The sequence below is a fragment of the Vipera berus genome (assembly GCF_964194415.1).
Source record: "Vipera berus genome assembly, chromosome: 2".
Lineage (NCBI taxonomy): Eukaryota > Metazoa > Chordata > Lepidosauria > Squamata > Viperidae > Vipera > Vipera berus.
The window spans coordinates 208889588-209033766 of record NC_138203.1 but is presented as its reverse complement, the minus strand read 5'-3'; the positions used below and the strand labels follow the sequence as shown (position 1 = coordinate 209033766).

General features: G+C 39.7%; 1 protein-coding gene across 2 annotated transcripts; it reads left to right on the top strand.

Annotated features, from left to right (window-relative positions):
* Positions 1-37977: 37977 nt before the first annotated feature.
* Positions 37978-116710, top strand: GLRA1 (glycine receptor alpha 1; the record flags this gene model as incomplete). 2 transcript variants are annotated; one of them, XM_081320215.1, is made up of 9 exons in its annotated part: positions 37978-38033; positions 64110-64240; positions 82752-82819; positions 99986-100209; positions 103521-103603; positions 104183-104320; positions 105119-105333; positions 110500-110646; positions 116322-116710. In XM_081320215.1, the coding sequence occupies 9 exons, from the start codon at positions 37978-37980 to the stop codon at positions 116610-116612; spliced, it is 1353 nt and encodes a 450-aa protein (XP_081176341.1). In that variant the 3' UTR covers positions 116613-116710. The 2 variants fall into 2 exon arrangements, with proteins under 2 accessions (XP_081176341.1, XP_081176340.1); XM_081320214.1 differs by having other exon boundaries at positions 116298-116710.
* Between the last annotated feature and the right edge of the window lie 27469 nt (positions 116711-144179).

Below are 144179 nucleotides of genomic sequence, written 5' to 3'. Positions count from 1 at the left end.
AGTCATCTGGTCATTAGTGCTCTTCCTGAGAGTTGCTGACACCACTTAGAGGTTTATAGTATAAACACTATAAACACTGAGTTTCAGCTGAAAGGCTGAAAGGGTTGTGTTGTAAACACAGTTCCTTCAGCAGTTCTGAGAAGGTTTCACACCCATTTGCACTATTCAGATGACCTTGAAGGCACAGATAAATGTTCAGATAAACCTTCAAGTAGCATCAGCAATTCTCAGAAAGAGTGCTAACGAGCAAATGACTAAAAGGAATATAAATCCTTCCATCCTCCCCCATTCAGTCAGAACTGAAGAAGCTTTTTGGATGAGAAGCAAAATGTCTTCAAGGAAAAACAAACCCAGTTGCCTTTTGGAACAGCCACAGTAACAGAGTCTTGCAAGTTTGAATATGACTCCCTCTCTCTTCCTCCCTCCCTTTTACCTTCATGTGAACTAGGGAAAGGGTTGATCTGGTTCTCAAATTAGTTTTTTGACCAGAGCCTGGACCCCTTTTATCTTAACCTGGGTAGTAGCTGTTTCCCCTTCCTTCAAGGCTATTCCTTCTGCTCTCTACATCTGCACTGTGTACTGTGTCAACTCCTATGAAACCACAAAGACCCGTGACAGTTAAATTAAGTACAATCTAATGAAGAAGGAAATGGCAACCCATCCTTATATTCTGTCAAGAAAACCAAGACATTCTCAAGCAGAACAATGTCAACATGATATTATAAGATAAGCCTCCCAGGTTGGAAAATAACCAAGTCATTGAGAAAGAGCAGAGGACAAGTTCAAGTAGTTCTGGTGTTTGTAATGTGGCAGGACTGCAGCTAAAATGTCATCCAGCTTCTGATGTATCCAAAGGCAAAAGGAAAGTTTGATGTTGCAAAGATATGACTTCCATTTCAACGTGGAATGTCACAATCATAAACCAAGTCAAAACTGACATTGTCACAGCCGAAATGTCAAGATTAAACATTGGCATCCTGGGGATCAAAAAACTGAAATGGATTGGAATGGATTTTTTCGCATGAGAGGAGCAACAGTACCTTTTACTGTGGACAAAATTATATATATTGAAGAAATTGGAGTAGCCATCATTTTAACAGAATAGCAATAGCTGTGCTTGAACCATATATATATATATATATATATATATATATATATATGAATATATATATATGAAAACCCTATGGACAGTACCAAAAGGCAAAATGATATGACGCTGGAAGATGAGCCCCTCAGGTCGGAAGGCGTCCAATATGCTACTGGGGAAGAGCAGAGGGCTAGTACTAGTAGCGCCAGAAAGAATGAAGCGACTGGGCCAAAGCCGAAAGGACGCTCAGCTGTGGATGTGTCTGGTGGTGAAAGGAAAGTCCGATGCTGTAAAGATTTTGTCTCCATAGGAACCTGGAATGTAAGATCCATGAATCAAGGCAAGCTGGACGTGGTCAAACAAGAGATGACAAGACTGAACATTGACATCTTAGGTATCAGCGAACTAAAATGGACAGGAATGGGTGAATTTAATTCAGATGACCATCAGGTATACTACTGCGGGCAAGAATCCCTCAGAAGAAATGGAGTAGCCTTCATAGTCAATAAAAGAGTAGGAAAAGCAATACTAGGATACAATCCTCAAAATGACAGAATGATCTCAGTTCGAATCCAAGGCAAACCATTCAATATCACAGTAGTCCAAGTCTATGCCCCAACCACCAGTGCTGAAGAGGATGAAATTGACCAGTTCTATGAAGCCCTACAGCACCTTATAGAACTAACACCAAAAAATTATGTTCTTATCATCATGGGGGATTGGAATGCTAAAGTAGGAAGCCAAAAGATAACTGGAATAACAGGCAAGTTTGGCCTTGGAGTACAAAATGAAGCAGGGCACAGGCTGATAGAATTCTGTCAAGAGAATACGATAGTCATAGCAAACACTCTTTTCCAACAACCCAAGAGACGGCTCTACACATGGACATCACCAGATGGTCAACACAGAAATCAGATTGACTATATGCTCTGCAGCCAAAGATGGAGAAGCTCTATACAGTCAGTAAAAACAAGACCAGGAGCTGACTGTGGCTCAGACCATGAGTTTCTCCTTGCAAAGTTTAGGCTTAAACTGAAGAAAGTAGGGAAAAGCACTAGGCCACTCAGGTATGAATTAAATCATATCCCTGTTGAATATACAGTAGAGGTGACAAATAGATTTAAGGAATTAGATCTGATAGACAGAGTGCCTGAAGAACTATGGACAGAGGTTCGCAACATTGTACAAGAGGTAGCAACCAAAACCATCCCAAAGAAAAAGAAATGCAAGAAAGCAAAATGGCTGTCTGAGGAAGCTTTGCAAATAGCTGAGGAAAGGAGGGAAGCGAAAGGCAAGGGAGAAAAAGAAAGATATGCCCAATTGAATGCAGAATTCCAGAGAATAGCTAGAAGAGATAAGAATGCCTTCTTAAATGAACAGTGCAAAGAAATAGAAGAAAACAATAGAATAGGTAGGACCAGAGATCTTTTCAAGAAAATTGGAGAAATGAAGGGAACGTTTAATGCAAAAATGGGCATGATAAAGGACCAAAATGGCAGGGACCTAACAGAAGCAGAAGAGATTAAGAAGAGGTGGCAAAATTACAAAGAAGAACTATACAAGAATGAGCTTAACGTCCCTGATAATCACAATGAGGTGGTCACTGACCTCGAGCCAGACATCCTAGAATGTGAAGTGAAGTGGGCCTTAGAAAAGCTAAGCAACAACAAAGCTAGTGGAGGTGACAGTATTCCAGCTGAGCTATTCAAAATCTTAAAAGACAATGCAGTAAAAGTGCTACACTCAATTTGCCAGCAAATTTGGAAAACTCAACAGTGGCCACAGGATTGGAAAAGATCAGTTTACATTCCAATTCCAAAGAAAGGCAGTGCCAAAGAATGTTCAAACTATCGCACCATTGCACTCATTTCTCATGCTAGTAAAGTCATGCTTAAAATCCTACAAGCTAGACTTCAGCAATATGTGGATCGAGAACTACCAGAAGTACAGGCAGGATTTCGAAGAGGCAGAGGAACTAGAGATCAAATTGCCAACATACGCTGGATCATGGAGAAAGCTAGGGAGTTCCAGAAAAACTTCTACTTCTGCTTCATTGACTATGCTAAAGCCTTTGATTGTGTGGATCATAACAAACTCTGGCAAGTTCTTAAAGAGATGGGAGTACCAGACCATCTTATTTGTCTCTTGAGAAACCTATATGCGGGTCAAGAAGCAACAGTGAGAACTGGACACGGAACCACTGATTGGTTCAAAATTGGGAAAGGAGTCCGGCAAGGCTGTATACTGTCGCCCTGCCTATTTAACTTATATGCAGAGCACATCATGAAAAAGGCAGGGCTAGATGAATCAAAAGTTGGAATTAAGATTGCCGGAAGAAATATCAACAACCTAAGATACGCAGATGATACCACTCTAATGGCAGAAAGTGAAGAAGAACTAAAGAGCCTCTTGTTGCAGGTGAAGAAGGAGAGTGCAAAACCTGGGTTGAAACTTAACATTAAGAAAACCAAGATCATGGCATCTGGCCCTCTCAATTCCTGGCAAATAGACGGGGAAGAAATGGAGGTAGTGACAGATTTTATTTTCCTGGGCTCCAAGATCACTGCAGATGGGGACTGTAGCCAAGAAATTAAAAGACGCTTGCTCCTGGGGAGGAAAGCCATGGCAAATCTAGACAGCACACTAAAAAGCAGAGACATCACCCTGTCAACAAAAGTGCGTATAGTCAAGGCTATGGTCTTCCCAGTTGCAATGTATGGCAGTGAAAGTTGGACCATAAGAAAGGCTGAGCGCCAAAGAATTGAGGCCTTTGAACTGTGGTGCTGGAGAAGACTCCTGCGAGTCCCTTGGACTGCAAGGCGATCAAACCGGTCAGTCCTAGAGGAGATCAATCCTGACTGCTCTTTAGAAGGCCAGATCCTGAAGCTAAAACTCAAATACTTTGGCCACCTAATGAGAAGGAAGGACTTACTGGAGAAGAGCCTAATGCTGGGAAAGATCGAGGGCAATAGAAGAAGGGGACGACAGAGAATGAGGTGGCTGGATGGAGTCACTGAAGCAGTAGGCGTGAGCTTAAATGGACTCCAGAAGATGGTAGAGGACAGGAAGGCCTGGAGGAATGTTGTCCATAGGGTCGCGATGGGTCGGACACGGCTTCGCAGCTAACAACAACAACAAACATATATATATATATATATATATATATATATATATATATATATATATATATATATATATATATATATATATATATATATATATATATACTGTATGTGTGTGTGTGTGTGTGTGTAGATCTTTGGTCATTCGGGTTTTTTCCCACGTAGAATTGGAGGTATCAGGGCGACGTTTCGACGAAATCTCATCCATCATCCTCAGGCTGGTGGCTTCAGCTTCGTTCTTCTGGGAGTTCTTCTCCCAGAAGAACGAAGCTGAAGCCACCAGCCTGAGGATGACGGATGAGATATCGTCGAAACGTCACCCTGATACCTCCAATTCTATGTGGGGAAAAACCCGAATCTTGCAACATCTTGCTAACACAACACAACACACACATAAACACAGACACCCAAATAACTGCAATTATAGTTAATTATAGGAAAAGCCAGTTTGGTCACAGGCTAAAAACCAGGAAACGGTGAGTTCACATTCTACCTCAAAGCATGAATACATGTATGAATATGTATTGTAAGCCACCCAGAGTTACCCTGCAGCCAAGAAATTTAATAAATAAAATAAAACTGGGTGAGTGATTTTGGTTTCAATATTTATATTAGTTTATCAAATATAAAATGAAAATAATGGGAAAGTAGAGGGAAGGAGAAGAAAATGTAAGTTAAAGGGGGGGAGAGAAAAAAAGGCATTGATTTCTGACTCCTTTTAGCACAGTGAAAGATGACATTACAGCCTCAACTTTTTACTTTTACAGATTAATATATACTATATACATTAATGTGTAATAACATTATATTATAACAACAAATCTAAACAGCGAAATCAAAATCAAAGTTTCATTAATTTTTTTTAACCACAAACACAAAATCCAGAAGCAATTTTTAAATTAACTCATTAAGTTTAAGTCACTCCTTCCAAGCTTATCTTCATAGAATAAAATCATTTTTCTTCTCTGGAATGTTTATCAAGTAATTATAAACTCTTTTTGCTAAAGGATTTCTCAAGCTTGTTAGTATCCATGAAGAAAAAGTCCCAAATTTGTTCTCTTGAAAACTGCAGATTCTCTTGGAACTCTTCTTTCAATTGGGTTGGGAGATTTACATTTAAACCATCGTAATAAAGTGTCAGGTTTACATTCCAAAATTGCAAGTGAGTCCTTTGCATTGTCAGCTATTTGTGAAATTGTCTCAGTGGTTTGGTAGCTTTCTACACATAATTGCTGGCTGAGTGATTTTGGACCAGTCACTCTCTGTCAACCCAACTCACCTCCCAGAGTGGTTGTGAATACGAGGAAGAAGGAGTATTAGGTATGTTTGCTGCCTTGAGGTATTTACAAAAATAATAAAGGCAGGATTAAAAAAAAAATCTGGAAAAAAAATAGAATGCCAAAGTGGAAGTAAAATAGCTATTGGAGTATGGAAAATTTAGCGTTGATATTCAATAATAGAGAACTAATAGCATTTTGCCAATATGTATGTACCAACATGTTCCAACAGTCAAAAAAAACAACTCTATATATGTCCATCACCAAATGAAGAACACAGATATCAAATTGATATATTCTGCAAGCAAAGTAGGAGAAGCTCTATTCTGTCAGCAAAAATAAGGCTTGGGACTGAGTACAGCTCAGATCACAAAACTCCTTTGTGAAAAAGAAAGTACAGTGCTTCAGACAAACCCCCAAATGACACCGAACAGCTACAAATTAGGGCTGTCAGACCAGAACGCTACAGTTCACAGGACAAAGTACAAAAGATCAGAGTTCAAGAATAATTTCTAAATGAAAACTTATGGCTTCAGGAATGTAACCTAAAATATACATGAAGGTTGGGTTCAAACAACCAACTCCATAAGTTGTATCCCAAGATAAAGAAAATAAGACTTTAGCACAAAACAGCAGCAATCAAAATCCTAGCACAAATTCCTAGGTATTTTATCTGTCTTGAAGTAAAATTTCCTCTATTTCAATGTCCTGTATTTTGTTCATGGGATTCTAAACTTTAATCACAGATTATGAGAAATAAATGTGATCTTTCCCCCCCCTCCCCGGTTCTAAGTTTAGACTCCACTGAGGTCCTGTTTCTATTGACCAAGCAAACTGGGAGCAATGGAAGGGGGGTGGAAAGTCTGATTCTGCATGTGACCTGTGTGAGGATGTGTACCGACAGTGTGGCATTAAAGGCAGCTTGTCTTTTTTGGAATATGGATTGACAGTCTGACACAAAGGGTTAGCAGACTGGCTGCAGACACAATAACCCTGGATCATAAGAAGAACAGAACATTCAATACCATGTGACATATAATCAGTCTGCTCACTGGAATCCCTAATGGTAAAGCTAAAGCTTAAATATTTTGAACACAAAATGCAAAGGCAAGAATCCTTGGAGAAGACCTTTTTCCTTGATGCTTGAAAAAGTCAAAGGCAATAAAAAAAGAGACTGGCAGAAGACAAGGTGGCTTACATGCTATTAATGAGGACACAAGAATGAGTTCACAAAAACTCAAAGAAATAGTTACGGGTAGACGATTTTGGTGAAATGATCTGCTTTGGATCCCAAAATTCAAAAGTGTGTGAATGACGGAAAAACACCAACAATAACAAAGTACTTTTCTAGCTGAAATCATGATGAAATCCAAGCAAAGGTGAGCAGATGTTGAGCAATCTCTGTTTTGGGGTTTAATTAAACCTTACCAGAACAGGCTTTCTCAGGATGGGGAGGGCACTCTCCCTTGCTGAAAACAAGGTTAAGGTTATGGTTTTGATTTGATTAATATTAATATAATTACTCACCATGAATGTAATAGCCTTCTTCTTGCATCGTATTAAAATGACAGTTAAATACATAATTGGAGTCTAAGACTTTGGCACCTGCCAGCCACGTGTGACCTAGCACTGACAGACAAAAAGCAATTGAAGTAAATTGTGTAGCTCATTAGGTGGACTGGCAAGCAGCTATTTTTCACATGATAATTAAATTCAGGAGTGAAACGTAGCCATATGATTTTCATCCTATTCCATGAAAAAGTGAAGCATCTGTAGGTATTTGTATATTTCCGTTATATCTTATAGACAGATTTCCATATGTATGTCTCCATCATGTTATGTCAATTCTTTCTAAGCAGTTTTATGCAAAATACATAAAAATAGTAAGAAATAATGAATCAAGACAACGAATGACATGAGATAAGGGGGGGAAAAGAGAATATAGTTAATATATAGTTTAGGCCAACTTCATTCATTAAACTAGTAGAAGTAATCCTCACTTACCAACCACTCGTTCATCAAATGTTTGAAGTTACCGCAGCATTGAAAAAGGAGACTTATCACTGGTCTCCAAAGTCATGTGATTAAGTTTCAAGCAGTTGGCAACTGGTGTATTTATGAGGACCACAGTCTCCCACTGTCATGTGATCACCATTTGCGATCTTCACAGCTGGCTTCCAACAAGGAAAGTCAGTGGGGAACTGGTGGAAAGTCACAAGTCATGGTCATGCACCATTGCATTTAATGACCTGCAGTGATTTGTTTAATGACTGCGCTGGAAATGACATGATAAGTCAGCATGGTCATGTGATATTTCATTTTATGATCACATTGCCTAGCAATAGAGTTACCGATCCTAATTCTGGTGAGGACTACTTATATATACCTTTCTATCTTTGAAAAACATCCTTCCTACCACAGTGTCCCGCTCAAATATCTGCTGCTGTACACTGTACATATTGCCTTCTGTTCTCTAAACTTCTCACTTCTTTCTTTCTGAAGATTTTAGTGGGATCTTCTTATCTTCCCTTTCTCTTCAACCCATTTACTCTTCCATTATATTATATATTAATTTTGGGATTCAGATGGAGGATTTTTTCAAATGAATCCTGAAACATCTATTTCAGATCATTGCTTGTGTATTGTGTGCAGCATCTGTGTATGACCATACATTTTGGGTTAATTGGATTTCTTTTTTTAAGGTGTTGGTAAAAATGTGGTCTATGTAAATACTCCATAATTCTCATAATTTTACAGGATCCATCTAAAGCCACCTTTACAAATTGCATTTATGTTTGCAAAATAATTCATAATCATGAATCCAGAATAATTTAACAAATTCTGTGATGTTTATATAAGAGCCATATAAAATGACTGTCAAATGACAGGTCACCTATAACTGGATGAGTGATGACAGTCATGGATGAAATAGGTTTTTTGCCTCCATGCCTAAAAATATGGATCTAAGTTCTCCATAATGATGATTTTCTCTTTCTTTTTCTTTCTTTCTTTCTTTCTTTTTCTTTCTTTCTCTTTTTCTCTTTCTTTCCCAAATAAAATCACTAGCAAATCACAGATACATTTATCTGCAGAGAATGATTCATGCCAATCCAGCATTCTTATTGCATTCTGAATGTGGATTTCCAGGACTGAAATACTGTAGATTTTAGTAAGCTGCTAATCATTTGGATAGTGCTTATTAGCTTTGTTGAAGCTGTATGATTCAAAAATGCTTGTGTAACTTTTTTTATATAATTCCATCCAAGATATCATTTTTGTCTGAAATGGAATAAGAGAATATTGTTGAAAATAACAAATGCAACCCTTTATCCCTTACTTGTTTTTTACCTGCAATTTGTAACTCTGTCTCTGTCCTATATCTACCTATAGAAAGATAGAAAGAATAGAAAGCCAGGAGTGTTGAGAAAGTATTATGCCTCCTACATATGCTTTATACATAGTTTAAATAGGCATTTCTGACAGCTTATAGGGTAAGCTGCATGTCTTGTATAACTGCCTAGAGGTTGACCAGAAAGACCAGTGCAGGCCTTTGATTTGTAAATTCTTTATAGCATACAAGACTGAACCATCTTTATAAATTGCTTATACTTTGGTTTCCTGGATACTACACACACATATATAAATTAGAACGAACTGATATTCTCATGGTCAACCATACTGATAGTCTATATAGCTTTTTCCTTCAAACATAGTGTGCTATATGCCATTGTGAATCAATATTACATAAGTACAATAGAATCTCAAAGAGAAATGTCACTTAAAGGGTAACGCCTTTTCCAACAATTCCATACAGCATAATGGTTGCCTATTGTTCTGTACTCAGAATTTTAGCAGAGAGGATATTCCTTAATTCATAAAATGTGGCCCTGAACTGACAGAAAATATGCCAGCAGTGCTTGAGAGAGTATATTATCTTTCTCTGGCAGAAAAAGGCTGAGAATGAGAGATAATGATTGACCTAAGGCAGAGGTAATATTTGAAAGAGATCTTCATTCTTCCATAGCTTCTTTTCTTTACCTAATCAAAACCATCATGCTATGCCCACTTACATTGAGCATTGTAGCCAGGCTCTCACAACACCACCCAATCAGCAGAGACAATATTAAAACTGGGAACTGCCCCAGACCGTTCATGGCAATCAAAATAAATGCATGAAGGCAATTCAATCAGCTCATTAAATGGCAATTGATTTTTCTTAAGGACCATCATCTCTAGAATAAGACTTGGCTGCCTGAAAATGGCTTCGTTCAATCATGATTCTATTTACGGATGATACAAATTAATGCCTGAATTATTCAAATAAGGAATGCTTGAATTATCCAACTGAAGCAATCCTTTTTCCTCCTCCCATTGACTCTATCCTTAGCTGATAGAATGAAATGTATCAGTAAAACAAAGGTTTTTTTCCCAGCCATGAGAAGAATGTTTGGTGATATTTCTAATATACAATATGGTTGACCCAAGCAATCCTTCCCCCCGCCCTTATTGGCACAATTATATACAACTGCCCAATACAGTAAAGAGATGTGTTGTTTGATATAATTCAACAATATATCATACTGAAATAAAATAATAAAAATGAAGTGCAGGTGCAACACAGATGACACATCTTCATTTTGGGGTTCTTTGGAGTCTGCATTTTGTGTTTCTTTAGAGTGTGCATTTTTATTGTTCTGCAAAGAGACTAGTTCCACAATTCCTATTATATCTGTGTAATACATAGTTCAAGGGAGTTCTGGCAGCATATAAATTTAATAAATTGTTGTCATTGGAATTTGATTTGATTTGATTCAATTTATTAAATTTATATGCCGCCCTTGTCCCCAAGGACTCAGGGCGGCTCACAACAATAAAAAATTAAAAAACATAAAGTATAAAATTTTAAAAAGAATTAAACAATGGATATAATAAATAAATGACAATTTAACCCAATAAAAGCCAAATTTAAAACCATAGTCAGTCCAGGCCCGCTTGTTGGAACATCCATGTCTTCAGGTCACGGCGGAAGGACCGAAGGTCAGGGGCCATCCGCGGCTCTGGAGGCAGTTCATTCCAGAGGGTCGGTATGCCCACAGAGAAGGCTCTCCCCCCGGGGGTTGCCAGCCAGCATTGCCTAGCCGACAGAACCCTGAGGAGGCCGACTCTGTGGGAGCGAACCGGGCGAAGGGAGGTTGACAATGGCAGCAGGTGGTCTCGCAAGTACCCTGGGCCTAAGCCATGTAGGGCATTAAAGGTAATTACCAGCACCTTGAATTGCACCCAGAGGGCAACCAGAAGCCAATGCAGCTCACGCAGGAATGGTGTAACATGGGAGTATCGAGATCCTCCCATAAGCACCCACGCGGCTGCATTTTGCACCAGCTGAAGCCTCTGGGTGCTCTTCAAGGGCAGCCCCATGTAGAGAGCATTGCAGTAATCCAGGCGAAAAGTGACGAGGGTGTGGGTGACCATGCATAGGGCATCTCAGTCCAAAAAAGGGTGCAATTGGTGCACCAGGCGAACCTGAGCAAAGGCCCCCCTGGTCACAGCAGTTAGATGGTCTTCCAAGTTAAGCCGGGAATCCAGGAGGACACCCAGGTTGCGGGCCCTTTCTGAGGGGAGCAGTACCTCCCCCCATCAAAAGAGATGGAACATGTTGGACAATACAAGATGCCGGTATCCACAGCCAGTCAGTCTTGGAGGGGTTCAGTCTGAGTCTGTTCCTTCCCATCCAGACCCGCACCGCCTCCAGGCACCGGGACATCACGTCAAGGGCATCACTGGGTTGGCTTGGGGTAGAGATGAACAACTGGGTATCATCCGCATATTGGTGATACCTCACCCCAAAGCCACAGATGACCTCACCCAGCGGCTTTATATAGATGTTAAACAGGAGGGGGGAGAGAACCAACCCCTGAGGTACCCCACAAGAAAGGGGCCTCGGGGTAGATCTCTGCCCCCCTGCCAATACGAACTGTGAATGGCCCGAGAGGTAGGAGGAGAACCACCATAAAACAGTGCCTCCCACTCCCAACCCCTCGAGCCGTTGCAGCAGGATACCATGGTCGATGGTATCAAAAGCCGCTGAGAGGTCAAGTAGGACCAGGACAGAGGAGCAACCCCTGTCCCGGGCCCTCCAGAGATCATCTACCAGTGCTACCGATGTCATTTCCATGCTGTAGCCGGGTCTGAAATCGGACTGGTACAGGTCCAGATAGTCCGCTTCATCCAGGAATTGCGGGAGCTGACACGCCACAACACTCTCAACAACCTTCCCTACAAAGCGAAGGTTGGAGACAGGATGATAATTATTCGGTGAGGCCGGGTCCAGGGCAGGCTTCTTGAGGAGGGGCCTCACCACCGCCTCTTTTAAGGCGGAGGGGAAGACACCCTCTCTCAATGAAGCATTGACAACTGCCTGGAGCCAGCCCCCTGTCACCTCCCCGGTGGCCAAAACTAGCCAGGAGGGACAAGGGTCCAATAGACAAGTTGTAGCGCTCAGTCTACACATAATCCCGTCCACATCATCCAAAGACACAGGGTCAAACCCACCCCAAATGGTATAACCAAGACCTGCCTTCTCCACTCCGCCGGAGTCCACCTAGTCGGAGTCCAAGCCAGTCCAGATCTGAGCGATTTTGTCCTGCAGATACTGTACAAATTCCTCAGCCCTACCCTGCAAGGGGTCATCCCTTGGTCACTGGTTAAGTAGTGAACGGGTCACTCTAAACAGGGCGGCTGGGCGGTTATCTGCAGACACAATGAGAGCGGAAAAGTAAACACGTTTTGCCGCTTCCATTGCCACTAGGTAAGACTTAAGATAAGTTCTTAGCTGTGTTCGGTCAGATTCAGATCTGCTGGATCTCCAACAGCTCTCTAGGTGTCTTTTCCGGTGCTTCATCTCTCGGAGTCCCTCGGTGAACCAGGGGGCCACCCGGGATCAGCGCCGGGTCAGAGGCCGCAAAGGCACAACTCCATCCAAGGCCCCAGCAGCAGCCCTCTACCAGGCTGCTACTATGGCCTCGGCAGAGTCGTGGGCAAGGGAAGCAGGAAATGTCCCAAGCTCCGTCTGGAACCTCTCAGGGTCCATCAGGCGCCTGGGGCAGAACTGCCTGGTCAGTTCTGCCTCCCAGTGGCCAGAGGAGAAAATGATCGGACCATGACAGGGGTTGGATGGTTAATTCCCCCCTACCCAGATCATTAATCCACTGCCCAGAGATAAAAACCAGGTCGAGTGTGTGCCCTCCATTATGGGTTGGGTCTTGAATTATTTGAGTCAGGTCCATGGCTGTCATGGAAACCATGAACTCCCGGGCCAACTCAGATGCCTCACCCGCAGAAGGCAGATTGAAATCCCCCAGAACTATAAGCCTGGGGAACTCAATCGCCAACCCGGGCAAGACATCGAGGAGCTTGGGCAGGGCCGATGACATGCAGCTGGGAGACAGGTACGTAATCAATAGGCCCAACTGAACTCCAGGACCCCACTTCAAAAGGAGAGAGACACACCCACCTATCTGAGGGACAGTGGCCACTCGCGGACAAAGACTCTCCCTAATAATAACCGCCACCCCCCCACCCCTGCCCTGGGTCCACGGCTGGTGAAGTACCCGAAAGCCCAGTGGGCATAGTTCCAAGAGGGGGACACCCCCCTCTTGGCCCAACCAGGTCTCCGTGATGCAAGCCAGGTCCGCGTTCTCCTCCTCAATAAGATCATGTATGAGGGGAGCCTTGTTTACCACTGACCTGGGATTGAAATAAACCAACCTGAGCCCAGGGTCCTGCAATCCTATGCCCCCGGGGCAGCAAGAAGAGCATCAGGGGCTACTCCCTTTGGATGCATTAATTACCTACAGGGTTTTTATATTGTATTCATTTGTGGGGGGTTTTCTTCATTTGTTGGTCCTTTTGAGTTTGTCTTGGGTCCTGGCAACTGCTTGGACAAGTCCTTACAGTTCTCTTGGGAAGATTTCACAACTGCTTTACCATTGCCTCCTTCCTAGGGCTGAGAATGCTTTCTGGTATGGTGCCTTAACCACTACATCAAACTGGCTCTCCTTTTGATACAGTGGTATAGATGACATAAATTACTGATACTGAGCTCTCTGCCTTTTTATTTTTTATCTTTCTCTCTCTGCGTTTGCTTGCCTTTTGTCCAATTTTGCCAGTTTAACCATTTCTGATCTTTGCTGATTAATAAGTGAACCTCGAGCTATAATTTTGCTAGCCATACTTGGTCTGCTTGTAGGGATCAGCTGGGAGAGTCCTGATGCAAACCAAGTTGGAAATCACCTACCATAATTTTATACCACTGACTGCATTGTTAAAATAAAATTGAGATGCCATTGGCTTACATTCTTGCTGTAAACCAGGGGTGTCAAACTGCCAGCCCACGGTCCAGTTTCATCATACCGAAGCCGCACCCACCCCCTTGTCAGCAATGCAAAAAGAGTCATGATACATCGCCACATGTCATTTGGCATGGTGAGTTTGACACCCGAGGTGTAAACAAAGAAATGAGGTTGAAAGCAAACCAACTGCAGGAAGAGAAAGTAGCCATCCTGGGGAAAAAAGGAAAAAGAGGATGTGGAAACCACTTGACCAAAATGAGGAGACTTACATCACAGAGTATCACAGGGATCTGTCTATAATGTGTACAGAAAGACACATGCACATGCATATGCATGTTTCTTTCTGTACACATTATTTCTGTACATTACATGCAAAGCATGTACTCAAAGAAAGAAATGTATTCAAAGGTACATAGAAGACACAGAATGGAACTGCATCAATGGAACTGCATTTACATGGAGGGAAGTGTGTAGTGGGGTGCCCCATGGCTTTGTTCTAGGCACAGTACTCTTCAACATCTTCATCAATGATTTGGATGATGGGATAGATAGGGAACTCATCAAATTCGCAGATGACACCAAGCTGGCAGGAATAACCAACACTCCAGAAGACAGGCTTAAGATACAGGAGGATCTGGACAGACTTGAACACTGGGCACTATCTAACAAAATGAAATTCAATGGTGAAAAAAGTAAGGTTCTTCATTTAGGCAAGAAAAACCAAATGTGCAGGTATAGTACAGGTGTACCTTGCTCGATAGTAGTAACTGTGAGAGGGATCTCAGAGTCCTAGTGGACAATCACTTAAATATGAGCCAGCAGTGTGCTGCAGCTGCCAAAAAAGCCAACACAGTTCTAGGCTGCATTAACAGAGGGATAGAATCAAGATCACATGAAGTATTAATACCACTTTATAATGCCTTGGTAAGGCCACACTTGGAATACTGCATCCAATTTTGGTCACCATGATGTAAAAAAGATGTTGAGATTCTAGAAAGAGTACAGAGAAGAGCAACAGAGATGATTACGGGACTGGAAGCTAAAACATACAAGAAAGGGTTGCTGGAATTGGGTATGTCTAGTTTAATGAAGAGAAGGACTATGGGTGACATGATAGCAGTGTACCAATATCTCAGGGGCTGCGACAAAGAAGAGGGAGTCAAGCTATTCTCCAAAGCACCTGAAGGCAGGACAAGAAGCAATGGATGGAAACTAATCAAGGAGAGAAGCAACCTAGAACTAAGGAGAAACTTCCTGACAGTTAGAACAATTAACTAATGGAACAACCTGTCTCCAGAAGCGGTGAATGCTCCAACACTGGAAGTTTGTAAGAAGAGACTGGACAGCCATTTGTCTGAAATGGTATAGGGTTTCCTGCCTGAGCAGGGGGTTGGATTAGATGACCTCCAAGGTCCCTTCCAACATTATTATTATTGTATTTTGAGAATAAATGAAGAGGCATAAGGAGGAACATCCAGAGGAGTGAATAGAATTACAAGTGATGAAGTGATTTTTGTCGAAAGGAACAATGGAAGGAATATTTGATAGATTTGTATGGATTGACAGCATTCCATCAAAGAGAGAAATTAAAATGAGGGTGATGGGTGTTAGCATCCAGGAAGAAATTTATCAAAGAGGAGTCATAAATGCAGTGAAACTGCTGAGAAAAACTTAAGACTTCAGTATAGACATGGGGAAATATTAAATAGAGATAGCCTATGCTTATGAAGTGGCTGAGTGAATTATTTGACATATGGGGAATACTATATATACCCCTCATGGTTGAAGAATGCTATTGTTGTTCCTGTATACAAAAGGGAAAGTAGCAAGAGTGAAGGTAAAAAAAAACATAAGGGGTGTTGAGTGAATTCTGCTTGGTTGCCTCGTCCTTTTAGGGAATGGAGCTGGGCAAGTGTAGCGTTGCCTAATGCCAGAGATTGGGTATGAAATGTAGCAGTATTAAGAAGGCAGAATGATATGAGAGAAAAATTGTGAGAGAAATAAAAAAAGTAGCTATTACCACACATGAGAATGAATCAATGCAGCCATAAAAGTTTTTTTCTGACAGTGTTCCATAAAGACATGAAAAGATCCATTCTTTCTTATGTTATTGCCAGCGGAAATTAAGGCATCGTGGGATATATAATTCCTTGGAAGACATTTTTACCATGTTGCTTTTTCTGATGTAGAGATGTGTCAAATCAGTGTGATCTCGGTTGAAATGAAAACATTTTTGTTGTAATGCTTCAAAATTTATACAGGGAAATAGTCGGAAAACACTTTGGTGGGTTTCAGTCATTTTCTAAAGACAAATAGTATGTTAAGGAGGGGAATGGCTGCAAGAATCTTTCCCCAAACCTTCCATATCCAGTAAATGTGGAGAAAGCATATTCAACTTCTGGAGTTCTGCTTTATTTGGTTTTCAAAGATACAGAAGGGAAAGCGTGTCTTCATAAACTTTCCCATCAGACCATACAGAACGCAGATGTACTTGGATTGGGAGATTAGGAGTAAGACTAATTGATCCCAACATACATTAGTGCTGAACACATAGAACACATCAGTTACAAAATATTTCTCCTACTCTGCCCTGGGCATGCAAAAAAAGAAAAAGAAAAAAGAAAAAAGGGAAGGGAAGGGATATAAAGGAGATTTTCTGTAGAGTTTTGTTGACCGTGAGGAAAAGTGGTTAGAAAAGCAATATAATATTACAGCAATACTGGCTAGATTGCCATGAAGTAGCAAGGACATTTCTGGTCATGCTTTAAAAAAAAAAAAGCAAAAATGCTTCTCAGTTTTGTTTCCTCCCTGCCCTAATGCTCATATGCATGCCATAATATTCTATCCCTAGGCAAATTCTTCCACCTCTCTCAGAGAATTGATTGAAAGTTTACCATCATCACCATGGGTTTGCACAAAATGGATTCTTTCTTCTGGAGACTGGACACTCCAGCATACAAACACACCTGACCTGTTATTCAGTGGCTGTGCAGTTCTTTTCCCAACTCACCTCCAATAAAATCAGGAAATTCCTTGAGAGCTTCACTTTTCATCTCCTTATTGTATTGCAGGGGTGTCAAACTCAATTTCATTGAGGGCCGCATCAGCATTGCGGTTGCCCTCAGGGGGCCAGGTGGGTGTGGCCTGGGTGGGTGTGGCCTACTGGGTGGGCGTGGCTAGAGTGCGTATGGCCTACTGGGTGGGCATGGCCAGCTCTACGTCGTTCGCATCAAGGGTGCCTATGGGGGCCTGGGCAGGAGTGGGACAGATCTGAGGGTTTCTGGCAGAAGGAGGGTCTCTGGGCCAGGGCCAAGGCAGTGGGGGCCGTTCCCTCACTGTTTCCAGGATGGCTTCACGGGCCACATGAAACCACTTCGCGGGCCGGATCTGGGCCCCGGGCCTTGTGTTTGACATGTCTGTTGTATTGTATACTGCTATGATTGCAGTTTTCTATAAATGCAATGTGACTAAGTCATATATGGGTTGCCTAATGGGAAAGACTACAAAATACTCCTGATATAAATCTTTCACTGACTTTTTGAAATATCTCTAAGCCTTCAGTAAAGTCAACTGATCATAATGAAAACACTCAGAATTAACACTGGAGCAAATATAAATGTGCCTGGTAATTGACAAATATCCCGAAGGCTAAATGCTTAATTCCAGAGAAAATCTAGAAGTTTCAACTGCTTACGGTAATTTCAAAGAAAATCTAGAGGTTTCAACTACGGTTTCATCAGGTTTCCATACAGTCAGCATCATTCTGATTAACATTATGTTGATCACAACCAATGTTACTGGGTCCACATTTCCAAAGAGATTAGCAAAATCCTAGGTCCTCCTTAGAAGCATGGTTCAATCTAGTATTTTTTTTTGTTTTAAAAGTATCAGTTAAGGGGCTCCTTTTAGTATCTATACTAAAAGATATAGGCCTTGTTCCAATGATTTTAAGTTCTTTGGTTCTGCAGGTGTTGCTAATCAGAAAAGAAAAAAAAGCACATCCTTACACACATGCACAAAGACACAAGTGGTTCATTTAAAAATTAATCCGTTGCCTGGTTTATACAGACAAGGCATGCAGGCCAGCCAAAGGAAATTAAGTTAATGCCACAAATTGATTGCTGAAATAGGGCCACTTCTGTGCTGCCAACTGCTGCATCCCATTTTCTTCAGCAGCCAGGCCTTCTATTTCATAATCTAGGGAAGAATCCATGATCCCTATTGGATATGAACAGCTTACTGGATGGAATAATATTCAGCTCATGGTGACTCAACTGCAGAAGTTAAACACTGTTATTTCACCTTGCACTGCTTTCCTGAGAGCAACCAGAAAGACTTGACTATCATTCTCATTGTTTGGAGATCCATCTTTACCTTAAAGATGGTTTGTACTAACCCATCCGCAATAGATTTCATGGAAACATGAGTAAGAAATAGGCTGTCTTCGTTGCATGCTTCCATTTCAAGAATTGCACAAGCTGGTACATTTATGATATTGGTCATGAGCATTACCTCAGCTCCATATTGTCTTCTTATCCTAATTAACTTCTTATTTCTTCCATCTGCATTACTTTTTACTCCTTAAAATTAATCTGTATCCTCTTTCATGCTAATCTGCCCTTATGTTTCATCTGGGCATTTTAAAACAAATTGCTTTTCTACTAAAGTTGTGGGAAGCTTTTGAGTCTCAACTCCCTACCCCCCAAATCTTTTGTTGGGAAAAACAAGTCATTTCTTTGAAATGAATATTTATTCATTTGAAATGAACAAGGTAAATCTGCTCTAGCTAGAAACCTTTAGCTGTATCTGCCTCTAAGCATGCTTGTGTTCAAAAACAATAAAGCCAATGAAATTCTTTTGGGTAAACAGGCTACCAACATATTCTAAGTAGAGCTAATGTGATTACCCTAAGGTATTTTTGTAACTGATTGTCCAATTATGAGAGATTAAATTATATTATGCTAATCTCAGTTGCAAAAGTTTTTCTGGCAATAGAAACTGCAGGGTTTCCAGTGCTCATGATTTAGTCATAAATCTCACTCTGGAGAGTCTTTCAAAGTTCAAAATTTAAAATCATTAATATAACAAAGATATTTTCAGGGTATTCCTCCTGCAAATGTTGCTCTAGAAAATGTCAAATGGGATTTCACAGTTCGAACTCTCCTGCCTTTTTTCAATTTAAAAACTTGAACAATGTCCAGAAAAGTCAGTTTGGGTTATATATCTTGGCCAGGAAAATGGAGACCCTGAAATGTTCAATACTAAGCTCATTCTTAAATGCTATTCCTGCCAAGTCAATAGCTATGCCTCAGCAGCAATATAAACCTCTTGGTATGTCTTCTAGCTTGGGCTTGGCACACACTTAATGGTAGGATATGGTTGTAGAATTTCCTAGAAGAATATTGAATTCACATGAAGAGAGAAAGAGAGAGAGAGAGAGAGAGAGAGAGAGAGAGAGAGAGAGAGAGAGAGAGAGAGAGAGAGAGAGAGAGAGAGAGAGAGAGAAGCAACATAGAACTAAGGAGAAACTTCCTGACAGTTAAAACAATCAATGGAACAACCTGCCTCCAGAAGCTGTGAATGCTCCAATGCTGGAAGAGACTGGACAGCCATTTGTCTGAAATGGTACAGGTTTTCCTGCCTGAGCAGGGGGGTTGGACTAGATGACCTCCAAGGTCCTTTCCAACTTTATTACTATTATTGTTAAGAAAGAAGTCTGAGTTGGAGCAGAGCAAACATTTTTAAGCAAACTGATATCTGGAAATATTTAAGTTCTAAGATATGTCAGAATAAAAGAGAACCATATGAAATTGTTCTTTTTCAAATCAAATTCCTTGTACGCTTCTCCTAACATCATCTGTTTAAATTGGCAATGGCTCTCCAAGGTCCCTGAAAAGAAACTCCATTGCAAATTTCAACAATGTTGGATTTGGCTCCTTCTGTATTTTGTAAAACATTTATTTTGCCACTGATCAGTTGGAATCCTCCCTGAAACTAGCACAGATGTTGAAGTCTCGGGTTAAATCATGTTCCACCATATGTCTCAAAAACCCAGCTAATGTATCTCTTTAGAAAGCAGAATCAAAGGGGAAAGCAGAAAAAAGGGGACTATATAATTAATTGTTGCCTCCTTGTTCCCCTACCCCTCAAAATTATCATTTGCTAATCACTTGTCTCAAAATTGGATCCTACATTAAATAGTCTTAATCTAAACAGGAAGGGGGCAAACTACTTTAGGGAAAATGCAGATAGCTTGCATAGCTCCACCAACTCAACATCATGTATAAGTTTCTTTTGGATTAACTGTTTCTGCTTTTCTTTGAGCAGGGCTAAACAACTCTACATAGAGGTTTAGAAAGTTCAGCTTGTGTCTAACCTGGTTGAAACAATATTTTACATGGAAACAAATTGCTAGAAATCTAAGAACTATTTCAATTGAAGTATCCGAGTACACTAAAATCTGCTAGTGGTACAATTATATGATCAATAACAGTTTTGGATCCAATGGGTATAGTTCACCTTATTAAATTATCTTACGTAATTTATACAATGACATTATTGCACAAATGAAGTGATTTGCATCATTTGCCTAATAACATATTGTGTATGACATACTGCCCAATTTAAAAATGGAATAAGGGATATGACTTTCCTCCAATTAGTCCCTTAGACTGAACTTTCACTGTAACATGGAGACCAAGATGTCACAATTGGCTTGGTTAATTATGCCAAATAAAGACAGTAGAAGCATGACCCTCTTATAAATCTCTCAATTAGCTTTAGATATTTTTGAATCAGCACTCTCCAATGCATGGCATCTGCTCCTACTCTGATTACATGTTGAAGGATCTCAAAGAGAGGTCACTGTCCCATCTTCAGTGTTAAAGAAAGTTTCCAATTTCTATAACATGAAATAAGAGAAGCCTGATTACTAGAGGTCCTCAGTAGTCTGCTAGGAATTATATCTCTACATGGTACTCTGAAGCTCAGGAGCTACGTATCTTGGAATCCCAATTTTAAGGTACAATATCAGGAGATGATGGCTACTGTCATCTATTTTTGTTGGCTTTCGAAGGCATCGGGTTCACATTTTGGGGAATCATCTTGAGATGATAAAAACCAAGTAAGAAATGGATAAATAAAAAGATGGGTGGTGGTGGAATAGCTGGCCTAGATACTTTCATATGTTTTATATTCTGTATTTAATTCAATCATTTATTTCATTTACATTTTTTTTACCTTCTTTCATTCCATGCAGAGTGCTAGCTGTTGCATAATCAGACGGAATCATAATAGAGGAACAGGGAAAGTAGTAATGATAAAAACTTTACAATTAATTAAATTGAGTTTATTTATTTTAATGCTCTATTTAGGAAGGAAAATTGGCACTGAATATGTTAATTTGTTTCTGGTACAGGAATGTCTAGCTGGTCTTCAGCTCAGCTTCTCAAAAGGTCAATATTTCTGTATCTACAGGTCTTCCAATTGTTCCACTCTCGTGTAAAAGTGTTCCAGAAATCTTTCTGAAGTTTGGGGAGATTTTCAAATGGGCTTAAAGTGAGCAAAGTTTTGATGATGAAAACCAGGAAGTCCAAATACATGGTTTATGTATTTTAAGTTCATTCTCTCCCATTCCTGTAGTTCTACAAAACCATACAAGCAGTATTTTAGCTGCCAAAAAGTAAATTATGCTAGTTTGGTTTATGAGTGAATTAGGACAGACATGTCAAACACAAGGCCCGGGGGCTGGATCTGGCCCGCGAAGTGGTTTCATGTGGCCCATGAAGCCATCCTGGAAACAGTGAGGGAATGGCCCCCACTGCCTTGGCCCTGGCCCAGAGACCCTCCTTCTGCCAGAGACCCTCAGATCTGTCCCACTCCTGCCCAGGCCCCCATAGGCACCCTTGATGCGAACAATGTAGAGCTGGCCACGCCCACCCAGTAGGCCATACACACTTTAGCCATGCCCACCCAGTAGGCCACGCCCACCCTGGCCATACCCACCCAGCCCCCTGAGGGCAACCGCAATGCTGATGCGGCCCTCAATGAAATTGAGTTTGACACCCCTGAATTAGGATATGTGAGATATTTTAATGACACCAACCCATGAAATAGCAGGAAGTAAGAAAGCCACCCAAACTCTGCAAAGCAAAACAAAAAAATTAAGAAATGGTTTGTATCATCTATTTGGCAATGCAGACTTTAGGAATAAACCATGATTAAGGGAACAATCAGCTTACTGAGGTATTTGAACCAAGTAATTTCCAAGAGCTTTTCCAAGGTGAAACTGCTCAACTGGAATTTATTATGAAATCTGACTGAATCAATATGTCAAGCAAGAATTACTTAGGTGTCTTATCCCCAGTGCTTTTTTTGTAAAAGAAAAAGGTGCCGGAACTCACACATGTCATACAACCTGCCTTGCCTACCCTACAAGGTTCTATCCAAAAAAGGTGCCGGAACTCCGTTCTGAGCGTTCTATGACAAAAAAAGCCCTGCTTATCCCTCACAAAAAAACCCTCCTCACTGTTCATCTGATTTGAGTATATTTAGTGTATTATAGATATTTAAAATCTTCCAGTGTGTATCTCAACTTTCTCAGATGATTGAAGGTTTAATTATATAGTCAGATATTTTGCATTGACAGTACACAGTTATAAGGCTATAAACAATCAGAGTAAGACTTCAATAAGATGAACTTTGTAACATGCATTGGTACAAAATATCCACTATTCATTATAGTAATTTCATGGAGCATACAGATGATACTTTTGTCTCATTATCGATAATTAAATGCAAAACAGAGACTTTCTCCTCAAGAATGTTCCATTTCTTTTTCTAGAATATGTAATCCCTCAGCCTGGGGCCAATAATCAATCTTTCAGTGATGGCTTGTGTATTTCCAATAACCCACCACAGAATGTGCCATCAACTACTTCCTGTTCTGAACAATACACTTAGAGCAATTCTGGATCTACCACAAAAATGCTTAGGACTGTCCTTCAGTGGAGAAATGGAAAATTCATGCGACAAGCTACTCTGCTTTCAATATGTCTGGTTATGAAGCTATACTTTAGTTCCTTTATTTCTCTCTCTTTTTTTCTATAAGCTGGGATACCACATTCAGGCAGGAAAATCAGAACAGAAACCCAATTTTCTAGAAAATGTGCTTTACACATACAAGTCTGAGAAGAAAATGGCTTTGATATAAGCCGTGACGCTTGCCACATTTCACTTCAATTCACTTCTAGGAACATCTCAACTTAGGGTACTCTGAAAGGCAGCTACTGTTACAAAAAAACTATATTTTTTCTTCAGTTAAAAATGTCATATAACAATAATACAACATATACCAGTAAATGAAAATACTTGTATTTCAATATCTGCGTAGGCTGTATTATTGGTAAACACTCTTTTTTTAGTTGAAGAAAAAGAAAGTATTTCTTTTGAGAAGTGCCAAGGTACTTTTCTAGAACATGGAGACTGTACAAATCTGAAAGGGGGGAAAACTGGTTTAACCTGAGAAGCCTGAGTGACTGTGGACTTTGAGGCCTGTGAATATCTAGGGATTTTTTAGTACTGATTGTAGTTGGGGTTAACATTCTCCTAGGCAGAATTGATGTGCAATCTGGGCACTTCCTGAACCCCTCTCATAGAGCAGATGGCAGCTGTAGCCAGGGGAACATTGCCTGATTACATCTTGTGCATCAGTTGTACCCATTCCTAGATTTGTTCATGGTCACTCATGCCTTAATCATTTCTCAATTAGCCTATTGCAACGTTCTCTCCACAAGATGCCTTTGAAGAACATTCAGAAGTCTCAGAATACATTAATGGCACACCCATGTAATATTGTTGCTGTTATAAGCTACACAGTAGGATTCTGGGTGCAATTCAAGATGCTGGTTGTCACCTTTAAAATCCTACTAGGCATTGAGCCAGGCTAATTGTAAAGCTGCTTCTCCCTGATGTTTCTGCTAGTCCCAACAGAGCAAGCATACTCTGGGTCTCATAAGTAAAGCATGACACTTAGTGGACTGAAGGAAGCATGTCTTTTTTGACATGGCCCTTCTTTTCTGGAGCAGCCTTCCCTCTGAGGTACAGTCAGCTGATTCTGATGGCTTTCCAGCTGTGAAAACCTGGCTCTTCCTGCAGGCACTGAGTGCAAGGTATTAATGGAGCTCTGATTGGGTTTGCTTGTTGTTCATTTGTTATTGGGACTTTTTAGGGGCCTCAATCATTTTCTTTTCTTTAATGGAGTATACAATTGGATTTATTTTATCTTGTGTACCACTCAGCGAGCCTTTGGTGGATGGGCAGCTATATAAATATGCTAAGTTTCAAAAAAGCATGAGGGAAAAATGAAGCAAACAGTGATGAAAAGAGGATGCTGAGTGAATAAAGGGAAAGGATAATGAGCAAAAGATTGGCTCTATATGCTGTCATCTTGTCAACTGTTGGATTCCTCAGCTGAGCAACCAGCCACAACACCTCACCCAAAATTAATAATGATCCCATGAACAAGGAGTTCAGGTCACAATGGCCATCAAAGAAAGGTGGAAGGGATAGCAGAGAAGTCAGGAACCCTATAGAGAGGCCAATTTGGCAGACAACAAGCAAACCTATAGGATACACCTGAGCAAAGCATCCTCTGGCTGCAAAGCCCAACCTGAGCCAGGAGAATTGGGGAAATCACAGTACCAGAATGAAGAACCAGAACTAATTTTGATTGCTCCACATTTGAGCTATAGACACCAGTAGATGCTTCTAGACATGTGTTCTGAATAAACTATGTAAGGCTTGTTCTTGGTGGGACAAACTAACTTTGTGGCTACTGCCTTTATACAAGTTGGCTCCCTGTTCACCTCACATTGTAACTCCCTCACTTAAATGGAAAATCAATCAATTATAATAACCAACTCAAACTAATGTCTTCATTAAAGCTCATCTTCTCCCTATAATTGTACTTAGAAATGCAAATAGCAGAAGGAAAGGAAAGATCAAACAATGATATATTTAGGAAAGCACAGAAATGTTCAGAAAATACCAAGTTGTTCCTGGTTTGCCTTGAAACTACTCAGACCTTCATATTTTGCATATTGAACTGGTGTGCTGTACTTTTAAAAACTCAGGAGAACTCTTTGAAGGTAACATGTTCAGACATCTCTTCTGACAAAAATATTCTTCATTTTAGCAATGCTCCAGTGGTTCGGTTTCTTAAAGAATGAATGAAAGGGGCTTACTTAATTCTGGAAACTGCCTGAGATAGAGGACATTAACAAGATGACTTAATCAATCCTTTTACTAAAAAGAAGAAAAAAAGGGAGAGCAGTTTATGACTACTTTTATTTATCAATTTGTGCATACAAAGGTTTATATATTTCTTAGGACCTAAGGCAATCTACAGTAACACAAACAAAATAATATAAAAAAGCAAATACAAATAAAACACCTAAACTAATGACAGCTGTTCACCATTAATGCCCCAAACCCCCAAAGCCTAACAAGACCTTAAGATCCTTCCTGAAAACCAAATAATTAGAGGCATCCTGTACCTGGATACATGTGTGGGAGCCATAGATCAGGGGTCTTGTGGACTTCAACTCCCAGAATTCCTCAGCCAGTGGGCCTGGCTGAGGAATTCTGGGAGTTGAAGTCCACAAGTCATAAAAGGGCCAAGTTTAAAGACCCCTGCCATAGACAAAGCCTGAAGTAGAGACCTTCAGTATTTCACGCAGGGTGAGAACCTTTACCCTTCCTACATTTGAATAGGTCGACTCTTGCAGGGATAATCTTTTATTGTAAGTATCTGCAAACCAAACCTCTCAGGGTTTGTGAGTGATTACAAGTACTTTAGATTGGACCTGGAAGCAAATGAGTAATCAATGCAGCAATTGTAAATTTTGTGTCAATTGCTAGATCCCCAGTTAACAGATGAGCCATTGCATTTTGGCCAATTGTAGTTCTATCATCATCAAAGGCACTAAAAAGTGCATTGCAGTAGTTAACCACAAGGTGATGTGGATACCAGTTACAGTTGTCAGAGCATCTCTATCCAAGTAGGGATGATAGATGAAGCTGAGCAAATAGGCAATCTTTTGTCCCCATACTCACAGATTGAAATTGCCCACTGAGGAAGATTCAGAAGCACCACAGAACACTATCTCAAATCTCTGTCAATAGGTCTATTAGGACCAAGAGGGATGTCTATGGACAAATGTCTATGGAGAATCTCAGTCATCCAGGTCATAGTTGTCTCATAGGTGCTTTTTCAGAAAGGCAACTAGACTGTTTTTTGAGAAGGAGGAGGAGGAGGAGTTGCCTTTTAGAAAAAGCACCTTTGACACATATATCACAACTAATCTCTGGCCCATCCCCATGCCTGAAGATCTATTTCAGGGGTCTTCAAACTTGGCCCTTTTATGACTTGTGGACTTCAACTCCCAGAATTCCTCAGCCAGGCACACTGGCTGAGGAATTCTGGGAGTTGAAGTCCACAAGCCATAAAAGGGCCAGGTTTGAAGACCCCTGATCTATTTCCTCCAAGACACTCTGTGGCTAAAGTGCTACATCTTTTCTAAAACATTCTTAACCACAAGGTGATGTGGACAGCAGTTACAGTTGTCAGAGCTTCCCTATCCAGGTAGATCTTCTAAAAAAAAAATCTTCATTCTCTAACAAAGGGAACTTTGAAATTTCCTGCATGTTTGTTGTCCAAATAAAATTTGCATCAATAGATTACCTTTTTTGGAAGGGGAGGTACAACTTCTTTCTTCGGGGCAGGAGATATCACGGTTTCTCTCAAAGAGACATTAACCACCTGCTGTACTGAGCCACTCAAGCCCTATCCAGCTGCAGAAATAAACAATCGACCTGGGATACAGGTGACAGAGCTCATAGGTCTCTGTGCATAGCCTTGATCTCTACAAGTTCAGAAGAACTCCAGATAGTCTACCAATACATTATTCAAGTCCTCTTGCTAGACTCAGGTGGGATCCAGCAGCTCTGAAAGAATGTGAGCAATTTTATTTGTAAACAAGCTCACAAGCAAGTTACAGCAGTCTTCAGTTTTCCTTAAAAGCACATAACCTTGAACAGAACCACCAGATACACGTTTGCAAATGCAGCAAGTCAACAGAAGTATGCACACTTCACTGTTCTTATTACCACGGTATATTCCTAAACATTTCTATGTAATTGTGTTTGGTTACATTCACTGTTTATTTTCCTCTAGACGTTGTTTTTTTTTTGCTTCACCTCTTACAGCTCCACAGTAAAATGAAGGAGTCCCCTGGGAATTACAGTGAAACAAAGGCTGCCCAGCTGTAATCTCATCTAACAGTTTTGCTGTCTTCATATTCCAGACATTGCCAAGCTACATGAGAGAGTTGCCTGCAGGATTCCCCAAGTATCCTCAGAAAACCCAGTGCATCTCTCACCTTCCTAAGATGGACCATCCCAAAAACCTTGCAGAGGTCAAGCATACTGGAAATACACACATGAACCAGAAAAGTGGTTCTGATATAGAAAAAAGCTGATGAAGTGTCTTCCATCTTCAGATTAATTTCTATTTGCCCCATATAAAAAGCAGGTCCAACATGTGTCAATCCTGTCCCTCACCATCCATCTCTCTGTCCGTGACTGAAAAATGTTATAATACTAATAATACTAATGATGATGATGATGGGAGAGACATTGGAAGTCATCTAGTCCCTGGCTTTTCAACCAGTGGTACAGGTACCACCTGTGGTACATTGGCACCTGGCAGGTGGTACACGACCATCCTAGAAAAGTAGCGGGGGAGGGGAATGAGCTGAACCGTTGGCAGCACCGCACAAACCTGAGTGAGAGATGGCTGGAGCTGCAGGGCTGTCAGGGCTCAGCGGAAGCACCAGGATGAGTGCTTCTTCGGGGCTGTCAGGACTCAGCAGAAGCACCAGGATCAGCGCCAGGCTCCAGCTAGAGCTCGGTGCTGTTCCTGGTGCTTCTGCTGAGCCCAGAAGAAGTGCCAATCGGCTGGAATGTTGCACCATCTCCAGTGTCTTGTGATTTACATTCAGGTGCTTGGCAGCTGATTCATATTTATGACGGTCACAGTGTCCCAGGGTCATGTAAAGTGACCAAAACCTGCTGCAACCACCCAGCAGATGGGGGGAATAAAAACCAAACACCCCCCCATCCCACCCCCACTGCCAATCTTCAACAGAAATGCTCACAACAATGAAAACCTTGGACAGGAGGAAGAGCGCCGCCGGGTGGGCAGGCAGGTGTTTTGCTCGGCTGTGGCTTGGGGGGCACTTTTTTCAGTGCCATTGTAACTTCAAACAGTCTCTAAGCAAACTGTTGTAAATCGAGGACTACCTGTACTTCATCACTTTTTTCCCTTTTTTTGCCATCAAGTTTTTGACACCTTGCTAGGCGATTGATGGTACTCGGATGTTGCCATATCCCAAAAGTGGTACAATGGGTGAAAAGGTTGAAAAGCCCTGATGTAGTCCAACCCCCTGCTCAGGCAGGAAACCCTATACCATTTCAGACAAATGGCTGTCTAGTCTCTTCTTAAAAACTTCCAGTGTTGGAGCATTCACCACTTCTGGAGTCAGTTGTTCCACTGGTTAATTGTTCTAACTGTCAGGAAGTTTCTCCTTAGTTCTAGGTTGCTTCTCCTTGACTAGTTTCCATCCGTTGCTTCTTGTCCTGCCTTCAGGCGCTTTGGAGAATAGCTTGACTCCCTCTTCTTTGTGGCAGCCCCTGAGATATTGGAACTCTGCTATCATGTCACCCCTCATCCTTCATAAATAAACTAAATGGGAGGGGACTACGTATGTGTATGTTTCACTTCTACATCTTTATGCTGCAGCTGCATAATTATGAACTACGATGAATGCTCAGTAGATGTCAGTTAAGAGTTAAACTTTTTCTGTGTCTCTTTTTGCCTCTAGTGGTCATTTTCTCATCATCAAAGATAGCAAATGTTCTGAAATCTTCAGTTTCCCCAGACAAAACCGTAATTCCCCCAGCGATTTGTCATTCATCTAGTCATTGGGCAAAAATTAAAAAAAAAACAGCTACTTTATGTATAAGTGCTTGCTATCTGTAAATATGTTTTCTTGTTGTTACTAATCATCTCATAACATTAATGCTAAGGGATTACAATTATATTGCAGCAAGAGAGATGATACTAGAATCTGCAGCCTTTTTCTCTCCCTAAAGCTACTGAGCCTTCCTACAAAAAAAAAAAAGAGGAAATGCATTCCCAAACAAGTGTATACAAAACGATACGCAGCTTTTTCATGAACTGATTTATACAAATGGGTGCAGTTTTAGAAATAGCCTAATTAGAAGACAGAATATGCAACCTGCTTTCTAGGTGCTAAATAACATTTTTTTTGCTGGAACAGCTATGGCTCTATTGTATTTAAAAACCTGCGCCCATTTTCTGAGAAAGGAGGATGCTAATGGCACTGAAGTTAAACATAACTCTTAATTCCACAACAAGGATATCAGACAATATTTTTGAATTGCATCCTTAAATGCTGACCGGGGGAACAAAGATATTTCAACAATAGATGCAGAGGCATGGGTTGTTTTCAAACTTGAGGGGTAAACATAGATTTTTCTCTAACTCAAAGCAATACCCATCCAGGTCCAGATAAGGCCTTCTCCCGGGTTCGACTAGTTCGCCAATTACGGCCTTATCTGGACCTGGATGCCTTACGTACAGTCACCCATGCCCTTGTGACCTCTCGCCTAGACTACTGTAACGCTCTCTACATGGGGCTGCCCTTGAGATCCACTCGGAAGCTTCAGCTGGTGCAAAGTGCAGCGGCACGGACACTCTTGGGAGCCTCCCGATACTCCCATATCACACCTCTCCTCCGTGCGCTGCACTGGCTTCCAGTTGCCTTCCGTGTGAAGTTCAAGGTGCTAACAATGACATACAAAGCCCTACATGGCATGGGTCCGGACTACCTACGGGAGCACCTTCTGCCAATGTCAGCACCCCACCGCCCTGTGCGCTCCCACAGAGAGGGCCTCCTCAGGGTGCCACCGCTCAAGGAATGTCGGCTGGTGGCCCCCAGGGGGAGGGCATTCTCAGTGGGTGCGCCAGCCCTCTGGAACAGCTTGCCAACCGAAATCCGGATGGCCCCCGACCTCCGCACCTTCCGGCGCGACTTAAAAACTTACCTGTTCCAGCAGTCCGGCCTGGCCTGATAGCTCTAATTGGGGTCCCAGTTTGTTTTTACTATTGTTTTTTCACTATTGTTCAATCTGTATACCTACCTTATTCTGTACACCGCCCCGAGTCCCTCGGGAGAAAGGCGGTTTATAAAAATAAATAAATAAATAAATAAATAAATAAATAAATAAATAAATAAATAAGTAGTACCAAAAGAGGGGAACCTATATTCATACAGTCTACAATAAATGGAGAGCAAAAATGCTAACAAGGAATAAAGCCCATCAGTCCAATCAGAACTGAGGATATTCAGCAGGCCTGGAATGCTGATTCCTTATTGGCAGGCAGTCAACAAAGAAGGTAAGGCTGTAGAAGGAAATGGAGTATGATGGCAAAGATTACCACTGGGCCCAACTTCTAAATTCTCATTGCAACCTTTTATTTTATGCCCACTTGCTCTTTCTGAACATCTGCAAAATAGGGTCTAAAACAAAAGGTGGTAATAAGAATGGGGAAGCTGAGTCTGGCAATGTGCTTTCCTAGCTGGGGTAACAGGTATCTGACAAAAACTGAGAGTGGGATTTTACTACTTGAACCAAGAACATAGGAAAAGAAGCAGAGCTTAACATATATCTCTCAAGTGCTAGGAAAACTGGGAAATCCAGGCAGTTCAAATGAATATTGTAATGTACTGGAAGGCGGGTTCCTGATCAATAAGGACAGCAGGAGTTGGATGCAATCAGCTGGTTTTATTCATCTCCACAGGAACGCTGTCAGAGCATTTTAAACCCCGTTTTATAGTAAAGCCGGAGAGCCTACAGCCAATCCCCGGCCGAGGATTCTCCCGCCGTTTACGTTCTAAGCCAATCGCAGTAGCCGCGTGTGGAGCTGTCAGCTGTCAAAGAGAACTGTCAAACTTGCACTTGCCAACAGCAACTGTTAAAGGTGCTTTTAACTAACATATATTACAAATATATAGGTTTGTTGTATGCTAATGCAGTCTACAAGAATCTGACGCACTGACAGTCAAAGCAACCTGGTGGTAGATAAGAGGCAAAGGTATTTGATCCCTCTCTCAGGCTCAGCCTGGGCATCTCCTTCAATATCAGAATACTGAGGTTTTAAAAAGAATGTTTCCAAAATCAATATTGTTAAAATGTCTATGGTGACTATGTTGTTTTTAGGCACAAAAGCACCTTTTTAATTTTGGTTTGATTTGTGTGTTGAGCTGATTAGAACCCAGGTGGTCTAAGGCAGGGCTTTTCAACCAGTGGTACGGGTACCACCTGTGGTACATTGGCACCTGTGTACCACCTGTACACAGCCATCATAGAAAAGTGGTGGCAGGGGAGGGGAATGAGCTGAATCGGTGGCAGCACCACACAAGCCTGAGCGAGAGACGACTGGAGCTGCAGGGCTGTCAGGACTCAGTGGAAGTGCCAGGATCAGTGCCAGGCTCCAGCTGGAGCTCGGCACTGATCCTGGTGCTTCTGCTGAGCCCAGAAGAAGTACCGATCAGCTGGAATGTTGCAGCATCTCCAGGGTCTTGTGATTTACATTCAGATGCTTGGAAACTGATTCATAATTATGATGGTCACAGTGTCCCAGGGTCATGTGAAGTGACCAACACCTGCTGCAACCATACAGCAGACAGGGGGAATAAAAACCAAACACCCCACCCCACCCCCAATCTTCAACAGAAATGCTCACAACAATGAAAACCTCGGACAGGAGGAAGAGCACCACTGGGCGGGCAGGCAGGTGTCTTGCTCAGCTGCGGCTTGGGGGGCACTTTTTTCAGTGCCATTGTAACTTCAAACAGTCACTAAGCGAACTGTTGTAAATCGAGGACTACCTGTACTTCATCACTTTTTTCCTTTTTTTTTGGTCATCAAGTTTTTGACACCTTGCTAGGCGACTGGTGATACTCGGATGTTACCATATCCTAAAAGTGGTACAATGGGTAAAAAGGTTTAAAAGTCCTGGTCTAAGGGTTACAGTGCTGGATTATAACAGTGGAGATTGTTATAGGCTTGAGATTCAAACTCATCACAAGACCTATTAGGGGGTAGTCACCACCTCTCAACCTAAAGCTACCCAAAGAGATTGCTATTGTGATAATAACGTTGGAAGAGAGAATATTATCTTCTGATGCCTTGGTGGTTCAGAAGAAAACAGGACAGAAATCTAACAAAAAACATAGATTCAATTGACAGTTATAATGACAGGAAATTATGGAGATGGAAAAAAGAAAATGTTGATTCCAAGATACCGTATTTTCTGGCATATAAGACAACTTTTTAACCCATGAAAATCTTCTCAAAAGTCAGGGGTCATCTTATACGCCGGGTGCTGAAACTTTAGGGACAGGGCTGGCTGGAAAACCTGGAGCGGATCTCCCATTTGGTCTGCGCAGGGAAAGCGGCACCAATTGGAGAAGAAGCTGCAGTCTGTGATTTTTTACAGGCTGGGGTCTGGGTGTCTTTCCTTCTAAAGTTGAAGAGCAGCTGCAGTCTATCCCAACTTGAAAGGCAGGTGGGGAATGCAGCAGCCAGAGCAGCTGCTTAGCTCTAAGGACACATTTGACTCAGGAACTGGGCGGGCTGGCTGGAAAACCTGGAGCAGATCTCCCATTTGGTCTGCGCAGGGAAAGCTTTAGAGTGAATTAGGAAAAGTTTAATCCACTTGCACTGTTTTATGTTTACATGTTTGATGACAAAAAGCCTTATGTTTATAAGTGACAGTTTTCCTACTAAGTACCTGCATGTCATAAGCATTTGAATTAAAATTACCATATTAAAATCAAATCTGATGTTTTTAAATTTTTATTTGGTGTGCGTTGGAAGAGGGGTAGTCTTAAACGGCCAGTATAGCCCAAACGCTATAATTTAACAGGAAATGTAGGGGGTCGTCTTATACGCCCAGTCATCTTATACACCAGAAAATATGGTACAGTCTTATTCATCAACCTTCCTGAACCCTATGCCATTTAGAATATTTTCAACAATTCCCGTAATCTGCTATACATTATAAACATGCATGAAGGTTATGAGAATTCTAACCTAATATATCTGGATCCCATAAAGTTGAATAATTTTATTCTTTACTTTATTAACAAAATTTATATAGCCACGGATTTTATTGAAGGCAACACTGTGTCGCACAAAGCACTAGATAAAAACATAAAAACAGCAAATATAAATATTAAAAAATGAAGCAATAAATATCCTAAAAACCAAGATACAATCAAAATGAAGGAGAAAAAAATATGGCTCCCTCAGTTGTGGAGCTGCATGGCCAAGGCTAGGTGGGATGAAGTCTGTAGTTCAGTATATAAAGGTCAAAGAAAGATTCCTCCACTTATTAATCCTATGCCATGAGTTTCCTTTATTCCTGTTCATTCATTCAGCCATCCATTTTATTTTTAATGCTAAATTCTCAAGCGACTACAAGGCGACTGCCATATTTAAGGTTAAAAATCACAAGAAAATAATATAATGCAAAATCAAATAACAATTAAAAAACAGAAGGGCATGAAAACCAAAGACAGGAAATTTTTGAAGTGTTTTAGAAAACAACATCCATATCCACTTAAAATGCTGGCAGTGACAGGACCATACAAACTGTCTCTTGTCAGGGAAATCAGGAGATTCAGACAATTCAAAGGAGTATAAAGGTTTATTGCAAGCTTAAGCTCTCTACAAGAATCTGACCAAAAAGGTGGTCAAGGGAAATGAGCGGGAGATAAGAGAAGTATCCAAGGTGGTCTGGACTTAGATCTCTTATGGGCATGCAGGGACTCATGACTTATGATGCATTTGACCCCTCCCTCAGGGCCAGCCTGGTCATCTCCTACACAAAGAACTCTGAGAACACATTATTTCATCCAAGGGCTATAAAAAAGGCAATTTTTCCTTCCCCTGCCAAATGATATCTGGTAGAGTGAAAGCAGTAGAAGGAATCTCTGAAATTTAATGAAATTGCTGAGGAGGTTATAAGGCATGTGCTTGCTTGCATTGCAGCTCCTTGTCTTTATTTAGCATGCCAAACCAATACCAACCTCTCATCCTCAAAACGTAAAAACAAATTTACATTTGCAAATTAATCCAGTTTAAATGTGCTCCCTGGTCCAAATAATAGAATTCAAATGTCTAAGCAGCATTCAAATGCCTTGATCACAGGCCAGTCACTAACTAATTGCTCTGTACTTTGTTTTCCCACTTTCTTTTCAGAACTGAGAAGGAGCAACCCTTGGTAGCATTCAAATGGGGGTGATGGGACATCTTAGGGCAGTGATGGTGATCCTATGGCACACATGCCAGAGGTGGCACATAGAGCCTCTCTGTGGGCACGCATGCCATCACCCTAGCCCCGCCTCCCCCCATGGCCCCCTCCTCACCAACAGCAGTTGTTTTAACCGCTAGGCCACAGGCTCTTTCTCGCTTTGTTAGCTGCAAGGCAAGGGAAATATGTGTTAAGTGTTTGTTAAGTATTTTGAATACCTTGCTAGGCCCCAAATAAGGCAAATCTTATTTCCTGTTTCAGCCTAACCCAGCAAGGTTAGGCTGAAACCTTGCTGGGTTAACACTTAACACATATTTCCCTTGCCTTACAGCTAACAAAGCGAGAGAGAGCCTGTGGCCTAGGGGTTAAAACAACTGCTTAAGATGCAGTCGGTGCAGGTTCGAATCTCAGAAGGGTATGGCTGACTGATGAGAACAAATGAGTTTGAAATGGCCATATCAGCCTTCCTTTAATTCTTTGTTAGCAATCCAAAAAAAATTTACACAAATATGAGCTGTCACTGTTGTGACTACAACCTGCGGATGGCCTTGGGTTAGGCTGAAACAGGAAATAAGATTTGCCCCGTGTTTGGGGCCTAGCAAGGTATTCAAAATACTTAACAAACACTTAACATATAGTTTGGCGGGTCGAATCCCGAGTGCCATGTAACAGAGTGAGCGCCTGTTACTCGTCCCAGCTTCTGCCAACCTAGCAGTTCGAAAGCACGTAAAAATGCAAGTAGAAAAATAGGGACCAGTACGGTGGGAAGGTAACAGCATTCATATATTGTTATATATTTTATACCTGGTTACTAAGAAAAATACTGCTGAGTGTCCATGATAAACATGTTTGTAAAGCAGAGGTTTTTTTTTAAAAAAGAGATCCATTACATCTCTTATTTCAAGTTTATACCTTTGAATTTTTTTTATCAAAAGTCCTGGAGAAGAAGGAGACATTGCAATGTATTTTATATTATCAGATGGCTAATAGTTTAAATAGAATCTTTCCCATGTAGATATCTTTCCTTGACATCCTCTTTGCCTGAGACAGCTTACAGCAGCAATTAAAACAAAGATATCCCACCTTATATAAAAACTTCTTAATTGCTTAATTCAGCCAATTTTAAGCATTTAATTCTGAATGGTTTTAACAGGAGTAATTAACATTTAAATCTCTTCCTTTTTTATTCAAGAACATCTAAAATGCACCATTTCATGTCTGTAATAGAATACTAAAAGCATATAAATGTGATTACCATACATCTTGAAAAAGCTGTGGGCTGAAGCTGTAAGCACATTTGGGGAAAATCCTTTATTTTTAATCTCACTGGGGTTTAATTCTATTCATAGGAAGGAGGAAAGGATTAAAGTACATTGCTTATGTATTTGATATAAGCAGACAGTGGAAAATGACCTGTCTTATCTTGTCTTTCCCACTAATTTAATTCTTCCCCTTTGGGTAGATTTTTTTGTACTATTGTGGACATTGAGTTGATATCCAGTTATGAAAAAAAATATTGCTCACTACCAAAGGCTCCTACTTCTGTTTAATTTAATCATGAAAACAAGTCAAAAAAGTTACATGTGTGAATCTTCCTGTATGGAGGATAACTCATTATCAGTGACTAAACAAGTAGCATGATACCAACTAAAATAAATACTAAATTCAGTATGAACATAGCTCTCTTTCAACATGTAGGTACAACAGATAGATCATTGTATCATTCAATTATATGAAAAATCTCAGGGAATGATTGTTTTTTGTCATATCATAACATTTATTTAATCATCAGATATGCAAATGGCTTCATAGAGGAAAAGTTTCATCAAGTTCCAGAGCTATCTTTCAGAAACAGACATAAACCATAGATCTGAGACATTAAACGTGTGAAAATACTACAAGGCAAGAGAAGGTGATTTCTAGCATAGCAAGCGTAGCAGTTGAACCAAATCCTGATTTAGCATCTCTCTCCTTCCTCTAGTTGAGGAGCTGGAGTCAGAGAACAGAGGCACAGAGGTCAACACCTGCTCAGAAAATTATTTCTTAAAAAAAAAAAAAAATTAAAACGCTCCATTAGGTGCCTAAAGGGAAACGTAGGCAAACTTGTTTGATTTTCATGCTCTTCTCAGACTCAAGTGCTCTAAAAGAAAAATTAGAATTTTTATCGCCCACCTTTTTTTTAAAAAAAAAAGTGTCTCTTGGATTTGGATAAACCGCCTGTTTTTCAGAAAATTGATATTGAGAAATGAAAGATGGTCACATTCAGCGCGGGTGAAGCAGAACTGACAAGCTCTTTCTTACCTCTCTTTCTCTCTGTGTGTAATTTACCAACTCCGTTCAGGGGAAAACCAGCGGGAAAGACGACAAGGAAAACGGGGGGGGGGGAGAGAAGGAAGGAAGGAAGCAAAGAAAGACTGGGAACGCGCGCGCGCGGTTCTGCAGCTACCGGCTCAGCGTTCCTCTTTTCCTAGGTCGGGGACCCGTTACGGAAAAAAGAGAGGGGGAGATACTTTAAAAGACGCCGCCGATTTCCAAAAGTGACCAAAAAAAACCACCGGTACTTTAACGGTTAACTCCCTTCTCTGAATAATAAGCGTTTGATCCAAGCACAACAAAAGGTGGCTTTTCAAGCTCACTGGCCAATGAAAAGAAACAGTGGGCGGAGCCAGGATGCTCCAGGGGTTGGCTTACGGTGGGGTTTTCTTCGTGGTGTTTTTTTTTTTAAAGAAGCTTGTCCTCTCCCCCTCCCTCGTAGCCCCCTCCTTCTCCTCCTCCTCCTCCTGCTTAGTTTAATAAATTAATGCAGCAGGAAAGTCTTGAGGATCCCGCGAATTCTGCCGAGGAGAAGATAGGACGAGGCGGAAAATGGACCTGGTTGAGAAGCAATGGAGAGACTTTTCGCTTTTTCTTGCTTTCCGACCGTAATGGGGAATCGAAGCCCATGAAACTTACCCTTAGCTTCCTTCCCCGCTTTAGTCATGAGCAATGGGACACCCTCCCTGCAGCAATAATAACTTACTCGCGTGGGATAGATCCCTGGAGGAAGAAATCAAGGGCACCAAAACCATCGACCAGCGGAAAAACAACATTGCCGGAACAATGCAGCAAAATGCGGAGGATCGCGAATCCCTTTGGATATAACTGAGGGGATAACCCTAAAAGACCGAGGAGATTAGCCTCTGGGTTTCTTCCCTCCCTCCCCCCCCCCACATGGCCAATTTATTCTCGTGGCATTCTGCATGGTCCAGACGCCCGGTGGGAGCGCTGGGGTTCCGCTGAAAAAAAAAAGGGAGCTCTTCTCTTCTTTGCAGGAATCTGGCCGCTTGAGCAAGGCTGTTTTAACACGGAGAGCAGCGCGGGAGTTTAGAGGCCAATTCTTTTTTTTCTTCCTCCAAGGTGCTAGTACGTGGGGGAGGGGGGGCGGTTTGCTGTCCAGGGTCCTGAATTCCCAGCGCCTCGTCGGTCCGAGCTCAGCGTCTTCCTCTTGCCCAGGCGTCTCTAACTACAAGGATTGTATAGAACATTAACAAAGAGGAAATTTCCACCATTTTACTCAGTCTGGCATTTATTTATTATTATTATTACTACTATTACTATAATTACTATTATTATTTTGTTGCTAAGTGCCAATTTATTGTGCTGGCTTGTGGACTACAAATCCATCCGATCTGAAAAAATGTGTAACCTCAATGCATTTGGAGTCTACCTTTGGGAGACCGTAGTATTCTTCAGGTAGGCTTTTTCCTAAACCACTCAGCTAGGGGTGTCTGGGTGTTGGAAATGCTATGCTGGATTTGGTACGCTTGCCTCAGTTGAGCTCTGTTTGCCAAAACATTTCCGGTCTCTTTTGGGATTCTCTCTTCGTATCTTTCGTTCAGCTTGTTTATTTGTTGGTTGGAGTTATATGTTTTGTTTGTTTCTAATTATTTAATTCCGAATAGAAGGAGTTTTGACAGCTTTATGAGTTACTCGTTGTAATTAGCACTGCATTCTCTGCTTGAAACCGCAGTGCTGAAAACATCAGATAGTCAGACTGGTAAGAAAGCGACAACTAGCGGTGGCAGCAAGCATTGCACGTATCTACCACAAACGAAATCTCTTTCTGCCTTAAAGCATAGAGTTGCTGGGGGAACAGAGCTGATCGTTAAGTTAAAAAGTTTGGATTATGCTTTAGTCATCTATTTATAATGACACTTTTAAAAATAATTCCTTTGTCTCCGGAGAATTGCTATAATTGCTCCAAAAAACAAGTTGTACTGGCTCACTACAACAAATTTTTCACTTTTCAGAAACTTATACAACTCCCCTATGCCTACTTAGAATTAAGCCCCTTTTATTGCCATAGAAATGCATAGAAAGCAGAGAAATGCATAGAAGATTGAAATCTCTGCATGTTTCTGATTAATCTGTTAATTATATATGATAAAACTGGCAGTAGTGCCACATGGTTGTCTCAGAAGTTCCTGTTAAAGACACAGGGAGAAGGCAAAGTTACTGTACGGGAATGAATATTATAATCTTATATTATGGAAATGAGAGGTGTCATCAGATGGCATTTGGGAACCTATATTTATTTCACAGACTGCAAGCTTCATCAATCTTACAAATCATTTGTTCTGCATGACTGGAACATTTCATCTTCCATGTGTTTTAGAAGTGCAAAACCTGGTTGTTTGATGAATGCTGAATCACTGTATATATCTGAGTACATAGATAAACTACCCATTAACTAATACAATTTTTTTTTACAAAAAACTTCCTTCCTTCTCCCTTAGTTTTTGAAAATTAATAAATTTTGTTCCAGTAATGTCAAGATCAGTGCTTCCCCAATTTTCTAATATAAAATATTTTATATCTCAAGTAAAAAGTATATTGGTCATATAAGGAATCACTTTATTTTAAAAATCCTCATTACTGAAGGATACACATATAGCATAAATTCTGCACTCAGTGTCATGCTGAAGTACTAACTACTTCAATAAGCTTTCAAGTGGCTTATGTATAGAGTGCAGTCTTAGTTCACAACAAATATGTCTTTTGCTTTCACACCAATTCTCCAAATTTTAATTGCTAGCCTTTTCTTTGATCCTGACAATTCAAATCTCCATACAGGATAGTGAACAAATATTATTGGGATGCAGGTAACCTATGGTCAGTTTTAGGGCATATAATTATATATTAATATAGTTTTGATATTAAAATATCTAAAAGCATATTTTAAAATGCTCTCAACTAAGTATTAGCAGGGATTTTATCTTGTGGCAAATACTTTATTTACCAGTCAACAGAAAAGCAGAAAAAACAACATGCAGTTTATATCTCCTCATTTTATTGACATATAAATTGCCTATCTTTTCTATGGAACACATACATAAAGAAGACTCATTTCAAAAATATCTGATAACAGGTATTTGTTATCATCCTTGAGCATTTTTGGTACCAGTGATTACATTTTCCTATACCCCATATTTCGCCTAAACGCATATATACACATGCAGCAAATTTAATGTTACTATGCTGCATAGAAACCAGGCCTTTCAGTCATGTCTGTATTGGTGCTTTCCCAATAGTCATCCTGACATAAGAAATTTGAAGCAAAAATTTCCAGAAGCAACAAAGAGTCCTCTAAAGAAAACATTGCCAGTTTTCAACATGTTGCTTGTTTGTCACCAAACATTCCAAACCTATGTTTTATTCGCAAATCACTTTTGATATTTTAGAATACTGGATTAAAAGAGATTTTGGAAATAATATGCGCTATGGAAAGATACTAAACATGCAATTAGTCAGTAATCCAATTGCCCATAGTGGAATAGAAATATGTACTTAATTAAAAGCACTGGATGATTTTTCAAAGCAGTTATTTAAGGTTGGAGTAAACATCAGTATCATTTCAGTACATAGTCTGTGCAAAATAAAAATAAAAGAGGGATGGGGAAATGTATCCATAAATTACGTGAAAAAAGAAATCCAAGCTTGTGGTTAAACATAAGACCTTCTGATAAGCTATTACATTAACTAAATTAACAGGGACAAATAACATCTGGTTGTGATTGCAAATATTATGACATTCCCAATATATTTGTTTGCATTTTATTCAGAGCACTTCTGAAAGAATTTGCAGTTTACTCACAAGTGCCATTTAAATGAAACAATATATAATCAGTTTACATACCAATCTGTGTTGGCTTTTAAAGCTTGAAACAGTTCCAACATATACTTATAGAATGGATTGCTGAGGTTAAAAAAGAAAGGAAATAAACCAATTAATTTAGTTTGGATAAATCATTAGGTTTGTCTACCAACAAGACACAAGAGCTTTGCTTTATTCTGTCTTTAAATGCAGTTTGTTAAAGATAGTAAATACAAGGTTGAAATATATTACTGTATATGTGGATAGATATGCATATCTCTCTCTGTGTGTGTATGTATGTATGTATGTGAATACACACACAAATACACACACACACATAAAAATAGAAATAAATATAAATATAAATTCTGTTCTGTTTCTTCATTTAAGAAACAAGTCCACAAGGTGTATAGGGAAGAATGAACAAGGGTTTATAGATATAGCCATCATTTTAAAGTTGGCAATATTTTCCAAATCTGCTGAGTTCTCAAAATTTTCAAAAATTATAGCAAAGCATAATTGGAAACTAACATCTAAGCCATAGTTTTACAGGGCTACTTTATTGGATATAACTTGGCATGTGCCTACATGAAAATAATTACCATTTTTGAGCAGGTTTTAGTCAATTTAACTGGATTTGATTTAAACCTGCCTTCTGAGGCTGAAATAAAGTAAGTATAACTTTTCTAAAATTAGTTTGATAGCTAGATAAATTGACAAAACTAGGATTACAGAAAAAGTATTATCTGGGGCTATGTTGTACTTCACTTTTTAAATCAGGCTTTCTTTGGGCAGGGGAGAGGAAATTGTGTTAACTAGAATGGTAGTGAAGTTTGTCAGGTTAAAATATTGAAACATTCTGGTAGCTTGATGAACGTGTTCAATACGTTCATTACCAGTTAGTATTTTTCTATATCCTATCACTTTCTATTGCAAAAACATGATATAATGGGGATGGGAGGAAATGTACATTTTTTTAGTTGTCTTTGACAAGCAAGTTAGAGTAGCAATGTTTCATCCCCTATTTTAAAAAAAACGATTTTTTTTTAAAAAGCTGGAGTCACAAAAATATGATATTGGATCGCAAAATTGAAAAGGGAGATTCCATTTCAAATTTCTAATCTTTTCACTTTTCCTCTGCAATGCCAAATAACACTGGAGTGAACGGGTGTGCTTCACTCTAAAAACTGTAACTTTTGTCAGAAGGCTATTTTGAACATTTTAGGCATTTGTAGGAGTAGCCATTTCTGTTCCAAAATGTGATATCCCTTCATGATGGATGAAGTTGGCTGGCATGACCTTGTGATCAAAGTCCCACTCTTTTTTTCATATGTGTGTAACTGCCATCTTGACATAGATGCCCAATGCCTGTTTTTCATACTAGAATCCCCTTTGCATTGATTAATAGCATGAAATAATAACATAATGTGTAAAGACCTTCATTTTCTTTTTTTAAAATAAACTTTTATGGATAATATGCACCACACTGGTAACGAAAATAATGTATATATTTTAAGAATCATTTGTATAACTTAATAGAACAGCAGTAGAACCATACCTTGACTGATAACAGGCAACATCGTTGCCTTGGCTTCTTCTCACAGGATTCATCAGCAAAACTTTTAAGAACCCCTTTAACATTTTTTGGACAATCCAAGAAAACAAATTCAAAAAATTCTTCAAACCAAGTTTGGGAATGCAATTATCCCTAGATGGCCAAATTAATCACAAAGCATCATGGCAAGCTTCACATAACTATAACATATTTCTGTTTCAATTCTTGTTCAGTTTCTGACAGATATAAAACCTGCCGACCAATTCACTGAAAACGTTCCCTGAAAATCTCCCTTTTTTTTCACAGTCATTTTACTGGCTCAAGGATACTTACAGGCCTAACACTGCACTGCAATCCAAATTTTGGCACCAAGAACTAAGTAAATGATAGCTCTTCTTGGGGAATTGTTCTTAGTTAAATATTTGTCATTCCAAAGCAAATGTCCAAAGCACCTTTATAAGAGGTAATGGCAATTTAGAAATAAAAAATAAGGATTTCTGCTCCATCTTACTGCATGGTACATCAAAAATTAAAATAATAGATATTGAGGCAAATGCTAATTTTTGAAGCATCACTATAAAGTCATATATTTGTTCAGATCTTTTACCATACAAAATAACCTTAAATAAACATTCCAGCAAGCTTCAATTTGTAGATTTTTCAAGTTAGAGAATTAAACCTTTAGCCATATGTATAGTTCGGTGAGAATATGTCCAGTTAGATTTACAGGCCTTGATTTGTGCTAGGAGTGAAAGTTTAACTGCTTTTAATGATCGAATATACTTTATTCCTTAGCTGTATTTGCTTTCATGGCAAACCAGTACTTATAATTGAAAAAGTTTTATTTCCCAAGGTATGCTAAATAATAAAGCAAATAGAATTTTATGTATGCTTATTTGGAAATTAACTTCCAAGCATTCTAGGACTGGAACAATTTTGTATAATTTGTATGCTAGCTGTGATTCAAGGATTCTAGACAAATTACCATTATAATGTGCCAGGAAAAGTATAAATGGACCATGTATGTAATTTGTATTAAATAGGATACCTCAATAATTACTTTTTATTCTATTTTCTGAAATTCAGTTAGATGTAAGCCTATAGCTGCTGGACATTTTACGTATATCTGCAATGAGAAACCAGCATTTGCAAGGCAAACACGACAAAAAAGCATACTAAAGATAATTATCACTGAGCACATTTAATTGACTTATTTTCCATATAATATTCATAGTTATGTTGAGCATTCATAACTGTAGAACTGTACATGTATAGAGAATTTGCATTAAAATGTATCAACATGCTACTTCACTGAAAATTTATATAAACCACCATTTTCCAAAGATCTGCTGTGCACCTATTGGTGCCTGCATCTATATACAATCTACATACATTATTTGTGAAATTATTAGAAGTCATGTCTTGGAAAATGAGTATTCTTAAGACAAACTAATCACTGAATATTTGGCTTTCATGGAATTCTAGACTTTAGTGTGTCTTGCTCTCCTGAAGCTTGTGCACTAAACTTCATCCCATATATTTATGTTGTTTTTATTATCTCACCAGCAAATATTAACAAAGTCCTGTATGTGCTGCCTCCAAAAACAATGTCTTATGGAAAAAAAACACAGCAGCTTTATAATTACAGAAAATAAGCCAAAAACGTATCTAATACTGTTGACTAAAACATTTGAATATTGTGAAAATTAAGACTATGCCCACATATTCAACCCATACCAGAATTTTCTTCTCCAAAATTACAGCAATAATATATTCTGGAAAAGTGTAATAGAGAAGGAAGGAAAATGTTCTTTACTAATGCAGAGCAAAATGTGTTATGTAGAACACAAGCAGTTACTTGTTCAGGATTTTGCACTGGGTAAGCTGCTCACATAATGCTAAAGTGTTACAGCATGTAAATATGTTGTTATCTTGGCAGCAAGTAAAACTGCTTTGGTGCAAAGGCATCTTGTTTGAAAACAAATGCTCCATGCTTTGCAAATCTCTTTACAACACAAAGGTTCTGCATTTGTAGAACCTCAGAAATCTGGAATGTGTGTCTGTCTTTCCAGACAAACAGACATGTCATCCATCTCGTTCTCAGAAAAGGGATGGAAAAAATGGTAAGCATATGCTGATACGAAGATCATCACATATAAGGACAGTAGTTTTTGCAGTGCCATTCATCATTGCCTGGTGCCTTGAGATGAAAACTGGAAGCAGCAGCCCAAAATGCACAGAAATCAAATTAATCTCTCCCAGGGCAAAACACGCTCCACATATTATTATTATTATTATTATTATTATTATTATTATTATTATTATTATTATTATTATTATTATTATTATTATTATATTATTATTATTATTATTATTATTATTATTATTATTGTTGTTGTTGTTGTTGTTGTTGTTGTATTATTAATAACACAGCTTTGAAATACGGGCACAAATTTACCCTCATTTTGTAATCAAGAGAGTTATGAATGTATTTAATTGAACACATTTCGGCTACATTTTAGTTGCACTTTCATTGCACTATATTTGTTTATAGTTTTACATTTGTGCATTTTTGTCGATATTCTTAGTTATATTTATTATGCTTAGATGGAAAGATGGGTTACAAAAGTAAAAAAAAAAGGAAGAAAGCAAATGGGAAATTGTGATTGTTGTGTCCTGCCCAACAGTGGTTCTTATGTTTTTTCTTATAAATGCCCCCCACTCTAGTTACTGTGGGAATATAAATGTAAGTGTTGCTACAGAAACCACTATTCACTCCATTACTCCAAAGGGGAAAAAGAGGTTAGATGAGAACATTTGCACAAGGGGAAACTGACTCCATCTTGGAAGAAGAAGTAATGCATTTTGAGGTAGTATTTTAGATGTATTTTAGATGAAAACTTTAGGATCGCATTGCTTTCTCTAACCTGATGTCAAGATGCTTCAGCATATTTAATATATTAAATAAATAAATCAAACTAGAACTCATGTTGCTGGATTTTTCGGGTCAAACATAAAATCAGTTCCCTGTTCAAATTTCACTCCTTTTTTGCCAAAAGTTGTGGCAGATATACACATTAAATCAGATCTCTGAAATTTTAAGGCCTGTTAAGGCCTTTTACAATGGGACCTCTTACAATTGCAGGTGGAGGAAATTGAAAAAAACTTTGAAAGTATCAAGGGAAAATTCAATAACAAAATCAAGAGCTTCTTTCATATATCTTCAAGTGGCTTTGTTTTTAGTCCTTAATTTTTAAAAAAATAGGTATGTCTATCACTTTAGGCGTCTTGTTTTCTTCTGCACTTCTCCTTCATCAGTGGACTTAAGTGGGTGCTGCCACAGCACCCAAGTTGTAGTAAGGGGACAGAGAAAGAATGCTGTCAGGAACAAACATTTTACTTCAAATTAAGTTCAAGAAAGACATTCTATTGTGAACACTGGAAAGAATTTAAAAGGATTGTTCCATTCCGTCAAGATGGCTCAGTGGGTTGGGAACATAAATCAATGAGTTCACACATTCAAATTTGTGTTTTTGTTTTGTTTATTTTGTCCCATCAGTTGCTGAGACCATTTATTTAAAGCACACAAAACATCATTAAATCACTGCCTGATGAATAATTATGGGGGTTCTTCTGTGTTGTACAGTCTAACATTAATCAAATATGAATACAATATTACCATAAAATAAACAGTATATGACTTGTTTCAAGGATATGTGACAGGATGAATTGGACACCAAAGCAGTTGTATTGTTATGTGATTTCATAAAGTCAAAAACAAAGGTTATGTATGCCAGAAATGATGTCTGTTTAATATAGATTGAAATATAGATAAAATCCACAGTTTAGAAAAAGTAGGACTCTCTTCCAACTTTAACAAATGATTATACTCCCCTACATTCATTTTAAAAATCTATTACAAGCTGCCACATTTATGTGGCTATGTTATTAAAATGAAGATATACAGTCATAATAATATCAGATAAGTAAGGGGAGGGAATCGTATGTTCACACCAGAATACAGTCAGTGAAATTCTTGCTGTTGATTTGAGTGACTACAGTTCTCAGAATTTGCAGTAGTGAACAAATATTTGCAAATAACTGCAAATATTTCATATTTCAGCTACCCTGATTCCCCCGCCAGAAATGGCCAATGCATGTGGATGGTCACAGTTTAGGAAAATCTACAGTAACAAATATGTTGGATTATCCAAAAATGATATACTGTAAAATAATAGCAATACAGGACTTCACTTAATAGTGCCTTCCTATACATTGTGTTATAAAAGTGATCCATCTCCTACTTTGGGGGAAATTCATAGTAAAGACAAGCCCACTATGCTTCATATATACAACCTTCTTTGGCATAAGTTTCTTTTAAATCTATCAGACATGTCAAAAACAAACCAGAAAAGCAATCATTGGTAGTTTGGCCAATTCCCAGCTCATTTTTCTTTCCTCTTTTAGCACCTCTAAAGCTTGTAAATAGCATAAAATTAAATCAGGAATAAGCCAGGAAATCAGGAATGTAATCCTGTTCATACATTTTGCTAAGCCACCACTGCAGTTAGTAAGCCAGCAGCAAATTGGGTTTAAAACAAATGTTTACTATCTTAAAACAAACTAAGGTTTGTTCTCTGATGCTGTTCACACATCATGCTGAGCCAGAAAAAAAGCTATTGTATAGGTTCAGTGTAATGTTACAGAACAGTGATTGCCTATATAATTTTGGGCTCTCTCCTCTGGAAAGCCACTGATAGGAAGGTTGATTACTAAAGTTCATTTTTTCATTATATTTTTTGAAAGGAAGAGTTATATAATGCATAGTTTTCAAAGGGTAAAACTCAAAGTGGATCCCATCCACGGTGATACTAAAAAAAGCCAGACAAGGAAAAAAAATAGCTTGAGTTCAAGTAAAAACTGCATAAAGGGGAACATTTCTACACTAAGCAAACATGTAATATAGCACAGTTTCTAATTAATGCCATGGTCAGTTGCATCCTATCAAGGTGATGACAGCCGAGCTCTCCCCGTATGAGCATGTTCATTAGAGAAATGAGAGAACAGCCAGGTGGCAACAGCACTTAAGGTGATGTGGGACAGAGGGGACATCATTAATTATGGGCCTGGGATTTGGAAAAGACAGGCTCCACTATCAGGCTGTTCAGAGCACTTGGTAGCAAGAGGCTTGCTCCTATGAAAAGGCTTCCCCCCCCCCCAGCCCTATGATAGTAAGTCCTCTTTGGATCATCTGGCCTCTGTTACTACTACTGCTGCTGCTGCTTGCCTAATTGGGTTTGGGCTCTTTTATGGGTTTCCAAGAAGCTTTAGCAGGAAGGAGGTGATGGGTGATGGGAGGCTCCATTGGCACAAGCCACTTGCTGCAGCCTGAAGCAGAGTGCTTCGTGATCTTCTCTTGCAGGGCTTCGGTTTTGTAATGGTTTCCTGCTGCAACAGCAGCAATTCCAGTTCCAGGCAAGGACAATTTGACATCTGCCATCAGAGACAGCTTGTCCTCTCCTTCTGCCTTTGGCGTGCATGGCCAGGATGTCATGCCATGACGGGACAGCTGCACAGCATCTTCCTTGGGGGCCCTAGTGTTTTTGTTTTTTTCCAACTGAGCCCTTTTCTCAAACACACAAAGACTTCGTCTGGTGCCTGTTTCGGCTGACAAACAGCTGCAGTCAGCTGAAGCAGGAAAGGAAGGTAGCTAGTGTCATTTCGTTATGTGCATTCTAGTGATGCTCAGGGTGTAGATTCGGCAAATGAGCTGTCTAAACCATAAATGTAAAGTAATGCCCCATCATAGATTGATCAATGGTAAAAGCATCCTACCTGTGGTTTTTTTTAAGGGGGAGCCTGTGCCATTTTGGGACTGCAGATTATTATTTATGTGATATTCCTGCAAATTTCCTTCCTCCTTGCAGGTCATTTATCTTCAGTCCCCGCCATCTGTAAACTGACATCATCTCTTTATGCTTCATACAGAATTCAGCGTCATGCCTCCTCAAGGTCTTTAACTTCAGGACTAAATATATTGGCTCAGGCATCCATAAACCCCTGAAATATGAGTCAGCAAATATGACTTCCAAATCCCTTCTTTTCGGGATTTACATCTGTGAAATACTTTTATTTTTTCCTGTTTGATTCAAAAGCATATAGAATTTTCTCTAGACACGTGCATTGTGTGTGTGTGTGTGTGTGTTAAAACTGTGGGAACACAAATAGAGGGAACTTAGTTCAGATGCAAAAAAATTCCTTTATAATTAGAGATGGCTATTAATTCAAAGGCAGCACAACACCCCAAAGTATTTAAAAATCTGCCTGGCTTGTTTTTAACTGAATTACATACAAATACAGGCAATCCTGTCTATTTTAATATTTAACCTCTTATTCAAAAAACTATGCATGTTAAAGTGATGATGATGATGATGATGATGATGATGATGATGATGATGTTGCAGAAGCCAAACTAGGTCTGAAGAAATGCTAATACAAAATGTAGAAACCACACCCTGGAGAAAGTTTGAGTGGACACTAGCCCTTGCTTCAAGTTGTATACAAAATGGTTTATGCAGAAGCCACCAAAGATTAAAGCTGTCAGTTATTTGAAAATATTGAATTAAAATGCAGAGAAGATGTAAGGATTATGCAGGATGGGCTCTAGTTTTTAGATAAAAAAAGGATAGGCAGGGGAAGGAAGAAAAAATAATTATCTGACAAGCATAACTGAATTAGGAGAAAAATAAGAGAAAACATATGTTGGATAGGAAGAGAGGAGGAGGGGAGAGGAGACTTAAAAACCAAAGAAGCTGCAAATATTTTGAGATCAAGATATTTCAAAGAGGGAAACAGATACCTTTCTTTTCACCCAGAAATAAGGCAGGTTGCCCATTCATATATATTAATACAGCCTCCCTCCATGTTTTTTTTTAACCTGGTTTTATTCTTCACAGAAATTTCCTCAGAGACGATCAGAATGCTGGTGTTTTAACATCACTTTAAAGCCACTTTACCAACAAATGTGATACAGATCTCTCCCTAGAGCATTATGATCTCTCTTGTAATTGTGTGATTCTACCTCTGGCTAGAATATGTATTTCTGAACTTATTTTGCATCTCATTATCATTTATTATATCAAAGTTCTTCATGTCAGCTTCTTCTAACCTGGTGTTTTTATGAGTCAGGACCATCATCTCAAGATAGCCATGCTACCCAGTAATACTTTGATCCAAGCTATATAAATGCATCTGGAAGTAACTAAGTTGAAGGAAAGCTGCTATGTTGGCTATGATCTATGATTTCATCTTTTGCAGTCTTAACCTCTTGAAAATTGCACTTCTACATGGTAGATTAGCATTTAAGGTCTCCAAACACAGGTCTCTGTTAGAATGGAGAGGTTTAAAAGAGCCTTGGTGAAGCAGTGGGCTAATGCCTCCTTAAGTAACACCAGCTGCCTGCAATTAGTGCAGGTTCGAGTCCCACCAGGCTCAAGGTTGACTCAGCCTTCCATCCTTCCGAGGTAGGTAAAATGAGGACCCAGATTGTTGGGGGCAATAAGCTGACTTTGTAATAATGCCACTTAGGGGAGGCCCGAAAGCCCTAATAAGTAGGCATATACATAGAATTGCTAAGCACATTGATTTGTTCTTTATATTGTAAGCCGCCCTGAGTCTTCGGAGAAGGGCGGGATATAAATGGGATTAAATAATAATAATTCATTTTATTAATAATTGCCCTAACTTTGAAAGAAGAGCCATATAATTTACTCAGGGTTGTAAAAAAGTTGGAATAATGGCAATGCACTAAGATGGCTACACTACTGACCTCCGTAGATTCTTCCATATATATTCATATTTAGTTGGCATTCATGGAAAAGCTTTATTGAATTAAACAAACCACTAGGATTACATAAGCTGCAGCAGCTATATGTATAACCTCCTCAAGCAAACACCTCTTGGTCAGCAGCTTTGCAGTGTCCTTTTGTGTTCTCACTGTCTTCATGTGAAAATAACTTGCACAGACAAACAGGCCATAAGCATGCTTAAGGTCAGAGCAGTAGGCATCTTGATTTGTTGCTGGATTATTTCTGAATTTATCTCTCTCTGGGAAGAAGGAATAGCTAGTTGGGACTTGAAATATTGCAGTGATCAGTAATCCTGGTAAAGAGATATTTGCTGACAGTGAAGACTATACAGCATTTTTGCATCGTTCATCTCATCTCCCATAGCTCAGGTCTATTTGTAGACATGAATATACTGAAGAAAGGGAATCCTGAATTTTTGCTTTTTATATGCCTGATTAATCTTCTACTAGAAGAATAACTTATTTATCTGATCACTTTGTGATTTATTCAGCTGTCAAAAAATAGCTACTCTATTCAAAACAACCACTGCCTAGATTCTGGCACGTACATTGGCATGTATAGGACAAGAGAATGATATGCCAAATACAGTGGCATCTACTGTTTAATTTATAAGTGAAGTATAATTTTAGTTGATATTAGTCATCTAGTGGAAGAACCTCATCCAGAGACTGTAATAAAAATAGAGCATTTTAATATACAATGCCAAAATCATTCAGATAATGACAATCAGTATTTCCAATTTAGAAATGTTAGCTTCTGTACATACAATGCCTGGACATACAATTTGCAAAGCATATTTTTCATACCTCCATACAACAAATTCATAGTTCCTGGAAAAGCATACGAATGCAATTTATATTCATAAATTTTCTTTTTTTCTTTTTTTAAAGGTATACAGTAAAAATATTGTGTTGGAATATAGTATTTGCCAACTTTGACCCTGTGGATTCCAGATTAAAATTTAGGGTTTTTTCAGTACGAGTGCATTAAGTCAATACTATGTCACAGAACATGAAAATCCCAAGTTCTGTTAGTTACCTAAAAATGTTTGAGGGAGGTGAGGAATCTATCCATTCTCAGCTGACAGAAATAACCATGATTATCCATTAAATTAATATAGAGTCATAGAATTCCCAGGCACCACACAAGGGTCATTGAGACCAGTGGTTTATAATTTCAACAAGTTTAAGAGGTGAAGACTTCAATTCCCCAGAATTCCCCAGGCATCAAATCTATATCCTTGCTTGGTGGATGAATCCATCATCCCAGATAAATTGTCTAGCCTCCACTTAAACACCTCCAGTGAAGTGTAGAAGTCTACTTTCTCTGTAGATAATTTTTCCCCCTGCTTTCCAGAAATGTCTCTTACAGTTAGGAGTTTTTCAGCTTGAATCTGCTCTTCTGTCTTTTGAATCCATTATCCATGTGTTCTGGATTGTGAAACAATAGTCTCAAACCTCTTCTGTCCCAGTGTTTGCACCTATTCATATCTCTGTTCAAGTCATCTACCCAATTCCTTCATTCCCTCTTTCTTAGATCATTGTTATTCAGTATAGGGCCTGACCTACAGAGAAATATTTCTTCCAATGATATGGAAACTATAGTTGTAATGCTGCCTAAAATTACATTTGTTTTTGTTTGTTTGTCTGTTTGTGCAATCATACTACACCTCTGACACATACTCAGTTTGTAAAATGACTGTACCAAGATTGTTTTAAAGATAGAGCCAAGCACCAGCTTGCTGTAGTGCAGGCATGTCAAACTGCCGGCCTGCGGGCCGGATGCATCATACGGAAACCGTGGCCACCCCATTGCCAGCAATGGGGGGAAAGTTGTGATACGTCGCATGTCATGTGACGTTGCGAGTTTGACATGCCTGCTGTAGTGGTTAAGGCACCACTCTAGCCTAGAAACTGAGAGTCCAATGTGAAGCACAAAGTCAGCTGGGTGACTTTGGGCAAATCACTCTCAGTCCTAGGAAGGAGAGAATGGCAAATGTGAAAACTGCAGCGCTTGTCCAGTGAATCAGCCTGATTCAAAGGAACAAAACAAAAGAAAAAGTGAAGCCTGGGCACTTGATTTTTTTTTTTAATTTCTTAATATTTTGGATTTATTTTTTTTTTGGATCATTTAATTCCATTATTTTCAGCTCATTTCTCTAACTTATTAAGATTATTTTGAATCTTACTTCTCTCTTCTATTTAGAAGACAGATTTAGATATCCTATCTGATTTGGTATCTGTAAATGTTTGTAAGCCATCTCTTCGTATGTTGATCAGCACTTCGGGGCTGTCAGGGCTCAGTGGAAGCGCCAGGATCAGCGCCGAGCTCCAGCTGGAGCCTCAGGTGAGAATCTTGTGGTATCTTACTCACTCTACAATCAACTAATTTGCTGATATCAACATATATTATGTCCAGATTAATCCTATCTCAAATTAATTTCCATAGATTCTGGAGCCTCAGGTGAGAATCTTGTGGTATCTTACTCACTCTACAATCAACTAATTTGCTGATATCAACATATATTATGTCCCAACAGTCCAGAATCTATGGAAATTAATTTGAGATAGGATTAATCTGGCAGCAGGCCAAAAGACAACTTGCCTTAGCGATAAAATGCTTTTGTCCTCCTACCTTTAATTTCTACCTGAAAATAATAGCTTCAGGCCTATCTGAAAATATTCGAAGCCTCACACTTAGAGAATTTCCTATAGATCAAAAACCTCTGACTCTCTAAAACATTAGTGGCATCCAATAAAATAGCATTGCATACATTTATAAAAATAGATATGATTTGCATGTGGATGCTATTGACTTTTATCTCAGCAAAAAACATTTTTTTCAAAAATCCTTAGAAGAAAAGGACCTAAAACGTCTAGGGTGAGTTGAATCTTTCAACTTTGAATCTTTCATTCTTATTGTCATCATTTTTACATAGAACCAGATTGTAGAAAGGCCACAAGCAAAGTGATTTCTTTAGTTCTTTAATCTGTTCTAATGGAGGAATTTGATAGCTGTGCTAAAGACTGTCAACTATTCTGACCGTTCTTATATTAACTTTTTAATACATGCATTTGGACTTCCTTACAACTTTTGCTTTGTATGTTTCTAATATATATTCACACACAATTGTTGGCATGATCCAGTCAAATTCTTGAATCAGTTTCTTATCTCTGAAATTACAGATGTGATGGACTTCAAGTCCCAGAATTCCCAGTTAGTACGTTTAACACTTCTAGAGGCCACCAGACCTAGAAAGACTATTCTGAATAATTGATTTATTATAGGCAATTCTCTTACCTAATCAGAAAACACAACTAAACTTGTGTTTACATGTTGCACCCAAATAAAAAATGCTTTAGCTTTTACCTTTACTAAAAACAACACAAAGTAACTGAGTATTGAGGTAAATTCATCTTACCCTATTCCTGCTTAAGTTGCAAACAAAACATCAAATTGACCAGAAATTATGCTAACCTATTAAGCAAGGTGGAAGGAACTGGCTCTACCAACAACTGCCAAAACTAAGAAAAATTCACATAAAAAGGAGCTAGTACTCATCTAACCATCTTCTCCAAAGTAATTGAAGTAATGACATTGAATCAGCCAATATGTCCACGTCTACTATGAGAATGTTTGAATTAAGTAGGACTTTATGTGCCCATCTGTTTCTGAGCTTCCTTCCACACATCTCAAGCTCCCGATAGCACAGAAGCTGGGCCAATAAGCAGTGATAATTTGGAGAAGTATGGAGCTCAATCCCACCACTCATGTGGTAAGTACATTTGCCTAAATTAGGTTGAAATGTCTCCCCATTTCCCAATGGTATCAGATGCATCAGTTCAATGAGAACTAATTAGAATACATTACCTTTCACATTTTAAGATGCATTAAAAGGATCATACAGAAGAAAAACAAGTTCTTAAAAGATCCAGGAATAGCAAGTGGATGCTGAGTATCCAACTGAGTCCAAAAGACTCGCAGTGCAAGATAGAAGAGGAGTCCTGATAATAAAACTAAAACCAGCAACCAATATGCACTCTGGTGGCGCAGTGGTTAGAATGCAGTATTGTAGGCAAACTCTGCCCGTAGCATGGAGTTTGCTCCTAAAGGGTTTCAAAGTTGGCTCAGCCTTCCATCCTTCTGAGGTTGGTAAAATGAGGGCCCAGATTATTGCGAAGCAATATGCTGACATTGTAAACTGCCCAGAGAGTGCTGTAGTACTATGGGGCGATATATAAGCTTAAGAGCTATTGCTATGCACCTGTAGCATTACCCCCGCAGAGGCCGCCAAAGCCCAGGCCCTCCTAGCCCCCTCCCTCCTTCCTGTTACACCCAGAAGCCACACTCTCAAGGCACTAGTCAAGTGTCCTTTTTAGCAGGAGCTCACGTGGGATGAAAGGGTAGCAGGCTCTCGTTGTCAACGTAGTTTACAGGAACAAAGATGACCAACCCCTAACCGTGGCAGTCGGTGTGTGACAATGTTCATCAACCCCCTGGAAGTCATGGCAATAATAGTCAATGGCTTGTAGCAGCCGCTTGGAAAAACAAGGAGGGGGGGAAACCCTCTGGCTCCAGTAGAAAGCACCAGCAAAGATAGCCAGAGCTCCATGGCAGCAGCTCACTCCATGAGGGCAACTCTCCAAAACATCTTCACCTTGCACAGGTGATAATAATCAAAGTTTGGATGACCACTGGTTTCCGAAATGATAGTGGCCAGCCTCTCCTTCTCTTCTCTCAGCACTCGTAGCCCCAGGTCTCCCATCCCGAATCCCCCCTCCCCTTCCCTTGTTCTCTAGTTAAAACTTAGATTTAAAACCCCAGCAAACTTTCTCTCTTCTCACTCTTACTCTTCCCTTTGCTTGGAATATTGCCCCTGCAAAAGAAAGCAATAAAACTCCACTTTTTCACTCTCTCTCTCTCTTTCCCTCTACTTCAGAGGAAAGGAATCACCTAAAAACTCCAAACTCCTCTTTGGCTTCCCGACAACAACAACCACATCACCCACCTTTCTCCTTCCCCCTTTCTTTCCTTTTGCCTGATCCACGCCCACCACACCCAAGCTGGCTGCAGCTGTCCGAGCCTCCCATTTCTCTCTCCAGTCAGGCTCCCACAAAGCCTTTCGGCCAGCCCCCACTACACACCCAAATCTGAATATTCATTTCTGAAACTGTGGCTGGAATCACTGAGCTACATTACATCAAGAATGCAAATGACCAGCTGTTTGCAAGGAATATAAATCCTTCCATTTCTCACCATCCAGTTAGAGCTGAAGAAGCTACTTGGATGAGAAGCAAAACAACTTCAAAGAAAAACAAAAAAGTGCAGTTGCCTCTTGAAAAAGCACCTTTGGGACATAACACCAAGTGGAAATAACAAGCTCTTTGATAGTTAGAGGAAAGGTGACAGAGTGACAATGCTGCTCATCAGAGGATTTCCCCAGGAAGATGCACCATTTCTCAACAAGAGAGTTGATATATTTAAAGAGGAGTAAACAAGAAGCACTTGTTGGAAACTAAAGGTGCTTTTTTCCAAAAGGCAACTGGACTTTCTTGATTTTTCTTTGAAAATGTTTCGCTTTTCATTTTTCTTCATAAGTGAAGAAACTTCTTGGATGAGAAGGGAAATGCTTTCAAAGAAAAAAACTAAGTAAGTCCAGTTCCCTTTTGGGAAAAGTACCTTTGGGACAACCATGACTTGGATGATTGAAAATCTCCATAGACACTTGTTCGAACAAGTTCTCCACTTTCTGGAGTCTTTCTAGTGGGATCCACTTCTCTATTTATTAATCATACAATTTATAAGTATGATGTTTCAATTAATTAATACTCTCATGACTAGGCATTGCACAGCAACCTGTCAGAGAGTATGACACATATTCTATTTCTTGTCAATGTCCACCATTTCTATTCTTTTTGTCAAAAAAGGTGGATTATAACCCACTGGATTCCATTAGCTCATTAGCTGAAGCAGTTCCCCACTGTCCACACCTAAAAGATTCGCTGGATGGAACAATCATTAGAGTTTATATACCAAGAAAAAAAGGATCTATTACTAGGGCACCTGATTAATCAATTTAAAAAATCATATTAAAATGGGGCTTAAAGCCTTCTATGAAAAATAATATTAAGGTCTTAGAGCATTGTTGTATCATCATCCAACTATCATTGAAGCAATGTAAAATCTTGCCACATTTCTGTAATAATTATGGTTGGATGAATCTAGAAGGCATTGTGGTTATTTCCACACTAGTAGCTTATAGTATCTTCATAGCCTAGCCTAGCCTAGCCTAGCCTAGCCATTATTAACATGAAATAAAGCTTGTCTGCATTACTGTTACTTTAGAAGAAATGTTTGTTGGGTAACTTTAGAAGATAGTATAAATTGTTAGTGCAAAATTGACTTATACGTCTCTAGCAGGAAAATGACCTTTAGGAACTTATCAAAGCACTGTAAAGTACTTGGACTTACACTGATTTTAGACAGGTGAAGCATGTGCTTACATCATTTTTCTGAAATCAAGGAACTGTAAAATGACTTATTTTTGTCCCTGGTTGTTGTTGTTTTTTACATTTTTTCCCCCTGGTTATAGTTGCCGTTTATAAATTCGACCAGCTGGTAAACCTTCTATGCCTTCTTTATCATAAATACCTCTCGGCAATCAACCCAAGCAATACCTGTTAATGGAAAAGAAAATTTATTGACAATAACCATCATAATATCAAGTTATGTGAATTCAAGCTTGAAATGGATAGCTGAAAAATATAAGTGGGTTTCCTTCCATTATTTTTGTAATAGAAAAAAAAGAGAAATACTTGTTGTCTGCCCTAAAATGGTTCCTGGGCTATTAGATGATGCAATGTTATTACTTGCTTTTTCTAAAATGTAGTAGAGCTCACTATTTGCAGTAGGTATGGTATTTCTTGCATCTAACTTGTTCTTTAAAATGTTTTAAAATCATAAATGTTAGGCAAACATTTGGCTCACCTTTCCTGTATCTGTTTTTATCCTGATTAATTCTGTCTGATCAATTGTGCTAGCCTGAAAGTCCAGGGTCTTTTAGAGAGTTATCTAATAGACAGGCTATCTCTTGAGTCTCCTAGACAAGAGGATGAGACTAGGAAAAATAAATGAATCCAGCATTTGCCTAAAGTTGGAAGGAACAGAGCAGTGTTCCTGTAATGCTGAAATGCCAGAAACCTGGGATTCTACAGCAACCTGAGTCATTTTTTTCTTCCAAAATAACTTGGAGTTAAGGCAGGACCATTACTGGAGCTGGCACATATTTTCCCCCTCACAGTGCAGTTCACTAGCTGTTCCTTGCTAGCTATCATGGTAAGAGCGCAGAAAGAAAAAGTATACAGTAGCTAGAGTCAGATTTGATCTTAGTAATTCAAATTCCAAGCCACGTACTATGTCATTTGAGGGGTGGGGGGAAGACTATTTGAATTGGACTCAGAAATGAATTCTTAGGCCAGGGAAGAGAGAAATGACTAGCATGATAATATATCCATAATCCCAGAGTAAATATTGATGTAATACTTACAACTGTAACTATCATTTCACAGGAATAATATCCTTCTCAAAAGACCTCCTGTTCCGGAAAATACGTTAGCTCTCTTCTTGAAGCACGATAAGGCTTTTTCTTCTAATTTAAAGGCAAACCAATATTCTAAAGATTTGTGCCATACCCTCCAAAACCATCTTAATAGATAGACCCATAGCTTGCTAGGGGATGCAGATGTTGGGGAGTGACATTCTGTCAAGCTGGAAATTATAATACAGTGGATATGCAAGGTGTGCAGTTTGTCCATCCATTGGCTACCTACCCTCTTGGCAGATTGATCTCATAACTGCTATAGTGAGAAAGTGCACTTAGTTTGAGCAACTAATGATAGAGAAAGAGATAGAAAGGATGGACTTTTCCATATGTCTGGTGTTTAAATGGTTTCTATATCATTCACATATACACAGTATATACATTTAAAAAAATAAAAAAAAATTCCTTTCTCGCCCTTATGGGTGATATGTGTCTTCCCCAAAGGCCTGGGAGTTTAAGGGTTCTGCACAGTATCTTAGCTGTTTCCAGCACTGCACTGGACAGAGCAATCTAATGTCATTCCTGGGGTCTGTTGGAAGCACAGAAACCATACATTTATTCCTGTTCTATTCCGTGGGCCAGGGGTGTCAAACTGCTGGCCCGCGGACTGGATGCATCATAGCAAATCCTCACCCACCCCATTGACGGCAATTGCAAAAAAGTCACGATGCGTCGCGACATGTCACGTGATAGTGCAAGTTTGATACCCCTGCTCTAAGCCATGATTTATATCCTTCTGCCTTTAGTGAAAGAACAGTGTTTGCCTGCAAGTATTGTAATCATGGTAACCCACACATGAGGACTGGGATTAAATAATGTTAATTTAAGGAGTTCCCACAATTTTTTTTATTGGCATAGGTTTCATTTGACATTACAAAATTCAAACTATTAATTTAATAGTAAAGCTGAGTGCTTTGAACACGGCTGATTTTAATATCTTCCCAATCCAAACATTTTGCCTGCAAAGCTCTGCCCCAAATTCCACATGCGTCTATAGACACTGGTATATTTTACATAAGGTAGGCATAAATATAAATTCCACATTACTCACAGTACAGTATATATCATTGGATCAACTGAAATGTGCTAGCCTACAACTAGAACTCCTCTCTAAAGACATGAGTTGTGCTTGCTGCAGATAAAGGTGGGCCACATGTAAGTGTCTTTACTATTCATGAGGAAATAGTTTGAATTCCTATACTGTTGGGAATTGCCTTTCTGTAGACTTTCCTTGCATGCTAAAAATCAGTGCTATACATACAGGAAGAAAAATATGTGCTCTTGTTTTGCTCTTTGCTTCATCTCCGGCATGCAGGATCTTTGGGCTGTCTTCTTTTTTAAAACAAACTCTTTATATTTTACTGCCTCGTTCCCCATAGTCTTTCTATAGCCCATGGTTAATGAGAAGAAATCAGTATATTGCATTTTCTGGCATCTCATTGCTGAACTGGCAGGATTCTTTGGGCACCAACTCATTTGCTGTTAAATTGAATTTTTTTTTCTCCTCCCGGCTCATTTCCATGCAGAATCTTTTTTGGAATACAGATTTAAAGCCCACTATTGATTTCTTTTCTCCCCATTTACCCCTGAGCTTATACCAATTTTTAAACTAACTACAGTATATTCCCCCAGACGGATCCAGAGAAGATAGTTGCTTTTTAAAAAAAAAATGCAAACACTTCCTTTATCCTTAATGAGCTTACAAATACAACATAGAATTTTCATTTATGTTCCAATGCACTTACACTTATTTTTTTTTCAAAATTAACCTTAACTCCTCAAAATTTAGAACAGATACCTTGCTTGAATCAGTATGGCATTTGTAGGTTTTGTGTGTGTGTGTGTGTGTGTGTGTGTGTGTGTGTGTGTGTTTGTGTATGTGTGTGTAATCATATGTGGAATGACTTTGAGAGACAGGAGGAAGAGCTGCAGCCAGAGCAACAGTCAGATAAAATGGCCGCTTAGCCAACAGAAGGAATGGGGATGTAGCAAATGTCTCAGAAGGGATCCTTCCTAGTTTCTCCGGCTGTAAAGATGATGGGAGAGAAATGTACTTTCAGTCTTACAAGACTGATGTTAGCCTTGTGAAGCAGTCCAGACAAGAAGCACCCCCAGAAGAACTAGTTCTACTTTATTGTAAGGTTACATTACAGAGGTTTGCAAATCTGAAAGTATCTTTCTCTCCCAATCACTTTTATAGCCACAGAAATAAGTGAGAATCCTTTTGAAGCGTTTGTCACACCCCCATTCATTCAGTGGGCTAAGCTGCCTCTTATTCAACCATTGGCCTGGCTCTGGCAATTCCCCCTGTCTCCAAAAGTTATTTCCATATACCATTATGGTGTGTGTCTGTGTGTGTGTGTGTGTGTGTGTGTGTGTGTATACGCACATGTGATATTTGTAGTTTATTTCTGATAAATGTATTACTCTAAGCAATGTGTATTACATGTATACACAGAGATTCTGCATTTTCTGAGTGACCAATATGTGTAGGAAAACTCTGGCCAGCAAGATAGACCTATGTGTCCCTGGGAGCTATGTATCCCTGCGTTCTCAGAGAACCATTGACCTGAAGTTTGAATATGGATTCCATGAAAGGTTATTGTTATTCTGTGACCATGAAAATATGTGACTCCCAGGGCTTTTTTTCTCAAAGAACGCTCAGAACGGAGTTCCGGCACCTTTTTTGGATGGAACCTTGTAGGGTAGGCAAGGCGGGTTGTATGACATGTGTGAGTTCTGACACCTTTTTCTTTTACAAAAAAAGTACTGGTGACTCCTCTATAGAAGTAAAACTTGGTAAAATGGGTAGCTATCAGTTTAAATGAGAAATAAATGGAGGGGGAAAATATTATCTGTGAAACAGCAATACAATCTGATATAAGATTTCAGATCATTTCTGGTTTCGAATCCCATCTTTTGGAAGATTATTTTTGATGGCATAAAAAAAAAGTTCAATGGAGAAGAAGAAAAATAACTCAAAATTATTTGCAAAAAAACTAGAGTGATCTTGGTGTCTTAGTGGACTGACACTTAGCTATGACCTAGCAGTGTGCTGCAATTACCAAAATAGCCAATGAAGTCCTAGGCTGCATCAACAGAGGATAGCAACAGGATCACAAAAAATGATAATAACACTTTATATTGCACTAATAAGGCCACAATTGGAATACTATGTATTGTTCTGGTTGCCATGATGCAAAAAAGATGCTGAGATCCTAGAAAAAGTGCAGAACAGAGTAACAAAGAAGTTAAAGGGACTAAAGGTTAAACCGGATGATGAATGGTTAGGGAAACTAAGCATGTGTACCCTAAAGAAGAGGGCGTGATTGGGGATGATATGCTAACTGTGTTCCAGTATTTGAGGGATACTCATAGGAAGGAGGGCGTTGACTTAATTCTCCAAAGCATCTGAGGATAGGACAATGGGTGGAATATTGTTAATGAGAGATCCAATCTGGAACTAAGGAGAATTTTCATGACAGTGAGAACAATTAATCAATGGAACAGCTTGTCTCCCATAGTTGTGGGTGTCCATCTCTGGAGGTTTTCAAGAAACAATTGAACAGCCATTTGTCCAGGATGCAATAAGGTCTCATGCCTTGGGCAGAGAGTTGTACTAGAAGACTTCCAAGGTCCTTCAAGCCCTATGATTCTATGATGCTATCATTTTATTTCTTAGAGGTAAAAAAAAACTCTCATGAATGTTAAGGGACTCAAATGCAAAGCTTTCAGACTAATATTCCTTAACATTTCTGACTATTATCTTTGGCCTATATTATTTGAGTTTGGTAGAATTTGCTTATCAGTTTCACATGGCATTTGTGTCTTTAAATCACTCGTAATCTATGATCTCAGAATACAGACAATCTCTTTACCCCTATAAGAGGCTTCTATTTCTTTAGGCCGCAAAACTGCATGAAAGTTCCTAAGAGTGAATGTCATGAAATTGAGTAAACATTTTCAAAATAGTTAATAGTTAATTCATTGTTTTTTAAATTAATCTGAAAAACTGCAAGTACATTGTGTTTGTTTTCAATAGCAGAAGTGTTTTCACACACTTAAATCTTTTATTCCAATCCTGGGAATTGGATGTTTATGGAAGCTGAGGAGGAACTGAAAGCTACTTCTAATGGTATTTTGCTTTGGGGTTATTTATTTCCCTGGAAGAAATAACAAGATCCCTCACATTACACCCCAAGCTTCTCCCTACCAAGCAAACAAACAAATAAACACCCTTCCATTTAGGTTCATAAACATTTGATGAAATGGGAAATGACATTAAAATTACAAGGGATGTTTAAATAAAACTGCTACATTTTTTAAACACAACTAAGAAAAGAACGTCTCTCCGTATTGACATTAAGAAGAGACTTCTTATTTCATAAGACTGACTATACAACCTGTTTATTCACATTTACTCATTATAATATCTGGTGCTTTCAAGTTGTTAACTGATGCTCATTTATCTTAGGGAGACCCAAACACTGGATCTTTTGTTTAATGTGGTCTGTTGTCTTCCTTGCAATTGTCTTCTATCCTACCCTTTCTAGGATTCTGTTTGCATAGCTACAAACTAGCCAAACATGTTTTAGCTTAATGGCTTTCCAGTGACCAAGTCACATAGCTTTGTTGTTGTTGTTGTCAGCTTCTGATGGTTGCAAGGCCTGTGATGCTTTGATGGTGCTACAGTGGACAGAGTCAAAACTTCCAACTTTTTGTGGAAAAATATGGAATCAAGAGCTGAAATCCTTGAATTTATTTTGCCCCTTAAATTCCCAGTGGGAAAACTGCCCCTGGTTTTAAAGAGGTCCCTCTTCACCAAACATGCAAAAAGCTGCTGCATCATTACGGGGAGTCTATGAGGATAATAAAGGGATATTCCAGATAACACTCAGCCCATCAATCACCTTTGGTTTGTTTAGGATGTTTTGAAAACCTAGAAAATTAGGTTCAAATAGCAATAGCACTTAGACTTATATACCACTCCATAGTACTTTACAGCCCTCTCTAAGTGGTTTACAGAGTCAGTATATTGTCCCCACCAATCTGAGCCCTCATTTTACTGACCTTGGAAGGATAAAAGGCTGGGTCAACCTTGAGCCCCATCAGGATCAAACTCCTGGCTGTGGGCAGAGTAAGCCTGCAATACTGCATTTTAACTACTGTGCCACCATGGCTCTGTAAGTGTGTTGTGTGACTCAACTAGAAAAGAGGTCTTTATAGGTAATCAGGTGATGACATCCTCCTTCTTCTCATCTGTGAATCTACCCGCTTAGTTTAAGTAGTAATAATTGAATTTAGGGTAGTACTGCAGCTTACTCACTACTAAACATGATAAAGTTTTTCGTACAAGTGTACCATGACAAAACATTTTAACTTTGACTGCTAGATGATGAGAGGATGATCTGCTATTTCATACACACATACACATGCATTTCAGTCCCTATGTTTCAGTGTCAAGGAAGATCAGAGAGACATAGCCATCACAGTTAAAACACCAAGCTGTCAAACGTTGCAATAAGAACCTCAGTAGATTTTTCTAACTTCCACACTTGTAACAATGGGTAAAAGATGGGAAAATCTGTTGACATTCAGTTTTTGAAGCTTAATTCATCCTGCATTTCTTCCTTTTTCAGGAATTGCAAAGTGTTAACTGTAATTCCTCAACTGGACTTTCCTACCCCAAACTCGATAACTGAAAACAAATCTGACTTAATCTTAAACCTAACTGTATTCAGCCAAGAGAAGCAGAGATGAAAAGACAAAAGGTGATGGCAGGTTAGGAAAGGAAGCACAGAACCACGATACTAAAAATAATGCAAGTCTCCCAGATTTTCTCCTCTGTCCAGGCAGCTGCTCTTTTTCCTACCTGTTTCATTGTTCATTGTTTATTGTTCATTCACAAGTATCAATGGGACCTGTGTGCAAGTAGACACAAACTGCCCACAGCATGCAGTGCTCCACAGAAGAAGCTCAGCAAGGCTGTATATTGCAAGCTTCTTAAATTCACTGATTGTCACAGGATTTAGACATGACTATTCTTTAACTCTAGAGTTCAAATATTTTTACGTGTAAAACAACTGGAAAACTAAATGTCTTCATTATGTTGTTTTTAACATGTTTGGACAGAGGCAAAGACCTTCAGTTATTTGAGTTGCCTTGAAACCAGCAGTTTTCTTTCTCAAAATAGATAGATTTTTAGATACTAAAAATCTTCATGCCCTGAAATTTCACTATCCTGTGAGAAAGGGAGTGGAAAAAAGAAAACATCACCATAATTTTGGTTCTTCTTTGGTATCTACCATTTAATTACATGATAATAGATGCTCCATAACAGAACATGGGCAATCTTGATGTGTCCCCACTAAAGTAAGAGTCCAAAATTCACAACTCTGATTTGGTGAAGACTTCCCCTTGCTCAATTAAATGTAGCAATCTACATTCGGGAATATTTGGACTGAGCAAACAAATATTTACAGAACAGCATTAGCAACTCACAGAGGTAGCCATAAGGACTTGTAATGGGCATTGTATTAGCTACAAAGAATGCTGTTCTCAAATCCTACAGTGTGGGACAAAAGACATAAATCCGAGAAGAGTAGATGGACTACTAATTCAATCTTTGCTTGCTCTCTTCTTTTTGGCTCAGCCTCGCCGCTTCCAAAGAAACTGGAGCAGCAGCTCGATCCGCTCCTAAACTTATGTCCCCTTCAGATTTCCTGGATAAATTGATGGGAAGGACATCAGGATATGATGCCAGAATCAGGCCCAATTTTAAAGGTATGTAGCCTTTTCTCCCAATTCCATTCCATTTTATCTGGATGAGAGAGCATGCTTTAGAAGCCTGTTAATATCAGAGGTTTTGTGTCATAATTTAACATTGTATTCCATTCCCTGCCAACATGTTATTCTCATTCCTCCGTTCAGTGCATGCAATGGATGGTGCAGACTAGATTGGCAGCAGTAGCTGAAAAACAGAAGCAGGGGATAAACACAGAGTGAAACCATTTAAACTGGGGAGGCTGCCTAGAAATTCCAAATACTTGTCTGCAGTATAAAAACATGGTCATTGCTTTGCTAAAGTAGACAACCAGCATTTGAAGCAGAAGATTTTACCTGAGTCTTCTCTTTGCCAGGAAAAGTGAGACAAGGGGAAAAAACCAGAACTTAAAATGTGGGGGTTTTTTCCACTTGTGGAATAGACTGCCAAAATACCACTGTGTTTCTGAATGTTGCTGTATTTGTAAATCCAGACAGAAAAGATGGTAATCAGAAAAAGAAGAAAATCTATTTCTAGGGGGGAAATAGCAGTTGCTTCCAGGAAGAAGTATGTTTAATTAAGGAAAGAAATGATCGTGTTATCATCATATGTTTAACAAATCCCCCTTGACTGCCTTCTCTTACATGGTACATTCCAAAAATGTACATTCCAATCACAGCTCAGAGAATTTTAGTCAGTGTGCCTACAGAAATGGTACAAATAAAGGCAGAAAAGCTGAATATAGATCAAGTAATTTGAAAAATAATTAGTAAACTGAAAAGGAATAGAGAGCTTCATCTACTTCATGTTTCTTGAGTCATGATCATAACTGTCCTATTGCCTTTAAATCACTGGATACAAAGTGACCATCCACAGGATAAATATATTCAAATCCATGCATTGTTATGGAAAGTGAGCATGAGATGGTTCTTGATTGCTTTAAAATGTAAACTGAACAAAATCCTTTAGCAAATATGTTCCATTTCATTACATTCAATGAGTCATTCCCAGAAAAACACACGCAAGATTACAGCCTAAGAGTATATTTAGTGTTACATTCTGTCTTCAATAGAAGATGCTCTGAAAGTGATTGCTAAAGTATTACTAATTCAGAATAGCAGTAATTTGACTTTTACTGTCAACTCATTTCTTATGTTTCAATATATTAAGGGTGTATTCACTATCCTAGATAACAGAATCTGTAAATCCAACGCAACTAAAGATTAGTCAGTTGTTAGAAACACCCTAGGGATAGGCTGAGCATGATTGCAGTGAACCTCCAATATCATCAATTTAAAAAATCCCTTGTCCAAAACTATAACGTGCCAATTTTATTCTTTTAACTATAGATTTCCATATAACAAATATCTATGAGATAGCCTGAAGATGAGAATTCCATTTCCATATTTGCACATTATCATATGTTGATTTCATTTTTACTGAGCATCCCATTCACGGCTCAACTTGGATGATCAACTAACGGCCGTGACCGAGGGGGGCCTTCGCACAGGTTTGCCTAGTGCACCAGTTGCGCCCATTTTTGGACCGAGATGCCCTATGCACGGTTACCCATGCCCTCGTCACTTCTCGTTTGGATTACTGCAATGCTCTTTACATGGGGCTGCCCTTGAAGAGCACCCGGAGGCTTCAACTGGTGCAGAATGTGGCCGCACGGGTGCTTATGGGAGTATCTCGGTACTCCCATGTTACACCACTCCTGCACGAGCTGCATTGGCTTCCAGTTGCCCTCCGGGTGCTATTCAAGGTAGTGGTTATAACCTTTAAAGCCCTACATGGCTTAGGCTCGGGGTACTTGCAAGACCGCTTGCTGCCATTGTCAACCTCCCATCGCCCGGTTCACTCCCACAGAGTCGGCCTCCTCAGGGTACCGTCGGCCAGGCAATGCCGGCTGGTGACCGCCAGGGGGAGAGCCTTCTCTGTGGGCACGCCGACCCTGTAGAATGAATTGCCCCTGGAGCTGCGGATGACCCCTGACCTTCAGTCCTTCTGCCGTGACCTGAAGACGTGGTTGTTCCAACAAGCGGGCCTGGACTGACTACGGTTTTCATTAGCTTTTTACTAGTTTTTTGTTATGTTGTTAGCTGCGAAGTCATGTCCGACCCATTGCGACCCTATGGACAACGTTCCTCCTGGCCTTCCTGTCCTCTACCATCTTCTGGAGTCCATTTAAGCTCACGCCTACTGCTTCAGTGACTCCATCCAGCCACCTCATTCTCTGTCGTCCCCTTCTTCTATTGCCCTCAATCTTTTCCAACATTAGGCTCTTCTCCAGTGAGTCCTTCCTTCTCATTAGGTGGCCAAAGTATTTGAGTTTTAGCTTTAGGATTTGGCCTCCTAAAGAGTAGTCAGGGTTGATCTCCTCTAGGACTGACCGGTTTGATCACCTTGCAGTCCAAGGAACTCGCAGGAGTCTTCTCCAGCACCACAGTTCAAAGGCCTTAATTCTTTGGCGCTCAGCCTTTTTTATGTTCCAGCTTTCACTGCCATACATTGCAACTGGGAAGACCATAGCCTTGACTATACACACTTTTGTTGACAGGGTGATGTCTCTGCTTTTTAGTGTGCTGTCTAGATTTGCCATGGCTTTCCTCCCCAGGAGCAAGCGTCTTTTAATTTCTTGGCTACAGTCCCCATCTGCAGTGATCTTGGAGCCCAGGGAAATAAAATCTGTCACTACCTCCATTTCTTCCCCATCTATTTGCCAGGAATTGAGAGGGCCGGATGCCATGATCTTGGTTTTCTTAATGTTAAGTTTCAACCCAACTTTTGCACTCTTCTTCTTCACCCACAACAAGAGGCTCTTTAGTTTTAAAATTGCCATATAATTATTGTATTTATTGTTTAATTCTTTTTTAAATTTTCTATTTTATGTTTTTAATTTTTATTGTTGTGCTCCACCCTGAGTCCTTAGGGAGAAGGGCGGCACATAAATTTAATAAAATAAATAAATAAATACACAGTACTTATATCTTAAATAAATAATTTATTTCAACACATTTTTTTCTCTTCTGGGGAGGAAATGGTAGACTGAAAACAGCTCCAATATTTCAGTGGACTGGCTCTTCAATAATTCATCTCTGGACAAGGAGAAGAATTGAGATTGTCCACAAGTGCTCCAGACAGTTTCTCCTCATGAGGAGATTGCAAGACAGCATTCTGTGGCAGGTTTAGAGCTCTGGAAAATGAGAGAATAGCCATCTTGCTCAAACCACAATCACCATCTTAAAAATGGCACTAGGTTTGCATATTTCCTTCTCTAATCACTTTCGGGAATTGCTTCTTAATGTTTTTCAGTTTATTAGGAACCTTTAAATCAACAGGTTTTACAGCACTGGGTTTTCTTCAAACCTTATTAAAAACAGTTAGAACAATTAATCAGTCGAACAACCTGCCTCCAGAAGCTGTGAATGCTCCAACATTGGAAGTTTTTAAGAAGAGACTGGACACCCATTTGTCTGGGGGGAAAAACTTTAAATATATGCTTAAGAAACCTTTTTACTGTTTATTACAGAAACAGACACACTGGACATATAAAAGAAACTGGCTAATGCCTTAATAATTAAAAGAGATATACAAATAACAAACCAAGAGAGTGACCTGCATGATTTTTCTATATTACATTTACATATAAGACAGACTTGTTAAAGTTTTGAAGAATTTTGTATGAAGGGACAAAATAAAAATGATAACAAGATCTAGGACATACCATATATTTGAAGAAAGTAATAATCAAGATTGTTAGAAGTAAATAGAAGAAATAGATATCCTGTTATCTCTGGTAACTCTTAGTGGACTTTTGCCAACATAAGGATGAAAATGACTAAGTTTTAAGGCTTTAATAATCTTCCCATACCATATCTTTATTCCTGTGTGGATTAGAATAATGTGAGGAAAAAACAATTAAGCTGAGTTGCTCCTAGAAATCAGTTGGAAAGTTTCTTATTTTAAACTATATCACCCAAATTTATGCACAACTATCTACAAATGATAATCTTTTACATTTTCATATTCATTACTATAATGCATATGGACGTGAAACAAAGGGGAATTTGAGTGAATTTATTAGACTTTACATTACAATTGTTGCTGGAAGCGCTGGGGTTATACCAATGGTTTTTACAGTGAGTTTCTTAAGTGTGTAAGTCATATCAACAAGTACATGTATATTTCAAACACTTGGGTACCTGCAACAGGGGCATGAGCCAATGCTTAAACTCATTTTATGCACTTATACATTTCATGCATCCCCTGAAAAATAAGCCATTCTGTAATCTTAGCATTCCTGGTTAGTAATGGGGATTGAGGAATAAGAGACCAAAGAAGAAATTATTTTCAGATGGTGTGCATCTCATCTAGCAAATCTAGTGTTTATCCAGGATGATCTCATAGCACATGAAAATGTTTATCTTTTGAAATTCATGCAACAGCAGCTCCATCAGATTTGGACAATCTGTCTACATTCTGTCAGCACAAGCATCCAAGCAAGGTCAGCCAAAAGAGCTGCTTTGAATGTGAACACTTTTTCAACACAGTGTGACATCTCATCTGATAGGTAATATATCTGATAGGGGAAGCTAGCCAGTTGATGTTATACTGTCTAAATGCACCTTTTATTGCCAAGATCAGTCAGGCCGCACAGAAGGACCAGTGTAGAAATCTCATGTGAAACAATTAATGCTATTTTCTGAGACTTCACCGTCTTAGAAGACTAAATACAAATAATACAGTACTTTCTATGCTTTAATATATCCAATTTTTTTAATAACAATGTGAGCCTTGAGCCACCAGGCTTTAAAACAGTTGGTGCTCTTTGAGCTTGACTGCAGATATTTCATTACCCAACTAGGTAACATCATCACTTCTAGAGAGTGTGTCTCTGTTTATATAGAGTAGCTTGCCGTGTCAGCATTGGTGGGGATGTGGTTTTCTTCTCTGTAGTTCCTTGTCTGGGGCATTGTTTTCTGCTTGATTATTTTTGTAATATTAATCCCTACTTATCTGGTTGTTGAAGGGGAGGTGTTCTGGTCTTTGGGTTTTCTCCTTAGCTTTATTGCCTTTTTTTGAATGGTGTGTAAATGGGTTTATGTCTATATGTCTATCGATGGCTGATTTGTCTGAATGCCAAATTTCTAGGAATTCCCTAGCGTTTATGGATTTAGCTTGATCTAGAATGCTCGGTTTTCTATTTGAAACTATGGTTGAGTCTTCCCATGTCTTATGAGATTAAGAAGTTTTCTTCATGTCTTCTGACTGCTAGTTGGTGTTCATGGATGCACTCTGCTAGTCTTCTGTCTGTCCTACGTAGTGGCTGTTACAGTCCTCATACTGTATGTTATAGATGACTCCTGTATTTTCTTCTTGTGCAGCTGGGTCTTTTGGCTTATTTGGAGGTCCTTAGTTTGTGTGCTATGGTGATGCCATGTGGTTGTAATAGTTGGTTGTTTCTGAGATGTTATTCATGTATGTAAGTATTGCCGTTTGCATAATTTGTGCTGGTTATGGTTGTGCTGTAGTCAGCTACGTAGTCAGACACTTTTTGATAAAGCCACCAAGGTTTGAATGTCAACTTACTCATAAAGAGCAGAAAAGGGTGTCCAGGACAGAAGTAAAATTGGGCTTCCCTGAAGGATTTTGAAGTTTTTGAGGAAAGCAGAAAGTGTCATTATTCATTGTGAATTTTCCTTCCACTCTACAAGTCTTTCAGGCAGCCTGTCAGGAAAGACAGTTTTTAGCTCAAAGATTGTTCTTAACATGTCTTTGTCTCTTTAGCCACTAAAATCATTCAATAGCTACCATTCTAGCACTAATACATTAAGTCAACATTTGTCGCACTAGAAAATGCTTGGGTGGAACCTCGATGTGATGTCCCGTTGCCTGGAAGCGGTACAGATTTGGATGGGAAAGAACAGGCTTCGGCTCAACCCGGCCAAGACTGAGTGGCTTTACATACCGTCATCTCGTTTAGTCCAAGAGGTTCCATCTTTGATTATAGGAGGAGAGATGTTACCTCCCGTTGATAGAGCACGCAATCTGGGCGTCCTCCTAGATTCACGACTCAGTTTTGAAGATCATATTGGAGTCGTAGCTAGGGGGGCATTTGCCCAGATTCGCCTAATATACCAATTGCGCCCCTTTCTGGACCGAGATGCCCTACGTACAGTCACCCACGCACTCGTTACCTCCCGTATAGACTACTGCAATGCTCTCTACATGGGGCTGCCCTTGAAAACCACCCAGAGGCTTCAGCTGGTGCAGAATGCGGCTGCACGGGTAGTGATGGGAGCTCCCCGATACTCCCATATAACACCTCTGCTCCATGAGCTGCATTGGTTACCGGTTGCCCTCCGGGTGAGATTTAAGGTGCTGGTACTTACCTTTAAAGCCCTACATGGCTTAGGCCCGGGATACTTGCAGGACCATCTGCTACCGGGAACGAATTCCCATTGCCCAGTACGCTCACACAGAGAAGGCCTCCTCAGGGTACCGTCGGCTAGACAATGTCGGCTGGCGAACCACAGGGGAAGGGCCTTCTCTGTGGGAGCGCCAGTCCTATGGAATCAGCTCCCCCCTGAGATGGCCCAAGATCTCCGGTCCTTTCACCGCAGCCTCAAAACACTCCTTTTCCACCTGGCTGACCTGGACTGACAGGCATTTTAATTATGTTTACAATTTTTAATTTATTTTTAATTTTTAATTTTAATTTATTGCACAGATGACTTTAATTTTAATTTTATCTTAATTTCTGTTATATGCTATTGTTGTTAGCCGCCCTGAGTCCTTCGGGAGATAGGGCGGGATATAAGTCCCATTAATAAATAAATAAATAAATAAATAAATAAACAAACACTGTTGCCTTTTCTTGTATGTTTACAATGCTCTAGATCAGTGGTGGCAAACCTATGGCACGCGTGCCGGAGGTGGCACTCAGAGCCCTCTCTGTGGGCACGTGCGCCATCGCCCCAGCCCCACCTTCCCCTGTGGCCCCCTTCTCACCAGCAGCCCCACTGGAGGAGAGTCGCCCCTGAGCGCGGTCTGCATGGAGCAGCGCAGCCAAGGACATGGCAGCCAGACAGCAGGGACAAGACCACGCTCTCGTGTCCCGTTGTGTGCAGATGATGCTGCAGGGCATGGGCAGAGGGTGTGGCTGCCACGGCATTGCTGGGCCACCTGGGCAATCTACTGTGGTGGGCTGTGGAGGTGGTGGGTGGCCTTGCAGGGGAACGGGGCCAGAGTGGGAGGAGTGTGGAGCAGGACAGATGGGTAGGCAGGGGCGGTTTTTGGGCACTCAGTCTCCAAAAGGTTTGCCATCACGGCTCTAGATCTTTTTGGTGATTGTGAAACACAGTTATGATATTGATGTTTATGCTATTTTATGTTTATGTTATGATACAGTGTTGATGTATCCATTGATTGATTGATTGATTTGATTTATACAGCCAGTCATTTCAGTCAATGTGTGCAAATATATACTGCTCAAAAAAATAAAGGGAACACTTAAACAACACAATGTACTGTATTTAATAGTAGGATGTCTTATCTTGTGTTCCCTTTATTTTTTTTTTGAGCAGTATATATTACTACCTGTGAGGTTGCATTCTCCATCAATTGAAGTTTCCAACTGCACATCAGGGACAGCCCCATGTAGATTGTATTGTAATAATCTAAACGAGATGTTAGAAGGGGATGAGTGGCAGTGGATAAGGCCTCCACATCCAAGAACGAGCACAACTGATGCACCACCCAGAGGTGTGCAAAGGCTCTCCTAGTCACAGCTGCCATTTGCTCTTCAAGAAGGAGCTGTGAGTCTAGGACAGGGGTAGGCAACCTTGGCTCTTTTATGACTTGTGGACTTCAGCTCCCAGAATTCCTGAGCCATCCACAGTGAGGAGAAAGGGAGAGGTTTCCAAGCTGAGCTATGCTGGCTCAGGAATTCTGGGAGTTGAAGTCCACAAGTCATAAAAGAGCCAAGATTCCCTACCCCTGGTCTAGGAGGATCCCCAGATTGTGCACCAGGTCTGCCTGGGGCTCATATAACCCCAACAGAATTAAAGACAGAAGACCCTTGTATCCAGAGGGTCCAAATACCTACAGTCTTGCTTGGGTTGAATATTAATTAAATCTATATAATCATTCAAAGATACTAAAATTCAAATTTCTAAGAAATTATTGTCCCAGCATTGGGAAACATCACAGCAAAGGACAGAATAATGTAGCAAGCAATCCATAGGGTTGTTTGGTGATAGTGATTGAAGCCCCCTTTTAGCCTTTTTTCTTGTTCCCATCTGGGTTTGTTATCCCTGCCATCTGTGTTCTCTTTTTTGTGGTTTTAATGTGGGTTTTTTAAAAAAAACAATTTGTAAACCCCACAGAGTTTCTGGGAGTTGGGCAGCATATAATAAATTACAACCACAATATATTCTAATGTAGCTGTCCCTAAGCTGTTAAATCTAACAACTCCCAAGATTTCCAAATAGCATGGCTAAACTTGAGCAAGGAACATTGTTATACAATTCTAATTCAGCAAAGCAAAGACAGCTATAATCTTTAAGAGATGAATGGATGGCTATGCTGAAATGGCATATCCTGCTCATAAATTATTTTGACTAAGTGAGCATTTTGAGGGTAGGCACGTGGACATTGCAGCATAGAGCTCCATAGAGAAAAGGCTAGGTCATACAAATTCGGTCAGTGTCTTGCTGATCCAACATGATTACAGGGTGAATTCAGTCCAGTTTTGTTGTTTTTTTTTAAACACAATGAATAAACTTTATACAGTGTAGACCTCTCACCATGATCTAACATCTTAGGCTTTCTTCTGCAACATACATCACCTCTGCAGAACAGATCGTACATCTATCTTTGTCCATGATATGTCAAACTGCCATACAGTGTTTCTGTGTTTTATCTGTTTGTACCTTGGTAGCAAACCCCTTGCAGGGCACAGGAAAGGGAGCAAAATTCACACGAACCTCCTTGAATAAATATTAACACCAAGAATTAGGTGTTCGGAGTACTGAATCTTGATAACTAACGTGGGAACCCTCCAGCTCTTATTTGTTGGTGAGCTCATTAAGGCAGTTTCTCTTTGAAGCTTTTTTAATGTCTTTTTTTCCAGGTTGTTTATGAAATGTTCTGAAAATCCATTACTTTGATAACTCTGCAGTGACTTCTCCCACCTGCTGATTGTTTGTTATAGAGACTTGTTCTTTTTTCAGCCTCGTCTCTCATACTTGAAGCTGGGGGTATTCATTCTGCAAACTGGTGAGATTAAGAAAGAAAAGTAGACCAATGGATGCTTTTCCCCTGAGTCCTTTGTTGCTTTAATATATTCTTTTTTCCTAGAAGGATCCTTGAGAACAAATGGTGAGACTTTGTTCAGCTTGTTTTTATTGTCTGGTTTGGTAATGCACATTTCTCAGCACAAGGAGAAACAAAGAAATGAAGTTTGTTAAACACATAATTTCAAAATGCTATTAACCATTGCATTTACTCCTCCAGTCTAATTGCAAACGCGCATGTTTCATTAAATGTAAAGATCAGATTTTCTCAGTGTTTTGTGGCAGGTAATGAAAGTTAAATACAAAATTTGTTGCTAAAGTAAGCTGAAACCCAATGAAATAGTTCAGTAAAATGGAAGTAAAATTCCCAAACTCTCTCTCTCTCTCTCCCTCCCTCCCTCCCTCCCTCTCTCAATTCTTAGGGCTTTGCAAACCCTCTGCAGAAACCACAAAAAAGTTAAGTTCTATAAAACAGAATCTGGAAACTTACTACTAGATTTATATAGACAAGAGAACCTCTGATAGGTAGCACTGCAGACATAGACAGGGACAATAATTTATAGTTTTCAAGCATGGAGTTGAATTTGGAGTTACTCTCGTTTAATTTCATCAAGCTACTGTGGATAAAAGGGAATACAGATTGTGCTTCACTGTGGCTTGGAAAAACCATATTGCCTCAATCAAAAATTATGCATCCACAAAAAGAATCAGGAGAGAGGGTATAATTCAAATGATTCTGTGCAAAAATCTATTTTCATAGATTCACATTTATAACAACCGAAATGATTGCAACCGAAAACAGATCTGATAACTGCTCCATAGTAGCATGCCATTTTGACCGAGCACCCAAAGCATGTTTATACAATTCTACTTGTATCCAATAGCCCCAAAGTTTCTTACTGCTTTTATTTTATTTATTTTAATTGAAACCTCCCTATGAATATTCTTATTTTGTCATTAGTTTCTTACATATTCATTCCTAAGGCCTTTTTGTCCCTTTCCTTATCAATTCACACTGAGGGCTTCTGGAAGGCAAGAAATATAGCAAAATTGCATTTAAAATGCTCTTTTGACTTAAAAAATAATAGTTACAAAATACACTTTATAAAATGCAAAAAACCCCTGTTTTCAAAGCTGTACCTTTTTCTAGTAAGCACTACTTAAAGATGTTGCTTGTATAATGTGACTCAAGGAAAATCCTCAAGTATTATTGAGTTAGCACTCACCAACAGGAGTGATTTTAATGAGAGAAATTTCAATATCCCCCCCTCCCATGCAAGAGATAAAATCTTTTATAGATGAGGGGCAGGGACTGAGAGATAAGTCCAAGGCCAGTCAATAGTACTGCGGGAGTTTAAATTCATGTCTTCCAAGCTCAGCTTGATCGACATTGTCTTATCTTTGAAAATCCATAGTTATGAAACAAAGTCATGTGGGTGTCTTATAAAGAAAATGTATCAGATCCTATGAGAAAAAATATTGAAAAAGCCAAGTAAACTAGAGAAAACTTTTCCTATATCTGCACATACACCCCAAAGAAATTAAACTTTAATATTTAATGAAATATATACATTTCCCTTTTGCTGAAAGCAGCTGCATTGTAATTTCATTCAAGATAATTTAATTTCAGATTTATTTCAAGAAACTCCTCATGGGGGCAGTTTACTGACTTCATCTGTCATACATAAATCAGTATCCAATTCATATGAAAGTCACAGAAGAAGCTTTGAAGAGCTTAGAGTTATACGCCTCTGAGCATATTATTCAGATGAATGGGTCAATAAGTCACTGAGGCAGTTTAATGGTTTACAGTCAAATGAAATCATGACTCCACTAAGTTTCTTTCTTTCTTTCTTTCTTTCTTTCTTTCTTTCTTTCTTTCTTTCTTTCTTTCTTTCTTTCTTTCTTTTTTCTTTCTATTTCTTGTTTTCTGAAATTAAAAATGTCTTCTCAATCATCTAAGTCATGGTTGTCCCAAAGGCACTTTTCAAAAGGCAATTTTGAAATTTGGAATTTCTTGATTTTTTTTTAAGATGTTTCACTTCCTTAACAGTCATCTGCTCTTTAGCACTCTGAAGGTCAGTCATTCTTCAGTATAAATCCTTCCATTTCCCACCACTCAGCCAGAACTGAAGAAGCTTCTTGGATGAGAAGTGAAACATCTTCAAACAAAAAAACACAGGAAAATCCAGTTTCCTTTTGAAAAGCACCTTTAGGACTGAATTTTTTTTAAAAAAAATAAAGCAAGGAAAAGGACATACATCATTAGACGTTCACTTTCGCTTGCTTTGTCCTAAAACAGGTATTCATTATAAGTTTTTAAAGATCATACTGTACAGACTCTGGTGCCGAGCATCCTCTCTTTCTTAAACGACCTGATCAAGCCCTATCACTTGCGTAAGGCAGCTCTCATTAGCACAAAAACTATCTGCAATAAAACTTAAATGATAGTGTACTACACATTTCTTCAATGTAGTTCTAGAATGCAGACAGAATTATGTAGGAAATGAGAAGGAAGAAGACAAAAATGGAGAGAGGGATGGATGGATGGATGGATGGATGGATGGATGGATGGATGGATGGATGGATACCCAACTTCACATGCTTCCTCCAAGAGAATGTGAAATATGTTTTCCAGTGCTGGAATTTCTGATGTTCCACAGCACAAAATCTAAATGTTCTGAAAGTCTTTGGGGAAAATTGAAGAAAAATAAGAGAGGGGGGAAAAAGAAAAAAAATCTGTTCCTTCTTCCTCTTTTTGTCTTGCCAATATAACTTTTGAATAAGAGAGATCATTTTAACATTAAATGAAATTTAATATTATACAATATACAATTGTATAATATACAATTATCACAGAACCATACAATTTCTTTGTTTAATTAATAAAGTGACATGTTTTTAAGGTAAACAATGCCTCAGAGTCACTTGAAAAGCTCATACGTTGGAAACTTGACAAAAGAAGTCTGGTATGGTGATGTATGTGCCTGGATCATAGAGTTTGAGTTCTTCACAGCTTCTAGTCAGCTGCATCAGGAATGTAATAGGAAGGTCTTCAAGGATGTAGAAGAAGTTCAACTGGCAATTCAAAACCAATTGAATAGAATTTATATCAGTACTGGGAGAAAGAACAAGAAGACTTCCTTTATTATAACTGATGCAGCTATTTGTGTCCAGAGACAATCACTTCAAAATAGCCATACTTAGTAAAAACACTGAAGCACAGTGAAGTTTATTTACTGTGTAAGTCTTGCCAGACAAAAGCAATGAGACATATTAGTTCTTGTTTGGACCTGCAGGCAGTGGCGTAGCGTGGGGGGGTGCAGGGGGGCCGGCCGCACCGGGTGCAACATCTGGGGGGGTGCTCGCACTCGCAGCTCTCTGCCCCTGCCTGGCTCACTCACTCTCTCTCACTGCAGTGCTGGCTGTGCGAATCTGATCCGAGCCGCCGGGTCGCCGCCCACTGTGGAGGGGGGGTGCCAGGCGTGCGGTGCGGTGCGGAGAGAGAGCGAGGGACTATCTGGGGGAGGGACAGTGCAGATTCGAGTGCTAAAATCCACGGGTTAGGGGGCGCAAATTACTTGCCTTGCCCCGGGTGCTGACAACCCACGCTACGCCACTGCCTGCAGGATCTCAAACCCTTTTAAAGAAAATCATTAGCTATGTTAAATCACAAAGCTGAAATGAACACCATGCCATTGTCAAAGCTTTTCTGAACACTGTGGCATTAGTTCATTAGTGTAGCTTAATTGGACAAGAAAGTGAGGTGGGGGGTTGTATGCATGACAATAAAACAGACTAGTAAAACTTTTCTTAAGAGAGAAAAGAAAGAGAAAAAAGAAAGGAAAAACAGAATGCTGTATGTAATTATTATATCAAATTCATATGATCTGAAATTATGCTGAGTGCATGTGATTTCACTTTTTACACATATAGTCTTGGACTAAGACTTGGGTCTTATAGCAGAGCAAATTTATTGGATTCAAGTGTAATGCTGGAGGGAGTTGTTTTTGTCCGGCTATATGTATCTGTTGCTACTGGGGAGTCTAAATCAATAATGGCATCAAAGTCATACTGAGTAGAATCAATGTTATCCTCAACTTGCCTAAGCAACTTAGCAGAGAAGGCTTTTACGTCTTCTAATTTAACATCCCATGACCAGATGTTTTCTTTCCTAAGCCTTCAGAGAAAAGATCTGCCCAATGGACTGCTGGTAGACAGAGCAGTAGTTATTTTACCACTCTCAAGAGCACATTACTGATTTACTTACTGTGCAATATACTTCTCATTTCTTGAGTCAAGAAAGGTGCCATAGAGATGCTACAGGACTGGAAAGGAGCAAATATAGCCTAGGGTGGCATACTGAAACAAGTGATCTGATGGGATAGCCATCTATGTGGAGCAGAAATTAGTGGATCAGTTCACTGTAAGTGAATATATATCTGAAGAAATTGATAATTAAGGGCAATAGATATTTGTTGATTCTGGGATCTCAGTTGTCATGGCTCCAGCAATATCATTGTAAAGATAAACTCTCTAGAGAGTCCAAATTGGAATTGGTTTTTCTTTGCCTTTTCATACAGTATATACATTTATTGAAGGGATGCGGTGGCTCAGTGGGTTAGGACGCTGAACTTGTCGATCGGAAGGTCGGCAGTTTGGCGGGTCGAATCCCGAGTGCCACGTAACAGAGTGAGCGCCTGTTACTCGTCCCAGCTTCTGCCAACCTAGCAGTTCGAAAGCACGTAAAAATGCAATTAGAAAAATAGGGACCACTCCGGTGGGAAGGTAACAGCGTTCCGTGTGCCTTTGGCGTCTAGTCATGCCGGCCACATGACCACGGAGACGTCCTCGGACAAGCGCTGGCTCTTCGGCTTTGAAACGGAGATGAGCACCGGCCCCTGGAGTCGGACCGACTAGCATGCATGTGCGTGCGGGGGAACCTTTACCTTTACCTTTATACATTTATTTCACCAGGATCTCTTGTTCAGTTTCCCTGGATTCTCAGGTTGAGATACCAGAATCCAGTTTGTATTACCTAGCTTTTATACCACAATTTTTTTTTATTTTTTTTATTTTTTATTTTTTAATCCCATTTATATCCCGCCCTTCTCCGAAGACTCAGGGCGGCTTACAATTTAAGCACAAACCAATGTGCTTAGCAATAGCCTTCATTCTTATGTATATGCCTGCTTATTAGGGCTTTCGCCCCCCCCCCCAAGCGGCATTATTACAAAGTCAGCTTATTGCCCCCAACAATCTGGGTCTTATTGTTCTTATACAGCTACTGTTTTGCAGTTTTAGCCTTCTCATTCAAATAAACTACTGCCCAATTCTCCTCTCTTTCTCATTTCCCTGTAGTCATGAAGAATCTTTGCCTTTAAAACAGATTTGTCTTCCATCTGCTAGATAAATGGAAGCTTTGCAATCCATGCCCAATTGAATCTCTCCCCTTCCTTAATTAAATTATTGGATTCACCAAATTAGTGCAGATTTTTTTGTAATGATTTTTTGTTAGTTTTGGAAATCAAGGTAATGTTTCTGTCTGCCTGCTTTATCATTCTGTTGCCTAATTGTGTTGTTGTGTTGTCATTTCTTGAATATGGCTGTATAGCAACTAGTTTTCATGTAGTTTCTTCATTTGAGAGCACTCAGTTGACATGTGCCTGAGGATTGCTGCAGAATTAACATCCTTTACTCTCTGCTTTGCATCTATTAAATTTTTCTAAATATATTGTTACAAGTTTGAAGTCTCTCACATTTCTAGAGCATTCACCACAGTTTCAATACATTCTGGGAATCTAACATTAGTTCAATTAAAGCTGCCTTGGGTAGAATCACACCTTGTACCTCTAGCTGGCATGATATTTCTAGCCTCTAGCATAGATACGCTCTCTCCTTCTTTGCCTTTCATTACAGAAAGCCACACAAAAGTCCCATTTGCCTCATCTTCTCTGCATTTCTATTATTTCTTACACTTTTGAGATACTGCGGTTTACCACAAAGCAGATCATTCAATCTTCTTCTTCTTCTTCTTCTTCTTCTTCTTCTTCTTCTTCTTCTTCTTCTTCTTCTTCTTCTTCTTCTTCTTCTTCTTCTTCTTCTTCTTCTTCTTCTTCTTCTTCTTCTTCTTCTTCTTCTTCTTCTGTTAATGGTGATACTGCTCCCTATTCCTTTTTATTTATTTATTACATTTATATGCGGCCCATCTTGCTATCCAAAGAATCATATAGGATTCTTTTCTATGCATTAGTCTGCCCCTTCATCTATACATACATTGTAGATACAAGATATCATACTATGAATAAATCTGTTACTCAGAAACAGCTCCACAATAAGCTAATCCACTATCATTTAATGGGGGCGTGGGGGGGAAGGGTGAAGACAATGTCTCTTTGCTCCTCCGCTGATTGGATTATCCAGGTCATATCCTATGCCTTCACCCTCCAACTATTCTATACCTATGCCTATCTTTGTTTCACAAAATGCAGACAGAGAAGAGCAAAACATTTGCGTAGTTCTGGGGGGAAAAGCCTCACCTTTATCAGAGGGACTGCCAACTGAATGTTAAATCCATATAAAGTGTTACAATTCATGCCTCAGATTTCTATGGCCAGGGGTGGGGGCACTGGACATTAAGATTGTGCTCAAGATCATGTGATCAAGGCCTGTCAACTTTAGGTGCAACTAAAAAAGGGAGAGGGCTTTTATTGTAACCCCCATCTTGTCATTTTTCATACAAAGACTTGGAGATGCCTTTGGCTACTATAAAAAATCCACAAGTGTCCAGGTTTTTCCAACCATATCAAAATAAGACTCATTGTGTAACAAATGAGGAGCACATCACACATCACACTGTAGATTTGAACAAAATTAAACTTCATGTTGCTGGGATTTCTTCCCAAACTAGCATCCTCTTAGAAAAACAACAAGCCTGGTCAGATCCTTTTCTAGTTTGGCAGAGGAGGAGAGGACCTGGAGTTTATGGAGCGAAGGAACTGGATGAGGCTGTCGGCAGGCCCAGAGGAAGAGAGAGAGGCTTTTGGAGGAGTTGGTGGCAGCAGCAGCGTGCTCCAGGGGCGAAAAGAAGCAAGGCCTCTTTAAGGAAAAGGTGGAAGAGTCAGGATCAGAAAAAGGTTGTCAGAATACAAGCGAATTTGAGGGCTAATCCACATGGAGCCCCATTTCCATCTGTCCTGTTTGCCATCGTTCACTCCCTAGAGACTAAAATGGACAATGTGAAATTTGAGCGGGCCCCGAACAAGGAGTATATATCGGAGGTGGTGACCCTTTGAGAGCTGTATGCAACAAAATTTCATTTTGATGTATGCCGATTGGTGTACATTCAAAGTGACAATAAAGTTATCATCTTATCATCATCATCATTAGATAAGCATTCTCCTATAGCAGAGGAGGGGGGAACTATGGCCCTTTTATGACTTCAACTCCCAGAATTCCTGAGCCAGCATGGATGGCTCAGGAATTCTGGGAGTTGAAGTCCACAAGTCATAAAAGGGCCATAGCTCCCCACTCCTGCCCTATAGTAACCATGTAGTCATATGGAATTCAAATACCTAGTAATAAAATATACAGAACTCAACTGACTGGCCTGCAGAGGTGAACCAGCCCTTCGATTCTATCAGGGAATCCTAAAGGAACCTAAACAATCAGCTGGAGCTGTTTCCTGGCAAACCCTTTGAAGCCAGACAGATCTGTTCTCACCCTTTTGCCATTCACGTTCAGTCAGCCATATCCTGCTCCTGAATATAGATTGATACATTATCCTTCCTGAATGTTGCAGTCTGCCACAGCTATTTGCAAAGATTTATTTATATTTGGGCTAGGTTTGTCTGGCTTGTTTAATTCTGTCATCTTTCCAAGGTAGACAGCCAAGAAATAACAGATACTAAAACAAAAAGGAAATCAAGCAAATCTCGACACGGCACTTTTCTGATCATTTTGGTTGCTAGACATTCAAGCTTCTGACTCGACTTGTCGTTTCCTCTTGGGACACGTTCAGCTGCTTCCCAGCTTGGATGCCCTTTGTTAGTCTTTTATTGGAAAGGACATGTGGGGTTTTCTGAATCCTTTTATCCACAAGGTCTTTGTGACCTAAAGTCAAGGAGCTGAAAGGATTTAAATAATGTTACTCTGGAGAAATGGGCCCCAATTTACTCAATGAGTCTTCCTGTTCTCCACAAAAGTTAGCCTGAAAAAGAAACAAAGATCAATGAATATGAAGGAAGATGCAAATCAGTACAACCTGCTTCCTATATCCTGCTGGATCAAATTAACTCTTAGTGATATAGATAAATGTATAAGAAAGCATGGCAATGATGGCAATGTAAGAAAAATAACTCTGCATGTCATATAAAGCCTTCTGTGCATAAGTAGTTCTACTTAAGGATCTCCCTTAGTCTTTAAATGGCATGCTAGGGGCATATCTCCAAAAACTAGGTGGGAACAATGCAATTAAGCAAGTGGGGCCAGAGGAAAAAAAAGCCAGAAACTTCATATAACTTTAATTAAGTTTAAATACTAGAAGAAAATTCCTGACAGTGAAAGCTGTCAATCAGTAGAATAGACTGTCTCATGAAATGTTTTGTTACATTAGAAGTCTTCAAATAGAGGAGTTTCTCTCCAAAATGCTTTAGCAGATGTTCCACATGATTAGATGTCCTCTAAGGTATGTCCAACTCCAAAATTCTATGAATCTATGAAACAGAGTTAATATTCTTCCTACATGATTAAAATATGGCCTCTTCAGTTAAATTAAAATCATATCTGCCTTACTCACGATCTAACCTCTTTGTTATACCATAGTGTAGCAACTTCCAACTGCATAAATTAAGTGTATAATGAGAAATATAATTACACTGTGGTTCCTATGTCAAATCTCTATACGCTAGATTTGGGTGCACAGATTATAAGTATGTAGACTTTATGCATAAACAGCCACTGGTAATGCCAAGATGGGAAGCAGAGAATCCACGCATGATAACAAATTGGTTGGAAGACAGTAGGAAAAGTCTTCACAAATTACAAAACTGATCTACTTTAAGGAAATAGAAGAATGTTACCAAATGAAAAATTTATTACCATTGTAACGTACTAGGGCAATGGATTCAGTAAAGGACAACTGCCAACTGTACTTTAATTCAACTGTAATGGTCTACTGTACTTTGACAAATTGATACACAACAGATTCTATCAGCTTTTATTTGCTTTACAGGTCCAGCAGTGAATGTGAGCTGCAATATTTTCATCAACAGCTTTGGATCTATTGCAGAAACAACAATGGTAAGTCGAATGAAGCATGTCATCTCCGCAAACTTACCAAGTCAACATAGACATTTAATTTATTATACCCTTAAAATATGTTACTGATTCCCTGTTCCATCTTTTATTTTTTGCCTTTGGTTAGCAATGAGTCCCAAGCTGGCTGTATTTTTACAGAGAAGATGAGGCCAACATTTTTAAATGAAAGTACAGGGAATCAACTTCTCCACTCAGCAGCAGATTAAATTGATTTCTGGATTGTTTTAGGATCTATTTTATTTCACAGATTAGCATTAGAAATCCACTAGCTTATAGTCATGTCCTACAATCTGGTTCTTGAACCAGGCAAAAATCGAAAATTCCAATTTTAAAAAATGTTACAGATTCAGCATCTGCAGGGTGCATTCAAGTTAATACAAACACAGGTAATGCACGTGCTTTACACTATATACTACAGTACAGATAATCCTTGACTTAGGATCACAACTGAGCCCAACATTTCTGTTACTAATCAAAACATTTGTTAAGTGAATGTTGGTCCATTTTGTGAGCTTTCTTGCCACCGTTGTTAAGTGCATCACTGCAGTTGTTAAGTTAGTAGCACAGTTGTTAAGGGAATCTGGCTTCCCCACTGACTTTACTTATCAAAAGGTTGTAAAAGAGAACATGATTGCAACCACATCATAAATATGCATCCAAATTTTGATCCCATGACTGTGGAGATGCCTACAATGTTCATGTGAAAAACAGTCACAAGTGACTTTTTTTCAGTGCTGTTGCAACTTTGAATGGTCACTAAATGAACTGTTGTAATTCAAGGACTAGCTGTATATCAAGTATATGTTGCCTGATAACATTCTATGCCATGATTTCAGCCTGGCAGAGGGACAAGATTGTAATGGCTCATGTGGTTAATATATTAGCATTGTGCACCAATCTGGACCCATTATTTAAAATATAAGAGGAAGGCTGAAACTCAAAAGTATTTACATCATCGGACCATGAAGCTGCGAGTATTATCATTTTAAGATTTGTTTTTAACGGAAACACAGCTTTTCATTAAGGAATAGAAGTTGCTCATTTTAGCTGTGGAAATAAGAAGCCACGTTGAGCTATTTTAGCATTCTGAAAGACTTATTTTGAAGTGGAAAATTGATTGCATTATCAGGTCATTTTTGTAGAAAAACAAAGAGCCAGCTTTCGAAACAGATATAGCCAACAGAGTTTGATGGCTCTACTTTAGTTTTGGGATCACTGTACAAATACTTATTCTCTTGGGTTGGAATTTACACAGTTATTATAATTTCCTTTTTTTAATTTAGAAAGATTATTAAAATGCCAGTGTTGGGAATTTTAGCTCACACATAAGACATTAAAGTTGACATTTAAAGATACTTGAGACCGTCTATTTGCAGAACAGAAAGTGGTAGGTATTATTACATTACCATGTAAAGGTCTAATAAGTTCGCCATTGCAAAAGGGGATAATATATGCTGCATAGAGCACAAAGACTATAAATACAGGGGAGATTATCAGGAGATACGAGGAAGAGAATTCTAGCAAGCAGATCAATATTCCTCAAACATTAGGGAAGATAAGAGGGAAAATTACAATTATACATAGAATTTTTGAGGATATGTACAGTTCACAAAATAAGCAACAACGAAAGGAGTAGGACTCTATGCAGGTATCCATAGAGCTGTCTAGTTTTTATTGGAGGGATACATATATGGAATGGATTTTCAGGGCAAAGGTACCCTAAAAATCTTAATGTAGTTCTATTCTATTTCTCATTCTTTGTATCAAATGGATTACTGCAATGCACTCTGCATTGGGCTCCCCTTGAAAAGCATCTGGAAGCTGCAGCTGGTGCAAAATGCAGCAGCAGAGACGGTTTCAGTTGCCACTAGGAGTACCCATGAAACACTTCTACAGCGCAAGCTGCATTGGGTGAAAGTATTGGATATAACCTTCAAAGCTCTTCATAGCATGGACCCAGGTCATCTGAGGAACCATTTCATCCCAAATTGTCCCACCTGGTCAGGCAGGAGGGGCTTGTTGCAGACTCCATTAGTGGGGAAAAATTGGCAAATAGGGTCTAGGAAGATAGTCTTCTCTGCTGTACTATAGAACATCTTCCCCACCCCCACCCCCGCCCCAGATGAGGTTGGCCTCCACTCTGCTGACTTTCCAAAAGAATGTTAAGATCTGGTTCTGTCAACTAGTATGGAGATCCAGGAATGGGATGCAACCATGTGGGTGGGTGGTGGCTTGAAAGTACTCCTCTCTGTCTCTCTCTGTCTCTCTGTCTCTGTCTCTATCTCTCTCTGTCTCTCTCTCTGTCTCTCTGTCTCTCTCTCTCTGTCTCTCTCTCTCTGTCTCTCTCTCTCTGTCTCTCTCTCTCTGTCTGTCTCTGTCTCTGTCTCTCTCTCTGTCTCTGTCTCTCTGTCTCTCTCTCTCTCTCTCTGTCTCTCTCTCTCTCTCTCTTTCTCTCTCTCTCTCTCTCTCTCTCTCTCTCTCTCTCTCTCATTTTAACTTATTTATTTTTGTACAGGCTTTTATGCCAATTTTATCATTTTTAATTGTAAACCACCCAGAGTCACTTCAACAGTGAGATGGGTGGTATATAAGTAATAAACAAAATGTTCTTACAAACCAATATGTAGATATTTGGTGCTGGTCGGTTGCTAGATGCTTTGCTCTATCTAAATTGTGATCGTTACCTAATGCAGGGCTTTTCAACCAGTGGTACGGGTACCACCTGTGGTACATTGGCACCTGGCAGGTGGTACACGACCATCCTAGAAAAGTGGTAGCAGGGGAGGGGAATGAGCTGAACCGGTGGCAGCACCGCACAAGCCTGAGTGACAGATGGCTGGAGCTGCAGGGCTGTTGGGGCTCAGCGGAAGCACCAGGATCAGTGCCAGGGTCCAGCTGGAGCTCGGCGCTGATCCTGGTGCTTCTGCTGAGCCCAGAAGAAGCACCGATCAGCTGGAATGTTGCAGCATCTCCAGGGTCTTGTGATTTATATTCAGATGCTTGGCAACTGATTCATATTTATAATGGTCACAGTGTCCCAGGGTCATGTGAAGTGACCAAAACCTGCTGCAACCACCCAGCAGATGAGGGGAATAAAAACCAAACACCCCCACCCCCACCCTGCTGCCAATCCTCAACAGAAATGCTCACAACAATGAAAACCTCGGACAGGAGGAAGAGTGCCACCGGGCAGGCAGGCAGGTGTCTTGCTCGGCTGTGGCTTGGGAGGCACTTTTTTCAGTGCCATTGTCACTTCGAACAGTCACTAAGTGAACTGTTGTAAGTCAAGGACTACCTGTACTTCATCACTTTTTTCCCCTTTTTTTTGGTTATCAAGTTTTTGACACCTTGCTAGGTGACTTGTGGTACTCGGATGTTGCCATATCCTAAAAGTGGTACAATGGGTGAAAAGGTTGAAAAGCCCTGACCTAATGCAATGCTGTGAATCTCAAATACTAAACTATGCTTTGGAAGATGCAGCTAAGGACTGTCCCTTCTGGTTTGCCATCCCTCTCACTCCTTTTTTTCATGATCCAACAAATATCACAGTGTTTAGACAGGGTATTTTCTGATGATTTGGGTTCTAACTGTGAGTTTAAGAATCATGGGAAATTTGGGGGGGCGGAGCCAGCTGTCAGAGTGGGCGGCTGTGTGAATGGGCTTCTCTATATCACACAACCTCTCACCCAGTGTCTGCGGGGGCTCCTCGGAGCCATAGGAGGTCCTGGAGGGACAGCCAAAGTTGCGGGCGTCCTGGAGAACCTACATGAGCGGCGGCCCATGTTGGGGATCCAGAGAAAAACCCAATGCAAGTGGACCGGGGAAAAGGAGGCCAGTAATGGCCGACATGAAGATCTGACAGAGGGACAGAACTAGCATCGACTTAGTGGAACAACGGTGGAACGGAGCTGATGAAAAGTAATTCTGAGATTTTTACATTTAAAAAGTGAAAGGGAGCGCTTTTGAAAGAGACGCTGGCTAGAAGAGGGAGCCTTACCGAGAGGGAGCGAGCGGCGAGAGAAGCAACGAGAGATAAGGCAACAGGCGAGAGCAACAAGAAGAAGGAGCCATGAAGTTAGAAGATCGTAAACTAGCCATGAGATCAGGTGAACTGATAGAAAGCTAACAGGAAAAGATAAGTTTTTGAGTCTTGGAGACTGAACTTTTGAGAAAACGAGTGTGGACTATAAGTAGAAGGAAAGTGAATAGTTTGGACAGTCTTTGAAGTTTTGATTTATAAGTCACGGGAGTATAATGGATCCAAGATGGAGAAAGTGACACAGCAACTTTAGGACTGCAGTTTTGATAGTGAGACAATTACTGGCCATTGGCTAAGGAAAAAGATATAAAAGGAGCTACAAATTCGGAGTTGGAAATGTATAATTAAAAGGAAAGTGACTTTGATGGGACAGGAAGATAAAGGTGATATATAAATATAGATAAAAAGACACAGCTAAGGCAATTATGAGAGTAGTAGCTATAGCATATATGGCGAAAAAGAATAAGGAGAAAAAACAACAACAGAAAATGTTAGAAGGGGAATACAAAAGGTTAGAAACAATACTCCAACATGAACCACAAAAAAGAATGTAAAACAACAAATGGACTTAATTAAACATAAACTTAACATCTTAGAAAAAGAAAAATTAGCACAACAGATAAGATGTATAAAACAGAACTTTTTCGAAAATGGTCGATGGCTTGCACACAAATTGAAAAAACAAAAGGAGAAAAGTTGGATTAGTAAATTACGAGATGACAAAGGGAGAATACACTATCAAGAAGAGGAGAAAAAAATATAGCCCAGGAGTTTTATGAGAAATTATATAAGGAAAATAGCCAGGAAAATGAGGAGAAAGCGGAGGAATGTTTCAAAAAAGCAACACTAGCAAAAGTTACAGAGGAAATTAAAAATATGTTGAATGAAGAAATTAGGATGTCAGAGGTGATAATGGCAATTAATAAACAAAAAAATAACAAAGCATCGGGTCCTGACGGCCTCCCAATAGAAATTTATAAGGAACAACAAAACATTTTGTGTTTAACGCGGTCCTGGATGAAGCAAAAACCCCAAGGTCATGGTCAGAGGCAAATATTGTCCTGATTCCAAAAGATAATACAGACCATACATCAATTCAAAATAATGTACAAGACAATATCCCCTAGTTGTTGGAAATGTTCCGAAGAATTAGGTACTTATTTTCATGTTTGGTGGTCCTGTAATAAGACTCAAAAGTATTGGCAAACGTTTTGAATATGGTTAGAAGAAATATCAGGAAGGAGTGTAGATTATAGACCAGAATTTTTCCTACTAGGCATAACAACAGAGAAGCATACCAAAGAAGAGTTATATATAATGATACACATCATCACAGCAGTGAGAATGATGTTCACCCAGAAATGGAAAAACAGTGAAATACCGGATGAGAGTGAAGTGATAAATAACATTTGGGTGTGCACAGAAATGGACAAGTTAACTTTGGAAATTAAAAATAAAGACCAGTCAGATTACTACAAAATTTGGAATAAGTTCTGTTCATGGTGGGAACAGAAAGGAAGGTCACAACAAAAACACACAGGATGCTGATTTCACATATTACTAGAATGTTGTTGTTGTTAGCTGCGAAGTCGTGTCCGACCCATCGCAACCCTATGGACAACGTTCCTCCAGGCATTACTAGAATAAAGTGGTTGATAAGATTGAATATTCTATAACTGTATATAAATGATATGTACATAAAGTGTATGTATATAAAACACAAAAATGATGTAAGACAAGAAGGATTATCAGACCATTAACACCTTGTCCAAAGTTTTAAATAATAAAATTTGCTATAAAAAAATTTGAAGAAAAAAAAAGAATCATGGGAAATTTTATTACTACTATTATTCATTACTACTACCACCCAATGCATGGTACCAAACAAGTGTGGAAAAAAACCCTTCACATTTTATTAACGGTAGCTTTCTTGTGTTTTGGCTAATCAATTTAGATAGTTGTCACTGGTAAAAGTCAATTCACCACCACCTAGAAGTGGTTTTGAGTGGAAGCTGAGGGCAAGTGAAAGGACGGGGAACTCTTATCTTTACTAATAATTGCAGTGGAGGGGGAGACAACTAGAATCCATCCTGTGTGATCGTTGAATGCCAGGCTGCCAGCAATGCAAGCTGTTACCATAAGTGAGGCCAAGTAGCTTCATTGCTCAATGGTGCACATGTAATGAATGCCCAATTTGTCCTATGCCATGAAAGCTGCACAAGAAGAAACGTAGTGTCAGTTCCTATCAAGGAGGATGCTGCATGCAAAACCACCAATTGAGAGCCAACGCTGCAGACAGAATGCAATCCAACCATTGTAAAAGTCATTTGGCTACTGGTCTAGCGTTCGGCATCATAAGCATTTCAGAAAGTTTACAAGCACAGATACTAAGATGATAGCCCTAGTGTTCCAAGCAGTTGGTGCGTGCTACTGTACAATTGTGCAAACAATAATATTGGCAGCCAGTTCCATCATGAATTTGGTCAGTCTCCTTTTAAAACCACCATCATCACATCTGATGGCAGTGAATCCTCCAGTTTAATTAAATATTATTTAGAGGAGTATTCTGAACTGTGGTGGGCAGGAAAACAAAAGAGCAGCCTTTTTTTGATGGAATACTCAGGTTATGGGAAGGAGTAGCACTTTTTCTAGCTAATAAAGGCCATAAGCTTTGTAGAGCTTAAGCCTTGTAACAAACGGTTTTTAATAAGCTTTTAATTTAATAAAATTTGTTAGAAATAATGCTACTAGACACCTTCCACTTTTTGGCTACCGTACACCAACATGGCTCTTCTCTTAAAATGCCTAAAGAGGAGGTCTCTAAAGTCAGGGTGGTGTGCTTACCTATAGATGACTAGTAGAGCAAGATGTAATAAGGCAAGCATGTAGAACTTGGATAGTTCTCCAATTCAAAGAGACACTTGTGTGACAGGCTGAGGCAAAGAGGCAGTCCCAGAACCAGCGAAATCTGGGGGCTGGACAGGGGACAGATTGTATCTGCCCTCAGTGTAGAAGGGACTGCCACTCTCGAATTGGCCTTTTTAGCCACACCAGATGCTGCTTTAGGACCTCTTTCCAGAGCATGATACCATAGTCTCTAGAGACTGAAAGATGCCAATGAATGTAGAACTTGGATAGTGCTCTAATAAGAGATTATGGGGGAATCTCAAGGCTCTAGGATAGTTTGGGGAGTTATAACAAAGAAAATCCCAGGGGAAGTCATCGTGAAACATGTAATCACTAGGCACTGAGCACAATTTGCTCACAGTCACTTATGCCTTGGTCATCTCTTGTTTGGATTGCTACAATGTGCTCTACATGGGGCTGCCCTTGAAGATCACCCAGAAGCTTCAACTGGTGCAGAACGCACAGTAAAGAGAGCCCTTAGGATTGCCCATATAATATCTTTGTTGCACAAGCCGCAATGGCTTCCAGTTTCTTTCCAGGTGCCATTCAACATGCTGGTTGTCACCTTTAAAGCCCTACATGGCACAGGGCCAGGTTATCTGTGGTACCACCTTTCCCCAAGGACATCTACCTGTCTAACCAAATCAGATAGGTTTGGGTATGCTCCTAGTTCCTTTCCCTAAATATTGCCATCTTATAGGAGCTAGGATGCATGCTTTTTCCACAGTAGCCTTTGTTCCGTGGAACACCCTTCCCTCTGAAGTTGGCAGGCCACTGCCTTCCCAGCCTTCCATAAAGCTTTGAAGATCTGGTTTTTCCCTCAAGTACTAGGATAAGATGAGGGGACTGCGCATCAGAAGTTTGACTTGGCACCAGGTTTTTGTTTTTAACGTGTGTAGTTTTTATAGTTTTAGTATGACTTTTATGCTGTTTTAACTTCCAGTTAGGGACTGGACAGAACTGCTTATAAGATAAGACAGCTATATAAATATATTACATAAACAAATAAATTCAAGTGATTGTTGTGTTTTTACCTTCCCAAAATATTCTAAACTTTGGAATAAACATCGGGATCCTGCTATGTCTCTGTTATATAAAGTTTAGAATCAGAAAGCCAGGATGAAAAAGTTATTAATGCAGTATATGTAAAGAGATGAGTCACATAGAATTAATGATATCCAGTCTGAAATAATAAAAAGACCTTTAACCAATTCAAAGTCATGAGATAGAAAGCAACTTTTAAAGACTATGCATTGACATTTGGTATCCTCATTCAGCAGTGCCCTTATGTCATCTGTTGATATTATGGATAACTTTGTAATCTATGGATATATTATGGATGACTTCTCTTTAAATAGATTAAAGTCATCCATATTATAACTCTTCAGGGAACTGCAGTACAAATGCTGCTGCTAAAAAGGGTAATAGAGTGAACTCAAGAAATTAGAGTCTGGATGTAAATTCATTGAAAATCATAGGTAGGTGTCATATAATTTCGCAATCAAATACAAAGTATTTTGATAAGCAGGAGATATTAAAAATGTAATATTTCAACTTAGGATCAGAACCCTTCCTTTGATTTGGTCTCCCTTGAAGGCTTATTGACATTTTCTTTGTAATGCCTGGTAAATTATTATTGCTTTCTATTTCTATTACAACTGCAAATACATAGGTTGAATGAAAGAGAGGCACATCCCATCAGCCAAAGTCAACAGAGCTCTTGAAAGATAAGTGGCAGCCTTATAAAACCCTGCTACCTTGTAGAATGCCAACCATCAGTTTTTTGTAGTCTATTTTGAGTAAAAAAAAAAGCTTATGCTTGTGGGAAGAGTATAAATTATTGTAGTGTCACTTTTTAAAAATATAAAATACAAAGAGTCAGCTGGTGTGTAAGAAGGAAATGATTTGGAAAATATTTCTCTGCCACCCATGCACTAATTTTTGCCCTCTAAGGTACAGCAATATTCATCATAGGCATAGAGTAAGTCCTCTTTGTGTGTTCCCTAGTTGCCCATCTATTCTTGGCTTTCTCCCACTACAGGACAGGTCTAAACAAAACTGACAGTTTTCAACTAAATTGCAAAGACGTTGAGCCTCTGGGTACCGCCAGATTATGATTTTGGACCAGTTTAGACTTGGCACCGGAACTGGCTGATCCAATCATTTTCAAGAGCTGAGTCACCTTTTTTCCTGGCTCTTCATTAGTTTATTTGAAGCAGGACCAAATTTTGTCTTTTCTTCTGCAATGTTTGAGTGTATGGGTGGTCTTAGCAACCAACTGGTAAGAATTCTTTTTTTTTCTGGCTCCTGTGAGCCATTCCATTTTCAGCCAATTACTTGAAAAATATCCATGCATTCTAGCAACCTGCAGGCCAGCTGAGCCTCTGCTGAATGGGAGAGCAGAGAGAACTCTAGTCCATTTCACCTCCATTCTTTACTGCCTACATGGAAATCAGTCAGGGCTGCATATTAAAATGGAATTCCTGCAGGCTGATTGCATTGTTTAGATTTCATCACTCAAGAACATCTTCTTATTTGCCCCTTAATATGCCATTAAAGGTGCTTAAGACTGAAATCTTCATATCTATCTATGTATATCTCTTTCTATCTGTCTGATCTATCTATACCTTATAAATTGCATTTGGGCTTTCTCACAATGGCAACCTTGGCTGACTCTGAACAAATCTGAATGAAGTAATATTTGGATCCTAAGGCAGTAGATTAGATTGGAAAATTTTTTAAAAAATACACAGATGAAGGCTATGGCAAACTATGTCCATGAAGTCGCCAAGAAAATTGTATATCCCTAAATTTGGCAGCATCTTTCCTTATAGCTTTTCATGCTATGTGTGACTGTTCTTAAAGGACCCCTTAATGCTTAAAAAAGATGTAAGTACAATGTACTGTGGAAAAGATCAGTTTACATTCCAATTCCAAAGAAAGGCAGTGCCAAAGAATGTTCAAACTATCGCACCATTGCACTCATTTCTCATGCTAGTAAAGTTATGCTTAAAATCCTACAAGCTAGACTCCAGCAGTATGTGGACCGAGAACTACCAGAAGTACAGGCAGGATTTCGAAGAGGCAGAAGTACTAGAGATCAAATTGCCAACATACGCTGGATCATGGAGAAAGCTAGAGAGTTCCAGAAAAACATCTACTTCTGCTTCATTGACTATGCTAAAGCCTTTGATTGTGTGGATCATAACAAACTGTGGCAAGTTCTTAAAGGATGGGCGTACCAGACCATCTTATTTGTCTCTTGAGAAACCTATATGTGGGCCAAGAAGCAACAGTGAGAAATGGACACGGAACCACTGATTGGTTCAAAATTGGGAAAGGAGTCTGGCAAGGCTGTATACTGTCGCCCTGCCTATTTAACTTATATGCAGAGCATATCGTGAGAAAGGCAGGGCTAGATGAATCAAAAGTTGGAATTAAGATTGCCGGAAGAAATATCAACAACCTAAGATATGCAGATGATACCACTGTAATGGCAGAAAGTGAAGAAGAACTAAAGAGCCTCTTGTTGCAGGTGAAGAAGGAGAGTGCAAAAGATGGCTTGAAACTTAACATTAAGAAAACCAAGATCATGGCATCCGGCCCTCTCAATTCCTGGCAAATAAATGGGGAAGAAATGGAGGTAGTGACAGATTTTATTTTCCTGGGCTCCAAGATCACTGCAGATGGTGACTGTAGCCAAGAAATTAAAAGACGCTTGCTCCTGGGGAGGAAAGCCATGGCAAATCTAGACAGCACACTAAAAAGCAGAGACATCGCCCTGTCAACAAAAGTGTGTATAGTCAAGGCTATGGTCTTCCCAGTTGCAATGTATGGCAGTAAAAGTTGGACCATAAAAAAGGCTGAGCGCCAAAGAATTGAAGCCTTTGAACTGTGGTGCTGGAGAAGACTCCTGTGAGTCCCTTGGACTGCAAGGCGATCAAACCGGTCAGTCCTAGAGGAGATCAACCCTGACTGCTCTTTAGAAGGCCAGATCCTGAAGCTAAAACTCAAATACATTGGCCACCTAATGAGAAGGAAGGACTCAGTGGAGAAGAGCCTAATGCTGGGAAAGATTGAGGGCAATAGAAGAAGGGGACAACAGAGAATGAGGTGGCTGGATGGAGTCACTGAAGCAGTAGGCGTGAGCTTAAATGGACTCCAGAAGATGGTAGAGGACAGGAAGGCCTGGAGGAATGTTGTCCATAGGGTCGCGATGGGTCTGACACGACTTCGCAGCTAACAACAACAACAATGTACTTTCACAGTTTCATGAAAAAACCCTGAATGTTACTGTCCATGTCTATTCAATTCTTTCTTCTGCATTCCTTAACTTCTCACCCTAAAGCAATATGCTCCCACTTCCATTTAGATTTTCTCAAAGCAAGCAAGCAAGCCATTCTTGTGTTATTTCAGTATGCAACACAGCAACATGAGCCATTCCACATTTATCAAATTCTGATATAAGCATGTCCAGGAACATTTTATTTTATTTTTCAATCAGGATGTTACCTCCATCTGATCCACAGTTCATTCCTGAAGAAGCTTAAGCTGTCCTTATCTATTTTAGTCAGAAAGAAGTTTTTTCTTCCCTATCCCAACACAACTTTTTCCATGAATACAAGGTGATGCACTCCACCAAAAGCAGAGAATATGGTTGAACTGTGGGACTATTTGCTGCTCTCTGAGCTTGTCTGTTTGCTTGAGATGTTTCATTACCCAACTAGATAACCAGTGCAAGAGGACTGTAATGCCCCCCAGAACCAGATCATGCCTCAGCTGCCCAGAGACAAAAACTCTTTGGACACTGCACAATAAATTTAAACAAATGGTCAAACTTACCAGTTTAGCCATCTGTCCAAACTCAGCTCACCCAGCCTATCCCACATTAAGAAAAGTAATTGGTGAATCTTTTCCCACCAGCTGTTGATGTTTGGTAAAAAAAAAAAAAAAGGAAAACCAAGCTATGGGAATCGACTAGTTCTTGTCTTTACTATGTCTTGTACACTATAAATAAGGGCAGCACCATTTCTCAGCGTAATGCCTGAGACTAGATAGGGATTATTAGTGGGAGCAGCAAATTTTGTATAGGGAGTTTTCTGCTGGCTCAAGGACTGGTTGGTAGCAGTTTTATTTGGCTAGAAGGAAGAGTCCTGTGTCCATCACTATGGACACTATGGACACTATGTCCTGGCATCATTTTTATAATATGCATTTATATCGTGTCTCACGTGAAATCAGCACAAGAACAAAACTGACCTGCCAGATCTTAGCAATTACAATTAAATAAGCACAATATAGTATTTTGCTTTCAGGCCATTAGATCAATTACATTGATTTTCACTGACTGCAGCCATCATTGATTTTCACAAACAAAAAAAAGTGGGGATCAGAGATCCATTTGTTTGATTTGTTCAGGTAGCTGCTGTCAGCAAATCCTTCCAGTTTCCAAATCCTTCCAGTTTTTCCCATATCTTTCTATCCTGACTTCTAACTTGTGCACCTGATTAGTTGTATATAAGGTTGATCACATTATTAGCTGCCTTCAGCAACTAAGCCATTATCTGAGAGACATCATACTTTTAGGAAGAAGAAATGGCTAATTAACTGGAACATGGGAATGCGAGTGTGGCCCTCCTTGTAAGTAGCAAAGAATATAATTTTGTTCATGCTCATTCAACTGGAGGTGAGGACCCATCAGTAGGAAGAAATTAGGCAGTGCCATTAGGACTGTAAAATTGTCCAGAATGAAATAAGACTTCTGAACTTTATCAGAAATGCCAGATATTCACTAAATATGAAAATATTTGCCAGTTGAGTTTTAAATGTACATTCTGAAAACAAGAACCTTTGCATATGCCTTCCATATAAAGGTAGATCCACATTTCTTCAAAAGAGTCCATTCTTTTTAAAATATATGATGGTTACATATTGTATATCTGTATAGGTATATCTGTATAGGTTTGTCCTCGGACAAACGCTGGCTCTTCGGCTTTGAAACGGAGATGAGCACCGGCCCCTAGAGTCGGAAACGACTAGCACACATGTGCGGGGGAACCTTTACCTTTACCTTTATAGGTATTTCACTTCTGGGCTTAATTTGAAGGGAAAATGTCATAGTTTAGTTTTCATTAGAAGCATCTTTGTGCAGTATTGTATCTCTTGTTATTGCAATTACTAAATCACTGCCAAATGTAAAGCAAACTGATTCTGAAAATATCTAAAGCTAGTTCTCATGCCCATCACCTCATCATCCTTTCCTTGTTTTCATGGTTTGAATACATTTCCAAGTCTGTCTTAGAGAACCCTTTCCTTAAGCACTCTCAGGGTCCTTGTCTTGATCTGATTTAGTACTCCACAAACTAAACTTAAATGTTTCCCAAATAGACAGTAATTCTAAGGACCATTGACATATATAAAGACAAAGAAAAGAATCAGCAGGTTCTGTGTTAGTTAGCAATGAGCACACATATCATTGTTTCTATCCACACCTTTGCTTTACCATCAGCTTCTGACTCACTGTCTCAGATCCTCCCAAAGAAGAGATGTACTAAACAAAACACATAAATCCTAATCCTAATGGTTAATTTGGTCAAGGGCAGTGGAAATGGTTTACGACCTGGCATTCCTCAAACCCATTGAAAATGCAAATGAAGGAAGTGACTGTGAGGTTTTATTGCCTCTTTTGTTTATTAAAAACCACCTGCTTCTTTTATCCTCTGAGGCCGAGGAAAGGGGCAGATGGCATAAAAGGCCAGACAAAGGAAGTCAAAGAAGCCACCCATTGTCCAGGATAAAAGATTTTGGCTTCACCTGGCCTGGAGAAGCTCAAGAGAGTTGTAAAGACATGAGATTAAGAAGCAGACTTCATTCTCAGCAGAGCTGGTGAGACAAGCTCCAATTAAATTATGGGACAAGCCTATAAAATTTGCAGCACTGTCTGGTTTTGCAGTTGGATGGAGGAACCCCATAAACTAGTGAGCTATTTAGTAGCATCTTAAGCAAGCCAATAGCAGTTATTAGAGAGGCATTGCCATGGAACAAAAAGGATGACCAGATGAGGTTATCAGGCATCTTTGTAACTAAGCAGAAATTATGACTCTTGTGTCATCCAAATATTACTCAGTTTGTCTCAATTTGTTATTTAAACAGCTAAATCAGGCTTGGATTTAGGTTATACTGGCAAACAAAGAGGTAGGCAGAGAGGAGGTATACGTAGATTACTGCAGTAGCTGTTCAACTGACAACCAGAAAAAAGCAGCATGAGTAAGCACAATGCAGGAAGCTATGCTGCTGGTAATTAAGCTCAGCCTACAAACAAAAAGTATAGCCAACCACAAATCAAGTCCAGGTAAACAGAGTAACAATTTGCAGGCAGTAATATACCAAAGCATTCACAGATTTGTACCCAGGTGGGTTGTTTTGCACGTACCATCAAAATCTCCAGTCAAACTTCACTAGAGGTAATTTGGAACTAATATTCTGGGACAAAACTTGCTGTTCCTAAAGGATCTTTCCTCACAGGTTCTCATGTGCTTCTATATCAGGATCAGATTCAACTGTGAGACATCACACAGGAAGGTTCTGGTGTTCCTAGCTTATGTCAGGGGATCATGGGAGTCCTCATATTGTTTGAATCTTGGTCAGGAGCTCATCCACAAGGGCCCTGACAAGCTATGTCTAAATGCTTCTAACAAATGCAACATATTGTTCCACACACTGATCCACCCAAATTCTTTTGAGAATATAATATCTAGCATCCGACATTCAGACACATATGACCTCTGAATTCGGAGGTTCCATCTTCAGAGACAAATGCATAGGTTTTATATGCATAAATTCCTACACTGAGTGTTTGATGCCTCTACTTGGTGTTCTCTGACTTTGGTTGTTTGCTTGCAGATGTTTAATTCCCTGACTAGGTCATATCATGAGTGCTCATGATTGTGGAGTTTGTTCCTGTCAAGTGCAAGAAATCAAGAACCAGGATACAGTTCAAAAGTAATATAAATTTATTTCATGCTACCTATACACAAGAATCTGAACTACTAATGGTCAAGGCAAATTAGCATCAGAAAAGAGTCAATGGACTTCTAGAGGGACTGAACTTAGGACTTTTACAAAAGCATAGAGATGCCAAACTAATTATGTGTTTGACCCCATCCTCAGCCTGGTCATCTTCCTGTCTATGTAGAGTAGCTTGCCCAACAAGTGTTGATGGAGATGTCCTTTGTAATTCCTTGAATGGTATTATTTTCTGCTTGATTTTCTGGTGTAAATCCTTACTTATCTGGGTTGTTGAAGAGGATAACTTATGATCCTCTGTTTCTTTTTTACCTCTTTTTATTATTTATTTTTATTAGTTTTCAATTTCTATGTATCTATTGATGGCTGATTTGTCAATGCCAAGTTTCCAGGAAATCCCTAGTGTTTTTCGATTTAGTTTGGACTAGGATTCTCACAGTTTCCCAGTTAAAATGTTGGTTTCATAAACCATATGGAACTACATATATTGTCTTCTGCTGAAACTTCTCCTTACTGTTGTTGGCATTTTTAAAAACTGGAAAAGACCTCTTCTGAAACACAAATACTCATGGCTAACCAGAGTAAATCATTTATCTATAGTAGGCAGCTTCCTAAAATGTAATGCCATGGGCTTGTCTTCTTCCAAACAGGAATCATGTCTAAAATGGTTATTTACAGTGAGTTAACCAAATGCATGGATAGTATTGACCCAATCAGTATCGCTGAACTGGATTGCCCCATATTTGTGCACCACATGGGATTCACAAGAAGAAGTGGAAAAGAGAATGAGGATTCAGTCAAAAAATCAGGATCAGCAGAAGCTTCAAATAGAATTGGAAAAGCTCCAAGATTAATTTTAATTTAATTTTAATTTTATTGAATTTATATACCGCCCTTTCCCGAAGGACTCAGGGCGGTTTACAGGGTATAATTTTTAAAACATTAATACAAAAATTAAGACCAATTTAAAAAAGATTAAACTAAGTCCCTGATTAATGTCAACACCCAAAAAATAGACTCGAGTTGAATTTGGTATGAGTGTAGGAGGATCATTTCAGGCAAAGCAGAAAAAATTCTGCTTTGAAAAAGGGTCTCCTGGCTGGGAGGAGAAGAATTTAATTTTCTCAAGGCATGGGACAGCTCAGTGCTTGCCATGCTAATCTTTCCTTACAGAAGTTTCAGCCAAGCAACTAATTCTTTCTGCAAGTCAGCCATTTCCTTCTTCAGTGTCTTATCTTTTTCTTGATTGTAAAAAGTCAATCCCATAGAAAAGATCGGATTAATGGTAACTTTTTCATAACGCTGTTGTGAAGATGTAAAAATTACATAGTAAATGTAAAGGTGCACACTTCAAAGAAAGCTTTAGAAATTATTGTACCTAAAGTTTATTGTACTTAAGGGTTGAATGACATAGTCCTTTCAAGCACCATTATGCACCTTGAACACATTATCAATCTTGAAAGAGGATGATTGATCAGTACATGAGCCTGAATAATGTTTTCTTCACTTGGATGCACCCCAGAACTGGCTTGCCACAGAATGGCCTGAGCATTTCTGCATGAAGCTGGTGTTGTGCACTACAGCTGTTTGCCCGTTGCTGAACCTCTTGGTTATAGAGGTTAAAAATAAATATAGTTCTCTGTGAGAGCCTTGGTGGAACAGTGGGCTAATGCCTCCTTAAGTAACACCAGCTGCCTGCAATTAGTGCAGGTTCGCATCCCACCAGGCTCAAGGTTGACTCAGCCTTCCATCCTTCCGAGGTAGGTAAAATGAGGACCCAGATTGTTGGGGGCAATAAGCTGACTTTGTAATAACGCCGCTTGGGGGGGGTGAAAGCCCTAATAGGCAGGTATATACATAGAATGAAGGCTACTGCTAAGCTTGTAAGCCGCCCTGAGTCTTCGGAGAAGGGCGGGATATAAATGGAATTAAAATAAAATAAAGAAAATAAAATAAAATAAATAACACCAGCAAGAATACTCACAGAAGAAGAGCAGAATCCAATTGGTAGTGAAGACCTAATATGGAGAGGTGGTGGTGGGTGTTTGCTCATTCACCCTATGCAGTCTTGCTATGCTTCATGCTGCACTGAGCTTTGTGGATTACAGGGGTGTTTTTTTTAATAGGGCTTTCTTTGGGCATTCGCCAATCCTTTTGCTTTTCTTTCTTCAACGCAGGATTACAGAGTGAATATTTTCTTGCGGCAGCAGTGGAATGATCCCAGGCTGGCCTACAATGAATATCCAGATGATTCCCTAGATTTGGACCCATCCATGTTGGATTCCATCTGGAAACCAGATCTGTTCTTTGCTAATGAGAAAGGGGCTCACTTTCACGAGATCACTACAGATAATAAACTCCTACGGATCTCCAAAAGCGGCAATGTGCTATACAGTATCAGGTAGGTTTCCTTTTCTAAATAAGATGTACAGGTAGTCCTCAATTTACGGCCACAACTGAGGCCCAGATTTATGTTGCTACACAAGACATTGGTTAAGTGAGTTTTCTCCCATTTTACGACCTTTCTTTCCACAGTTGTTAAGTGAATCACTGCAGTTGCTAAGTTAGTAACAGGGTTGTTAAGTGAATCTGGCTTCCCCATTGACTTTTCTTGTCAGAAGGTCACAGAAGGGGGGTCACAGGACCCCCCAAGACAAAAATATGAACCAGTTGCCAAGCATCTGAATTTTGATCATGTGACTATGGGCACGCTGCAACGGTCATGTGAAAAATGATCATGTCACTTTTTTTAGTGGCGTTGTAACTTCAAACAGTCACTAAACAAATGGGTGTAAGTCGAGGACTACCTGTACAGTCTGATGTCAATGCTGCTAACATCGGATGTTCTTGCTTTGACAACAGATGGAAATGCAGCCATTTTCCCTCTATTGCTTTTAGAGTTAGTTGATGCTGGGAGGGGGAATGTGGATGAGAGTCCAGCTAGTTATAACAATAATAACTCAGCCGTGGGAACCCAAGGTCATTGGGCCCTGAGTTGATAGAGTTTTGGTAGTGTGGAGACCTGGGGAGAAAGCCTGCGCTTCAAGCTAATTGGGGGATGTGGTTTATGACTATTTACTGGAGGAGGGAATTGTGCTTTGTTACATTGTACCCAGGGGAGAGGAATTTAGTTTTTTGTTTCAGCTATGTAGTGCCGATACTATGTTTCTCAAATAAAAGATTCTTTAAGGTAAACATGCCTTGAAGTTCTTTTGAAGAGTTTCATCTGTCAGAATCATGACATCTATCCTATCCTAAATAAGATGGGGAATCAAGCTTGAGGCTCATAGTCTGTTTTTAAAACACTAAATATGTTCATTTTTTTAAAGTAAACTGCAAAGGCGTAGAATAGACTAAAGATAATTATAATTGATTATAATTAGGTTATCAAGTTTTAATTCATTTAGAGTATCTGCTGAGAAACAAACTGAAAGTGCACTCTTTTTTGCTTCTTTTATAAAAGAGGTATCCCGTTTTGTCAGCTCCAAATCCTTTCCCAATAACTGTTCAGTATAATAATGCCCTTGACATCAATATAATAAAGTGGTGCATATGTATTAAAAGTTAGACAGAGTTGTATACAGTTACACACTGAAGACTCCACCCCACTTCCTGTAGAGAAGGAAGTTTTATAAAGAAATCAGATATGGAATCAGCATTGGTCTGATCCTGTAAGGCAGACATGTCAAACACAAGGCCCGGGGGCCAGATCCAGCCTGCAAAGTGGTTTCATGTGGCCCACGAAGCCATCCTGGAAACAGTGAGGGAACGGCCCCCACTGCCTTGGCCCTGGCCCAGAGACCCTCCTTCTGCCAGAGGCCCTCAGATATGTCCCACTCCTGCCCAGGCACCCATAGGCACCCTTGATGCGAACGATGTAGAGCTGGCCATGCCCACCCAGTAGGCCATACGCACTCCAGCCATGCCCACCCAGGCCATACCCACCCGGCCCCTTGAGGGCAACCGCAATGCTGATGCGGCCCTCAATGAAATTGAGTTTGACAGCCCTGCTGTAAGGGATGTCTTACATTTACAAAAAAAAACCTACAGTCATATGCATACTTAATTTTGTTGTGAGTTACACAATGACAATAAAGATATTCTATTTGATATTCTATTCTGTATCTATTTAGAAAGAAAAGGCCCACTAGGTTCAATTATATTTATCCCTAAATATGCATGTAGAGATTTTTAGCCATATTCACACTCACTGAGTGCAGATTAATTAGGTTCTCAGTATTATAAAATTCCAAGTATATCCTGTTGCTTCATAACTGACACTTCAGCAAATTGTACTACTAAAATAATCAGGCAGACAAAAGACCATTTCTATCCCATACAACAGAAATTCTCTGACAGTCTGACACAGTTGGAGAATGTATAAATGGATCTTCCCTGCACCGGCCTATTACAGTCTAAAAGATGTTCAAGCTTACTCACTTTTGTTTTCAGGAGATTTTTTTTTAAGTAAGAAATGACAAATCACATAATGGAACCAGATAGATCTGGCTTTTTCCTCCATCATTTCTCAACACAGTAATTTCTGGGTCATTGGATTTCAAATTTATGATATGTGAAGTGCAGTAAGTGAACTCATTTTAATTTAGAAATAATCCATTCTAGCCACCTCCAAACCTTACTTTGTCCTTTACTGAAAGAATGCAATTAGGAACATGTACTTTTCTTCCTAAATGCCGTAAAGAATGTACTGGCACCTTTTGTACATATATAAACTTGGGTTCTGTTTGCATATTCCAGCTTGCTGAAGCCTGGCAGTACAATCCCAGAGTGCAAAGGGGTCATTCCCATTGGAACTCCTGGCTCATGTCACAGATGTCCTCCTGGCCCCAAGGAACAAAACACATAATATTGTAATACAGAGAGAAAAAAGAAGGCGGCTTCCGTTCAAACATCAGAGACCAGACAGCATAACACTTAGCAAAGCACATAGCCAGAGCTTTGGGAATTTAAAGCTTCAATTTATACGGTCATTTGAAATGTTTTCCAACTAACAAGAGGTAGTTATTTAAGTAACTGCCACCAAAGGTGACCTTCCATTTATTGTTTCTCTCAGAAAGGTGAGGGTGAACACATCAATAAGTGCTCTCATATTTATGCTACCTGAAAAGTATACAGTGAAGCAAGACTCGTGTTGATTGATGCACTAAAATATTTTAGCAGATAATGTGTTGGTAGGTCTTGCTAAAAAAAAAATTCTGTTAATCCAGCCATTTATCTCCCACCTTTTGAAAGAAGAACTGGGGACCTATAGCAGCTTTCAGAGAGTTGTGTTAACAGTTTGTAGAGATACTTCAAATATTTCACACATTAAGCCACACCTAGGAATTGGGCATAGTCCTCTTGTGGTAGAAAACTGATTTTTCCCCCTTTTCAGCCATAGTAACTATGGTTTTTGTTAGTACAGGGGGACTGTACTAACACAAGCTTTCTGTCATGTGTGATCAGCTATTCTAGCTTAGATTCTGGCCGTTCTAATTCGTTAAGTATTTATTTATGGAAGAGAATAGAAGAAAATAAAGGAATTATAAGAAATGAGAGTGAAGATGAAATGGAAACAAACCATATTTTCATAATTATACTAATATATCTAGATTGGTATAGTTTCCTTTCTCACTAGGCCTAAGATTGACCTACTGGCTTCTTATTCCTCAGCTAGAAATAGCTAGAACTAAGTCTCTTCTCTCTTCACAGAATAACCCTGACCCTGGCTTGCCCCATGGATCTAAAGAACTTCCCTATGGATGTCCAGACATGTATTATGCAACTAGAGAGCTGTGAGTCTTGAAGTTTCTCCTCTAAAAAATTGCCACTCTACATGGGAGCAAGTATGGCTGCTCATATACAGGCCGCATTATATTTTTCAGCTCCTAAGCAAATCCCTCAGTTACTATAGAGAGAGTGGAGGGAAGGAGAAAAAGCATCAGAGGCACTTGTGTCTTCGGTGGAACACCAGGGGGGATGAGGGCAGATATGACTCCAAAAGCCTTACCACAACCTCTGAGAAGGTTGCTATCAAGTTGTAATATGACCAAAGGAGGAAATTATTAAACGTAATAAACTTGGTTCTGCTTTGGCCTCAACCACAATTCTTTGCACTGTGGTCTTTGGCATGTCACTAAAAAGCCAAATGTGTCCTTTGTCCTTGTACATTGGGTAAGGAGAGGATAGAACAAGTTGTAATGGCTGAGTTTTTCCATTTTAATGTGGATTTTACCAGCTCTATGTATACCAGTAGCTTGCGATTTTAGTGAAGACTAGTATGTATTTCTGCTGTTAACCTTGTCACCCATTGATCTGCAACAACTATCCATTTTGATCCATGCTGATTTTCTCTCCTGCTTTGGTCTCCACAGTTGGTTATACAATGAATGATCTGATATTTGAGTGGCAAGAGAAAGGAGCAGTGCAGGTTGCTGATGGATTAACCCTGCCACAATTCATCCTGAAGGAAGAAAAGGACTTGCGCTACTGCACAAAACATTATAACACAGGTTAGTGGTGGCAGATCCACATTAAGCATTTCTCCATGGAAATTATCAAGACAGCAAGGTTCTCATTCAGACTTTTTCAACCAGCCATCAACCATTGAGTAAGTAATACTCAATGGATGATATGTTACAAAGAACTAGTTATTCTTCTGGTTGGGCCACCTTTTTTCCATGTAAATTCTATGAGAATTTAGATTTCTCTGTTTCATTTCTCAAACAGGTCAGGCTTATAGTATCCTTAGCTTATGAGGTTGAGTTTTTTTCATCTTTGGGCTATTCACCATTACCGTATATAATATATATGTATTATAAGATACCTTCTGGAAAATATTATTTTATTAAGAATAAAGGAATTTAGAATAAAGAATAAAGCTTGTCTAACCAGGAGAACAGCTTGCCTTTGGAAATTGTGGGTGCTCCATCACTGGAAGTTTTTAAGAAGAGACTAGACAGTCATTTGTCTGAAATGGTATAGGGAGCTGGACTAGAAGACCTCCAAGGTCCCTTCCAGCATCTATTCTATTCTATTCTATTCTATTCTATTCTATTCTATTCTATTCTATTCTATTCTATTCTATTCTATTCTATTCTATTCTATTCTATTGCTAAAGAACAACCTTTAGGAACTAAAACATATTATGATGAACCCCACAGAAATCTCATGTGTGACACAGTCCTAAATATGTGTCCAGGCTTAGGAAAAATGTGATCATCACAATTGTCTAATGCCAAGAAAGAAATTTGTTCACAGTGGGTCTCCCTTAAAGCTCACTTTTTAATGAAGGTTCCTGTAATTCCTAGGCAAATTCACCTGCATAGAAGCTCGTTTCCATCTGGAGAGACAGATGGGTTACTACTTGATCCAGATGTATATTCCCAGCCTGCTGATTGTAATTCTTTCCTGGATCTCTTTCTGGATCAACATGGATGCTGCACCTGCCCGAGTCGGTCTGGGCATCACTACAGTGCTCACAATGACCACACAAAGTTCTGGTTCTCGAGCATCTTTGCCCAAGGTAACAAATTATCCTTATGAAGAGCCAGTGTTGAACCCTCTGTGTTGGAATCAAGTTCCAAAAATCGATATCAGCGATTCAAAGGATTTGGAAGATATGATAGCAAAGTTCCCCACTGAGAACCTTAGAAGAACCATTCCCAGTTAAAGTTGAAAATATTAATGCAAAGTTGAAAAATCACATATTAGATAGTACTTTTAGGGCATTTACTACCGTGTTCCAAGTCTTCTTCCCAAATCTAGCATATCGGCATATCATTTTTAAGGTTTGAAATGTGTGTTTAATTCACTAGAAGCTGATATCAAATTATTTCAGTGCCCTTAATCATTAGCCTTTAGTCTTATTGTCAATTGGAAATCAGCAGAAAAGTCCTAGCATCCTTCATTACCCTAAATCTGTAATTTATCTATGCAGTAGAACTACAGGGGGGAAAAATAAGTATTAGAAAGATGTAGCACAATTTGTTGCTTATTTATTTTCATTTGTACTCATAAGATGCCTGTAGTTGAAAATATGCTCCCTTGAGGTTACTAAATACAATTTATTTGGGAGTAAGAGCAGGCACAGAAACAGAAAAAAGAATGTTTAAACAGATACAGAAGAAGAGAATCTGGAAAATAAAATTACAAATATTGAAATATATTTTTTCAAATACTAGAATATCATTTTCAATTGTATTATACAATTCAATTACTGTACTCTTAGAAGAAATGCATACATGAATCGTGCTATTTAGAAAAGATTAATAGTTTATTAATATTCATCAAACATATTATAATACTAATTTCTTCTTCCTCAGCTGAGTTTACTGGCAAATTCTCATTAATAATTATTTTTGGGAGAAAGGCAGGACGCAAATTCTGTATAACATTTATAAAACAATGTATAGTTCTTTCCTACATGAAGGAATAGAGGGGAAATCAGAACAATCTCTAGAAATTGATAGATTTTTGTTTTGTGGGGTCCGTGCTGCTCTCTGACCTTGATGGTTTTCTTGCAGACATTTCATTACCAAACTAGATAACATCATCAGATTTTTGTTCACTTTCTACTCTGCCACCATCTTGTTAAAGAGAATTTTATAATAATACTCTTATAAGATCTCTCTCCCTTATGGTAGTATCAAATATTTTAGTTTCAATTAGAAATCAACCTCCACCACCCCCAATATATTTAAAATATTGGCACCCCAACCTCTTCGCCAAAGTGGTTTACAAATAAAGTAGCTTTATTGGTAGCTTCATGGATATTTCCATGTAGTTTTCTTAGCAACAATACAAAATGCTTTCCCATTTGCTTCTTCCAAGATTTTTGATTTCCCAGTCTTGCCTGCAGCCCTGGTATGTCCTGAAACTCTCCCATCTACCCCAATCTCCTTAGCTTTGAAAGCAAGACAGGGTCAGCCAGGAGCTACCACTTGAGGGTACAAAAGGAGCTTTCAATCTTCCTAACAGTAATAATATTTATTTATTTATTTATTTATTTTATATACTGCCCTTTCCCGAAGGACTCAGGGCGGTTTACAGGGTACTTAAAACACTGATACAAAAATTAAAAACAATTAAAAAGAATTAAATTTAATCCCTGAAAAAATATAAAAACCCCAATTAAAAACTCTCAGCCTGGGCCGGAAAGCTCAAAGAGCCAGGTCTTCAGGTCACGGCGAAATGAACGAAGGTCGGGGGCAGTCCTAAGCTCCCCGGGCAGCTGGTTCCAGAGGGCAGGCGCACCCACAGAGAAGGCCCTCCCCCTGGGTGTTACCAATCTTTAACCGGCAATCTTTAACCGGCGGCACCCTGAGAAGGCCCTCCCTGTGGGAGCACACTGGACGAAGGGAACTTGATGCCGGCAGCAGGTGTTCCCTCAGATATCCCGGATCCAAGCCATTAAGGGCTTTATAGGGCATCACCAGCACCTTGAATCTCACCTGGAGGGCAACCGGAAGCCAATGCAGCTTGCGGAGTAGAGGTGTTACATGGGAGTGTCGGGAAACCCCCATCACAACTCGCGCGGCCGCATTCTGCACCAGCTGAAGCCTCTGAGTGGTCCTCAAGGGCAGCCCCATGTAGAGAGCATTGCAGTAGTCTAAACGGGAGGTCACGAGCGCATGAGTGACTGTGCGTAGAGCATCTCGGTCCAGGTAGGGTCGCAACTGGTGCACCAGGCGAACCTGGGCAAAAGCCACCCTGGTCACGGTTCATATATGATCTTCAAAATTGAGCCGTGAATCCAGGAGGACGCCCAAGTTGCGAGCCCTATCAACGGGGGGTAACACCTCATCCCCCATCGTTAAACATGGAATAGTCTGGTTAACCCGAGATGCCGGTATGCACAGCCACTCAGTCTTGGCAGGATTGAGACGAAGCCTGTTTCTCCCCATCCATACCCGGACCGCCTCCAGGCAACGGGACATCACGGCGAGGGCATAACTGGGTTGGTTCGGGGTGGAGAAAAAAACGGTCTTACTGATGATACCCCACCCCAAAACCCCAAATGATCTCACCCAGCAACTTCATATAGATGTTGAACAGGAGGGGAGAGAGAACCGACCCCTGAGGGACTCCACAAATGAAAGGCCTCGGGGCGGATCTCTGCCCTCCCGTCAACACCAACTGCGAGCGGCCCAGGAAATAGGAGGAGAACCACCGTAAAATGGAGCCTCCCACTCCCAACCCCCTGAGACGCCGCAGTAGGATACCATGGTCGATGGTATCAAAAGCCGCTGAGAGATCTAATAGGACTAGGACAGAGGAACAACCCCTGTCCTGAGCCCGCCAGAGATCATTCACCAGTGCGACCAATGCTGTCTCCGTGCTGTGCCCGGGCCTGAAGCCCGATTGGTACGGGTCCAGATAATCAGTTTCCTCCAGGAACAGAGGAAGCTGATGCGCCACCACACTCTCAACAACCTTCGCCAAAAAGCGAAGGTTGGAGACCGGACGATAGTTATTTAAAACAGCCGAGTCCAGGGCAGGCTTCTTGAGGAGGGGTCTCACCATCGCCTCCTTCAAGGCGGCAGGGAAGATACCCTCCTTCAAGGAAGCAGTTATTACTGCCTGGAACCAGCCTCGTGTCTCCTCCCGGGCCACATAAACCAGCCAGGAGAGGCATGGGTCCAACAAACAGGTGGTGGAGCTCAGCTTCCTCATCATCCTGTCCACATCATCAGGGGAAACAGGATCGAACTCAGTCCAGATAGCATGCTCAAGACCGTCCAATTCCTCCACGTCAGACTCTGCCCAGTCAGAGTCCAAACCGGCCCAGATCTGAGCGATTTTGTCCATCAGATGATGACTAAATTCCTCGGCCCGCCCCTGCAAGGGCTCCTCTCTCACCTCCTGATTAAGGAGGGAGCGAGTCACCCTAAACAGGGTGGCCGGGCAATTATCTGCGGACGCAATGAGGGCAGCGAAGTAATTAGCCCTCGCCGTCCTCATCATAGCAAGATAAGACCTTATAAAGGTTCTTAGCTGTAATTGGTCAGATTCGGAACGGCTGGACCTCCAACCGCTCTCTAGACCCTGTCTCCGATGCTTCATCTCCCGGAGCTCCACAGAAAACCATGGAGCCCAACGGGATCTGCGCCGGGTCAGAGGTCACAAGGTACAACACAGTTGAGTGCCTCAGTGGCCGCCTTTTCCCAGGCATCAACCAAGGCATCAACTGGCCTGTGAGTGAGGGCAATGGATATAGACCCAAGCGCCATCTGGAACCGTTCAGGGTCCATTATGTGCCTGGGGTGGAACCATCTGGTCGGTTCCTCAGCCCAGCGGCGGGGGGTGGCATAACGGAAGACCAGCCACAGGAGATGATGGTCGGACCATGACAGGGGAACAACGACCGGTGAACCCCCTCCCAAATCATCCAACCACTGTCCAGACAGAAACACCAGGTCGAGAGTGTGACCCCCCACATGAGTTGGGCCTTGAATTACCTGGGTCAGGTCCATGGCCATGGAAGCCATGAACTCCTGGGCTAACTCCGATGACCCTCCCAGGGAAGGCAGGTTGAAGTCACCCAGCACTATAAGCCTGGGGAACTCCACCGCCAACCCTGAGAGGGTGTCGAGCAGCTCGGGCAGAGCTGTTGCCACACAGCTGGGCGCCAGGTATGTGAGCGACAAGTCCATCTGAACCCGAGGGCCACATCTCAGGAGGAGGGACTCACTCCCACCAATCTGGGCAATGGTGGTCTCCTGCAGACATAAAGTCTCCCTAATAACCACCGCCACCGCACCACCCCTACCCTGAGCCCGTGGCTGGTGTAGCACATGGAAACCTGGGGGGTATAACTCGATCAGAGGGACCCCTCCCTCCGAGCCCAACCAGGTTTCCGTAATGCATGCCAGATCCGCGTGTTCCTCCTCGATCAGGTATGGTATGAACCAGAACTTTCATTCAACGATATTTAGTCTTCTAAAAATAGATACAAGAGCAATATCAGAGGAAAGGATGGTGTTTTTTTTCCTTTCGATTGCAACAAAAACAAAAGAGAATGCAATGGTTAAGAAGCAATTGTGTAAATGTGGATCTCTGTGTAATGAATTGGACAGTAGACACAAAAGCTCATGCAATCATAAATGTGTCAACAGAGAAGGTGAAATGACAGATATAATTCCTGTGTCCAGACATAATGCTAGGCCTTGATTTGTAGCTGTGAGTTTCTGAACATACAAAGCCAAAAGGAAATATATTATGGCATAGCAATATATTTGAATCCAACCAACAGATTACTACTTCAACTATTTCATGCTGAAGCTTAGTGATTATTATATAGAAAAGGCAGTATAGAGTTTACATCAAAGGGTAATGATTGTCAAAGACAGAGTAGTGTATTTTGAACAACGCCAGCTGGAGACTTTGGAATATAGTATGTTGATCTTAGTAGGGTAAAGGTAAGGGTAAAGGAGTCCCTGTGGATTTTACTGCACTAATCATTGCCGACTTTAGGGGGCAGTGTTCATCTCCGTTTCTAGCCACTGCTGTCGGAAGACATTTCCATGCTCATGACGTCATGGAACACTGTTACCTTCCCACCGAAGTGGTACCTATTTATCTAGGTACCTTGGTAGCTAGTATTTGATCTTGTAGTATTAATATTTGATCTTGGTGGACAGTATCTGAATTATATGCTACTAAGAAAATTGCATATGCTTTCCTCTCTCAGGTGTCCTATGTTAAAGCCATTGACATCTGGATGGCTGTGTGCCTGCTGTTTGTGTTCTCAGCCCTTCTAGAGTATGCTGCTGTTAACTTTGTGTCCCGGCAGCACAAAGAACTACTCAGGTTCAGAAGAAAAAGGAGGCACCACAAGGTAAGCAATATACAAGTCAACACAAGTATTGTACGTTGAGCACCGCTGAAAGAGATGGGTTGCAACACGAGGTCACCTGGTCAAAAGGGATATTGGGACCACTGCATTTTAGCATGCCAGCTATAAGATGAACAGTATAATGTTTGGAGATCTGCTTTTCACAAGCTGCTGCTGTTGCTGCTGACAACTATTTGGAAACCACAGTGAAATATTTCACTTGAGTACAGAATCAGTCAATAAGCTCATGTATTTACAGACATCCATCACTCCTGTTTAAATACAAAACTTCTCACTGAGGTCAGTAGATACCTTTTAAAGCTGTTCACTCTATAGTGTAAAGGATAAAACATCTCTAATGACTGAGAATATATACAGACTTGGGGACAGAGAAGATGAGAGATAAAAAGCAAGTTTCAGAAGAGAAAGCCAGTTCAATTGCTGCGCCTGTGACATTCAGCGTGCTCTCCCAGTTGATCAAAATATTCTAATTTTGCCAATTCAAGAATCTGTCTTTGAAATGGAAGCTCTATCATTCATGTGTATGCATTGCTCCACATACAATGACATCATTCATGGTTCATGCTGCTTGTTTCCTTGGGTGAGAGGCAAGGACACTTGTCAACTCACATCACTGATGAGCCACTTCCATATATCCTAAAGGTAGGTGAAACTTACTATCTCACAGATCAAATGTCCTGTTACATTATTATTTTTTTTCCATTATATTAATCTGACTTAATGGATTTTGCCAATGACTGACTTCAAGCTGAGCAAGATGAATTTAGAAAGCTTTTCCTCTCTGTGCCAGTTCTGGTCCTGGCCATGGTGAAGTTTTTATAATGGCAAATAGTATTTAAGAAACGCACCAACTATGTAGAATCTTCAGCAAGATGTTGCAGTAAAATCCTAATCTAGCTCCTTGTTGTTGTTGTTGTTTTCATTTTTGCCATTCCAACCAAAATAAAATAGAAAGTTGTTGGGTTTTTTTAATTTAACCAAGGCTTTTGATAGATGATAGAAAATATTTCACAGGAGAAATGGGAAAAGATATGTTTTTCTTCTTCCCCATTCTCCTTAAATCCTTTCTCTCCTGTTTTTAAAGGATCAAGCATTAGTTGATGGGAAAGACATCTGCCTAGGAAAGTGTCTATTCAGTAAGATTTATGGAGTTACATGTCACGGCAGGCATCCTTTCCCTCCCAAGAGTATTCCTGTAAGTTGCTGGGGAGCAAAAGAGCTAATCTCTTTCTCCTTCCCCCTTTTATAAGCCACCAGCCATTTCCTTTCTTCTCTCACCCATCCTCAAGTGATACCTCCACATCCCAGATGTACATCCGGATCTGTGGACTCCAAAACCGAGAATTTTCCCCAATAACCAGAGGTTTTATGGGCTGAAGACCACAAATCTAGAAGGCATCAAATTTTGAAAAAGTTTGTAGTCTTGAAGAATGCCGAGGAGGGTTGTGAAGATATAGAAACTAATAATTGCTTTTGGGGCAGCCCCAGGGGAAAAAAATCACAGCACCTTAGTATTCTATGGGAAGAAATCATTTAAATAAAACTAAAACTTGGAATAGGAGTAAATTCTGTTTGATTCAGAAGTGATTATTCACTAAACGTGCATAGAAAATAGGTTGCAGAACAAAGAGAAAGAAACCATTTCTGAAGAAACTTTAGGTTGTCATCCTCAAGCTTAATGACTATTCCATGACAAAGTGTAGGATGGAGTAGAAGCACCATCCCCAGTAGGTCAGCAGAAAGCCTATCTGTATATAACAATGACCAGATCAGGGACCGAGGTGGCTGACAGGGTTAAAAGGTTGGGTTGACAATCTGCAAGCCTGTGTTTGAGACCAGAGTGCTTTTATGTGGGAGGGTGAGTTCATCTGCTGTGCCAATAGCAAGTTTAGGAAGTCTGGCTCTGATGTATTTAAAATGCATATTTCTATCCAACAATGTACATTTCTTCTTTTGTGTTACTGCCCCCTGCTGGTGAGAACAGAGGATTTGTTTTATTTTAAATGGTGTGAAGGGCAGGAAGTGCCAAGTCCCCGCCCCTCCCTTTTCTTAACTCCCCACTTCATTTTTTCAGTAAGTGATAAGTTTCACCACTTCGTCTCTCTCATAAATTAAAATAGCAAAATCACATCATAATTTGATAACCCACATTTTTTTCTGTGTCACTGTAATTTAAATATGGCCGTTTAATAAATTGGAATATTATTTCCTAGATCGATAAAAAAACTGAAGAAATAATAGTTGGATGAACTCCTGACTTCCTTTTATCCTAGACTTGATTGAGGACACATTTTATCCTCGAATGGAAATAGTTCAAAGGAAAAAAATATATCCCTTGGACTTAGAAGTTTCCTACAATTGTGTAGAATATTAGTTCAGGAGGAAGGGGCTCCTGCTATAATTTTTCTTTTACTCACTTTCTCAGAATTGATTCTCATTTTCCACCATTTCCCTAAGAAGAGAAATAGTAGAACAATGAAAGCATTCCTAGAAACAGGGAATACTAATTTAAATATTTAAAATTATGATTTCTTTTCCCTAGTATTTGAAGGATCAGTTCCATTATGAAGTGTTGGGGAGAACACAAAACATGGTAGAAAATGTTACTGATAACGCTGTCTTCAAATATAGTGGAAATAAGACTCTGAGAAGCATCAAAAATATTAGATGTCCAAGAGAACATTCCATAAAAGCTTTTGTATCATCCAATTTGGGGGGGCGGGGGGTGCAACTACAAAGTCTTAAATTTTGTTGTTGAATAACAAATTGCTTTTTGAAATTTGGGGTTCTTTCCAAACCAGTCCATGTCCCAGTACTTGAATGGATCTCGAAGAGTACTTTAAATCCCAGCTTTCAGACATTTGTCACAGTTCCTTGCATTATGTTGGTGTAAACCTGTATAAAAGGACAAAATGGTAGATTGAAAAAAGCAGTTGGTTGGCTCTTGAGAGTGCTAGTACCCAAAGGAACAGGAAGCCCACAAGATATTGGTAGGGATTCACAAACTTATCTGCTTCTGAGACAACTGACAACTTTTTCCAGGTAAGCCCCATGCCTTGCAGCTCATGCTAGATTATTCAAAGCTTGGTACGGCATCATTTGTTCAAGCTACCGATGTGCTCTCGACCACATTCATACATCCTTGCTGTAAATGTGTGGCTGTACAATTCATCCATACTATGCAATGTGAGAAGCGAGGTCATTCTTAAAAGATATTCTACAAGGAAAAGCTTGAAAAGAGCCATCTATAAAAGTCTGGCAGTACTGCTCAGAAGTAAAGTCCACAAGTAATTAATGGCCATGAGAAATTAGAAAGCTGTTCATTCTGAATTACTCTAGAGTTACAATTTGGAAAAATTGCATTTCATCCAGGAATATTGATCTGTATATATTACATCATGTAGTTATTGCTATCTGAACACCCGAGACAAATAGAAGCTTATATCTAAGGTAATTGCTGGAGTTGTTCAGTATTCTTTATTAAGCATCCTTCCAGAGCCCAACTCAAACCCACTGGGCATTTATTTATTTTTTTGATTTAGCATATAGTTCCTTCCAAGCAACTGCACCTGTGAAACAGATAATTCCTCACTCTTGAGTCTCTTTTGTGATCTGCAAAAATTACATAAATCCACAAATAATTTTAATACTCAAGAAAATCAGTACAAAAGGAGGAAGAGAACTAAATCTACTATCTGTACAGTAACAAGCATCACCTCTTATGTTCTCATAATCTATATTTCATTAAAGCCTTGAACAATCCAGAATTGTTCTTATTGTTTGGACTAAGTACCGTCTTTCTTATTCACTCCCAGTTTCTGTGCAATTGTATTTACATTTTTTTTCTTTTATAGTAATCATCGTTTGCCTGAAAGCCTGGGAATTATTATTAGTTGTTTTTTTTTTCTCAAATCAGTATTTAGTGAGGTATTTCCACCTTCCCTTACATATACATCCTTACAGAACTCCCCTGATTACACTTCAGTAAACTTAAGGCTTGGAAACTGGGGAGCACCACCTGTGGTCCCCAAATTCCCTCTCAATGTGCAACTGAATGTCAATTGGGAAATTGTCCTGAAGGTGTTTTCCAAAAGGCAACTGGACTTTCTTAGTATTTTTCTTTGAAAACATTTTGCTTCTCATCAGTTCAGAACTGAAAACTTTGAAAATGCTTCACTTCTCATCCAAGAACCTTCTTCAGTACTGAACCGAAGCTTCTTAGATGATAAGCAAAACATTTTCAAAGACAAAAAAAACAAGAAAGTCCAGTAGCCTTTCGGAAAAGTGTCTTTGGGACAGCCATGACCTGGATGATCGAGAATGTCTATAGAAAACCGAGAACATTACTCAGAACCAGTGGCACACTTCCTTGCTATTTTGCGGTGGAAAATATGAATTTGAAAGGTGATGTAACAACTAAAATATTCTTGATTGATTAGGTGCTGTCAAGTCAGTGTCAACTCTTGATGACAAAAATAGATTTTCTCCAGGATGACCTCTCTCAGCCTGGCCCTTCAGTTCTTCTAATAATATACCAACCATCACTATCATTGAGTCCATCCACCTTGCTACTAGTCATCTTCTTCTTCCTCTCTCTCTCTCTCTTCCCACTGTCCTGGACTTCTCCAGGCAGAATAGTCTGAATACCATTCTGAAAAAATAAAGGAGTGCCCACCTATGGAACCCCCCAAAAACTGGGGAAAATTTCAAATCCCAGCCCTGCTTCCTTGCATAATATGACCCTGCCCATCTTATCTCTTTATTGCAAACCCTGTGGCCTTTGCCTCTTAACTTAACAAAAGAGCCTTGGTGGAGCAGTGGGCTAATGCCTCCTTAAGTAACACCAGCTGCCTGCAATTAGTGCAGGTTCGAGTCCCACCAGGCTCAAGGTTGACTCAGCCTTCCATCCTTCCGAGGTAGGTAAAATGAGGACCCAGATTGTTGGGGGCAATAAGCTGACTTTGTAAAAATGCCACTTGGGGGTGTGTGTGAAAGCCCTAATAAGCAGGCATATACATAGAATGAAGGCTATTGCTAAGCACATTTATTTGTGCTTCTTAGATTGTAAGCCGCCCTGAGTCTTCGGAGAAGGGCGGGATATAAATGGGATTAAAAAAAACTTCAAAAAGTTAAGCACGTCCACTAGCTGCTCCAAAAGTGCCTCACCCAGTTTTAGGTTTGTGGAAAGCAAAATGGAAAAAAGAAACCCCAAGAACATCCTGAAGAGAGGGAATACAGTTTCACTATTAAACTAATCCCTCGTGTGGATATCTTTTAAACAATGAGCTTTTCTGCTCAAAGTCCATGCAACTCTGTAGCAGTGTTGACGGAATGAGTTTAATGAGAAGAGTTCCATGGAGCCCCCTCCTTCTGGGCAAGCCAAATGTAAAGAAGGTTTGGATGGGGAGGAGGGGCAGAAGCAAAACAGGGGATATCCAGTTAAGGAAATAGAAGGACTCTTGTGCCAGATGGATCCCCTGCTTTGCCTCTGTGCATTCAACTGCACCCATCTATAAGGCTGATCTCTCCAAGGAAGGGTTGTCCTTCACACCCAAAGCACTGATTCATGTCCCCAGTTCCTGGCAGTAAGCCTTATAGCCAGGGTGCACTGTCTTTATCTTATTTTTAAGTAGAGCCCTATGTTTAATATATTTCAGGAGGATGACACTGGAGAAGGCAGGTTCAATTTTTCGGCTTATGGGATGGGACCTGCCTGCCTGCAAGCCAAGGACGGTATTCCAGTCAAAGGAGCCAACAACAACAATACCACCAACCCAGCACCGCCCCCTTCCAGATCCCCCGATGAGATGCGCAAGCTTTTCATCCAGAGAGCCAAGAAAATAGACAAGATCTCGCGGATTGGCTTCCCCATGGCTTTCCTCATCTTCAACATTTTCTACTGGATTATCTACAAGATTGTCCGAAGGGAAGATGTACACAAGCCATGAGTGGGAGGGGGCTTGTACCCACGTTCCCAACAGGAGAGATGAGTGTGAAGGCAAGATGAATGGGTTACTCTATACACACCATGTGCAATAGCAATGCAGTGATGCATGAATTTAAGAATGTGGCAATATCTATTTTAAAAAGTGGGGTGACTTTTAAAAATATCATACGAACTGAGGGATACTGGGGGGGGTGGGTGGGCAATGGGAAGAAAGCTTTCAAAAATCTTTGAGGTTGGGAAAGGCGAGCTATTTTACAGAGCAACAAGTTTTAGGATTGCTATGGCAGCAGTCCAAGCAGTGTAATATATTAAATATATATTCATGCTTAACTATAATGCAAAAACAGAAAAAAAATCCTTTTTTAGCCTATTAACAGCTTAGATTCTAAAGCCAATGGAACGATTCCTGATTCCATGTGCAAAGAGGATTGCAATTACGCTTCAACCAGACTCTTGCTCTATAAGGCCATACCAATTCTAAGCAAGCACCCGGAGGAAAAGAAAAAATAGCAAAAAAAGAGAGAAAAGCAGAGGATGGTAAACTGGCCCCAGGCTGCTCACGTATAGCTTGAAGATGGAATGAGTTGTCTTCAGGGGTTTTAAAAGATCAGGCTCCACTGGAAGGGTCTGAAAAGCGCTGCATGTTGAAAAGCACTTTCCAAAGAAAACCCCTTTCTTTGGAAAGTGATGCAAGTAAGAATGCTAAAATCGCTCCATGGAAACCGTATAAAATTATGAGCTTTAGTTCTCTTTTGGAAAAAGATGGGGGGGGGAAATAAGGGAGGGGGGAAAAAAGTAAAATGTTGACGGTTGAATTTCTAAAGGTAGAGAAGTGTCTTTCAAACATAAATGCCCAATCACAACTCATTCCTATTGACTTATGTTGGATTTCCCGAGGTCACTATCACAGTACAATGCTTCAAACATATGTGTAATTTTGGAAGAATCTTGCCATTTTTCTTCAAGTGACCCAACAACACAAAACAAGTAGTGACTATGAGAATTAAAGCTTTAAACCTAAACCCACATAAAGAAGGTATTTCTGCACATCAGGCGAGAGGAAGACATTGTGTGAGTGTATGTAAATTAACAAAACCAGAAAATTGATTTTAATTAGAAAATCTGGGGAAGGGGATGGGAAAGAATAATATATATATATATAGTGATAGAAAAGATAAGCATTATTTTCTGACATTTCATAGCATAAGTAATATTCAAGTGGGGTTGCTAGCCCAACTATATTTTTGTAATTCTCTTCGGTGCTGCAATGAGCTTTCATGGCTAGGGAGACACAAAGGAGATTTTTCTGAACTCCTCTGCAATTTGGCAGTTGTGGGTGTTTTCTGCTCTCTACTGATCCGATTAATACAAATTGCAGAGGAGGTGAAACAGTCATCAGAGTTTACATGAACTGGGGAACTGACAAGCTCCACAGGAAAAGTTGAAACTATGTTGAAGCCCTTAATAGAAGCAGCATGCTTCATGTTCCAGATGGAGATGGTTGATCAGAAACAGGAAGTGTGTGTGTGTGTGTGTGTGTGTGTGTCTGTCTGTCTGTCTGTCTGTCTGTATCTGTGTGTGTGTGTGTGTGTGTATAAGTAGCATATACATGAATATGTATAAGTAATTTCCCAATATTTGCACTTTAGGAAGTTATTGTTCAAAAGGGGGATTCAGAGTCAACAAGTAGAAAGACAATCAGCCCATATTCAAATGCTAGAGCATCATGACCAGATCCGCACATTACTTTCTCCCAGATTAACATATAATTTCTGTAAGCAATGCCACTGTTAGGGCATCTTAGATTCATACAGATAGGTCTATTCATCTGTAGATATACAATATGTGCACCTTTAAACATATTTATTTGCTTGGACTATAAACTATATACGGCACCTTTAAGCACCAACTTATATGCCTGGATATAAATTATATATGGTTCATTATAAATTATATCCATATTTTGTGTTTTTGCTAGAGAAAACCTCAGTTAACTCTAGTGTTTGTCACAGATGTCATAATTCTGGAGATATTAGAGAAATATTGGGCTATAAACTATATACGGCACCTTTAAGCACCAACTTATATGCCTGGATATAAATTATATATGGTTCATTATAAATTATATCCATATTTTGTGTTTTTGCTAGAGAAAACCTCAGTTAACTCTAGTGTTTGTCACAGATGTCATAATTCTGGAGATATTAGAGAAATATTGGGTAAAGATTTTCACAAAAAATTTGATTTAATTGATTTACAGTGCCAAGCATTTCCAGAACTGGGGCAATCTTAATAAAGCAAATAAATTCTAGTTTTTAACTGCATAATATCAGCCAGCCAATCTATGGGTTTTGAAAGAAAGTATTAGCTCAGAGGGCACCAAGAACTCAAAATTAATTATTCTTATTTAAAAAGTATCTCTATACATTATATACAGTATCTGAACTTCCAGCCAACTTATGGAGGCATACTGATCAAAGTTCTGATACCTCCATTTAATTAGTCTTCCCTAACCTGCTGATAAAATGTCTGTTGTTTTTCTAAAATTCCTGCACATTAGCCAAATTGACTAGGGATACTGAGAATTGCAGTTTTAACAAAGAAAGGTTGTTATTTTTAAAAAATGGTACTTTCCAGACAGGACTGATGCAAGTAGACAAGAGAAAGATTCAGAAAGTTTAAACAAATTTCACTTGAAGCTTTATCTTTGGGATGAGAGCCTTTAAGGTTCCAAATAGCTATATCAATGCCTTCCAGTCCAAGTTGTTTACACTTAGGATTTCTTTACTAACCCTCAAGCACAGTGCAATATAGTTGCCCAAATAGCCTGAAGCCCATACATTATAGTCAGAATACCAAAACTGTTGAATAAAATAGAATGCTGTTCTGTAGGATTCGCCATAAGTCCAAGTACTTCTCCCTTATATTTCAGGCTGCATCCTAGAAATGTTTTTACTCTAGTCAAGAAGAAAATTGTCTTTTTTAAACCATCACACCTTCCCCTTTCTGTTTTGATATATCAGTTTTAAATCCCAGTAAATTTGCCATAAAATTACATTGGTTGGAAAGATTCACTAATTCCACTTATTAATATTCAGTGTCACTTTCCATAAAAGTTAGTCCATATCTGGCTAATAAACACATCTACCCATACATACACAAATATATTGGCTGCAGTCTTCCATTCTAGCTAACTAGGGTGCAGTCTTTAAACATCACTTTCCTAAATTTAGGAAATAAAATGTGTTGTCTGAGAATTACAGTGTCTGTTCTGAAAGTCTCTTCTCTTTAAGACTGGATGGTTGAAGTTATGCACTATCAAGCACTTTATACATCCTTAAAAGACTTTTGTCTAGCTTTTTCTGCACAAGGAACAAAATATGACAAGAAAAACCCACTGGCACCTTCTTGGCCCCAAACCACAAAAATTTGGTAAAACCAATTTCGATCATTAATAGTTGAGGTTTAGATTGCTGAAACTTTGGGGAGAGGGGAGGCATAGTTTGGGAATGATAGCTTTAAAATGGCTGTGATCTATGTCCTCATAAAAGTTGGTGGAGATCGACTGTAAAGTAATGCAATAGCATCAGCAGGCTTTTGTCTTTCTTATTAGTCCTTCAACTGGGAGATTTCCTTTCTTTCATTTGCAAAGCTTTCAAAGAAAGCCTGCATGCAGATGAACACACACATTGAACCCCTTTGGAATTTAAAGCATTGTCGCAGAATCACAGTTCCAATCCAAAGTCTATAATATGTACCTTGTCTCAGTCCCACAGCTGCCATTGAGCTAAGCTTGTTTGTTGAACCTGTTGCAACACCAAGGGGCCTGTTGTGCCAAACAACAGGAGGAGCGCACTCAGCAGGAGCGCACTCAGCATCTTGTACTTGTTTGGTGCTAGGGAGCAAATGGAGGAATTCTCCTATCTGCCCTGCATGGCACAGGAGCACACTAAACAAATATTCTGTTTCTCCTCTTTCCCTTCCACTCTCCACCACCATTGCCCCACCCCTATTTCCTTCCTTCCTTCCTTCCTTCCTTCCTTCCTTTTCCTTGGATGTTACAAACCAAGATCCATTAAACAATGACTTGCATGTTCTAAATTCAGACTAGCCAAAGTAGATTTGCATTCCTCATAGCGATTTGTGTATCTGGAGCAAGGAAGGCAGTAAAGGTGCCATGATGTAATCTACCTTGAGCCATTGCCCTTTTTGATGAAGCCAAAATTGTAATCTTCTATATTTATAACAGACGACCTGAAGCCTCCTAAAGATCTGGAGGAGGCTAGTAGAGAAGGCTCTGCTATAATATCCACATACCTGAAGTGAACCAAGTTTCTTTCAAGTAACTCCTACTGACTTCATGAACATGATTATGCAGTTTTCTTGATAGTATTACAGAAGTGATTTATTAAGTGTTATGTTACAGTGTTATAGAACATTCTTTCTGGAGTGGGTTTCTTTTTTAGTACTAACCAAAGCCATAGTTTCCAAGATCAACTAGGTGCCTCGAATGGCACATGGTTTTAATAAAAAGCACCATGCCCAAGTATGTTTTAGATATTAGGAACAAATTATTATCTGAACTGAGTAGAGTTTGGGACCGAATGTTCATCACTATTGGCTGTCAGTTTGATCTATAAAGCCTGTTTGGCTACCTGCAGGATTGTCTTTGCCAAATAGAGTCAGCCTGCCTTGTGCGCTCAATCATAAATGATAATCTGGGACACATTTGAGGAAGAGGAGCTCAAAGGTAGACTTTTTCTATGGTGGTTCAGAGGTCCAGAAGACCCTGCATTTGTAGAATTTAAGAAGCAGGTAAATGTTGTTTTGCTGGCTTGGGGACCTGGGATTATGCTACTTTCAGTATTTGTTCTTTTTATTAACTGCTTTTATGACCATTTTACAAAGAGCAAATGCACATATAGAAGACTGTAGTAATAAATATAATAAAACCCAAAAGTACAAACCATAGTAGAAGGAAATAAAAATACCCCCCTCAATAATGGAGAAGGAAATAAAAATGCCCCCCTCAATAATGGAACCATCTGGATAAGTCTCCAGTTCCACAGGGGCCCCAGACCTGATCATATAATCAAGTCTTACCAAATACCCAATACCAAACCATAAGGGATGAGAACAATTTAATTTCATGGGGAACAGTATTGCATAAGGTAGGTGCCACAGCAAATGTAGATCCCTGACACCCACCAAATGTAGATCCCTGGCCAATGGTACCTGCAACGTTCTTTCTTGTGAGTTCTGATTGAGATCTGATTGAGATGGGCTGATGTAAGCAGAGAAAAGCTATCCCTCAGATAGCTCAGTCCCACGCCATGAAAGGCTTAAAAATTAATTTCCATTTCCAACTATCCAGATTTGAAGATCAGAGACTCCTATTTTCTTTCACACTTTGGGTTTTTTTTCCTGAAAAGGGGTAGAGAACACATGTAAGAACAAGCAATCACTGCAACATAAGGTGCTTATTTTTATGAGACCACACATTTAGTACATAAATCTGCTACATAAATGGAAATGCCCAACTCTCCAAGCTTAGATAAATCATTTGGATCATCTTAACCTATTATTGTTTAAATCCCAGGTTGATCAGGTTAGCTAAAGGCATTTTGCCCTCCAGAAAATTTAGACAGCAGAGCATAGAGACTCAGCACTGGAATACAATCATTCTTTGTTAGCCAATTGATTTTTTTTTTGTCTTCCTTTACAGCTTGTTCTGTTCTTTTTGTGAAAGAATGTTGAGCAACTTCCTAAAGAACAAGGAGACCAACTTGTTCTATTTGTTAGAAAAAGTAGACAAGGTTAATAGAAAAGAATTGATAACTGGAGCCTGTTTTTACTACAAAACTGGGAATGATAAGATTTACATTCAAGAGCATTTCAAAGGCATCAAATTTGAAGTCAGACAGGATCCCCACAAATGATTTGTGGCATCATCCAGAATTCCAGAATAAGGGCAGGCTTTATGTCACTTCAACAGTGGCTTAGTGATACAAGCGATCTAGCACTGAGGAGCGAGGGGGGGGTAATGTACAGTGGTTCTATCTATTCCACAGGTTATTACCACAAATACTCTGAGGCTTATCATAATTTGTTATTAATAAATCATTCACTTTTATTCTCCCTTATTGGATATGCCTCAAGCCTATTTCCATGGAAGCTTTGGAACATTTTGCTACCAGAATTACAGTTTAAAAGCATTTACACGTATGATGTACTTACAGAAGAATAGCAAAGATGGTATGTTTTATCTCTCAGCTATGCACTTAAATATTCTTTCACAGGTTTGCTGCTATGTGAAAATTGTCCCCCATCCTTGTCCTTTAGTCATAGATTTTGTTTACCTAAAATTTAAATACATGCATATTTTTTTTTAAAAAAAAAACATTTTCTCCCTAAGCACCTTATCAATAGCAGCTGCATTGTGCAAAATCAGAGAGTGGTGCATTGCCCAGAAGCTTTGATCTGCTGCACTTGATTTGATGGCTGGGCAGTTCAAGAACTTTCCACACTCATTTACTGAAGTAACTCCTACGGTTCCTCTGGAGGACATTGAACCCCAAAGTATTTATAAGTGTATAGTAATAGAGCCTTGCAAATCTGAATGTGGTTCTCTCCTCCCTCTCTTTATGTTCATGAGAAGCACGGAGGGTCTTATCTGAGATACTTACTTGGGTTTGGCTTCAGCCTCAGATTTCTTTTATCTGATCATTTGTCTTGGCTGTGGCTCTTCCAGGAGAGGATTGGTATATTTTAGTAACACATTTATTAGATGTACATGATGCAGATCTAAACTAGAGACTTGCCCTCTTGGACTGTAACTAAAAATAGCCACTAAGAAGAATGAAGAAATTTTTCAAGGCCAATAATTGTTCTTTTTTCCCCCAAGCTCATGATTTCCTTATTATAAATTATTATACAGCTTGATGGTTTAATTTCATCTGCTTTTTATTTTTTTAAATGCTGACTTCATTTTTAATGTATTTTTTGTTATCTGTACCATGAACTACCATAATAACAACATAATTAAATGTAATATAAATATCATTCATAAATTAGTAAATCAACATGCGTTCAGAATATACAAGTTAATCCAAGGATTAACAGTTAGAAAATGCTATTTATAGATACTGAATTAATATATTTTACCTATTATACACACAAAAAAATCCAAAGCCCTTTGCTATAATTATTTTAATGCTACTCCACTGTTTTGCTGCTTAATAAATTATTAAATATATAATCAATGATTATATGTCAACTCCATCGCCATTCAACTGTGGAGTCTGGCTGTCATAAAAATTAAACCTCCTTTTACCTTATTTAAATATATGCTGAATCCTCTGTGTACTCTGCCAAGTATTTAAATTAAAGGACCTTTTAGCTATATGCAGTAATTAGTAAGTTACATATTTGTTCCTGATGCTTTAAATTTATTCATTTTTAATATGCTCTTGCAGCATTATGAGAATAACCATAAAAGCATATCACCCGTATTACATTTATCAGTGGATTCATATTCTCCCATTTCTAAAAAGAATTAATACCACATGTAGAATTTATTCCTGGCTGAGTATAATGACAGTATTGGTCCATTTTTTTTTTTTATTGAAAAGTTTTAAAAATACAGTTTTCCTTTAAAAAACCCCCTTCCCCCTCCCTCCTCCCCTCCCTACCTCCCCCCTTCCCCCCCACCTCCCCCTAACCCCCCTCCCCCCCCGGACTTCCCAGAGCTAAATACAAGGTATATATATATAAAAAAGCAATCATAAACAACCATATACTAACAACTATAAATTCTAAAATCCCTCACTCTCTAACTTATATAGGATCAAACAAAACTTAGCATTATTAAATATATATAGAAGACAAAATAAAAAAAGAAAAAAGAAAACGAAAGAAGACTTATTCAAATGCTAGATAAAACTTCTTGACCCTATACTTATTCTGGATAAACTCAATCCATTTTCTCCATTCCATAATATAATGTTCTTGCGAGTAATCTTTCAAATAGGCCGAAATCTTCGCCATCTCTGCCAAGTCGGAAACCTTTAAAATCCACTCTTGTATAGTCGGCAGTTCCTCTTTCTTCCAATATTGACCTATCAAAAGTCTTGCTGCCGTAACTAAATTCAACATCAACTTAGAGTCCACAACTGTAGCGTCAACAATTATTCCCAACAAAAAAAATTGCGGACAAAACTTTATCCTCCGTTTAAAAATCTTCTGCATATTCCACCAGACTTTTATCCAAAAAGCCTTGACCTTTTTACATGTCCACCATATGTGAAAATATGTTGCCTCTTCATCACCACACCTCCAACATTTAGGCTGATAATTCGGATACATACTTGCAAGCTTTTTAGGATCTAGATGCCATCTATAAAACATTTTGTAAAAGTTCTCTCTTAAACTTTGAGCTTGAGTGAATTTTACATTCCTCACCCAGATCTTTTCCCACGTGTCCATTGTAATAACTTCCTGAATGTTTTGGGCCCATTTTATCATACAATCCTTAACAAGCTCTGTTTCTGAATCGATCTCTATCAATGCAAGATATATCCGTTTAATATGTGCTGGTCCTTGATTTCTAATTTGCTTTATGAAATTTTCATCAGTCGTTGCAAATCCATTTTTTTGGTCTTCTTTCCACCTGGCCTGTAACTGAATATATTGAAACCAAGTCTGAACAACCTTCTCTTCTCGCAAGAAACTATATGATTTCAAGCACCAAATATTCCTTTCCAAACTTAAAATTTCCTTGTAAGTAGTCTCATCATGTTTGAAACCAGCATGTATATTTTCTATTGCGTGTTTTGGGATTGCCCACAATGGTATCTTGCTGCTTAACTTATGTCTATACTTCTTCCAAACTCTCAGCAATGCCTGTCTTAAAATATGCATCCTAAACACAGTATCTACCTTCTTATCATACACCAAATATGCATGCCAGCCAAACAACAGATCATGGCCCTCAAGATTTAATAACCTCGATTGTGTCAAATTAATCCAATCACTTATTCCTACTAGTGCAGCAGCTTCATAATATAATTTAAAATTAGGCATTTTAAGGCCACCTCTCTCACGAGTATCCTGCATAATCTTAAGTTTAACTCGTGGCTTTTTCCCTGCCCACACAAATTTATTGATACCACGCTGCCATTCCTCCAAGTTAGAGTCTTTCTTAAGAATCGGTATCATTTGAAATAAAAATAAAAATTTGGGCAGGACATTCATTTTCACTGCTGCAATCCGTCCCAACAAAGACAATTGCAATTTTTCCCAACTCTCCAGTTCTTTTTGAATTTTCCCCCATAACTTTTCATAATTATTTTTATATAGCTTTGTATTAGAGGGCGACAAAATCACCCCCAAATATTTAACCCTTTTAACAATCTCAAATCCAGTTAATCCTTCTAGGAGAGCCTTCTGCGAAACTGTCATATTTCTAGCCAAAATTTTAGTTTTCTGTATATTTACTTTAAATCCAGAAACCTTCCCATATTGTGTTATTATCTCCATAGTATTGGTCCATTTTTATTGAGTCTTGTGATCCTACCATGAATTGATGCATTCCATACTTCTGTACGAGGCTGTTCCATTCGTTTTTAAACCTACATTTTCCTAGATCTTCTGTTTCCAAGTAGGATGTATTTTTGCTATGTCCGTTGTTATATCTTCATTTTCAATTACAAGTAATACTTTACTCTGAATTTTTATCTTTTGTTATGTAGCCGATAATATTGATACCAATAAGATATGTTAGTATTGGATTTCCTTGCTGCTTAAACTTCTTTCTGAAATGTCTTCTAAATAATTGCCCTGTTTTTGCTTTATGAAGAATCAAATCATGCACTTGATGGCTTTCTTCAGATTCACTCTCTCTTTCAACAAGGTGGCTATTAGTGGCCCAAAGGAATTTATTTGGAATAGTTAGTTCAAACATTCTACATCTGCATGTTTTTGATTTTATTGTTTTCATTTTAGAAGTTCATTAAACAAACTCTTGACTTTTATTCCTTCAATATATATCAGACTCTAGCCTGCTACAGATCATCTTCTATGGATTAAAACATATACTGAATAAGCCCAGAGAATATTCTGGAGATTGAATACGGATAGTAATAAGCTGATATAGATGTCATCAGAATGGATGGTCTCTAGGTGTATTTTCTAAGGACAATCCAATCAGATTTGAGTTACCAGTTGAAAATGAATTATACATTTATTCCTTTACTTATTTGTTTGGAAGTAATCAACATTGAATTTAGTGAGACATAGCTTTCAATAAATAAATGTAGGGTTGCATTGTCAGGAAGTTTATCACTTGATTTAGATTTAAATATGTATATTCTGCAATTTGTTCAGGTCAGGAAACAATGTGTAATACTTACTGTGTTCAGTTTTGGGCCAGAAAAGCTTTCTGGAGAAATCTTCAGGGTTGTTCTTCATTTGAAACAACCATTGAGACAACAAAACAAGTCTTCATTTTAAAACCCTCTTTCATAGGTGTCCACACTGAAGGTGTGTTGTGACATTGTGATGCAAACTCTGCCTCTTGCATATTTGCATGCAACTTTGTAATGTCAGTATGAAAAGGCAGAACTTATGTTATTATGGCACATATTTCATAATTTTGGCATCATCTTGGCTCCCTGTGAATGACTCCACATTTATTTAGAATAGTAGTAAACACAAACTTCTCCAACGATTATTTCCAAGGAAATGTATGAAAGATATGACGACCAAACTTTTTATCTTCCTGTAAGGTCACTGGCCCTTACTTGAACTTGAGATACCCTATCAATCTAATCAGATAACCCAAGTGGAGGCTTCTTAGAAAGCTCTTTATTTGATCAAATAAGATGGCTGGGTGACAGACAATCTGGAACGCTGGCAGAGTTACATTCAGAAGTGCCACACCTTAGAAAGTTAGTAGCATTGCTTTATAAACTTTGTTAGCCAATGAAAATCAGACAACAGAGCCATTACATCATAAGGAAGACATCAATCATTCCTGTACACTCCCTTATTCCCTCCTCCAGTACATCCCATCCATGTACATGTTTCCCGCGCTTGCATGAAACTTGTCCCTGACGCAAACGCTGATTACAAAAGCGAGCTAGCAATAGTTAGGCTAAACAATTTCTTTTTGTTCCAGTTACAGAACCCTTCATTCCATTTCTAGATTTTGAAAAACTGATTTATTTATCTGTGTTTCCTCCTCTTAATTTTACATATTGTTGGCAGCTATATCCAAAATATTCACCAGAAACTGTGGCATGATGAGGATTAAATTATGAAGCAACAATGAATTCTAACAAAAATAGGCAGAATTTGGTACTTAAGGATTTTTGAGCTTGTAATATGATTCTGAAAGGTCCAAACAGCCCAGTAGTGGCATCTAACTATGCAAGATACAGAATTGTCATTGGCTTGAATGAAATTCAATTCAAATCCACAGAAACTGTACCACAAAACGATAAATTATACAGACCACTGCTACACCCATTAAATGACACATTTCAATGACATTCTAGAAGGCTGCCAATCTTGGGTTTGAAGCTGAAAGCCAAAAGAGACTGCTAATGCAAAATGGGGCTTTCTTGCAACTGCCTTTGTTTGTTTGTTTTTAACTGAGCACTAAGGGGCCCTTGGATTGTCTTAGCATGGCATACAGAGAGCTACAGTAAGGTAACTGAAGCCTGATGCCACAATTGTGCAAACTTAAGCCTTCTTCCAGAGCTGGCTCAGGGAGAAGATGCTAAGAGGAGAGGGAGAGAACAGAGTTGCATGTGCCATATTATCTATCTCAGTGTTTACAAACTTGGTGACTTGGTGATGTGCGGACTTCAACTCCCAGAATTTCCCAGCCTGCTTGGGGAACTGCATTAGGCCAACTTTTAAGATAATCTATTGGAACTGGAAGCCATAGAGTTCAACCCTGTGTTTTAACTTCTTCAGGTGAACAACAAACATCATAACTTTCAAATTCAATCATATAATTTACACTGTCCTTTATGGCAGTCTAATATACTTGCAGAAAGTCTATTTTACTATATTTGGCCTGACAGTAGATCTTGCTAACTTTTATTTCTATATTTAGTGAGGGGAAATGGTGGAGGGGGATAATTTGAAACAGAATAAATATTTATCCAGAAGTTCTTTTCAGTAGCATAGAACAAACCAAGTCAGGCTTTTTATTTATGTATCAAATTGGTTTTACAGAGAATCTGTTCAAATTTGGAGATGAGGTATATGTCACAGAATATTGCATGTAAAAATAGCTAAATGTGGGAAATAATACAAAAGCTCCTTCAATGGCAACAGTCTTGTTGAAACACCACATTTTATTGTTTTTATTTAACTCACAGCACAAATGTTGGATCATAGATATCTCATCTTACCCATGAAAAAGCAAATCCAGTCTACGGACGACTAGAAATGGGCACATGCTACTAAAGAAATACCAGTAGCACATAACACTGCATTGGTAGTGCGCGTGTCACAGAGGCCAAAAGAGTTGTTGCTGATATAATGAAAGCAACTTGTTTAGGTCAATTGCCCTTGTGGCAAATATCAAATCCCTAGTTTGACTATCAACATGCCTCCTTCACACTTGCACAAGCAGTAAAATGGGTCTTACTCTTTTTCCATGAGTGATGCCATACTGCAAAACAAACAACTGTACAGTGTTGGTTGAAAACATTATGTAGATCTGTCCTACCTAGAAGACTATTAGAATAATGGATCCATCCATAAGTATACACATGCAACTGATACGTATAGTGCAGTTAGAGTCACACAGATTGCTTCCATACCACAGAGTGTGTGGAAAGCAGATGGGGGGGAAGCATAATTTGTTGAAGAGGAGCAGAGACTCGACAATGCTGCTATTAGAAATCTTGCCTCTTACAATAATTATTTTTGGACTAGCAATCAATTGTATCCAGTGGGGAAAGTTTGTTTTGCTTTCTTTTGTAAATGCCCATAGTTTTATTTAAGCTATGATAATATGAACATTGAAGACATGCACTTTAGGAGGAATTTCCTCAACTGACAGACCTTCCAAAAATGTGAAATGCAGTATTTGAGAAAGAGATTCTGCCCGTTGTTTTTTAAAGAGTGAGGAACTGCTCTGTATTTTCTATGTGAAATTTGTATTTATGTGTCCATTGGTATGGCCTTAATGCTCCATTAAGGATGTGTTTTATTATATCGGATCCCGAGTGCAAAGCAACCGTTTCCTTAAGAGTACACATTTCTACATCATGTTATACCTGTAACATATATGAAATACAGCTTGCATGAACACAGGAAAAAAATACTTTCAGATGTCAACTGCAAATTATTTTTTTGGCTTGTAAAAATAAATTTTAAGAGGGAAAAATATCTATTTCAGCAATCTGAATATGGGATGTAAATTTCTGTTAAGTGTATATAGAAATATATTTATTCAACCATACATTCATGCCAATTCAAATTAAAAACAAAAATAAACATTTTCTGACATTTTGTTTTGGGTAGCGTGTTACTTATAAAGTATCTAAAGTTACCTATGACAGTAGCTGTGACAGTTCAGCTTGCTCTTTCTTACACTCTTGTTGTGAAGTTCATGAATACTAGCATTAGTATTCATTTGTGCATCATTTGCCTAAACTGATAATTAATATCTAATGTTGGCATCAGAAACTTTCATAAGTATGGGGTTGTTTTCTTACAAAAGGTGGCTAATGAAAAGTAATCACAACTGGAGAAATTTCCCTTATTAATGGGCTCCTTTTCATTATAAGCTCATCAGAGTATATTACAGAAAAAAGAAAAATGATCCCCTATATAAAATGTTTAAAATGCAGCAAGAAAGACAAAGGCAATAAAGTGGATAGCAGATTTTAAAAGGAATTTCCTAAAGATGAACACAAAAGAAGCCTGGCTTTTTCCAATTTAAAAATCTCAAAAATTGTCCTTCAAATAAGCAACCAATATGCTAGGAGTTCAGCACTTTGATTTCCCCAACTCCAGAGAACATCATAGCAGATTGGAACCAGGCACCAGGCTAGAAACCAGGAAACATGTGTTCTAATCCCATTTTAGGCATGAAAGCCAGCTGGGTGAGTCTCACACACACACACCCGCCTCTCTCTCTCTCCCCAACCCACCTCACAGGATCATTATTGTAGGGAAAGTAGAAGGAGTACCAGATATGTTTGCAACCTTGAGATATTTATACAAATAATAAAGGTGGGTTATAAATACAGTAAAACCTCTGAAAATTGACCCCCTCCCAAGGGTCTGAAGGAAAGTGGTCAACATTTGGAGGTGGTCAACATACAGAACAACTGTACTGATATGTACACATGCCTCATTTTATTGTACAGCTTTTATTAGAGAATGTCATACAGAAACACACTTAGTGAAAGCCCAGGAAAACACAGGAAAATCATTCACACAATACTGTAGCATACAAGACCAATGCACTTATGTATTGTTTTCTCCTGATTTGATCATTCTTTCTGTAAAAAAAATCAATGTTAGTCTGTTTCTTATTGTTTTTATGAAGGTAAAGCGGGGAAAGCACTCTCAACGCTGGCTATACCACTCAGCATATCTGGGCATTTTTTTCACAGCAAATGACTTGAACTGCATTGTCAAATGACTGACATCCTCTTCTTTTGTAATATCTGCAATTTCTGTGTCTCCTCACTCAATTCTGAAATGGTATAGGCCAGGGGTCAGGAACCTGAAACAGTGAAAAAGCCACTCAGCAGTGGCGTAGCGTGGGGGGTGCAGGGGGGGCCGGCTGCACCGGGCACAACATCTGGGGGGGCGCGCTCGACGGCGCCGGGATCCGGCAGGGCGGAGGCACCGGAGCCCCAGCCGGGAAGGGCCTGACGCCCCACGGTGCGCCACACACACACACACACACACACAACCACACAGCGTGACTCCTCCTTCAGGCCGCTCTGCCTTCGCTCCGGCGCTGGACGGAAGCCTTCTCTCCCTCCTCCCCCCCCCCGCAAAGGAGAAGGCGGCTCCTGAGCGTGCACAGAGCGCGGCCCTCCTGCAAGCCCGGGGCTCCGCTGCAGAGGCTCTCCCAAGGCGCTCCCGGGGTTGCCAAAGGCGGGGGGGGGGGCGCGGCGGGGCTTGAAAGAGGGTGGATTTCCCGTGGGGGGAGGATCGCTGCAGCGTCTCTCCGGGGGTCCCTGCTCTGGAACGAAAGCTGCGTCGGCAGGTTGCCGATCCAACCGTGCATGCAGACTTTGGGGGCGAGAGGACGTGGTCGGGTGCTTGTGCGTGTGTGTGTGTGTTTGTGGGCGCGCCCGTGCTGTCTCTGTTCTGCAAAAGGCGCTTTTTTAAAAATAAAAAATAAAAAAATAAATAAATCCTGTCCTGCTGGAATGCAGAAAAGCAGCCCTCGCCCCCCCCCATTAAAAGCTTGAACTCTTCTTCTGCCTTCAATCTCAGTTTCTGGAGCGCGAACAGGATTAAAAGACAAGGATGCGTTCAATTGGCTCGAGAGTGTGTGAATTTGACCGGACCCGGTGCGGGGAAAACGAGCGCTCAGATGCCCCCTTCCCCAAATTGGCCATAAACTGGGATTCGTTTCATGTCATTCAACCGGGGCTTCGTGAACGTCACAGAAACACACATTAACTGTGTCAAAACATTTCTCTCTCCAAACTCCCAAGCTACAGACTTTCCCTTTTATTTAAAGGGGGTTTGTTTGTTTTTTTTAAAAAAAAACTGTTTTATTTAATAAACAGCGGTTTATTTAAAGACCACATTCACACAGCACCCTAATGGCAAACCAAACGTATCATTGGGGTGACATGACAGCAAAGAATGGTGTGTGTGTGTGTGTGTGAACTTATACATCCAAAGCACCAGAAGGCAGGACAAGAAACAATAGATGGAAACTAATCAAGGAGAGAAACATCCTGGAATTAAGGAGAAACTTCCTGACAGTGAGGACAATTAATTAACCAGTGGAACAGCTTGCCACCAGAAATCGTGGCTGCTCCATCACTGGAAGTTTTTAAGAGGAGACTACTCAAATTGTATAGGGTCTCCTGCTTGAGCAGGGGGTTGGACTAGAAGACCTCCAAGGTCCCTTCCAACTCTCTTATTGTTATGGATGTGGATAAAGGTACAAAGAGAAGGAATGATAGTACCTCACTCGGAAACTCAGTTAAAGTTCCCAACTTTCTCCCTTCTGTCTGCTCCTAAGTCTTCGGCACCCAGCCTGGTGCTGACTTTGAATGACTGAAACTTTTGCTGGCAGGATGCTAAACCAACAGGTAAAGCTCAATTCCCTTACGTCAGACTGACTGGCAGTCAGGTAACAACTGCAGCCGCCGCACCTGCGGCTGCTTGCTGCTGCTGCTCCTCCTCCTCCTCCTGCTGTATTGACCCTCTGCGGCCACTCGGTTCCCCCTGCAGGAGGCGATCGGGACCGCCCCCCCCCCGACACACGTCGCCAGCAGCGAGAGTTTCCAGCCAGGCCGGCGAATCTTTGGGGTGAGGTGCCAAAGAGAAGGAGGCGGCTTGGCTTGGATAAGCAGCGTCTGGGCAGAAAATAGGTCGGGCGCCGCAGCAAGTATGAATTCCTGGGGTTCAGCCTAAGCAGGCAAAGCTGCAGGGTGGGTTGGTTGGCTTTTCCGGCTTTGGAATAACCTTGGGAAGCTGAGGCATTGTAAGTTGGAAGTCATTGTTTGTCGCCTAACATGTTGGGTCAACCCCACGCCACATGCTAAGCCATAAACCGTGGTTGGTATCCAGGGTTTAGGACAAGATGGAGAAAACTAGCCAATTGTGGGATCATAAATCTTGATGAAGCCCATCATCGCTCCATGTGATGTATGCACTCAATCTACAAACGTAGTCCAAGCCTATTCACATCTGTTGTAAGGTCATTCTCTCGTGGGGTTTATCCTGACGTCCACTAACAGTGGAACAAACATGCCCCATTAACCATTTTCAACGCCATGTCCTCTCTTTGTCTCATCCTAAATCACAGCTGAGGCACCTTAAAGTTGCCTTGTTTCAGTTTTAAACTAGCATTTTCCCTCTTCTCCAGAGACCCTTTTTTGCCTTGAACCTAACTCAGGGGTAGGCAACCTTGGCTCTTTTATGACTCATGGACTTCAACTCCCAGAATTCCTGAGCTCGTGGAAGAGACTCGAGTGCTAAAATCCACAGGTTAGGGGGCGCAAATTACTTGCCTTGCCCCGGGTGCTGACAACCCACGCTACGCCACTGCCACTCAGAAACGGTTCCCTCACAAAAGGAAAAAGTTTTCCACTCTTACATTTGTCATCCCCTCATAATGAGACTGCTGTCAGTCATTGCTTTGAAAAAGAGTCCACACTTGTCAGCGTTAAAGGATTCCTCATATTTGAAGTCACTGGCGAGGTCTGGAAACGTTTCAATGAACTCTTAAACAACCTCTACTGGAACTCCACTAGATTCCTTCTGGCAGATCTCTTGTCGCAGTTTAAATTTCTTGAACCAACCACTTGATGCTTGGAAATCTGATACCCTGAGCTTCGTTGCAAACTTTTTAGCAATTTCTTGGATCATTGGCCCAGAGATTCAGGCATTAACGGCCCTCGTTTGTTTGAACCAATGTAACGTGGCTTCATTGACTTCATCCAGCAAATTTTTTCTCCTTATCCATTGTAAATCCACAGTTTCTTTATCGTATCTCTCCAGGTACTCACCCTTTTGTTTTTGGATATTTCTACTGTCACTTGCTGACCCCAGAATGTTCTGTTGTCTTTCTTTGGCTACTGTTTCTAGAAAACGTAAAAGATCAACCTTCTCCTTTAGTGTCAGCTCGTTCAGTTCCTTCTTTTTTGCCATCATGACTCAGCTTGCACTGAGAAAAGACAAAAGAGTAAAACCTGGCACTTTCTCATATGACTTCTTTGTAATTCTATCTAAACATTGTATATTACACTTTAAAACTGTGTTTTTCTTTCTTTCACAATGGTTAGATCCATTGTAAACCATACGCTGTTGTTGGCACTTTGCTTTGATGGCCGCTGCAGGGTAAAAGGTGGAGCAGTGGGCTAATGCCTCCTTAAGTAACATCAGCTGCCTGCAATTAGTGCAGGTTCGAGTCCCACCAGGCTCAAGGTTGACTCAGCCTTCCATCCTTCCGAGGTAGGTAAAATGAGGACCCAGATTGTTGGGGGCAATTAAGCTGACTTTGTAATAATGCCGCTTGGGGTGTGTGTGTGAAAGCCCTAATAAGCAGGCATATACATAGAATGAAGGCTACTGCTAAGCTTGTAAGCCGCCCTGAGTCTTCGGAGAAGGGCGGGATATAAATGGAATTAAAATAAAATAAAAATAAAACAAGCAAAACACCTTGCATATGTGTCTGTGTTGTGTGTATATTTGTTTCATTTTTTTATTGATCCTGAAAAAGGGAAAAGGAAAAAAATTTGAAGTGGAAAAAAATTAAGTCTTTGTGCAATTTGTATTATGAAATGAATCCATAATTATCATTGTTAAACTGCCAAATCAAAGTCAAAAATATTGTATTCTTTGATATTCTTCTTGAAAGAAATTCATTGCTACCAATTCTGCATTTCACTTTTTTTGCCCTTGATGCAGACTGGATTCAACTGTCAAGTTATAGAGTAGGTGTGTCAAACTGCCGGCCTGCGGGCCAGATGCGTCACATGGAAGCCACACCCACCCCAGCTCTGGGAAGGGGAAAAAGTCACAATATGTCGTGACATGTCATGTGACATGGCGAGTTTCACACTCCTATTATAGAGAGTAAATTAATATCATGTGTCAAGGTCCAGGTGATCAAGATACAATTTACGGAGGTGGTATCAGGGAAAACCTGAAGGGAACAAAATCATATGTAACTTATAGAAGACTATGGTTTAAGATTCCTACACCCATCTTAGATTGCCAGTGAAAAGATCTAGTCAAGACATGACACAGCTGCAGACTTTGATCAAACAATGGACAGACCTTCTAATGCCCACAGGCAGTGGTGGGATTCAAATATCTGAACAACCAGTTCTCTGTGTGGATGCCGCTTCCAGAAGTCTGTTCTGGGACTGGGCTACAAAAAATTAGCTACCAGTTCTGCCAAAGTGGTGTGAACCAGCTGAATCCCACCACTGCCCACAGGCTGAATCGCTATATTGTTCCATTGGAAGCAGGTCCTCCCTTATTGAAAGATTAGCTTCGTCAAGTCTTCTAAATGTGCTTCATTCCAAATAATCAAATCCATACCTTCACAAGGGCTGAACTCTTTTGAAATGTATTGACAAGTATTGTTAATCATCATTACATGTAAACCCTGAGGGTCTTTAACTGTGTCCTCTCTCTAATTCTAATTACATTCCATTAGTTGGATGTATAGTATCTGATTTTCTGCAGTAACATGGTTAGCGTCTTGCATCCTAATAAGTTTCTTCCTTCAATGAAAGAATCCATTTTCAGTTCTACAAAGTCCTCAATGGCTTTTCATTAGATTCTAGAATAGCACAGTCAGATTATATGTGGAATATTGGATAGGTTATTAGATACAGACATTTCAAATGCTTAAGCCAGAAGTGATTAAGCAATTCATAAAAAGTGTATTCAGTTTAAATTTCAGAGGGTGATATGAAGGATAGAGTTTCTTGAATGTCACAATGACATCAATAAAATCTGTGACCTGATATAGAATAGCAAGACTCCTTAACAAGTTCCTCAGGACCATCCTATGATTCAATTAGCTCTTTCTAAATAAGATTTCAGATCCAGCCTAAATGCAATTATTTTAGCCCTCTCAAGATTGTTTAAATTAATAAATCATATTAGCTGGATTCTAATTACAGTACAAATCATATTACATTGCATTAATATTACGTTACAAAGTCATCTAATATGAATATCAAAATACAGCTACCTGCATTTAAAATGTTAATATGTTCTTTATTAGTATTCCTGTGTAATGCACAAAACAGTGAATAACAATTATTACCCTAGAATTCATCTAGATTCTCTTCCGCACAACAGAAAACAATTCCTACAATAAAAGAAAATGCAACTGAAGAGACATTGTTCCTCTCAAGAATTTTACAAACTATTTATGATAAGTGAGACTGAAAACATTTTCTAAGTTTTAAAATATGAATAAGCTCATATGATAGGCCTAGTCTAGTGCAAATGCAGAACTGATCTGTGCTGGAGTTTAGGAATTAAAACAGTCTGATTCTTCTTCCCATTTCTAAGGCAACAAAATAAGAGTAAACAGGACAATCTGTTTCAGACATTCATAAGTTATTTTTAATTCTTATGTCATCTTTCTCAGATTAGGTTTTAAAAATAAAAGATGGTGGAATTGCAGCAAGATATGGGGACAAAGCCATCCTGAGTAGGTAATGATGACCAGAGAAGGAGTCTGCCATAAGTATATGTTACAAACTATGATTATGTTAGATTGATCATAAATTACATATGCATCACAATATTGCTAGGTAGAAGTAGAACTTTATTTTTTTTTCATTCTTGCATCCTATCTTGTCTCTTCAGATTTTGAAATGGCATACTTAGAGATTTCCCCCTATTTTATCCCCCCCAAATAATCTTTTGCAAATAGGTTGGCAAAAGAATGTCTATTCCAAAATAAGCTCTATGAATAGTGATCCCAGTTGGCTCTAGTTTGGTTCTCAACATATGAATTATTACTTTTTAAAGATTTAATTTTACACAAATCACTGCAAATCCCTCACTTCTGAAACCTAAAGAACTGTTCCCGTATCTGAATTCACATGTTGGTATTAGCGTGTAATGTAATTGGTAATGGAAAGCCAATTTTACAAATGATTTTTGTGCAAAATCAGCCTTTCTCATCTTCCATTTTTAAACACTTCTATTCCTGAAATTCTCAAGAAAAACATATGGACATCTAAAGCGGTTAGCTAAAGCTTACTATCACTGAAAGAGAATCCCCATGCTGCACTAACCAAAGTACTGTTCTTTCCAGATAATTTAGCTAGATTGTGTTGGAAGCAAAGATGTTCACTACCTATAGCATTCTGTTCTTCTGTTCAACGATATCTGATTCTCGAAGTCTGCTTGCACAAGTCCCTGCAGTTTTCCCACCAAGGTTTTTCAGAAATGGTTTGCCATTGCCTTCTTCCTTGAGCTGAGAAAGTGATTGACCCAAGGCTACACAGTTGGCTTTGTGCCTACGGTGAGAGTAGAACTCAGATCCCTTAGTTTATATCCTGATGCCTTAACCACTACACCAAACTGGCTGTTTACAACATTCATACTCAGGATCAAATCTAGAGCTTTCGAAATATTAGTCTAGACTGAACCACACATTTTCTGATTTGTCCCAGTGCCTGAATCTAAAATGTTGGCTTTTCCACTTTAATTAATAAGCATAAATGAATGCTTGAGTCAGCAGAAAAATATTCTGTCTGCCCAAACTGCCAGGCTCCATTCCCTCTCACTGATGAGGCTGCAAGTGCTCCTGTTCTTATTCTGTTAATGTTAAGGGCAGTAATTGGCAGATTCTCCTGGCTATTTCTCTTCCCACCACCAGCAGTGGAAAAAGCAACCACTGTCCTTAATACATGGTGAGCAGGCAGGCTGGGACAATTATGGGAATGGGATGGAAATTTTAGCCACCATTCAGAAAAATATGGGTTTGGTAGTTTTCTGAAAGATCACTAAACCTACAATGCATAAGATATCTTGAATCCGGAGCAGCAGGAAGACAAATGTTTTGATTAGGAACACATTTTGTATATATTATAAGAAGGGGGAAAACTTGCTTTGCTTCATGTACCTTTGGGGGAACTTAACTGTATTGTACAGAAAATTAAGAATAATAGCTATTATTATCCTCAAGCAAAGAGGGATTATATTGAGGAAATTGCAATCAATTGCACATTTTTATGAAGAATTTGTGACTGAAAAACAATAACAAAAATCAGTCATGTCTAGTAACAGCAGTTATACATTGATACTTATAAAAGAGGCCCCTTGCCACCTTCCTGGATTGGACCTTCTGAGGGAAGATATAGGTCAATTTGTTAAAAAGTTGATCTGATAAATGTAACAGTCAGAACGAAGGAGCTGAGTTCTGAAAGACAAATCTGAGGGTACATTTTCCTGGAAGGGAGAGCCACATTTTCAGTTTTCAGGAGACCACAATTTGACAAGTAATGTATGGTAAGCTTCCCTAAAGTGCCTTCATTTCCCACTTGTGAATGTGGATCTAGCTGGCAAGTCACTTCGGAGTTGGAAGTGCAGAAGCCTACTGTTCTCTGTTCTGCTTCCATAGGACAATTGTGTGCCTTCCACAGATCTTGGTGAAGAGACAAATCAGAATAGTAGCCAGAACCATGAGGAGGGAGATGGGACCTGCAGGGGCCATGAAGACAATATGTGCTGAGGATATGTCGATACCCAGTCATTTGTGGTAGAAGAACCAGACACCTTTCGTTTTTGACAAAGCACTTTAAGCCTGCAACCCTATTTACATTTTCTTGGAAGTAAATTCTGTGGGATTTAACGAGGACCTTTCTAAGGAGAACTGCACACATTGGAATTATCTTTGGAATGGATTGTGGTGTAATTTAGGCAACGTTGATTCAGCATAAGTGAAATCTAAAGGGTTAACTGGTGGTCACACAATCAAAATTTGGGCACTTGGCAATTGGCATTTATGACTATTATTATTATTATTATTATTATTATTATTATTATTATTATTATTATTATTATTATTATTATTATTATTATTATTATTATTTAGGAAGGGACCTTGGAGGTCATCTAGTCCAACCACCTGCTCAGGCAGGAAACCCTATACCAGGGGTCAGCAACCTGAAACAGTGAAAGACCCACTCGGAACCAGTTCCCTCACAAAAGGAAAATCTGGGAGCCGCAAAAAATATGTGTGCATGCGCTTACATGCGCGCATGCGCAGAACAGGGTTTGACTGAAGAGTGGAGCCAAGGTGAGATATGCACCTACCCTGCATATTTGAATTGATTGGTTGAACTTTTTAGTCCCACTTTTTTTTTTGACTGCACATGGCAGAAGACCGGGAGCCGCAGGAGACAGCTGAAAAAGCTGCATGCGGCTCCGGAGCCGCGGGTTGCAGACCTGTGCCCTATACCATTTCAGGCAAATGGCTGTCCAGTCTCCTCTTAAAAACTTCCAGTGTTGGAGTATTCACCACTTCTGGAGGTAGGTTGTTCCACTGGTTAATTGTTCTAACTGTCAGGAAGTTTCTCCTTAGTTCTAGGTTGCTTCTCTCCTTGGTTAGTTTCCATCTGATGCTTCTTGTCCTCCCTTCAGGCACTTTGGAGAATAGCTTGACTCCCTCTTCTTTGTGGCAGCCCCTGAGATATTGGAACACTGCTATCATGTCACCCCTCACCTTTCTCTTAAACTATACATACCCAATTCAAGCAACCGTTCCCTATATGTTTTAGCCTCTAGTCCCCCAATCATCTTTGTTGCTCTTCTCTGTACTCTTTCTAGAGTCTTGACATCTTTTTTACATCGTGGTGACCAAAACTTGATGCGGTATTCCAGGTGTGGCCTTACCAAGGCATTGTAAAGTGATATTAGTACTTCACGCGATCTTGATTCTATCCCTCTGTTAATGCAGCCTAGCACTGTGTTAGCTTTTTTGGCAGCTGCAGCACACTGCTGGCTCATATTGAAGTGATTGTCTACTAGGACTCTGAGATCCCTCTCACAGTTACTACTATCGAGCAAGGTACCACCTATACTATACCTGTGCATTTGATTTTTCCTGCCTAAATGTAGAACCTTACTTTTTTCACCACTGAATTTCATTTTGTTAGATAGCGCCCAGTGTTCGAGTCTGTCCAGATCCTCCTGTATCTTAAGCTGTATCTTCTGGAATATTGGCTATTCCTGCCAGCTTGGTGTCATCTGCAAATTTGATGAGTTCCCCATCTATCCCCTCATCCAAATTGTTGATGAAGATGTTGAAGAGCACTGGGCCCAGAACAGAGCCCTGGGGCACCCCACTACACACTTCCTTCCATGTAGATGCAGTTCCATTGAGGACCACACACTGAGTACGGCCTGTCAGCCAGCTATGAATCCATCTGGTGGTGATGCTATCTAACCCACATTTTTCTATCTTATCAAGTAGTAGTTTGTGATCTACTTTATCAAATGCCTTACTGAAGTCCAAGTAAATTATATCTACAGCATTCCTCTGGTCCACTAATTTTGTCTCTTGGTCAAAGAATGCAATAAGGTTTGTCTGGCATGATCTGTTTTTGACAAACCCATGTTGGCTTTTAGTGATGACTTTGTTTGCATCAAGGTGTTCGCTGATTTGTTGTTTGATTATCTTTTCCAGAATCTTCCCAGGTATTGAGGTCAGGCTGATAGATCTGTAATTTCCTGGATCCATTTTTTCCCCTTTTTTGAACATGGGAACTACATCAGCTCTCTTCCAGTTCTCTGGTAGTTCCCCAGTGCTCCAGGATCTTTGAAAAATAGAGTTCAGTGGTTCTGAGATCACGTCTGCCAGTTCCTTGAGAACCTTGGGGTGTAATCCATCTGGTCCTGGTGATTTGAACTCGTCTAGGCTGGACAGGTGCTCACTTACCATTTTCTTGCCTATCTTAATTTGTGTTTCTATTCTGTTTTTATGGCACTGTTTTTGATAGGTTGGATTGTTTTTTCCCTTTGTGTAAAGACAGATGCAAAAAACGAGTTAGTTCTGCTTTCTCCCTGTTGCACCTTCTTGCCACTTTCCCCCACTAATGGACCAATCATTTCCTTAACTTTTTTCTTGTTTTTTATATGTTGAAAGAAGCTTTTTTGTTATTTTTTTACTTTGGTCACAAGCCTTAGTTCATTTTGAGCCTTAGCTCAATCTTTTCCTGGTCAGAAACCACAACTCAGCTTCCAGACCAGATAGTAAATTTCAGGATACTTCAAGATGATGTGAAATCAGACAGGGCAGAATTTGTTTTATGACTGCATGTTTGCAGTGCTGTAAGGACAACCTGGACATCCACGTTCAACCTGTATTTGGGAGCTGTGCACCATAAGCTGTACTGACCCAAATCAGATATTTTGCCATCCAGCTCAGCAGCAGGTGATGGATTGCAAGTACCTTGAAAACTAACAGTTGGAAAGCTGGCCCTGTCTATGTGCTCATACATAAGCATTGACAACTTCCAAAGATGTGACTGCTTTTCTTCTTTAAGAAGCGCATCCCTTGTGCTGATGATGCTTTGTAGTCAAATGCTTTCCATTGCCCTAACAAGCTGAGGCAAAGATAGCTGACAGAAGCTGATAGACGGTGGCTGTATCTTACGACATGAGGACTGGCTGTAGTTCTGCTATTACATGAAATGAGAGCTTAAACAAAAGACAATTGAGTCTATGAACAGCAGGCCACACTTCAGAATACCACCAGCTAACATGGCTACTATTGCATGGCAAATGCTGATTTCGTTTTCTCTGAAACCATATTCTGAAAAAACTTAAAACATAAGTCCAATGCTTTCAAACATCCCACCACTCAGATAATCTCACAGCACCAAGTCCTCTGCATTCCTGTAGCTAGAATAAATTGTATCTGCATTTCAGCAATCTCAAATTGTCCATTCCGGATTTAAAATATTTTGGAGATGACAGGCTTATGCAAAGAAACACAAGAATGGAACTAAATGAGGATTAGAGCCATGGAAGTGCAGTGGTTAGAATGCAGCAGTCCAGGATAATTGGCAGTGGGCTAATGCCTCCTTAAGTAACACCAGCTGCCTGCAATTAGTGCAGGTTCGCATCCCACCAGGCTCAAGGTTGACTCAGCCTTCCATCCTTCTGAGGTAGGTAAAATGAGGACCCAGATTGTTGGGGGCAATTAAGCTGACTTTGTAATAATGCCGCTGGGGTGTGTGTGAAAGCCCTAATAAGCAGGCATATACATAGAATGAAGGCTACTGCTAAGCTTGTAAGCCGCCCTGAGTCTTTGGAGAAGGGCGGGATATAAATGGAATTAAAATAAATAAATAAATAAAAAATAATTCACTGCTCACTCCAGGAGTTTGATTGAGTAGATCAAGGTTGACTCAGTCTTCCATCCTTCGGAGGTTGGTAAAATGAGGACCCAGACTGTTGGGGGCAATATAAGGGCGGTATATAAAAATAAATAAATAAATAAATAAATAAATAAATAAATAAATAAATAAATAAATAAATATGTAACTCTGTAAACCGCTTGGAGGGCTGTAAAGCACTGTGAAGCGGTATATAAATCTAAGTGCTATTGCTATTACACCAGGGGTCCGTAACCCCAGGCCAGCGTGAAACCATCCCCTCTACTTCCCCCCCCCAAAAAAACAGAAAGTTTGGGGACCGCTGGATTACACTGCTAATCACTCACATGAAAAGACAGAACAGGTTTTAAGCTGATTTGGGGAGGAAAGTAGTTCTGGGGGAGCATCCAACTCCAGAAAAAAATCTTTTAAGACAGTGACAAACAAGATTTAACTTGATAAATCTCCAATTAAATCTTGTTAGAAACAGTTCAGAGGCATAATGCAAGCCAGACTGAAAAGGCTGCAGCATTTTAGTAGAGGATCACTTACTGAGCAATGCTGGAATTTTGGACATAACCAACTGTAGAAATGGGGTACAGGTAATCTACTACAGCCACAATTGGGACCAGAATTTATGTTGCTAAGCAAGGCCGTTAAGTCACAACCAAATTCATGACGCTTTGCCACAGTTAAGTGAATCATGTGGTTGTTAATTTCCCACAATGTTTGTCAGAAGCAAGCTGGAAAAGTCACAAATGGTGATCAGCTGATCCTGGGATATCGTAAATATATACTGGTTGCCAAGCACCTGAATGTTGATCGCATGACTGTAAGGGAGGCTGTGAAAGTGGCTAGCATGAGGACCGGTCATAAGTCATATTTTTTGAATGGTCACTATATAAATACTTGTTAAGTCGACGACTATCTCTAACTAGTGGATGTGGTAAACTAGAGTAAAACTAATCATACAAATTCAAAGAATGCATTATAGAAAGGAATTTCTTCTATACATACTATAAGACCCAGAAATCTGTAAAAACACACGCAAGTCTGAAGAAATATCGTTAAGAGCTATCATTAATCTCAAAATAATTTAGTACTGGGGATATAGTTTCTTTCTCCTGACCTAAATACTCAGGATGATCTAAAACGAAATGAGGGAAACAACCAAAAGAGCATTGCAGAAAAGTAACTTCAATTAACTTCACAAAGCACTGGATAAACATCCATGTACAACAAAGGAGTTTCTAAAACTCTTCAGAATAAAGATCATTTAAACTTTAAATTCCAAGTACAATTCTGAGCTACTATTAGATACAAGTTATTGAACTACTGGAAAGAAAACAAAAATCACATTTCATTTATTTGTCCACAGAAAATTATCATAGCAGTTCACTAAACCACATTTTATTTCAAGAGGAAATTTCTGAAAATTTAGGGTCAGTAAAAAGGAAATTTAAAGGGAAAGTTGTCAAGTC